This window comes from Clarias gariepinus, chromosome 3 (genome assembly GCF_024256425.1).
Source record: "Clarias gariepinus isolate MV-2021 ecotype Netherlands chromosome 3, CGAR_prim_01v2, whole genome shotgun sequence".
Classification (NCBI taxonomy): Eukaryota; Metazoa; Chordata; class Actinopteri; order Siluriformes; family Clariidae; genus Clarias; species Clarias gariepinus.
Window position 1 is genome coordinate 27,368,948 of NC_071102.1, and position 144,179 is coordinate 27,513,126.

Genomic DNA, 144,179 nt, shown 5'->3' on the forward strand with positions numbered 1-144,179 from the left:
CAAGGACTATAAACATTATTTGGTGAGTTCGGTGTGGAAGAACTTGACTGGCCCGTACAGAGCCCTGACCTTAAGCCTGTCAAAGCACCTTTGTGATGAACTGGAACGATAATTGCAAGCCAGGCCTTCTCGTCCAACATTAGTGCCTGAGCTCATAAACGCTCTACAGAATAAATGGACATGAATTCCAACAGAAACACTCCAAAATCTTGTGGAAACTGTTATAACTGCAAAACGAGGACCAACTCCACATTGAAGTATGTGTACTTGGTTACAATGTCATTGCAGGTTTGGCCAAATATTTTGTCCATATAATGTATGTTATTTTAAGGTGTTTTAAATAATCAAAGGCACTGTGTGAATATTCATATTTGGATGTAAAATAATAGCACTGGGAGCTTTGGAACATGAGCAAACATTACAAAAAGGGGGACTGATCTTCTCTTGGACAAGAACCAAGAAACTTTAGGCATTTTGCCATTGCCTCATCTTCAGTCATCAAATCGATGTATGCAGAATAGGAAATTCAATTAGCAGAGCATTTTGCAAGTACGAAGATAAACAACAGTTGGACCATGTAAGCTTTAAATTTGCAAAGACAGGGCCACAATGCTACCACAGCCAGATGGATTGAATGAAGTAGATTGCAGCAAAGAAACAGAAAATTATTTGCTGAATAGGACAAGCAAGTATTGTTTAATATCTGGAGGGTATCCTAGGTCTGGCGAGAAGCCGCACCAGCCTATCCAGTGAGCTGAAAAAGGCAGAAAAGCAATTTTATGTCTTCATGTCAATGTGTGAAAACAGATCAAACACTACACAACAATGTTGTGCGCCAGAATTCCCATAAGGCCAGACCCTGATGCAGTCTTGTGATCACAGCTGAACTGTATGAGGTACTAAATAAAGTTTTAGCGCATAGATCGTATAGACCAGTGTTTCTCTGTGGAAATACCTGGATCAGGAGAACTGAACACTATATGCCCCGGAGGACTTTTGGATAATTTCTTAAGCAAACAGAAGTGCAAGCGTGAGATTTTTGGCAGGCAATGAGGGGACGGTAGTCACTGGGATTCTAGTAACACTTCATTGGAAAGAGATGGACTTTTATTCACTCTATGAGAAAGAACAACCATTAGATAGGCTATTGCTTTGTACAGCTCCATGTTCAATGGTCTATGAGATTGTCCATTTAAGGAAAATCCACCAAATATATATTGCTTTGCTATAATACTCTGAAGTAACCAATATCTATTTACCATTCATGTTTGCTCCAAATTGAACATGCCGGCAGTTCTCAGGGGCCAAAAAGCCACAAACCTCTGACTAGTGATTGAATTTTTCTGCCAGGTGTTTTATTAACCGCATTTTCTCCTGACATCAGATTTTCTAAAAATAAAAATAAAAAGGACTAGTATATGTCAATAGAACTTTTTTTTTTTTTTAAGAAATTGAGCATCCAATCATATGAAGGTTTTTATTCTGTAGTATGTGAAAGATAGTACCAAACCACAGCCCATGTTTTTCTTAGCGTTAATTATTACTCATTGGCATTTGGCATTTTAGCTTCACATTATGCAGTGTGGTTTAAAATGTGGATTTAAGGAAGGGAGTAAAGCATTGTGATTATTTTAAAAATATTGTGACTAAGGCATTGAGAGCAAGCGAGAGAGAAAGAAAGTGGGTTTAGCTAAAAAATAAAAAACTTTATTTCTACGCACTGCGTCGTGATATTTGCTTTAACACTCAGATTATTTATAAATTTGTTTTCCAATTTATACCAGAATAATTACAGCCATATGACATAAAACAAACTGATAATTCAAGTAATAAACTCATCCATCTGGACTCCTCAATTGCATATACACTCCTGCTTTGATTATAAGCTGTTATAACCCTGTCTTATTCTGTCTCATTACAGTGTTTTCCATGGAGTCTGGTTCTCTCAGGGTTTCTTTGTTCTGCTGTCTGAAAGAGCTTCCCATCGGTACCTCATTGGCGACATCTACATTATTGTAAAGCTGCTTTGTTACAAAGTCTGTTGTTAAAACTGTTATACAAATAAACTTAGATTCAAGTGAATTGAATTAGTAGCTAATTAGTACAGTACATTGCCAATAACTTAATATGTAGGGGGTCTTTTGTTGGGATATGAAAAAGATCATAAATAACATGATTCGTAGACTGTTCTGGGCTGTAAGGCATTGTCTGAAGTTGAAAGCAGAATGTAATTTATAGTGATTAAAGATCCACATTATTAGCCTTAGAGAGGGGCAATACACAGGCAGACAAATACAAGGACTCATCTATAACTGATAACCAGACAAAAAGACAAGGGTCAAGACCAGGAAAGGCTATTAATACTAAAAACAGACAAAAACATAGGGCATGTACACCAATAAGCCATAACTTTAAAACCATTACCATTAAGATCACTCAGGTTTGCTTTTCTCCTCGTGCCACCAGGGGCCCCTTGGGGTGTGGCTCCATGGGACCTCTGTGGGTGTGGCACTAGGATGTTAGTGATGAATACATTGGGTGCGTTGCTTCTGGGGTTGGGCTGTGATGGACCAGACTTGTTTGTTTGGTGGATTATATGAATGCTTGGTTAGGATTGGGATCTGAGGAGTTTAAGGGCTCAACCATCTTGAACTCTTCGCCCGCACACCCACAAGCCCAGCAGGCTGAGCAGGCTGCTCTGGGTGTTCAGATATTTTTTCATCAATTAGTGCTGAATTGGCTTTTCTGTGAGATCGGGCTGTGCAGGCTGGCCTTTGGCCCCTGCAGGTGTAGACGGGCCGAAGGTGCCTAAGATGCTTTTGCCGCTTTGCTGGTATATAACTGATAATCAATGCTATTCAATTCGCCTTGCAGTGCTGTCAATGCTATGGCTGATCAGGAAATACAGAAACCAGTCAGAGGGCAAGGTCAGGAATGATACAGCTGACACCCATAAATCTTAAATTGGAAGAAAGCAACTTAAACATCATATGTCATTCGGGAACCAAAATACCATGTGACTTTTACATTATTTGAATTATCTTATGTAAGAAAATACAGTTTACAGTTTGCCTTTAAGGCCAACCTGCTTGGTGCGTCATTAGAAAATTCTCTGCAAAGATATAAACAATGCCAAAACAAATTAGGCAAGAATAGTTCCTCAGCACGTATTGGGCCTGGGACGAAACCTACATTTTGACCTACATATTTTGATACAGAACTGCCTCTTCAACATTTCGTGATTAGGGAAGCTCCTGGCAGCAGTCAAGATAAATGCATTTGTCTGTAAAATTTTGACAGCCTTTGTGGGAGGTTTAAAAACTTATAAAACAGAGAACAGAACAGAAAAGTGTTATTTATTGTAGCACCCTATATTTGGGAGATCAGGAGTTTAAATCCTGAGAACATAGCATCCACCAATGGTTTAAAGTCAAGAGAGCAAAATCAAGAGACCACGCTGTATAAATCTCATAGATAGAGAGACAGTCTCTCAAATATCAATCAGAGTTTTGCAGTCATTATTCTGTATATAAAGAGTAGGCTTTATACTGTAATAGTGGAAAAAGCTTCTTGTACTTTTAATGTTAGCATGTCACTCCTTAAGACAATCATATTAGGAGCATATTCTGTAGTACACAAGCTTTTCACTTCTGTAACCACTTTAATTATAGGTTATATTTTTGTTTCACATTTACATTAATTTGAGTTGCCATTTACTTGGTCCTATGTCATTAAACATACACAGTTCAATGCTTTCAAATGCTCACAATCTCAATAATAGCAGCAGCAGTTCCTTCCCTTCTGTGCAGGAATTACACCAGATTTAATATGATTAAAGGACTGACAAGGACAAACTTTTTAGGTATTACTCAGTGCTTGGCCCTGGAGGAAAAACAGTGTTCATATGGCATTTACCCAATCTCTAATGACAACACTCTTTCCTGTCTAAGTCCTCTAAAGAGGATCGTACTGTAACTTGATTGCTTTACAGCATCAAGAAACATGGAGTGATTTCAAATAAATGTATGGGTCATTAAAAAAAAGACGTCTGATTTAAAAAAAAAAAAAAAAGATTGATATCTTTTAGTAAGCTGTAGTTATCAGTTTTCAATGATTGGTGAAAAACACAGTTAAATCTCAAGGTGAGTAATTAAAGAAACACTCAGAGGAAGTCTAATGAAGGTCAACCATTTTCCCAAGACTAAAGAACATTCACAGATTAATCAGAAGCTAATTAACTTTTTCTTGCTTTGAAAATAGCAATCTAAGGGAAGACTAGACTACATAAATGTCCGTTCTGCAACATACTAATGATTACCAAACACTTTTTTAAATGTATACATTTGAAGCCAAGTAACATATTATAATTCTTTATGTTCTCAGAATGTTATATTTCTACTATGAACTTCTTCCTTTAAATGTCTTCAACTGTATATGTATAAAATGTCTGAGAAACCCTCTAATATATGAGTTTACTGGTCAGCATGCGAGGCCACGCACTGTCATGGTCCAATTACCCTGTAGCATTTTGGCTACTGAAAAAAAAGAAATTTGGGTGACTAGCTAGCTCTTGCACCTTCCCCAGGCTTTCCCTTAGACCAAAGCTCCTCTTATCCTTTGCTGCAAAACCAATCACTATGTGGATGCTGGTTTTACTTTAATTGCAAACAGATGCTCATGTCCAGCAGCTTTTGAAATAATCTCTCATCACATTTGTTGGCTTATCAAGGGGGCAAGTGCAAAATCTAAATATAACTGGAGTGTTGGTGTCTAATGTTCATTTTTAGGGCAGGCAATTATTGTACAAACATGATTCACTGAAAAACAATGAACAAATGTGTATTAAAGTCTGATTTATACTGTACAAAGTATATTTGAAAGAGGGTCCTAGCTTTACGACGAAATCTTACAAGCTTTTCATACGTACAATCTGACTTGTTGAATTCCTCCAGAATTTCCAGTATGTCAGTGTATATATGTGGTCCTACAACTCTCACTTTTATCATCTCAAAGTTTCTTTATTATGGAATGTATTTAAGCACTGGATCTTTTGTGAAGATTTCCATACAGATAGATTTCCCCTAAACCAGCAAGTGAGATTTATGAAAACCGCTAATTGTACCTTGTTATATAAAGCGACGGTAGAATATTAAAGAATGTAAATGAAGGCTCAGGGCAGAGATCCTCTGGGTTAAAGCAGTACAAGCAGAGCATTAGACTCCTGACTCAAGACTATGGGAACAAGTCAGCGAAAGGTCAGAAATTAACACCCCACTCCAAGATCTACACAATGAACAATTAGCTTACTCGAGTAGACGAGACTAGGCACGGGTATCCAGTGGATCAGTGTTGCAATACTGAACTAAACATTAGGTCTTTTTTTTTGGAGTGATGGATATTACAGTATGTTTACACTACTATATAAAAAGTTATAAAACGTTTTAATGTTTTTAAAAGGATTAACCAGGTGTAACTGTTAAGTCTTAGGCCAGTGTTCAGGCACACTGCTTAAGTACAAGAAATATTCAAACATTCCTAACAATATGTATGCCATCTCGCTGAACGGTCCATGCTGTTGTTCTTTATTTACAAGCCGAAAGAGGCTGTGTTTGACTTCCTGACCTTTTAAAGGTCAGATACACAGCTACAGATATGTATTGTACCTGTACCAAATAGCCACTTATGACAAGCGTGTAGTCACAGGCAAGAACAAGTGTTGTGTGATTAAGAGGAGGTCTATGATTGGGGTTTTACTGCTAGTCATAAACACAGTTATAGCTCAATAAACAGGTGTCAGTAAGACAAAATATGACACAGTGCTTACAGTACATTGACTAATTACACTGACCAGGCTTGGGTGCTGCATGGAATTAACTAAAAGAGATTAGAAAAACACCATTTTGTCAGTAACTGTACAGGAATTGTTTAATAAGTCTTAATGGGTTTGTGTTATGCATTTTTACCATGGTTGCTTATGAATTTGCCCCTCGGAAATACATGATGTCATGACTTGAGAAGCAATGGGATACAAGTTCAGGTTGTTTCATAAAGTATGTTGAGCAAACAAAGCTAGAGATTAAGACAGTACTTGTACTGTATGACGAAGCAAAAGGTCAGGCGAACAGCAAAGAGATGTGAACAGGGCAAAACCAAAGAGATCAAATAATAGGAAAACCAGTGAGAGAAAATCATACCAACAACAGTTAGGCAATTTCACTCATAAGAAAATTTCACAAACTTCTTTGGAAAAGTCCAGTGTATGTAAAACGTGTAAACATTAGATAAGTCAAGTGATTATGAAAAGGCATGGATGGGTGACTCTTCTAACTGATCATGGATCTGGATGTTGTGTTCTTCAGGTCACTTTGTGGCTCTGTCTGTTTATTTTTTTTAATGCCAGCTTAATTTTCGGTCAATAATTGTGCTTAGTTTGATATTATTATATTATTATATTATATTATTTAATATTTTAAATAAATATACAGTATGCACATGCATTCTTTCACCCAATTGCCCAATTTTGTGTTATACTGAAAAATATATCATGTAAAAAATCACAGTATGGAATAATCGTGACAGGTGTAGCATGCAAGTTGCATGTATTTTTACTGTGGTGATAAAGAAATCTGTATCCTGCACTTTTTGCTTTCTCTTCCTGTGCTGAAACAGCTTCCTCCCTCATTTATAGTATCACTTAATCTCTACGGGCGCTTTGATCCGATGCAAATCGGAGCTTCTCAAAGCAAAATAAAGCTTTTTACAACTACAATAATCGATTTTAGAGGATATCGCTATGGAATGTAAGTACATCCTGTAGTAAAAGAAGGAAAAAGCTTTTACCATAAGGCCTGGTATAGTCAAAGTAGAACAGGATATCTTTTTCAGTCTAAAGTTAGCACGCAATCTGCCACCAATCAACATATTTCAACATAAGCTATTCATTCAGTAATTACCGCTCATGGTCAGGGTGAATCTCAGAGTCTATTGAGTATTTAGCAGAAACATGGCCTGAATGTGACACTATGTACACTATTCACACATATGTTAATCAATCCACCTACTGGCGTGCTTTTGGGAGTCGGAAGGAAACATTAGAAACTAGAAGAAACCCACACGGACATACTGTAGGAAGAACATGGACAGAAACTCAACACAGACCCCAACTCAGGACTTACCCAGGGACCCTTGAGCTTTGAGGCAGCAGTGTAATGTATAACTTGTGTACATTCTCTAGGGTGTACAACCCTCAGAATAGGCAGATGTAATGACACCCATGAACAGCTGAACAAATTCAGCAAGCCTACTGTACAGCTCTACTGAGAGAGGATAAACAGAAAAAAATGGTCTAGGACTGATTACTTACATTTTCCCTGTTAAATCCTGGCAAACCAATGCTACACTGTTATTGCCTGCTTTTCTATGGCTGTGCATGTGTGAATTTCACCTAGCAATAACAAACATGACCTTGCATTGATCTATTGATGATCCATTGTACAGTATAATTTACAGGGAGTACAAATTTATGGAATAATTTATTGCAAATTTTACTGTATGACTAAGTAGACTACTCAGGGAAGAGCATTCCTAAACAGGAATGCAAGTGATTGGTGTCATTTGTGTACTTCTCTGCTCTATATGCACATGGTAGAAAGTAAAGCTGAATTAATGATTAATATGATGTTGGGCTCCACTGCATTAAAAACTGCTTAATGTCGTTCCTGAACCACTAAGAGTGACCCACAAAAAACCATCAACCCTGGCTTTTTTCCAATGTAACTTAATGTAGCTGCCTGAGGAAGGAAAAAGTCATCACCCTTTGACAAATTTAAGTGTAGTCATTTGTTTTGTGAGATACTTGGCGGCAAAGACTATACAAACATATAAGGCCGAATAATTTAATTAAATAGTTGAAACAGTGGTCTGGCTTATGCTGCACAACAGCCACTATGTAAAATTTAAATGCATTTACACAAGAAATAGACACATGCCTCTATTAAATTAAACCACCTGCCTGATGGGTTGAGATATGGACTCCACAAGACCTTCGAAGGTGTCTAGTTTTATGCACATTTGTCCAGCACATCTCATAGATGCCCGATTAAATTGAGATCTCCAGAATTTGGAGGCCACATCAACACCTTGAGCTTTTTGTCATGGTCCTATAACCATTGCTGAACAATTTCTTTGCAGTGCAGCAGGGTAAATAATCTTACTCAAAGAGGCCACTGCCATTCGAGAAAAAATGTTGCCATGAAGAGGTGAACTTGGTCTGCAACAATGTTTAGGGAGATGTAAGATGTCAGTAACATCCAGATAAAGGCCAGAATGCCCAGAACATTGCTCGTCCCATCATACTGCCATTTTCCCATAGTACATCTTAATGCCATATCTTCTTCAGCCATCCACATGATGCAACAAAAAAATGTGATTCATCAGACCAGGCCCCTGTCCTCCATTGTTCCATGATCCAGTTCTGATGCCCACATGCTTATTGTAGGCACATTCAGTGGTGGACAAGGGTCAGCATGGGCACTTTGACTGGTTTCTATGTATTCAGCATGTTTCTATTATAGACAGCATTAACTTTCAAATTCTAATTTCATTTATCACATACACAACCATACACAGCATGATATGTAGTGAAATGCTTATTTGGAATATTCAAACAGTCATTTGGACTACAGTAGCTCTGCTCTGGTATCAGACCAGATAGGCTAACCTTTGTTCCCCGTCACCAGTTCACTAGTTTTCTTCCTTGAACCACTTTTGACCAATGCTCGGATTTTTATGCATGCCGATGTTTTCCTGCTTCCAACACATCAACTTCAAGAACATTCTGTTTTCTGTTTTTTTATTTAATTCACCCCAACCCCCGACACCCCCACCCCCAAAAGGTACCATTATAACAATGGAATCAATGTTATTCATGTGACCTGTCAGCTCATGCCGTGGTTAATTGGTGTATATCCGTGGCATAAATATGAAGCTAGTACATCCCTTATGAGTGTGTGACAGCCCATTTTAATGAGAGATCATTTACACATTCTTTAATGCCTAGGTTTTTTGTACATAGACTTACATTAACAATTAGCCCATGTACTCCCTGACACACAGTGTTCCTGGGGATGATGAATTCCAATTAACATATGCAAAAATAAACAGCTTGTATTTGAAATTCAATTGCTATTTGAAGTTCAAAGGTTGCAGGTTATTAGAAAGTTCTTTTTTTATGTATCATGTAAACTGATGCTGTGTCAATATGTTGAGTGATGTGATTCTACCTAACATAAGCAGAAGCACCCAGTTTAGAGAATGATTAAAGGATTTTATATAGCAGTACAGCTGATTATTTTTTACCATCCTTTTACCATCCTTTTAGCTAGATTTCAGCTAGTTGTGATATTTAAGCTATGTTTATTTCTTGCATGTTAAGAGCATCTGATAAATCTTTTTGTAGATTACCTAGCATATAGTCAGTATTGATTATTATACACAAAAGTGATAGCTAATATTACCTTCATCACCCAATGAACTCTACAGATCTCATGGTGGTGGTCCCTGGTTCAATCCAATGCTTAGATAAGTGTCTGTGTGGTATTGATTTAAGTGTTCTCCTTGCATCAGTGTGGGTTTCCTCCTGGTTCTCGGCTTCTTTCCTCCTTCAATAAACATACCAGTGGGCAGTTTGACTACATTAAATTGCCCCTAGATGTAAATTTGATGGGAAAGTGTGCACATGTTGTCCGGTGATGGACTTGGTCACTGGACCGCACCAATGACCAAGCATGTCCTGACAATGATTGTATAATATTTTGTATTGCACAGAATGTCAAACAATTTTTTTTGTTAATCTCTGACATCATCAACATTAAGTTAGGAATTCCCCAGTCATGTGAGAGAAGGAAAACTTTATAGAAGCCATTCATTCTCCTCTACCTGAAGCACATACCGTAGGTCTGGAGACGATATCCAAATATATATTATTAGAATATAAAAATGTTAAAGATAGCAAAATATATGGTACAACTGCAATGATCTTAATCATAATCTAAACAGTTGACATCCTCTTATGAAATATCAGCTATATGATTTTTGAAAATGATTATTATTATTGATGCCATCACTTTGTGTCTACATTTAAAAACAGACATTGTCATTTACATTCCGTATCCTTGAAGGTGGATAGGTCGAGCGCAGAAAATAAAAAAAGAACACAACAAATGACTGCCATCTTCAGGTGTAAGGGAAACTAACCGGCTGGAAGCCAGGCTCTTCTCTCCTGTTTAATAAACACCAATTAAGACAGAGGAGTGATTGCAGCTATTTTATGAAAATTGCACATTTCCAGTTAAATCTATACCTGGGGATGCATTTCAGTTGAGCAAAGCGAAAGTGGGTGAAAACATAGAGTATGGCCAAACTAATTGTTGCATGGTAAACAAATATTTGAATTGCGTGAACCACAAGTGCCATAAAAATAGCTGCGATGGATCAATTGAATGCACGTTTATAGTGTCACGAGCCGAATGCACGTGCTACAACCGCCTGGTAGGTTTAGTGTGAAATGTTATAGGTGAATTGTGTGTGTGTGTGTGTGTGTGTGTGTGTGTGTCACAGTGAGGTTTATGATGTATGATTTTACATGCAGGAGCTCCACTTGGGTGTTGGGATGGCACCTTTAGAGTGCCTGGAAAAACAAGCCAAGCAGGAAAAAATAAATAAAAATAAAATAAATAAATAAATAAATAATAATAAATCAATAGTGTTACCTCGGTGTCGTAGATCTTAGTGATGAGTGAGAAGGAGTACTGCTGCGACTCGCGGATGTGCCGGATGGCGAGCTGCACGGCGGGCTCGATGCCCTGACTGATGCTGCTCATCAGCGCCGACTCGTTCATCGGCATCAGCACCATGATCGGTACGTCCTTGGAGGACCAGGCGGCGTCCGCGCCGTGCCGCGTGTAGTCGTTGCACACCTTGGCTGCAGCCGCGGATAGGAGCAGACATCCGGACAGAAAGACCGAAATCTCCCGCCCGCCGCGGCCCCTGCGGCACGGAGCCATGCTGCACCGCGCACGAACAAGACCCGACCCGCAAACCCACTGCTCACTGGCCGGGCATCGCAGTCTCGGGGACGCGCTCAGGGCTGATCAGATTGCCCAAGACGGGAAAAAAAAAAACATTCAAAAACCAAAAGATCAGTGAAGGTTTAAGGTTCCGTAGCAGAGCTGCTTCGTCTGAGGAGGCAGCGTGTGCGTTTGTGTGTGTGTGTGTGTGTGTGAGAGAGAGAGAGAGAGAGAGAGAGAGAGATGTAATTCCTGCAGACCTTGAGATCTCAGTTGAGATGCGTAAATGAGTCGCAGGATAAAAAGAGAAAATGCACAGGTTCCCCTCTGTTCCGTTCAGCTCCTCAGCTCAATCCATCTGTCCTCCTTTACAGTGAGACGAATAAGTCCATAAACATCCTCCTCCTAATGCAGGAGAGAGAAAAACCACACACACTCACACACACACACACACACACACACAGGGCGAGTCGTGTAAAGCGCTAGAATTTACTCTCGCGCACGGTTGTTATGGATACAAATTCAACATCTGAGTATATTCCAGTCCGGTGGCGGAGGAGTGGCATCGCTCTGTGTCTGTGCGCAGGTGTGTGTGTGTGTGTGTGTGTGTGAGAGAGAGAGAGAGAGAGAGAGAGAGAGATCCCCAGATAGGAGAGTGCACTTATGCAGTTAAAGTCAGGAGTGGTGGCGCAAAGGGATCCGGGTGAGAGTGTCCGCGATTCAGCTGCTCCGAGGGATGCTGCTGCTGCTGCTGCTGCGTAAAGCGCCTCTGACACACACACACACACACTAACACACACATGCACGCACGCACACACGCGCGGTGCAGCTGTGAAACAGAAATTCTCAAAGGTGTGACCCAGTATGCAGCTCCAAATAAACACGTTTGCACACTTCACAGCTGACGTACTGTAGGCTTCAGATTTGATGTTGCCAGCTACACAACATCAAGATCTGACGAGACCATTTACAATGTGTACCAGAGCATTATTGTAATAAATATGTATATGAATATATTTGCATTTGCCCTCAGTGACAACCTTCACTGTTTCAAAGCGTTGCTGTCCATGGTGCTGATGCTGTGGGTTCTAATGATGATGTATTAGAACCCACAACTGAAAAAAGTACATTCAGTCAGTTGTCAATTTCTGTTAAAGAGGCACATGAATTGAACTGTCCCAGGAATTGTCCAAGAATATCCAGACTCTCTCTCTCTCTCTCTCTCTCTCTCTCTCTCTCTCTCTCTATATATATATATATATATATATATATATATATATATATATATATATATATATATATATATATATATATATATATATATATATATATATAATATCTGAAGGACTGGTTTATCAACAATCAGACTTGTCAACATTAACATAATTAATGAGATCTTCCCTGTATTGTGTGACCTTACTGTCTCCCTGTCTCTGTAAAAGTGTGGTGGCCAATTCATGTGTGAAAATAATTCCTCATGCTCCCAGTGCCACTCATTCACTTTTTGAGACCTGGCATACAGTATGCCTGTGCTATCAGGGAAGAAAAACTCCTAGTCATTCAGTTAATTCTGGTCATCAGCTGACTTTTTTATTGCCACATAAGTTGCTAAGCTTAGACCTGACCAAATGAAACAACCCCAGAACATAACACTGCCACCAGAGGCTTGTACAGTACTGTGGCCACTATACATGATGGGTGCCTTACTTCATGTGCTTACATTTTTATCTTAACGCACCCATTGCTCTGGAATAACGTCAGTCAGATCTCATCAGACCACATGACCTTTTTCCATTGTTTTAAAGTCAAATCATTATGCTCCCTAGCAAAGTGGCTTACTGTACTTATGGTCACACAGCTGTTTAATCCAATCATGTCCATTCTCACTACATTGTGTGCTTATGAAAATTCGACTTTCTTGATGGTTCAGCACTGTCTTTCCAGGATTTGACAGTGTTTATTCATAATTGATAAGTTAGTGTTTTATATAAAATCTTGTTTATAAGATGGCTACTAACATGTGTAAAATGCAAAAAATAGCATATTGTGTCATATTATAGCACCCTACCTTTGCTCCATACCTCAGGCTTATGGTCTATATGTATACCAATGAACTGCAACATAAAAAAAAAATAACATTAAAACCACATAGATTTTGGGTTCCCTTAGGGCATAGATCAGCAGGGACTCTGGGGTGTGCGGTGGTGTTTGGTACAGTGATGTTAGCAGAAGATCCTTTGGGAGTTTTGTGGGGCCAGAGGTGGGGCCTTAATTGATCAGACCTTTTTGTCCAGTTTGCATCCCATGGGCGTTTGTTCGGAATGGGATATTTGGAGACTTTGGAGGCCAGGTTGGTGGTCTTGGGCTCTTTGCCTGCAGGGCCAGAGTTTTCTGATACCTTTCTATTGTGGCCAATATTGACTGGAAGGACTGGCCTTTGGTCCCTACAGGCATCGAATCAGACAAGTTCCCATGATCCTTCCACCAGTATAGTATAAATGTGAAAGAATAATGGAGAAATCCATGCAAAAAGTTTGCAAGGTAAATCATCTTTTACCACACAAACACACACACACACACACACACACACACACACACACACACACACACACAAACACATACACACACACACACACACACACACACATCTGACTTGTCACTGATTAAAAAGGATTATGAGGACAGTCTGAGGACATCCTCCAGCACGCCTCTCACTGTATTTCTTCTGAATTGTCAGATATTCAAGGCATCATGAATAAAAGATGATACATTAAACATGGCCATTTATTTTGTCCTATGCGATATCTTAAGACCATTTTAGACTATGCAATTAGAGCCGTCTTATAAGATTATTACTTCTTACGCTGTGAGAGATCATCCCAATAAAATATGGGCCAAATGATTCAGCAGAGTACAATGTGTTCACCATGTCATATGACGTCATGAAGATTCTTTAAGGACGGACCTGTGATATAAGAAATGTCATGAAAATCCCATCAGTCAGTGCAGAAGCATTTTTTAAAGTGAGCTGAGGTAGGGCTGTCAGGATTGTCAGTACAGACCAGGACAACAGCAAGACAAGTCATAATTGAGAAAAATTAAAAGGGTATGCCCCCATCATGGCTAGTGCCTACCGTATAAACCTGTGGGGCAGTGTTATGATCTGGGGTTGCTGCTGTTGGTCAGGTCTAGGTTCAGCAACATTACATGCTTAGAAATCAGGTCAGCTGACTACATGGATGTACAGAATTTCTTTCTTCTCTGATGGCAATGCTATATTGTCAAATACCATGCCAAAATTAATCGTGCTAGAATTGTGACAAAGTGGTTCACAGACTGAAATAAATGTTGTAACACTGCATAAGCTTATAAATATAAATATATGCCAGGGTAAATGCATGTTGTAATCAAAACAAAAGGTGGTCCCACGAAATATTAAAAGCGAGTGACTGTGAGTGTGTGTGTGTGTGTGTGTGTATGCAAATATTTATATAAGGATTGTCTTTAGTGCACCAAGTATTTCACTCAGCTACCATCTGGATAGACAAGTAAATAGGAGCTCCAGGAAATAAGCCTTCTATTAAAGGAAACATTAATGCAATAGTAACCTGTGAATGAAATCCAGTCCAGCCAGAAGACTACAAGAGTCGTACTATTGTGATAAAATATCAACACATGCAAACCAGTTTTTTTTTTTTTTTTTTTACCAAAACCTGATGATAAGATTACATTACTCTACCCTATTATAGCCAAGTTTAAGTTTATATTTTTACAGTACTGTAAAATCTAAATCTTTAAATCTAATATATTTAGCTTGTGACTGGCCTAGGAAGAAATTTGTTGGGGTGTTTATTTGAATAATTGCTTTCTAAATCAGAATTCACAGTCTCTAGACCCCATGCACCATACCATCCATTTATTATTGAACAGATAAAGCCCTTGCAGGTAAAATGTATTTTTCATTAGCAGATATAACACGTGTTCCCCATGCATATGGCTTGGATACGATTCCTGGTCAAGGATTTTTTTTCTATGAAGTTCCTAGCCACTCTCTTCACTCTCTTTTCTACTCACTTAAATGAAATATTTTTTGTTCCTAGGCTGCATATGGCCTGCATTCTTTAATTCTTATTATAGGTTTCCAACACTTTGGATTATCTGTTCATCTATGAAGAAATCCTAACTTCCTGGCAGAACCAGTTTAGTATATCCCTTATTTTTATGTAGGTCAGCAATTATCTGTCTAGGGTTGAAATCTCTGTTTCTTTTTCCCATTAATGGGGGAGCAGAGTGACACTCAGTTCTGTGCTTCTTTCAATTTGGTTACAAGCAATTAATAAATGAATATAAATAACTACATAGACTGAGAAGATATTTACTTTAATAGCTTGAACTAGCTGAAAATGTGAATAGTTATTTGTAAAATATATTCAATTTAACCAGTTTTACATAGCCCATTAAATGGGATAATGATTCTTTATAAATATTAGCACTTATTTTCTTTCCACTAGACTTTGCATGGAGATCGTTTTAATTGGATTGGAGAACTGAATGTGGCACAATGACCATAATTAAGAGAATTATCTGCCTTTAAAATCATCCTGTTAAAAAATTATTACTTGGAAATTAACCCATATGTTGAACTAAGCTAAAAATGAAATAGTTGTAAGGAAAATAAAGACACATTTTGATGGACTAAGTTTTACAGGGTATGGAATTATGGCAAGGGACAACAATGGCAACCTGTTCTTAAATCCTTAACATTTCCTAGATTACACAAAGATTAACAATTAATTTGTTGGATGAAAAAAGGAAGCTTAGGAAGGCTTTATTTTACTGCAGGAATGCCGTTATTTGCTACTTTTCTATGTTGGTATATAATCCCACAAGATTTGTTACATGACATCACAGATTATGATCAGATTTTATCACAATGTCTCAAAGAGAAGATAAAATTAAGCATGAGCCATACCGATAATAACTGCCTAAAGGGAACTCTAGGTAACCTGGGAGCATTTCTGTACTTAGTGATTAAGAATAGTTTAAAGGTAGTTGAATCTGACTGGTCATGCTGTTTAGATAGTAAATGTGCATTGAGGTTTTTTTCCCCTAGCTTTTAAAACAAAACAAAACATACAGGACAATCACATACATACATACATACATACATGTTCAAGTGATAATGTTAGTGATATTTGATCACTTGAAATAATAATAAGATAATTAAATTAAATGAATCAAGTTTAAAAATAATTTAAATATAATGTAAAATAATATGGAAATAATGCAATGAAAAAAATATGCAGTAAATAAATCATGCAACAAGGATAGAAAATAATATTTTAACAGGGGTATACTTATATATATAAATTGAGTATTTAGTCGGCCACCAATCGTGTAAGTTCTCCCACTTAAAAAGATGAGAAAGACATGTAATTTTTATCACAAGTATACCTCAACTATGAGAGACAAAATAATTTCCTACAATCACATTGTAGGATTTTTAATGAATTAATTGGTAGATTCCTCAGTAAAATAAGTATTTGGTCACCTACAAACAAGCGAGATTTCTGGCTCTCACAAACTTGTAACTTCTTCTTTAAGAGGAGAAAGGGACCAGGATGACTGATCCGTGTAAAGGAAAGAATAAATAGAGGCCGTGTTTTGAGTGAAAACATTCTTCCATCAGCAACTGAGATTTTGAGTGAAAACCTTCTTCCATCAGCAACTGAAGATGAAACGTGGCTGGGTCTTTCAGCATGACAATGATCCCAAACACACTGCCTGGGCAACAAAGGAGTGGTTTTGTAAAAAAAAAAAAAAAAAGCACAATCTTACCTTCCCTTTCCATCCTCCCTCCTTTAACCTTTTTCTCCCCATTTTTTTCCTAAATAAAATTACCATTTTTCCCGTAAGACCTCGCCTCGTGTCCGTGCTTTATTGTGCCGCCCGTGCACATAGAGTCGAACCCGTTACACTGGTGGAGAATGCGGGCACACAGCTGGCAAAAGGTGGCGGTGGGCAGAGTGGCAGAACGAAGCACACGGAGGCAGTACCGAGGCAGCGGAACCCTCAGCTGTTCTTCTTCCGCTGTCGATGGCCGGCCTGGCCGCTCTCAGCTCTCTGGGTGCAGCCTCAGACGGAAGTCCTCGCTGACGTCCGCTGGCTGGGCGGTTTTCCCGGCTGGGATCGGCGGCCTTAACGCATTTCTCCTTGCGGCCTTTTCCCATTTAGCAGTTAAAAAATATTATATAAAATAAAATATTAATTTTATATATTAGAGATAATTGGGTGGGTTGTCATGTACTATGAAGAATTTGACTGTGTGATAACATTTTTGGATTTAATCTTATTATTTTCCTCAGGCACAATTTTCAAACATTCATTTTTGCATATCTGCATATTGTAAGGGTCCTCCACTAGAGGCCACTGTTTTTATTTTGTAGTTTTTGTTGGCCGACTCAGTTTCCCAGCAGGCACCTCGGTCAGGTGATGCGGGTGCACACCTGAACCGAGGTAGCCATCAATCAATCTATAAATAGCTGTTTAGACTGGGAAACTGGGTCGAGCATTGTTGGTACCACCACTGTCATTTATGTGGGCATTTTGGTTTGTTCTGTTTTGTTATCTGTTTCGTTTGTACTTTGATTTTAGTTGTGTTGACTTGGGCTCTCTTATTGGCAATGTTTCTGTGTGTCTGTGTTAGTGGAGCTGATTCAGTCCTGTCCTCCTGTGTTCTTGTGTTTAGCTAGAGCAGGTAAGTAGGTAGGTGTGTGTTTGGCTAGGAGTGTGTTTAGCTAAGATCTATGTTGTTACAGTAACTAGCATGCTTCTAGCCATAGCCCCTCTGTGTCTCTAGCTGTCCTGTGTTTCCTACCTCCCTAGTTGCCCAGTGTGCCTAGCCACTGAGTGTCCCCTAGCCTAGCCACTGAGTGTCCCCTAGCCTAGCCACTGAGTGTCCCCTAGCCTAGCCACTGAGTGTCCCCTAGCCTAGCCACTGAGTGTCCCCTAGCCTAGCCACTGAGTGTCCCCTAGCCTAGCCACTGAGTGTCCCCTAGCCTAGCCACTGAGTGTCCCCTAGCCTAGCCACTGAGTGTCCCCTAGCCTAGCCACTGAGTGTCCCCTAGCCTAGCCACTGAGTGTCCCCTAGCCTAGCCACTGAGTGTCCCCTAGCCTAGCCACTGAGTGTCCCCTAGCCTAGCCACTGAGTGTCCCCTAGCCTAGCCACTGAGTGTCCCCTAGCCTAGCCACTGAGTGTCCCCTAGCCTAGCCACTGAGTGTCCCCTAGCCTAGCCACTGAGTGTCCCCTAGCCTAGCCACTGAGTGTCCCCTAGCCTAGCCACTGAGTGTCCCCTAGCCTAGCCACTGAGTGTCCCCTAGCCTAGCCACTGAGTGTCCCCTAGCCTAGCCACTGAGTGTCCCCTAGCCTAGCCACTGAGTGTCCCCTAGCCTAGCCACTGAGTGTCCCCTTGTCTGTGTTTCTGTGCCCCTATTCCCTAGTGTGTTTAAGCTATTGGGTAAGTGTAGCTTAGTGCATGTTGGGGCTAAAGACATGCTTGGCTAGGTGTATGTGTAGCTAACTGCCATGGTTAAGCACTGCTTAGCCATGTTTAGCTAAAAGCCATGCCTAGCTGATTGCCATGTCTTTAGCCCTCGTCCCGTGTCTAGTCTCTAGTGTCTCCCGTTTCAGCTCCACGCCTCGTTTGTGTCCTGTTTTGTGTCTCCCTTTGCCTGTCTCGCCACAGGACGTGTTTTGTGTCTCCCCCTGCCTGTGTCTCGCCACAGGGCGTGTTGTGTCTCCCCCTGCCTGTGTCTCGCCACAGGGCGGGTGTTCTGTTCCCCTGTCTGTGTCTTGCCAGAGAGCCCCTGTTAGCACAAAGTTAAGTATGGTTTGAGTTTGTTTGTTCCTTTGTTTGCATCTTTGTTTATACTTTGTGTTTAACAATCATAAAAGACTTTTTGGTTACACCACCCCTCTGCCTCTATGCCTGCTCCTTCCGCCCACGGCGTTCAACACCCCGTTCATGACATATATACTTCTTTAAAAGCTTTGAACCCTCATCTTTTTGTCTACAATAAGCAGCTGAACTACAAATAATCAGAAAGCTGAACTACAAATAATCAGAAAAATAACACCACCAGCTTGTCAAAATTGTAACTTTAATAAATTAACGTGTTGAGGCAAGTAAAATGATGTGCACCATTTATTACTTCCATTGCAGGTCTGGGTTTGATTCTCCTTAGGTCTGTGTGCATTTAGTTTGCATGTTCTCCCCATGCATGGTGGGCTTCCTCCGAGTTCATCCCACAGTCCAAAGGCATGTAGATTAGGCTAATTGGCATTCCCAAATTGCCTGTAGGGTGTGACTGAGCGTGTGGGTGTGTGTCCTTAGATGGATTGGCATCCTGTTCAGGATGTACCCCGCCTTGTGCCTTAAGTCACCTGGGATAGGCTCCAGGCCCCCCTGCAACTTGTATACAGGATAAAGCGGTATAGACAATGAGTGAGCGAGTGAATAGCATTGCACAGGTCTAGATCATTGTCATAACAATGAAATACGCACTCCTACCTAACCCTTCTCCCCTCTGACTGTTAACTGTAGACTGTTAATGTCTCAATAAAATCATGAGCAATATGGTTTAGTGCCTGACTACCGTCCCAGAAGAGTTCTTCCATCTGTCACACCCATCACCCGCTCAGCTGAACAGCAGCAGCAAAAAATCTTGCAGAATCTTCCCTGGGGTTCTGCAGTCTCTCTAGCACTAACGAAACAAAATTAGGTCTAAAGTTTCCCAGCAATCTCCTGAAACAAAGCTCCTGCTATGCGTCATAGTGCAGTATTAGTGTCCAGGGCTTTCCCTTTGTAGGTGTGTGCGTGACTAGTACTGTAGCTCATGTTCATTAGTGAGCACGCTGCAGGCTCGGTCTGCCTGACATTATCTCAGATAGAGTACCACAACAGCTGGACTGTTTTATCTTCATGTCCTATCGCTTACAAGTTCCACTAAAAGACACTGTCCTCCTCATGAGTTGGGATAAAGGCGTAAAGAACTTGCATTTTATTTTTTGTACTTACAAGCTTATGCTTGTGTTTAACAAATACTTTTTGTCCAGCTCCTTAAAACATCAATACTGTATGGTTTATGTTCACAGTGACAGTCAACGCATGGCTCTGTGCTAGACTTATCATCAGTAAACGGATACATATACAGTAAGAATGTGAATGACTAAGCAGTCTAGAAGCTATTAAATCCTGGCCCCTAGTGTACTCGTAAAGTGGTTTGTCTTAGAATCACAGACAGTGTAATGACTGTGGAGAAAAGGTCAGGTATCACCAAACTTCGCCATTTAAAACTGAAAAGAAAACAGATCCAGACATTTCATAAAAATGTAATTAGATTGAAATGATTACAAAAGTGCTGTATTATGTGCTATTTTGGGATCGTTATTTTACAAGCTCTCTAGAGCACACACTGCTTCTTATGCATTACATGACATATTACGGCGATTTTATTTTTTCTCATTTACACACAAATTTAGAGTGGCTGATTGGGCGGTTCACCCTACATCCACCCATGCCCAAAAAATGGAAATCCTACAGATTGGCATATCCAGTGTATTTTCCAATGCCTGAGGCATTTAAAGTGTCCAAAAGTACAGTATACACTACACACACACACACACACACACACACACACACACACACACAGAGAACATGAATTATATGAAAATATTTATAGGAATTTTTACAATAATTTTCATGGCATTATCCTGATAATTTGTTTTTTATAACGTTACTTTAGGCGCCAAAGGAGATTGTTTGGTTCACCTTGGCATCCTGTTGGGTATTCATTAATTCCCTCTTAACCGTATTATAATAATGGACTCAAAATATTGAATCCATTATGCAATAACCATTAATCATTATTACTGATGCCTTAATTTCCTATGAAAGCTCACTGTTTCTCTCTCTTTCTCTGCTATGTTGTATTACACATAGTTATGCTTTAATTTCTTAAGCAATTTAGACTTCAAATAAGCTATTTGCACAACATTTTAAACGTACATTAACAGCTTTATATTAAAATAAAACATTTGTATATTCACTATTGATATTGACTAATATATTGATATTAATATTGATATTGACTAATATAGCATCTCTTTCTGATTCATATGTAATAACCTATATGTAGAACATAGTCCAGTATTACTGTGTTTTTTCCAAGCAGTGTGACATTTAAGAAGCCAATATGTGGAATTAGTAAAATAGAAGTACAGTACCATTGAGGCAGCAGAGGGTAAAGAACATACAGCGGCTTGTAAGAACAGCTGAGAGAATCATCAAGGTCTCACCACCCACCAATGAAACCTCTTATCATAAATACTGCATCTGCAAGGCCGCCAGCATTGACCTGTCTCACCCTCTCATGGGCTCTTCACCCACCGGCCATCTGGTAGACATTACCGGAGCATCCATGCCACCACCACCATATTCCACAACAGCTTCTACCCTGAGGCAGGCAGATTACTCAACACAATGCTATACAGCATCAAACACCTGGATACTTTTTACAGTGAATATACTGTCATATGTACAAAGAGGCCTGGTTAATCTCCCTTTGTTACTTTTAAAGCCATTTTTATCTAAAATATTGTAACCGTCTCATTATCTGTACCGCTTTATCCTGAATAAAGGATCGTGGGGGGCTCAGGAGACTTACAGTAGGGCACGAGGCAGGGCACACCCTGGATAGGGTGCCAATCCTTCCCAGGGCGCACACACATACTCACACACTACGGGTAATTTGAAAATGCCAATTAGCCTAATCTGCATGTCTTTGGAATGTGAGAGGAAACCCACCAAGCACAGGGAGAACATGCAAACTCCATGCACACAGACCCCAAGGCGAGAATCAAACCCGGACCATTGAGGTGCAGACGACAGTGACAGACCACCTAGACAGACCACTACGCCACCATGCCGCCCTAAAATAATTCAGGAAAAAAAATGTTATCTTTTGTTTCTAGATGTCCTTATTTCATGTGTTATATACAGTACTGTATCAATATACTGTTATACTGAACTTCCAGTCTCTTAACAAACACTATAACTGCAGATGAATCCTTGCTATCTGATATCACCCTAATGAGGATGGGTTCCCTGTTGAGTCAGGTTTCTTCCTATTGCCATCTCATGAAGCTTTTCCTTGCCACTGTCGCCCCCCAGATTGCTCATCACAGACAAACTAATATTTATTATTATTATAATTTATACACTTTCCTAAAGGATTATTAGGAACACCATACTAATACGGTGTTTGACCCCCTTTCGCCTTCAGACATGCCTTAATTCTATGTGGCATTGATTCAACAAGGTGCTGAAAGCATTCTTTAGAAATATTGGCCCATATTGATAGGATAGCATCTTGCAGTTGATGGAGATTTGTGGGATGCACATTCAAGGCAGGAAGCTCCCGTTCCACCACATCCCAAAGATGCTCTATTGGGTTGAGATCTGGTGACTGTGGGGGCCATTTTAGTACAGTGACCTCATTGTCATGTTCAAGAAACCAATTTGAAATGATTCGAGCTTTGTGACATGGTGCATTATCCTGCTGGAAGTAGCCATCAGAGGATAAGGGATGGGATCCCTACATAAAGGGATGGACATGGTCAGAAACAATGCTCAGGTAGCCCGTGGCATTTAAACGATGCCCAATTGGCACTAAGGGGCCTAAAGTGTGCCAAGAAAACATCCACCACACCATTACACCACCACCACCAGCCTGCACAGTGGTAACAAGGCATGATGGATCCATGTTCTCATTCTGATTACCCCAAATTCTGACTCTACCATTTGAATGTCTCAACAGAAATCGAGACTCATCAGACCAGGCAACATTTTTCCAGTCTTCAACTGTCCAATTTTGGTGAGCTTGTGCAAATTGTAGCCTCTTTTTCTTATTTGTAGTGGAGATGAGTGGTACCCGGTGGGGTCTTCTGCTGTTGTAGCCCATCTGCATCAAGGTTGTGCCTGTTGTGGCTTCACAAATGCTTTGCTGTATACCTCGGTTGTAACGAGTGGTTATTTCAGTCAAAGTTGTTTTTCTATCAGCTTGAACCAATCGGCCCATTCTCCTCTGACCTCATTTTCGGCCACAGGACTGCCGCATGCTGGATGTTTTTCCCTTTTCACACCATTCTTTGTAAACCCTAGAAATGGTTGTGCGTGAAAATCCAAGTAACTGAGCAGATTGTGAAACACTCAGACCGGCCCGTCTGGCACCAACAACCATGCCACGCGCAAAATTGCTTAAATCACCTTTCTTTTCCATTTTGACATTCAGTTTGGAGTTCAGGAGATTGTCTTGACCAGGACCACATCCATAAATGCATTGAAACAACTGCCATGTGATTGGTTGATTAGAAAATTGCATTAATGAGAAATTGAACAGGTGTTCCTAATAATCCTTTAGGTGAGTGTAAATTTTTCCTCACACTTTTTGAACTTATTTCCATAATTATTATTTTTTAATTCTGTAAAGCTTTGCAACAATAACCATTGTTAAACGTGTGTCTAATAAAATGAATTGAATTGAATGTGCAATATGCCATGATTTTACTCAGCATTTATGTCAGAATTGTAATGTTATTTTAATTTATTAATCAATTTATTTTTTGCACCATAGAATGAGCATTCTCAATCCATATGTCAGCTACAAATCCAGTAGAAATGTGGATATACACTATACTCCATGAGAAATAGTCCTGTAGGATATTGGGGTAGCAGCATTAATTATAGAATGAGCTGCATCTAAAGAGACGAAAGAGCATTTGCTGCTGAAAGGTTAAAAGCCAGTCCATGATTTATAAATGGGGTATGACTGGGCAGGAGGGCTGTGTGCAAGATTGGCAATTTAAAAGATGTCCTTACAGCTTATGGAGTGGATTGAAATAGCTTAGGGATGCCATGAGATTGCTACTGAGAATCTTATCTGTCTCTGGCCGCACTTAAACATAAAGTAAGACGCATTATTCATCGAGTGCCACACCCCCTCCTACTTTCATTTTATATTAAATTTGCAGGAATTTTTTAATTAAAGAAACATGATGTTCGATTTAGCTCAGGTTGGAATCAGATTGTACACATATTTCATCATGTTCCAACTTTATGATAAAGAGAAGTCAAAATACCTGGTGCCAAGTGAGAGCAATCAGGAAAACAAGTGAACGACTCCAGTATTATAGTTTAAATGGAGAACTAATGGAGTTTTAGCTTCTCTCCTGATAACCATGTAATATTAACTCATATTCAAAAATAGATTTCACAGTATTGTGGAGTGCGTATCGTCACCCAACTGAGAAATTGTTTATCTAGAAAAACTCATAATGGCTAATGGGTAGTAATAAATATATAATCTAAAGTTCTTCAGGAGAAAACAAATGAGATTTTTAAAAAAAGAAAAGAAAAAATATCTCCTGGTCAGAGCACTGACATTTTACAACTTCACCATATTAATAATAAATAACACACACACATTTACACACAATTATATTGCTTTTTATTGTTGGCTGGTTAATTTTTTAATTCTGGCCAAGGATCTGCACATTTAAAAATGCACATATAAAATGTTTATATTTTAAACACAATTTAAAATGCTGGATAATACAGTACCTAGCTCAACCTAAAACCTTAATAAATACTTCGATATGGACCATAAATAAGTAAGCCTGATTAATGAGCACAATCATATAATTTTCTTTCACACATATTGCGGCATTTAAAATTAAGATAATAGTCTACTTAACTCCTAGCACACAAAAAAAACTTATACAAGAGGGTATCAGAAAGTTGCGGGATTAGTTTTGTAACATGCCAAAGAGCGCCGAGCTTCATAAGTCAGTGTGCCAAAAGACATCATCCTGTGTACATGCGGGAGCTGTGAAACTGGTGCTATTCTGACCACGTGCATTACCATGTCTTGGTCAGAATGTTAAATGACTGGGCAAATCTGCCACAGAGATGTTTAACATGATTCTGCAATGAGAGTCATTCAAGGTGTTTTGAGTGGCACACGCGCTTAAAAGACAACATTCAATCCCAGAGAGCTCACCCCTGAAAATGTCAAAACCATTCAGCACCTTGTGTATGATGATCGTCGGAGAACAATTCACAACATTGCTGCCATTGTCGGTGTGTCATATGGAAGTGTGATTTGAACATGTGCCAAATTGCTGCCAAGTTCGTCCCCAGGCTGCTGACCCAGGAGCAGAAAAAAAACACAGCGGCAAAGTCTGCCAAGAACTCCGCCGGTGTGATGTGGATGACCCGTCCTTCATGTCGAGAATAATTACTGGTGACGAAACTTCAATGTTTGGGGAAGCAACAGGCTCGCCCGAAAAAGGCGAGGCAGGTCTGCAGCCCGACCAAGTGCATGCTCATCATTTTTTTAAACATTTGCAGCATGGTGCATCAAGAATTTATCCCTGGGGTCAGACCGTCAATAGCAAATTGTACTGCCAGCTAGAGGGAGGACGTACGGCGAAAAAACAGAGCTTTTAAACAGAGATAAATATTAAAACATTTTGATACCCGCTCATACATGTTAGTAAATATAAATGAAAAAAACCTCTTTATATAAAATTAGTATGCATGTGGCAAAGTTGGTTTAAATAAACTTTGACACTTTGACAGGACACTGGGACTAATGTGACATAATAATCTTTTTGTTGAGATCTCTAGTGAAGCTCTAGTGGAGACGTGGGACATTTGTGTTGGATTTTGTGCAGAAATAGACCTGAACGGCTGAATATCTTGTTTTTTTCCCCCATTTGATCCTACTGATGCTTACGGTGGAAATACAGAAATAATATGGAAATTACTTTTTAGGGATCTAGCCGGAGGCCTAGAGGGAGCTGATTGGCCAAGCTCTCACACAGGGGAGGGATGAGAGGTACTTCATACTCCCACATTAATGACGGCTCTACAGCCAATCAAGGGTGTCTGTGAGCTCACGCAAGCGGAAGGAGCGGATAGCGCTGTCCTCCGAGTGTGTTACACCACCCCTAACGGTGTGTGAGCGAGCCGTTCGAAAAGATGCAGTCGAAAAGATGCCCAACTGAGTGGTAGTAGAAGCTTAATGTGGGAGCCCCCTAGTGACGGGGAGGAATTGGACACGACTAAAAATCAGAAAGAAATCCAAAAAAAAAAAAAAAAGACCTGTAACATGGGTCATTAAATGTTAACTGTGGTCAGGATATAGAATGGCATATAATTGTTGATATGAACCAAAGAGTTAATAAAATACCATAGCAGACATGAGGAATTTTTTTAAATAGTCACCATAGTTGAGCAAATTGAACCAGCTGAGTTTCTGAAGAAGACCATTAGTTGTAACCAATCACATGCAGTTACTACAGTGTATGGACCAAAGAGTAGCTAGGGTTAAAAAGTTGAGACTGTTAGATGTGTTTTTCCTCTCTGGTTGAATAACAAACCGAAACCATGGGTAATGTTAAAATAAAGTGGATGATGAAACATTGTCTAAAGAGCGTACAAAGATTTATGGTATGCATTTATTCTCGCAGCATTAAAGTTAAATCAGATGTCTCATCTTTTTAGAGTCCATATGCTGCGAGCCAACAGTGGGAACATCATGTGGCGTTAAGAAATAAAACATAATCACTTCAAATGGGCTTTTTATAGACATAAAGTAGTCTCTAGCCATAACCCAATTGTCATTTTAGTCGAATTTTATATTACTAGACCATCACAATTTTTGGTTGCTCTGCAAGAATGGTGTGGTTACACTGTAGTGTCATTTGTGTCTCTTCGAACAAAAATGGATTAAAATTAGTTTTTTTCAATAGTGATTAAAAATCTCAAAGACACTAGGGGGAAAAGTGCCATGTCAGCATGCACGCGCACAGACACACATGCACAGATACATGCACAGACACATGCACATCTCTGTGTGTTGTCCCATCACACCCTCAAGAGTTTAAGGCACACGATAGGTAATTAGGTGCACTGATGATGCAAAAATTTCTCATTAGAAAAGATCCCCTTCCATTTGCCATCCTACCCCACTTGTCTCACACACACACACTAGAGGCTCCAGAATATGTCACTAATCGAATCTTTACGAACGCTACTGGTAAAATTGAAATTTAAGGTCCACTTTATCCTGAACATCTGTACAAGTGTAAATTCATGTAAAATCATGTGGCAGCTGCGCAATGCCAAAACCACGCAGGTATAAATTGAGAGCTTCAGTCAATATTCACACCAAACAACAGAAAGTGTAAAAGTGTGATCTCCGTGACTTAAACTGTGGCATGGCTGTTGATGCCAGGTGGGCTCGTTCGAACCTGTTGATCTCCTGGATTTTTTTTACACAAAATTTTCCTCTGATCCTTTGAAACAAAATTGGTGCTTACAATATGAGGCATTATGGAAGTCAACTGAATGAAAAATATAGTATTTGTGAGTTCCTCTAGGTGTGGTTAACAAGAACTTACTAATGCTGACTTAAAATTGCTTGCTGTAATATACTGTAAGTATCATAACTGGTTCCATTAAGCCACAAAACATGTTTTTTTTATGTTCTGACATAAGGACACCTGAGGAGAGTGCTAAAGTACCTGGAATTGGATTAAGAACTGCCCCCATTGACACATGAAAGGACAGCGTTGATCTGAAAAAGAACACTTGGTAAAGCTGGATTATAAACAATCAACAGTAACACCAATCACAGCTACTGTATGTTTAATAGTGAATGTAAGAGCATTGGCGGTTAGCACTATCGCCTTGCACCTCCAGGGTCTGGGTTCGATTCCTGTCTCTGTGTGCATTATGTTTGCATGTTCTCCCTGTGCTTGGTGGGCTTAAGGCTAATTTGCGTTCCCGAATTGCCTGTAGCATGTAAATGAGCATGTGAGTGCGTGTATGTGTGCGTGGCCAGCAATGAATTGAGATCCCATCCAGGGTGTACCCGACTCCTAGGATAGGCTCCAGGTCCCCTGTGACATGGTATACAGGATAAAGCAGTACAGTATACGTAGACGATGAGTGAGTGAGTGAGTGAGTGAGTGTAAGATCATTGATAATACAAACAACTCACAGTCATGTGTTCATAAGAAAATTACTTGTTACTGGGGCTATTGAGAAAATGGCTCCTGTTTGCTAGGGAGCACGACAATTGGACTTTGGAGATTCCAGATTTACCTTAATCCTGGACATTTGGTAAGAAGGGAGGAACAGGACGTGATGCACACATCATGCGTAGTGCCCACTGTACAAGTGTTTGGAAAAAGTGTTATGATCTGGGGTTGTTTCTGTTGGTTAGGTCTGGACTCAGCGTTGGTATGTGGCAATAAAATAAAACTATCAGCTGATGATTAGAATGTACTGAATGACCAGGTTATCACATCTATATTTTTTCCTGCCTCAAATTGTAAAAGAGTGGCTCTCAGAACCTGATGAAGCATTTTCATAATTGAAATGAACACCAGAAATTACTGAAGAACATGAACACGGAAATACAGGTGACAGATGACAGGTCTGGTGATATTGATTTTATTATTATACAAATATGCAAATTAAATTGAATTCAGAGCTGATCGTTTTTTCTGTGATGATTGTGATTATGATGATTTGAAAGTGCACTCAGCCCTTCTGCTTTCTCCGTTTTGGAGTTGAAATGCAATGTTTTAACTTCACAACTTTAACTGAAAACTTTTCATTGTAATAGTGTACATTATCTTTTCCTAAAGTAAATACTGGTCTGTGTGTCGAGTGAGGTCCACGTCTAAAATAAAATGCAACAATGACGTAAAACTTGCATCACTAGTTGAAACACCATTTTTAGCTAACCAAGTCTAGAGTGTGACCATGAGTGTGTGCAGGTCCAGTCACATGCTGGAGCCCTTGAGACACCAAAAGAGACAAATAAATGTAGGGTTTCTTAGCAGTTCTTCCTCGCTGGTGTTGTCGTTGTGTATATTGAAATCACCAGTAATGAGAGTCGTGTAAACACAGCGCTTGGCAGGAGCAGTGTGAACGGATGCAAGGTATTAGTGTGGTATGTTCAATCCTGCGTGGAGAAGAGCACACACTCACAGGCTTCTGGTAGGAAACCCAGCAGCTCCCCAGGGCTGTTGTGGACACACAGCGGGCTCCACAGGGACACACAGTCACACCACCTGAACCCAAACAGTGGGAGTGCCAGCAACCTCAGGCAATTAGCACACCACTGCTGCTTGCTGAACTTCCTTCTCCACCCTGACAGCCGTAAATGTTCCGGAGCCCCTGGTGTTGGGCCTCATCGATTGCCTCATTGAAAAGGTCAATATCTTGGCATGACAGTGGCGCCCCTGCCCACAATCTCTTCACGGTCCAGACACCCACTGAACGAAAAGACTTATCTAGTGCAGAAAAGCAGACTTCGTACTTACAGTGGGTGTTGTGCTTAAACTGTTTAGTAATGCTTAGTTTATTAATGAAGTCTATTGCAAGAACTAATTACTCAAAACTATATGTACAGCTAAGTAGAACATTTCTAGTTCTTTTCAAACTTATGCGTTATAATGGCAAGAGTACACATCCTGTAAATCTTACTAGAAATGCAAGACTAGTTTTACATAAGAAAATTAAACTTCATTCTTCAACTTCACTGTCTTGTTACCATAATGATAATTGTGTATTATAGACTTAAAGAAGGGCGACATGGTGGTGTAGTGGTTAGCACTGTCGCCTTGCACCTCAAGGGTCTGCGTTCAATTCCCGGCCAGGCTCGATTCCCGTCTCTGTGTGCATGGGGTTCTCCCTATGCTTGGTGAGTTTCCTCTGGGCACCCCGGTTTCCTTCCAAAAACCTGAAGATTAGGCTAATTAGTGTTCCCAAATTGTCTGTAGTGAGTGTGTGAGTGCCCTGCAAAGGATTGGCACCCTGTCCAGTGTGTACCCTGCCTCATGCCCCAAGTCTCCTGGAATAGGCTCCAGGCCCCCTAAATACAGGACAAAGTGGTATAGACGATGAATGAGTGAGAGTGACTGAGTGGGACTGAAAGAAATACTGCAGCGTTTTCCAACTTAATAATTTCTATCCACTCCATCTGTAGGGTTTAGCCAGGAAAACCACAAACAGTGGGTCAAAATGTCTGAAACCACATGGAATTTTTTTCAGTCTTTCTTTGTAAAATGGAAAGGAAACTGAACTAAATGTAAATCGAAAGGGATTTGTGTTTAGGATTCTGTGCTTTTTGTGGGTTACCATTCACAATTGAATCCTGTTTAGGATATAACCTGTGACAGGTTTTCTGTTTTTATCTTTACATTTGAAACATTTCCAACTTGTGTTTTCTCGTGTACAAAAGATTTTCCACCACAGGGCATAATATTGCTCAATTATATAATTCAGGTAGGAGGATGGGGAAGCAGCTGACTACAAGCAGTCATGCTTCATCTTCAGATAAAGTACAAAAAATTCATTCTGCAATGTTTATCCTGACTACCTCCAGAATACCAATTTAGAAGCAATGTGTCACAGGAAGTTTACCTTTAAAGCTGTATCTCTGCGCATATCAGCTGTAATAAGGCAAAGCTTCCACAAAACAAGGAATAACTGGGAACAAAACCAGTTGATACTGGTGAGTTACACATCTGTGAGAGGGGTTACTAGCTTTTTTTTTCCTTGTTCGTCATCTTCTTTTTCTTTTTCCAAGTCTTGCCAAGCCAGCCACCGGATCTTGGTTAAACCACTGCTCATGCTGCAACACAAGGCAACCGCTATCTGCTACAGATGTGGGAAAAATCTATTCATTTAAGTATCACAATTCTCTTGTGTGGCAATTCGTGTATGACTCCAAAATAGATTTTTTTTATTATTATTTTTTATGTTTGAATTTAAAGTGTTAATACTATATACTCCTGAAGGTAATGTTTTCTTAACTATTCACACATTGACAGGCAACACCTACTGTAGGTATCATGATAATATCCTACCAGCTGGTCCCTGGTGATTCCCATTCCAGCTATCTACCCTCTTCCACATGAATAAGTTCACAGATTGGGACCCAGCATTGGCACTATTCACTCTGACTGACGGAGGAATATTCTGTATAATACCATCCCTTCCTTAAATAGTTACAGCTGTGGTTACCTGGTTAATGATCGAAAGGTCGGGGTAGGTTTCTCACCTGCTATGCAGAAGGCTCGGGTCAATTTCCAGCCAATGCCCAAACCTCAGCCACTGTATGCAGTGCTAGTCCCCAGCCTGGATGAAAACAATAATAATAATAATAATGAGAGGGTTGCATCAGGAAGGGCATCTGGTGGGCATCACTCATGCATACATAATGCCAACCTCCATCCATTAAAATCTTTTTTTGTTTTTGTTTTGTTTTACCATCATACAATGTGAAGATTCAAAATATAAAAAAAAATACAGAACATTTTTACAGCTTGGTTTTGACCGTTAATATTCTGGCACCCATAAGGATTTTATTCCAAGGATGGCATTTTGGAGGTACAGATCAGGTCACCATAAATGTTTTTAAGGGAAAACACTATATTTAAATAATAATAATGGCTTGATACGCAAGTTGATTGGTAAAGAAGATGAGCAGATCCTCAAGCTGTATAAAATGTTTATTATATACCAGCGTTCTCACCCAGGATGGCAATAATTCTGTTACTCTACGCTTGAATAAATATCCAAAATAAAACCTGTCTTTTATGCACATGCATTTGGATTGAAGTGAACAGAGAATGATTCTCCGTCAACCACGAAACAGGCTGTTCCAAACGTGTCGTCTGAATTTTTCCCCACGAATACGAAACATGCTTGTTTTGACAGGAAGTGCCAAGAACATTTGCTTTGGCTTGGAAAGATGAGCAGACTCCATATTTTGCCCTACAAGTGTGATATGCATTCTGACTGCGCTCATCCTCTTGTCACCATGGAAATGATTTCCTTGCTTTATTGAGATTTCAAACAGTGACACTATAAATGTCATGTACATATAATCATTAATAATCTGCAGTCTTTCATTTGCGTCCTGAACATGGTGAATTATTAGGTTAATAATAGTAAAAACATAAACATTCCTATATATAATTGCTTGTACAGTAGGCCTGGTGTCTGTACAATGATTCATTCCCGTGTTTATAGGATGCAACGCTAAAATAGAAAGGAATGTTTTAATGAGTGTGGTTGAGTTTATTTCCTGAAATATAAAATAAAACTCTAGATAGAGCATAATAAAAATAAATTGTCTGAAGCTGTTTCATATCAGCTTGCATGTCATCTCTGCAGCGAAAAAATACATTGCTGTACAATTTATTGTGAAGCTGTTTTATGTCACTTTATTAGATCTATTCTGGCAATGCTGTAATCTGCATTGTCTGCAACCACATGCAGATCATATCCATCTTCTTATCTCTGAAGCTTTAAGGTTTATGACCCTCCACTGCCAAAGCAGCAGATCGGATCTGGAGCTGAGGATTGCTTCTCTGTCCCCTCTTCGCATATTTGCGTTCCTGCATGCTCTTCAGTTCTACAGCTAAAGCACTCCATCCTGCCTTGCCGTACTGTATGTGTGCCAGGAAACAGTCCGAATAATCATGGTAATGCGAGCACCCCGAGCACTTATATCTCCTCCGACCATACACAAGCTCAGATTGTGTTATGCTGCGGATAAACAGGGTCTCGGCATAACTCGGTGCCCCCTGTAGGGAAGCTGAATCATGACATGGTTCTACTGGATTTTATACATCAGACAGAGATGGTGTGAAAATATTCTTTTTCGATGGCTGAGTGTCCTTCCTTTGAGTATCCAAGATTATGGGAGGCATTGAAAAGCTGAGAGAGGTTGCTTTCTGGTCTTGCTAGAGAGCTTTTTAAGGCTTTGGAGCGAAGTCTGTTGGTTTCCCACAACCTGGACAGATACACTATCAGAGTCATTTAAATAACTACTCTCTAATTAGTCTCTGTAGCAAGACAATCCATTTAACAAGAAGAAAAAATACAGTTTTTATAGTAGGTAGTACCCTTGGATTGTTTCAGACGAGGGAAAAGGCATTGTTTTTGTTGATTGACAGGGAAAAAATTGGCTCTTATTCACTTTGACCTTTAACAAGTCTATAAGCCTCTAATGGTTAATCCATCCAGGATATAGGCTCTTTTGCCCAAGATTGATGGCTGTTTCATTTTCTTCATTACTTTCCACAGATTTTCAGATTCGTCTTAACACTTTGACATTATACAGAAGGATACATGCTGCGCTGTAAACAGTATTGGACACGACACAAAGCAGTAGTGAGGTGAAGGTTGTTTAAACAAGCTACATAATTCTTAAACCTTTTTTTCTTTTAACTAATCAGGTTATTTATTTTATGCCAGCTTAAGGCACAGTTCTCAGGTATACAGTAGCCTGCTAATAGGGCTGTTTTCTCAAGTCAGATCTTTTTTTTTTGGTATTTCCTGGATTGTGTAAATTTAATGTAAATAAAGGTGTATCAACATTATTCAGAATGAAGGTAGTTTAATCCTCATCATCGACTACCATATACACACACACATACAACATGGTCACTATCTCTGAACTTGTGAGGAAGTCTGCATGTTTTAACCTAATTGTATCTTTCTTCTATGTATAAGTTGAATTTTGTTGAACTTTAAGATATACTAATGATTTTTTTATGACATAAGTTTTCCATTTAAATTTCAAAGTACCATATCTTCCCTTCCCCTGCGCAGATTGCAATTAAACAAAGCCTATATGTTACCTCAAGCTCGATCAAATACACCTGTGAAAACCCCATTGAAACTCATTCAGTAGTTTTTATGTGATGTGTGCACAAACAGACAAAAATTCCAAAAAACATCTTGATGTGTTCTATCATTTATCTTATGTCCCCCAAATATTTTTTTTCGCAAATACACTGTATTGCTGAAAATATTTACTCACCCACCCAAATCATTAAATTCAGGTGCTCCAATTACTTCCATGGTTGCAAGTGTCCAAAATCAAAGAATTAGGCATGCAGACAGCTTCTATAAATATTTGTGAAAGAATGGGTCTAGCAGTTCAGAATCAGTCTGGGTTTGGCGGTTGCCAGTTCCAACATGACTGTGCACCAGTGCACAAAGCAAGGTCTATAAAGACATGGATGAACAAGTTTGGTGAAGAAGAACTTGACTGGCTAGTAATGACCTCAACCTGATAAAACACTTCTGGGATGATTAAGAGCGGAGACTGCAAACCAGGCCTTCTCACCTAACATCAGTGTCTGACCTCACAAATGCTCTTCTGGAAGAATGGACAAAAATTCCCTTAAACACACTTCTAAACCTTGTGAAAAGCCTTTCCAGAAAAGTGGAAGCTGCAAAGGGTGAGCCAACATCATATTAAAGCCGATGTAGTCAGTATTCTGCCATTCTACCTTGTTATAAACAATATCTTGTTTTAAGCAATACCTTTTTTTTTTTTTTTTAAAGGATTTCTGCTCCTATTGTCCATATCTTTTCTTTGTACTGTCTCTCTGGAAGACCTTTCAAGATGTCAAGCTCTAATAAGGCAAAGACAGACATAATCAATAATGGCTAAGACAGTTAGGGACAGACCACTGACCATCAAGAATAAATGAAGTTCGGTGAATGATCGCATTATTGTTCTGAGCCAGTCTGCCAGATACATCCTAATTCTGCACAAAATTACTCTGTTAATGGAGATTTCTTTTCACTGAAAAGTCTTTATACTGTACCACTGCATAGAGTCTGTTTGTGAAACCACTCTGCTGCATTCACATTATAAAGAATGCAAATTTATGTTTCAGTCTTTCAAGACGTTTGAAAACCATTTAAACATGTAATAAAATGGCAACCTGTAAATTGAAAAAGAGTAGCATTGTTAATAAGTAGATTTAAATGGCACACCCCTAGCCTAAGAAAGTAGAAAGAAGCGGAATGAAAAAATATGTCAAATGAAAGAATCAGGCTCCAGGATAATGCATTACATACAGATTTATAGCAATACATTTAGTATTAAAATATTTCTATAAGTTTTACTTTTCCTGAAGTGTGTTTAAATTTTTTTGGTTGACAATGTATATACAGTAGATATACAGTATATGCATTTCAATAATTTAGAAAATCATCGAGAAATTTATTTTAGCAATCTATTCAAAAATTGATGTGTCTATATATACTGTATTATACAAACACTCATATCATCAACAGTGTCTCATATAGTCAACATCCATGTGTGCGTGTACTGTTTACTATAACATTGTGACCACGTGTGTCCAAGTGTAGTGACTGTTCTATAGTTACTGTACTGCAACAACTGTACTGATTTGAAAAGACTGTAGTTGTGCAGGAGATGAATCTGTTTAGAGGAGAGTATGCGTGCATAAAGCATTTTTCGTGTCTAAGTGTAGTGACAGTTCTTGTAACTAAACTGCAACAATGGCCTCTGTGAAGAAAAAAAAAGGTGTGGAACAAATCATTATAATTAAGTTTTCATTATTTCCCAAGGGAAAAATTTACTTTAATATACAATACAAGTGTTTTGATATACTGTAAAAGGCCGCTTCCAGAACAAATTAAGCCCACAATCAAAGGTTTGACTGTATATGATTGTGGAGTACAGCTAATGAAAACCCAAAATCCAGTAAATATCTCAGAAAATTTGAATATTGTAAAAAAGTTTAATATTGGAGACTCATAGTGTCGCACACTAAACAGCTAATTAAATCAAAACTGAGCCTTTAAATGGTCTCTCAGTCTATATACATATATACAGTACACACACACACACACATTATATATATAGGCATATATATTATATATATATATATATATATATATATATATAAATAAATTTAGTTTATAATTTAGTCATTTATTTATATGAGTTTTTCTTTTCCTGAAGTGTGTATACATTTTTGGCTAACACTGTATTTCCATACAATATATATACATTTTGATAAATTATATCATCATCAAAAAGTTGATTTATTTCAGCAATTCAATTCAAAAATAGAATCTCTTCTATAGATTGATTACACACAGATTCAAGTGTTTTTTTTATTTATTTTATTTTAATGATTACTGCTTACAACTACTGAAAACTACTATACTGCAAAATGCTGCATTACGGGGAAATTGGAATATTAGTTAAGACCAATTAAAACCAAAAAAGTTAGTTTTTTTTTTTTACAGAAATTTTGAACTACTGAAAAGGATGAACATGTACATATTGGAATAGTTGGTCGGGGCTACCTTTGCATGAATTACTGCAGCAACACGGCGTGGAAGAAGGCGATCAGTCTGTGGCACTGCTGAGGTGTTGTGGAATCCTGCGTTGTTACTGTAGGTCAGGTGTCTCACATCTTCGTTTGTCAAGTCAGCAGCCTTCCCCATGATTGTGCAACCTACTGAACCAGACTGAGAGACTATTTATAGGCTCAGGAGGCGTTTGCAGGTGTTTAAGTTAATTAGCTGATTAGAGTGTGACACAATGAGTCTCTAATATTGAACTTTTTCACAATAATAAAATTTTCTGGGATACTGATTTTTTAGGTTTTTATTAATCATTAAAATGAAAAGAAATAAACATTTGAAATATATTAGTCTGTGTGTAATTAATCTATATAATATACATGTGTGTGTATATACAGTATATATCTTTTTTGTGTATATATATATATATATATATATATATATATATATATATATATATATATATATATATATATATATACAGTATATTAAATAATTACATTCCACAAAATTAAAGGTTACAATACATAGATTAGAATAAATGCTTTACATGTATAATATATCATTTTTTTAAATAATTTATTTTGTAATTAGTTGACAAACTGTTGTGGTGGGATAATCTCACTTTGGGACAATGATGAAAATTCCTCAACTTTGAGACAGGTCATACAGTATAATACTATCCCATTATTGATTATTTTCCTATCATGCATTATTTCTTACTTAAATACTTGATTTATAAATGTAAATTTCTTTGTACAGTACATACAAACACACCTACTTACACTACTGTTCATCATCCTAGCTTACAGCACACAGGTACTTGATCAGAGAGGCTTTCCTGCCCGTGATCACGCCAACTAGAACTGACAATAAAAGAAGAAAGAATAAATATTAATTTTTAAGTTTCACACAAAGAAGATCAACACTATTTTCATTAATGATCAGACCACATACTTACTTGCATCAAAATATTTATTTTAAAATGTCCATTTTACTGATAAGTTTCAACCACAAACAATACTTGGGTGAAACAGTGCAGAAAACAGGCCTACTGTAGTTGAATGTAATATTCTGCTTCCTGTTGCGCTTTAATTGTTTGGCCTCATTGCTGCTATGGCAACTAGATTTTTTTTTTTGTGTAGAAGTCCAAATGCTTACAGCATTTAATGACTGTTTCAAATGTCTAGTTTACAGCAAACAAGTGTGACATTTACACTCTAATGTAGCATCTGTTGCTTGATATAAGAAATGTAATTAATGAAGAAAAAAGATGAGGCAAAAATATCCCTGATTCACAGGTTTTGATACTCATACTGAAGGTGAAGAATCTGTTGTACCAAGGAACTATACTAAATAGCAGACCAAACAACATTTCTATTTTTATACTGTTTCTCGGCATATACTGTACATCCACTGAAGTCCAACAAGATCTATATATATATATATCTTCGCAGATAGCATGGGGTTGGCCAAAAAAAAAAAAGGAAAAAATTTACTAAAAGAATCACTGAAACAATTTAGATGTGTCCCTCATTCGACTCATTTGAAAGAGGAGAGAGATTCAGGGTGTGCACAGAGCCTGTTACACAACACATGGCACGTAGGCGAGCAAGCTGCCTCAATATCAAAGCTCCCAAATGGATCATTCTGAGGTGTGAGCTGTGTTTAGAACAAAAATCATTTCCATTCCTGACTGGTTTTCTTAAGCTACACACCAATGCATCATGGATATAATCTCATTTACTGTAGCATGCCCATGTTATTTGAAAAGACTGAAGCCCATCATCACCCCTACAAATTCAGTGCAACACTCCGAGACTCAGAGTTACTGAGATTTGTTTTAAGGAAAGAGGAAAAAGAGGCTCCTGGACCCCTCCGTTGAAAGCCCTGCAGTGTGTTCCATAACAGCTCAGCAGTGGGGGGCTACTTATCCCAACACCACCACCCAAGTGTGAGGCGGATGGCATCGAACAAAGGAGACCCACGCAGAGTGCGAGATACCAGCAGACGCGCGTCATGAATGAGTCATGAGGAAGGACTGCAGGGCACAAGCTGCACATGTTTCAACCTCGAAGACTCGGTGCAAATGAGGACTCAAACCACACAACCAGACTAAAGACTATGTAAAAACAGTTAAAAAAAAAAGCGGGGAAATTTCTAAAAGAAAAAAAGATTTGCCTTTGTTCCGTCAACGTATATATGGTAAACTATGCACTCGTACTAGAGAAAATATTAGAATGGTCTACTGATGTTAGCATAATGTCTAGTCATAATCAATTTTCAAAAACAAAACAAAAAAAAAATTTTTTTTTTACATGTTGTTTAAGATTAGTTTCACTTTTATGTTAAACTTAAAATACAAAATCAATACAAAACACTTTTACCCTCATACAGACTAATGCATCTTTATTAAGTTACTTGCTTTATTTTAGATATGTTAAATTCACTTAACAGCATCATTCACATGAATTTTCATTTCATCATTTAGATTTCACACAAAACAAAAGATTTATCAATTTCAATCTTATGGCACTATAAAGTACCAATTGTAAAAATTGTAAGAAAATTCATGAAGTGTTGAAATTAATTTATTTATTGGCTTCTCTTGTGATCTTGATTTAAGTAAAAATGCACAAACAAAACCTAATTCAAAAGCTCTTAACAAAATCTGGTAGCTAAATCAACAGCTACCTGAGTATCAGACATTATGGGCATGTTTTATACATTACAATTTCACGAAACTTACAACAATGTAATATTTCGAAATATTAAAGTTTTACTTTTACCAGATCATAAGATGCTTCTTCAAAAGACCAGAAATTCAGGCCCAGAGGTTAAATTTCTTCTCACCATCTGATTAATCCTGTGAAGTGTTTTAAGACTTGAGTGACAGCAAAAGGTCTCTCAGTGCTCTAGCGTAAATCCATAGATAAACAATCTGACAAGTACCTGTTTATCCCTGGAAGTTTCATGAACACCTGTGTAGTATCTCAAAGGTCACTGTTCGGTCTAAATAAATACTTTCTGATATGTCTAATTCTGTAAACTCCTAATGTGTGATATGATCAACTGAATCCACACTAGACACATGTTTATACTTTACCAAAATATTTTTTTAGCAAATCTCTATGTCAGATCACTGAAACTCTTTATAAAGCACCTGAAACATTTTACATTTTTGAAACATTTGCACAACAGAAAGAGATGTGGATAAACAAATGTTAATACAAAACATAGCATGTAATGACCAGTGATCAGTGTCTTATTGTTTATTCACATCTAAACATTTACAGGATTAAATCCATACTCTCCACACCAGTTATCACTGAGCACATGTCTGATTAGAAAATAGGGTAAATTCTGTATTTACTATTTTAAATCTGTATAAAATGCCTCAGAGAAAGATGGTCTTTTAAAACAGTATTAGTTCAACCACAATTATTTTCATCAGCAGATTCATACTAAATGTTTATCTACTGTTAAAGGCATCAATCTGAACTAGATTTTTAAACCATCTTCAAATTATCAATGTCTGAGAAAGCATGGAGGACACAGACGACAAACACAGACGAAAAATGGAGGAGTTGCCACCATCAAGTGGTCTGTAACAAGTATTGCAGTAGTGCAGCATCCTGCACAACTGCAGACATTCAATCCGAGAACCAGCCTTTCAATCCGATAGCTGCCAAAAACAAGTGACTGGTAGACAAGCTGACCCTTAGAAATAATTTGCACCAACAATGTAAACAAAAGTTACTGTTGTTGGTTATCATCAAAAGGGGCATATCACAATGCCAGTACTGTGTGTGTGTGTGTGTATATGTGTATATGTGTATATATATATATATATATATATATATATATATATATATATATATAGAAAGAGAGAGAGAGATATCTTTACTAATTCAAATATTTATCGGTATTTGAATTTAAACCCAAATTGAGTGTGGTCTAAACCAGAAGGTTTGTTTTTAAACCAAATATGAACCTAAACCAATATTCTCCTGGAACTCTTAAAACAGAGGTAGAAATACTAACTTTGACAGCATGTCATAAACATAAAAAATGAATTAAATAATTAGATTTTTGTTTGTCTGCCATTGTTTGGTCCCATGACATACTTTTGTTCCCCAGGATCCCAGTCTCAAAACCTTTACCCTCAATCAAATTACCTATGAAAAAAAAAAATGGCTCTTTTTGTGCCAATTCAGCCTTTTAGCCAATTCAGCAACAGGGTTTTGGGAGGAGTGAGAAAAAGAAAACACAGAATAAACCCAAATGCGCACTGGAACGAAATAAGACACTCAGCACAGTTAGTAATGAGTAGGACTAAACCAGGAGCCCCGGCACTGTGAGTCAGAAATCCCACCTGCTGCCCCACCAATGTAGCAAAGAGTGCACAGTTATTATAATCACAACTGATTACTGCCAAAACTAGGCTTTCCCCCACAGTAAAAAAAAAAAATATATATATATATATATGTTCAAGCAGTGAGCATGTACTATGATGAAGAGTAAAACCTATTGCACTGAGATAAAAAAAAAAAAGTTGATTCTTAAAAAGATCTTAATTCAAGAACTTCAAGTGATAGAAAAAAACAAGGGAGTGATCAGTATACTGGTGTAAGTGATTGCACCAAATCCATTAAAGCAAATGTTTTTTTTTTCTTCGTCATTAAATCATAAATAAAGTGAATTTTCACTTAATAACATCAAAATAAAGAGGAAGGAACAGCAGATCACCATTGTAGATCACCAAGAATCTGTTTCAGTCACATGACATTTCAAGCTCTGGAGCTGTACAGAAAGTTCTGTAAAGCTAGCACATTAAATCTGTGTCCTCTCCTGAAAGAACCACTGCTGGTGAGCTGAACTGCTGCACGGACGAAGAGCAGGACCAGGACTGCCATTGTCTACCTTTTGCAAGGCCTCCACACACTTTTGAGTCTGGACATGGTACAAAGTTCCATCCTGTTAAAACAGAGGAAATTAAAATAAATTTTAATGGGAAAAAAAGTATATATTTTTTTAATAATCAGCAAAGACAGTAAACAGAGATGCAAAGAACATTAAAGGAAAACTTTACTTCATGTCTGATTACCACAGACAATAATTTATATACACACTATGAATTAATAGCTTTAAAGTATAAAGTAATCATTTGTTTTCTGATTTTATTGGTCCCTTACTTCGTTGTGGAGAAATTTTGGCCCATTCTTTTTTTTTTACAACATTGCTTTGGGCATTCGCTCATGCACAGCTCTCTCAACAATCTGCCACAGCATGTAAATTGGGTTGAGGTTTGGACATTGACTAGGCCATTCCAAAACCATGATGCTCTTATGATATCTTTTATAGATTTACTGGTTTAGCTGTCAGACAGATGGCCTTACATTTACCACTAGAATATTCTGGTCTATAGAAGGTAATGGTCAACTAAATGACTACAAGTTGTCCAATTCCTGTGGCTCCAGAATAAGTCCAAATCACCACACTGTGGTATTTGGTGTTTCTGCTGAAAAGGTGTTTGGTTCTCGCCAAATAACCACTGCTTCGTTCAAACATGGCACATGTAATTAAGGCCAAACATCTCCATTTTTGACTCATCTGTCCAAACAACCTGTAGAACATTGCTCTAGAAGCCTTGTGGTTTGTTTAAATAGAGTTTTGCGAACCTCAGCCGTGCTTCAGTGTTCTTTTTAGACAAAAATGGCTTTTTCCTGACAGAACAATGCACAAGGTCAAGAGCTTTAGGTAACGTCCACTTTAAACATCAGAATGTTTAAATCTGAATTAATCTCTGTGACTGTAACCTTGAAATGGTTGTTGGTGCCATGTGGTTAGAAACTGTTGATCCCTTGGGATTTTCACATGCAAGTCTTTAGAGTTTACACAGAATGGTGCAGACAACAATAACAACGAAAAATCTACCTAGTGAGCTGTGGATGTATGTGTAGACTGAAAAGTCAAATAATCACTCTTGACAACCGTGGCGAGTAGAAAAGTAGATCAGAATGCACAATATGTGAAGTGAATGGGATACAACAGTGGAAGACTATAATTATATAATAATAATAATTATGACCATGATCATATTTATACCTACATTTGTTTAAAATCACCTACAAGCATTTTTAACATTATGGTTGTTGCAGACTTTGCACTAAATTCTGGGACGTTCATTGCAGACTTTACACAATCACCTGCACAATAACAATTTTTTGCATAATCACTTGCACAATTTGCACAACCATTGCAGCCTTGCACACACTGCGGGCTTTCTCTCTCTTTTTTTTTTTTTTTTACATACTGTATACAGTATAACACTTGCATAATTTGCACACTACGACTGTTTTTACAATGTTTATATTTTGATATTCATTTCATATTTTTGCACATTTCTCATATTCTGGCTTAATTATATATATATATATATATATATATATATATATATATATATATATGTTTTTTTTTTACATACAGTATATACCTATTCTTTTGTATAACCATATTTATTTATTTATTATTCTATTTTTATGCTTATTTTCTACTTTTTTAGCGGCATTCATCAGGGGGACAGCAGAGGAAGAATTTCATTGTACAGGGGGAACATGTTTCTTTACTGTGCATATGACAATAAAACTTGAAATTTAAAACGTCACTCAACTACTTACCATTTGCATGAGTTTTGTTAATGTTTTCTATTAATTGGAGCTAACTGTTTAGGTTTATATTTTAAAAGCAATTTATTTTTCACACTAGCATAAATGATAGCTCTTTGTTGCCTTTTAAACGAGAAGCCCTGCAGGCTTAGCCGACGGCACCTCGTTCCATCAGTTAGGGAATAACAAGCTGAATGTCAGCGCTTTTGCTCTTCCTCTCTGAGAGCACTCCAAGGCCTCAGGCCAGCTCAAACACAGGCACCAGCACAATCCAGAGTTTCACAGTTCCCCTTATAAAGCCAGTGCTGGTTTTCCTTCAGCATTGTAACCGCCCCCATATCTGAGCTCTTACAGGAAATTTCCTCACAATTTCCTCACAATTATATGAAAGGCGTTTAGACGTATTTTTGATTTTATAAACTACGTCAGGTTAAGTGTGTTCCCGCAGCATCCTGTCATATCATGTCAGCTGTAAACCTATTAATCAGCATATGGCCAGCAAAACTGATCTAAGCATTCTCACAGCAGTGTGTTTTTTAACTATATTCCCAAGTGTTACAGTTTCAGAGACGCCAAGCTGCTCATTAGAGTGACGATATATATAAATAATCATATGCCTGCTAAAGCTAATTGAAGTCCTATATGCCTCCTGCTAGTTTTCAACTTTCCATGTTTTTTTTTTCTTTTTGCGCCACAGCACTGATACAAGAGTGACTCATGTCTCACCTCTCTAAACACAAACTTTTGGTTCTCAGGAACAGGTTGTTGGGGTTTTCGGCACTGATTAATGCTGAGGAACGTAGAGATGGGATCTGCCACGGCACAGCCTGCCGGCTCCCTTGTGTTGTAACGGATTTCGTTGTCTGAAGAGTACTCAAAAAACTAGCACATAAAAAAAAGATATACAAAAGAAAGAAAACATTACAATTTACAGTGTTTTACTGAGAGCAAGAAATCTACCACAAGTTCTTTAAGTGTGTAAATGCACCTCAAAGATAAAGTGTGCTCTTCTCTGGTTTGACACGCACAATTTGTTAAAATGTATTAGAGACAATAAAGAGAGACAAGAAAATAATATACATGTAGAAAGGGAGACCATACTGTTCAAATTGTGGATATTTTTCAAAAGCATCCTACCTGGTTTTGGCCCATGCCATGGCATGGATACAGAATGATCCTGTTGCCTTCCACGTTATGGTCACTGGGTGGATTGTAGTCAAAGCAGTAGTTATTCATTCCTCGATTCTTTAGCTGGAAATAAAATTAGAAACAACAAAAAAGGGTAAGAGAGAAGTAAAAATACCAATACTTATAAACCATCCTTGGTCAACTTTACCATTCCAAACATGCCAGGTCGATCCTGTGGCACATGGATGTCTGGATAGACGTTCTCCAGAAACCACTTAAAGTCCTTACAACCAAGACGCATCCTTAGCTTCTTTCTGTCCGTTACATCGCCATAGGCCTCCTAGTACATGAAAAAGATGAATTTCATAACAACGCTTGATCATTTCAGAAGCTTACATACATAGAGTATATGATAAAAAGTACAGACATGTTATAATAAAACCTTGATTAAAATTAACAATTAGTGTGTCCAGAAATTACTAATTTTCCAAAATCCTTTAATAATAATTGAGATTCAGTATTGTGCCAGAGATGAAAGATCAGAATTATACGTAAATCTGCAACCATACATAAGCATACAATACAAAACAGCTTAGATAGATTAAGGTATTTAAAAAGAAAATCTATAGTGGCAGACAGGAGCTTTAACCAATCAAGTGAGAGAAAGTGTGTTAAGACTAAGTCAGATCTGCACTGTGGCATTTTTACTGTAACCCTGTAAATAAAGAACTAGCCAGGAAGTGACTAATAAAATGTCTTTGTGTACTTCTGTATTTTGTATTTCAGTCTCACTTAAAATGTCTGCTTGTCCTTGGCATGTACCATTTATTACCATTTGATTTGGCTAGCATACTTGAGGTAGCTTACAGTCTACCTCGAGCTTAGTGTGTTGGACAGGCTACAAACAAAATACACAGAGTACATAATAAAAGACAAAAATTTTAAGCAATCAGACACAAGAGTTTTGCTTAGCCAGCTAGAGATAGTGAGCTCGTTTAAGACTACTAGCGTCAGAACTCTGGTATAAATTTAGCCACAGCTGGACAATGTGAGCCAGTAATGAGATCATTGCAGGGAAACTGAAAGGTTTTAATTGTTAATCTGTAAAGATGAGGAAATGCAGCGAATAATTATCTCCCCAGAGTCCTCAGAGAGAATGTTTTACTGAAGAGTTTCTCAGTCGTCTACCGGTTTCATTACTGTTTTGGTTATTATAAATTCTCTCCATATCTGTGCAAAGAAAACAAAATTTACAGAATAAATGTATCCAAGCGAATAACCATTTGGCCAAAGTTATAAAAATCTACAATAAAACTGGATCCTACTCAAAAAAAAAAAAAGAAAAAAAAGCCTGGCCCTTACAGTCACCAAGTCTGTCATCATCTGAGCTCCTATAGGATGAATCCATTGGTACAAACTGGTCCACAAATCACCAAAGAAAAAAAGTAAAATAAACTTCTGTTACAATGCAACTTCTGTTACAATTACAAAGCATTCTGACAAACAGATAAATAAAATCTTTAAGCAAGATTTAGAAGTGCAAATTTTTTTTGCTGGGTGAATGGCTGTAATGCAATCTTAATTGGCCTCCCCAATAAGACCATTAGACATTCGCAAAATATACAGACTACTGTGTCTAAAATATTGCTAAGTACTAAGAAAGACATTACTCTAAATTGAATACAGAATTGAATTTAAGGCTTTACCAATTCTGTATAAGTCTCTCAATTGTCTTGGCCCAATTTAAATTAGGGAAATGTTTGCTGAATATACTGTAAGCCTGGCAGGTGCAGTGACAGTGACCAGAGTTCAATTTCAGCATGGGGAAACGGCTTTCAGCCTTTATCCTGCACAGTGCTTGCCTTGGAACATACAGTATTCTATCCGGAACAAAGCCGTGCCAATTAAACTGCTTTTTATTAGCATGCTTTTTTAATTATTACCTATATGCACTGATATCACACTTGCTTGTATTTGTATTCTAGTTTCTTAACCTATTCTTTTATTTATAGTGCATTATGTACCATATTTTCTACTCCTGTTGTTAATGAAAATGTACTACACAAATAAATTTGACTATCTTTATAGCTGCAAACCTTTTTTTTCCTTTAAAATTCTGCTATCTAAACATTCCCAAAAAAAAAACACTATATTGTTCCCCAAAAGTTGTACAGTCAAGGTTTTATAAAGCATACCCTAATTACATTAAAAAAAGCAATGCAATGTATGACCAATTTTCTCTGGTGAATGTAGAGCAAAGGCAAATGTGTTTCATGTCACAACACTGAAGAAATGTTTAATTACCACAAAACACAAATTCACCAGCAAAAAATAAAAACAATTCACACACAGAGGGATTACATTCCATAAAACTGTAACAACTAAACGCGCTGTAGAGGCATGCTGTGTAGGTTCTCGGTACAGCTGGGCAGCTCGGCCATTTTCAGACACTGAAATGTTTCAAATAAAGAAAATACATTTTATAAAGCAGCTACCATTGTGTGTTCCATAAAGAAAAGCAGTTTTACCGCTATGAGTCTCCACAGGGGTACTCATGCAGAATGTCCAATATATTCATGTGAAAATATATTATTTTCCACCAAAAACACCTGCCTTTTCAGATCCATTAAAACAAGTGTTGATAGGAACCAAAATGTTTAAAAAATGTCCAATGAGTATTGAAATAGCACACTGTACTTAACTGTAAAAAAAAAAAAAAAAAAAAAAAAAACCTATGGAGTTGACAAAAGGAAATATTCACTGTCAGAATCTTAAGGAAAACAAAAAACAGAAAATTATCCAATGCTCAACACTAATCGGCATCTTTTTTACAGTATACTATATAATATGCCAGGGAACACTGCGGGGAAAGACTGCAGAACATGGGGTGTGTGATGAACAGTGTTATTAAACGCGTGAATTTCATTCTCAGCAAGGGGCTATGTCTCCGACACTTTTGTGTTTTTGTGCAAAAGTAAAATAGAGTGCCTGCAGAGGCCTAAGACAAAGATTAATAGAAAATATAAGCAAGGTTATGTAGGGCCTTATCACCTCAAGAAATCTGTTTGTATTGCATGCAGTTTAGTAGATGAACAAGAAAAACATCATGTTGGCATACTGGTAAACATTCAAGCAGGCTCAAGAGTAAATATGAAGCAATAACTTTTAAAAGGGCATGAGTGGTGCAAAAAAGCCTCACTTTTATAGGAAAAGAACGAAAAACTGGCCTGATAGACAGGTAGATTTGAAATTTGTACTGTATGTCACATAGCCTGTGATCATTCAGCACATCAACAATGGATGGAAAAAAGTCAACGCGTAGGGAGCAACACTAAAGCAAACAGTGGTGTGATACCATTTTCATAGCAGACGGAAATGTTTGAGAGTATTCACAGTAACTCATTTTCCTATCACTGTCAGCGGTTGAAAATATAAATGCCCCTAAAAATATCTTTCTTGCATACCACCCTCCTGAATTTTACAGACTGACCTTCATGACAATGATCACAACAGTGTCAGAAAGGTTAAAGGCTTGTCTATGTGTTTAGCATCTACTGTATATATATATATATATATATATATATATACTGCTCCACAGAGACACATATGACAGGAAATTGGTAAACAGCTTGAAGGTCAACATGAAAATCTGTCAGACAGTGATGTTCTGGCTTTAACAACGTGACATCTGGTTTATATGCAGTACAATATCCAGGCAATTATATAAAAGATTATGTTAACTTTTCTGTTGCGTCTTCAAAGTCACATGTCAAGCATAAACCAGTACCAAAAAACCAGTACGGTACATTAACGCTGTGGCTCAATTTCAATCACACAGAGAGATGGTTAAATAAACAATTAAATAATACTTATCACCCTTACTGTCAAATCGGTCAGATCGGATTTTCAGGTTAAGAAGGCTCACATTCGTTCACATTACAAGCCATGTTGTTCAATTCTGATTTTTTTTTTAGGTCAGCTGGGATTACCATGTTGTGATGGATCACATATATAATTACAAGTGTCTTTTATCCGACAAATCTGTTCTCTGAAACATCTTTTCTACGCCATCTGAGTTAAAACCAGAGGTGGAAAGAGTAATAAAATTTTGTACTCAAGCAAAAGTACTGTCACTTTAGTAAAAGTAAAAAGTATCTCATTAAAAATGTACTTTAAGATGCGATGGGGGATTCTAGGCTAATTAAAAAAAGAATCTCCATCGTTCTTTAGTTTAGGGCGTTTGTTCTCTACAGTACGTCCATCAATCTGTTAGTGGAGTGGTTTCTGGGGTGCAATTCTTTTTCTTCCTTGTTGCATTATTTTTATTATTTTTCATTTTCGTAAATTAATTTTTTTACTCAATAATGAATATGATTTAAAATGTAGCAAAATACAATACTTAAGTAAAAGTTAAATTACAGATTTTATGTGAAAAAGTAGAAGTACACAAAAAACTACTTAATTACAGTAACACAAGTAAATGTAATTCATTACTTTCCATCTCTGCTTAAAACACGTTATACTTGTGAGCACTCGTTCATGTCAAACAATGGATGCTATTTTAGTAAAAGAAATATGCTTGGGATTTTGCTCTTGAGGATGGCAAGCAGTTAGATAATCACAGCTATGTTTACTAGAAAAAGTAAGAGCATGTATACACACACAATGCATTGAGAACTCACAGGATTGGGATTGCTTTCAAAACTATAGAGTGCATAGCTTAGCAATATGAAAAAACAGAAATTAAGTTTCATTATCTCAAAATCCTTATAAATATAGTTTGGGAATAGAGAAGCAGAATCCATAATGCTGAATGCTGATCCGTAGCAAGTAGCCTGGAAACAAAACAAGTCGAGAAGATCCATTATATTGATCGCTACCCTCCCAAATGCAAACAAAATCATCAGCCAGGACGATATATATTCTAACAGAAAGCCACAGGCGCACAAACACCCACACAGTGCCACCTCATCACCTCTTAGACATGAGAACTCATTACATCGTGGCCTCGCCCTTGTCCTGTAAATCATTGCACAAGAAATTCAAACAAAGACACGTAAGCTTGCGTCTGTAAATGTGTATACTCAGCACACGTTCCTGCCACCTCGGATGCTACAGAATGCTGAGCTACAGGCCACATAGGAGCACTGCGCACACTGTCTGCAGACAACAGCTGTTGGAAGAAGAACCCAGTTGGAGCTATTTAGCAGCCCTGAGTAGTGATGGATGATTTCCCCTACTGATGAGGAGATGATTCATCAGAGTGCAATGGCCAAACCACCAGCTGGGTGCCCGGGCAGCATAAAGGCAGATGTGTTATAATTTATAAATGTGACTGGGCCTTGGTGTTTTGTTTTGTTTTGCTTTTTCACTAAGAACATACAATTTTTATGCTGAATAAAATGGGTGATGAACAACACATCATTGTTGTTTTTACCCACAATTGCACAATGAATAAATATTACAGCCAAAAACTCAATAGTGAAGGCTTAAATCCCAGATAAATGAGACAAGTGAAACTTGCCAAAAAACAGATTAAGTAGTATAGAAGATAAATAAATGAATGAATGAATCAGTCTACAGTGGCTTAGCGCTTTCGCCTCAGACCTTGGAATCTTGACTCCAATCTGTGTAAATGGAGTTTGTTCTTCCTGTGATTGGTGACAGGTTACTCTGGTTTTCTCTGGAAAATGTGATGTGGGCTAAATGGAGTTTCCAAATTGCCCATAGTGTATGACTGGGTAGGAGAGTGTTTGTAGTCGTGCCATGCAATGGGTTGGCACCACCATCTCCAACCAACCTTTACGACTCAAGTGGTTAAGATAATGGATGGATGGAAGGATATCCTGTACCAATCCAATCCTTAGAAACTAGTACCTTAGTACTAGAGCTGATCCTTGCCTGATGCCCCGGATTGATTTTGATTCAGATCTGCTGACTGTTCACATACACTAAATTGAATGACCGGACACATTTCTTGCATGCAAGCATGAGACCTTTTAATTAATTTTATTCTTCCTCAGTCACTGCTTCATCCTCCTTGTGCATGGATCCTATCTCAGGAAAACTATCCCAGGAAAACTCGGGACAAAGCAGGATAATTCATCCTGGATGGGACCCCAGACCATTATACGAAATCATATACACACACATGTACAATCATTCATACCTTGGCAATTTAGCATACAGCATTTAACCAGCTATCTGATCATTTTTGGACTGTGGGAGGAGACCAGTGAACCCAGAGGAAACCCACACAAACATAAAGAAATCATGCAATATTCTACTCAAACTTCAGCATTGTTCAAAACATAATCAGAGATCCTGGAACTGTGGAAGACAAGACGTAGCACATTGCCATCACATCCTTAAATTCTAAATTAGGTGAAATCAGGACCTAACTAAACATTTTGAAGGTTGGCAAATTGCTGTGCCGATGTTATGCAAAAATAACCCGGTTTTGTGTGCATGCCTTGCTGCATAAGCCACACCCCCAACCCTTTATAAATTTTTCCTGGCATGACATCCCATGAGAAAGAGTCATGCGCTCGGCTTTCTTTAAGCGCAGACAGGCTCTGACTGTTCACAAGGACAACTGAAAGACCTGCACACTGCCAGAGAGATGCCACTTCTCACCTCTGTAATCGTACACTGAGCTCAGAGAATGTCACCTCAGAACTGCAGCGCACTCAGTGCTGTCTGTCACTCAATATGTTCACAGCTCTTTGTGTATATGCGTGTGGCGAAGCCGAGCATCTGTATCTTATTTCTTTGAGACCTTGTAATCAATCAGGGTCTTTTTACGCTTCTGTTGAGCTGTCATTTAAAGGACTCTGATGTGATAAATGGGCTCTGAGGGGGAAAAAAAGGAACATCAAAGAACAATATGTACATGTTGACAGCAAGGGCTGAGAGCGTACCAGGCGAGCATGGGGGTTACGATGGTAGTAGAGCTCCTTGTAGTTGTCCATCCAGACTTCTGCTGCGCGCACACTGTTAGCCAGGGCCTTGCTACGTGAATAGGGAGCCTTTTTAGGGAAGACGTGTCCCACATGGGAACAGGGATGGATCTCTAAACTGCCCCCACACTGCCAGATCTGCAAAAAGCAATGCCACAAAGAAAATATTAGTCTCTCAATCAGTGCAGCTGAGGCTTAGTCTTTTCCACCTATGAATAATAAAATTTTATCTCATTATACAATGAATACACCTGATCGAACTTCCAAATTATGTTATGCACGTTATACAGTACAGTACATTAAAAGAGTGCCTAAAGTTTTTGCAAAGAACACTGTCTATTCAATACACATTAAAAAAAGAACTGAAAAAGACTTACTCTGAAAGAGAACTCCAGGTTCTCTCCTCCCCACACCTCCATCCCTGTGTCATATGTACCCAAGTACTGAAAGTACTTCTTGCCGATTGCAAACAGGCCCCCAGCCATAGTTGGAGATCTTAAAAATAAATAAATAAAATAAAAATAAACTACTCAGCTTTTTTATTACTGTTACAGGCTGTTCATCTTCATGGATTCTTGTAAAAATGTATTTCCATACGCGAGTATTGTTTAAATGAAAAGCAAAATAAAAATGAAAAAAAGAAATCAATGTCTGTTGTACAAACATCCATTCTGTCTATTTGCACAAATGAAAAGAGAGCTACAGTTTTATTTGCACTATGTTTAAAAAGTAAGACAGCACTGTTTACACTAGGAGCATAAAGTAACCCGAATGTGTGTATATAGTGCTCCAACTATCTGTTATCCAATATGTATAACTTGTGCTACAAATATCCTTATCTTTATTCAGATTTAAACTAAAGTAGCACGGCTTAAACCAGAATTATCCCTCTCGCACACACTGGCATACTCTCACTTTCCCATAAATTAGGTATAATTCCTATTATTATGGGCCTGGAAACCCTGTTAATCCAGTTAAACAGGACAAACATATAGTCAACGTTCACAAAATATATTTCATTATTCACTATAATTATTTCATAATTAACTATGTTAATCAAAATAATAACCAGCAAAACTCCACCTTCTTAAAATGTTTTGAGGTCATTTTCTATCTAGACAATCTTATCTATGATTAATAGTCAGAGGATTTCCAGTGTACTGTATATAGCAACTGCCAACACAGGCAAATAACATACATGAAAATTACACACTGGTAAGCACTACCAGTAAAAACCTTTCCACTTATTAATCCCAGGTGGGAAACAAGCTAAGGCATAACATGATGCCTTAAGATAAACCAAGGAGAGCTTCTTTACAACGTGTTAATTCTTTGTTGCTTTATTTACCAAAGTTTTATTAATCTGCTGTGCTATCAATAATCTACAGAGCTACACACCTGATGACATCAGTAGGGGAGTGTCTGCGTTTCTGCTCGTATTCAGGAACAGTGTGCCATGTGAAAACCAGACGCCAGTCAAAGCCACCGATCTGAGGCTCTCCTGCGTTGCCCAAGTACTGGAATGTGTTCCAGTCAATGACGTCTATTACAGGACAAACGACAGCACTGGGTTCCTCCTTAATTCTGCATATCAGGGAGACGAAAACATGGCGGTTAGCACAGACAGTCATTCTATTGGTTGAGTATATGGAATGGAATGATAAATGGATAAAACAAGAGCTCAATAAATGGATAGTAAGTTGTTTGGTTTAATGTATGAGTGTATAGATAGGGAGATAGATTGTTGGCCAAATACAAAGATACAAAGGTTTCTTGAATTAATTGATGGACGGGTGGATGAATAGAGCTCTTACCTATGTAGAAGGGGTTCCAGCCAACCTTCGTGACACTCACAGTGACAGTCTAGGAAAGTTAGCACATCACCTGTGGCTATGGAGGCACCCAGAAGCCGAGCTCTGACCAGCCCCTCTCTCTTTCTTGCTCGGATCAGTCGTACTTTCCTCAGGCCGGCTATGTAGCTCTCCAGTGGCTCTTTCAAATGCTCTAAAGGAGCACATTGCAGGATTAGCAGAAAAAAAATTGCAGTATTCTTGAGAATGGAAGTATGGTCCTTTTGGGGATAAGAGTAAGTAGGATCTACTAAGCATGTACTTTAAAAAAGGAATAATCAGAATAAAGCTGGTCAGGAAACTCGGGTTCCAGAAATAAACACCAGTGATATAATTTACATACTTTAGAATAAGCCTCCATCATACCTCTGTCACTGTAGTCGTCCACAATGATGATCTCGTTCAAAAGAATATCAGGTGAGGTCTCCAGCACACTGTGCACCGTGCGAAGTAACGTAGACCAGGCCTCGTTGTAGAAAGCAATAACGACTGATGTGGAAGGCAAACTCCGGTAGTCATACTTCAGGTTTTTGCATCTGAGAATAAAAATTAGGCAAACATGGACATGTATCTCTTGTTTTAGCCTGTGTACTCTCCGTGGTCAGTTTATTACCCCGCATGTACATTATGCGGTCCATAAAGCCCATGAAGACTCGCACAGTCTCCTCTGAACAGTGGATGTTGAAATATGGACTGTACATCACTTACATCCAAGAAGCATTTTTGTGGGCTCTGATCTAAGGTTGCTATAAATTGGCGGTTTCTGAGGCTGGTAATTCTAATAAACTTATCCTCTGCAGCAGAGATAGTGCTTGTCTACCTCTTTTGGGACAGTCCTGATGAGAGCTAGTTTTATCACAGAGTTTGATTGTTTTGTCAACTGCACTTGGTGAGTGTGCTTTTCCATATTATGGATTTGTACAGTAGTTGTTGTGGCATTAATAGGGCCTTTTGACCCTTTTTCTGCGCAAAACAACTGATCGTCTAAAGCAAAACTCTTGAAAAGGCACACCTGTAAATTGAAAAACATTCCAAGTTACTACCTCGTAAATTAGCACACTCTTTATGGTATGCTAATTCATTACAGGACACACACACACACGTACAACAGGCAATCTGATGAGATACCATGAGTCTGCCAAGGGGTTATTAATCTAATGTCAAGATTGTCAAGAATTTAAAATATAAAACATGCTGGGTTGTTTAACACTTTTTTGTTTACTACACAATTTTTCATGTGTTCGGTATTAATGTACAATGTTGAAAATAAAATGAGTTTTTGAATGGTAGTGTATGGGGGGATGGGACGAGCATCAAGTGTGAAGAAGGTTTTGTTACAAAGGGAACTGGTGAACTTAAAAAAAAAAAAAAAAAAGAGGAAGGCAGATTATTATTTAGAAATACTAAAGTTGTCAAAGACATCAGTCAAAAGGTTAAAATTTGGTCACAACTGGGTCTTCCAGTGGATCAGTGATCCTAAGCATAGCTCCAAATTTGAAACAATGTAGCTTAGAAATGGTAAAGTAAAGGTAGAGTAGCCAGCACAAAGCCCTGTAGCCAGCACAAAGCCCTGTATTGCATCCTATTGAAAACTTCTGAACTGAATCGACAACCCTTTTCTAAGCATAGGGGCCAACAAACCTGACTGAATTACACTAGACATCAGAGTGAATAGGCAAAAATTTCACAGTATTGTAAGAAACTTGTAAAAGGCTGTCTAACAGTTGAATAAATCATTCTGTTCACTCTCCGATAATAAAATAAAGGTTAAAAAATGTTTACTGTTTATTATTTTGAAATGACCTTTTGGGAGAGTGAAAAAACTATGGGGGTGAAAAAATTTTGCCACACTAAACAGATTATACTGTACAGGTCAAAAATATAAATACCTAAAAAACACTACTCATTCAAAAGATTTCTTATTTTAGAATTTACTGTATTGTACAACAATACTGAGGGCATAAACACTACATACATAACATATGGAATTATGGAGGAAACAAAATAAGTGCAAAAAAAAAAAAGCAAAAATGTCTGATATTTAAGAGTCACCTTTGCTCTAATGACAGCTTTACATTCTTGGCATTTTATTAACCTGCATCAGAATGTCACCTGGAATGAGCTGTCTACAATTTTGAAGGAATTTCCATCTATTTATTTGCGCTGGCACAAGAGTGCAAAGCTGGCATCATGATAAACAGTGTCTATTTTAGATATATATATATATATTTATAAATTTAATTAATTCATCTCTGATACCACTTTATTCATCTCATGAGTATCGAGAGGCATGAGTATCGAGTACATTCTGTATGGTGTGCTAATTCATCACCGGGCAAACACACATACACACACACACACGTGTATATATATATATATATATATATATATATATATATACACACACACACACACACAACAGGTAAACTGGGGCAGCAAATTTGCCTAATCTGCATGTCTTTGGACTGTGAGAGGAAACCCACCAAGAACGAAAAAACATGCAAACTCCACGCACACAAACCCGAGGTGGGAATCGAACCATCGACCCTGGAGGTGCCAGGCCATAATGCTAACCACTACTAAGCCCCCGTATAAACCTATTTGTTTTTTTGTGTTTACTACATAATCTCCTATGTGTTATTTCCCTTTGTGAATTAAAGTAATGTATTCAGCCTTGTTTTAGTAGAAAATAAAAAACAGGTTGGTGCGTCGAAACTTGTATAACAGGTATATTTTAACCATCCCTGACAGTTTTACTTTGACCTGAACACTGAAGTAAGATATTATACATAGCAATATACAGTATTTTCCTCATAGAGATTCATATAAAGAGTTAAACTGAGGTTGTCCCAAATGACCTGACTTCACCTAATGCCTTATTATTTGATAAATGAATACAAAACACATTTTATATACTGTACTTTAAATGCTGGTGTTTTGCCAAACTATGATGCCTGGTCAAAAATGTACTACACCAGAAGTGTTACTTGATTAAAAATTTTTTACAGCCTTCAGATCTCACTGACTGCAATCACCTCTTACTTACAGGGGATTCCATCTTTCAGGTAATCTGCGGTGGAGAGAGATCCTATCACTAAGGTAAGTGTTGATCTGATGTTTCTCCACACTTTCTTCTTCTTTTCTCTTCTCCTCTCCAGTCAGCTCCAGTTTGACGGCTACCCCCAGTTCTCCCAGTGCACTCGGGTCTAATGGAGGTTTCTCATAGACAGGTCTGCGCAGGAGCTCGGTGTCATGCTCGGGACTCAGGTCAAGGGAAACCCCTCTCCGATTCGCCCGGCTCATATCGGAACCTCTGTGGAAGAAGAAATATCCGAGCAGTGAAGCGCAGACGAGGAACAGCAGTAACTTGGGGCGACCCCTGCGTCCGCACAATGCCATCTTAGCGCTGAGTGGGTGTTTTCTCTTGTTTCGCTTAAATTCCATGGAAAAGTTTAGGACAGTTCAGTTTGTCCGCTGAAAGTTCATGGATTTGATTCGAGGCTATATCAAGTGACATTTCCTCCCCGCGAAAAAGCTAATTAAACAGTTGGACCGAGATTACGGGAAAAAAATACCAACAATAATCCAGCTCACATCAGCCCTCTTAAGTGCTAGACCTGCTCCATTTAACGCTTCCTTCCACTGTGCGTGTGTGTTTTATCTCCCTATAATCATAAAACTCCTACCTGCTTTTGAAAGTGCTCACTTTTTTATTTCCAGGAAGTTTAGTGTAAACCCTACAGAGGAGGGAGAGGAAGGACGAGGGGGAGGAGGAAGGGGGCGCCCGCGAGCCGCCTTCAAATCATTGTCCTGCACAAATGTAGTCAGTTAAATAGTCAAATAGTTTTTCCTTAATTAACCGCGAGCAGCAGCAACTTCCATTCGAAGCTTTAGCCTATATACAGTTTATACACGTAATTTAAAAAAAGGCATACGTAAAACTTTTTTTTATATAAATAAATAAAGTGTCGAATCTCTAGAGAAAGATTTTATCACAACAACCGTTGCTTCCGGGCGTGAGCTGGGAACGACATGACGCAGCACCACGTGACCAAACTTAACAACCGCACGAGTCTCAGTCCCAAAAGTGTACTACATCAGAGCAATAATAATACACTGAAAATGCCACAGAAAAAACGGGGTTAGATGTTGCTAATTAGATGTAGCAGGAGGGAGAAAACATTTTGCTTTAATGATCAGATGCACAACAGTTTAAAAAGCAAAATATGTCTATAAAACCACCATTAGATTAAATTGGATGCAGTGAAAAACATTTCTTCCCCTGCCACCCTGTATCAGGATAAATGATATAGATGATGAATGAATGATTGAATGAATAAAATAATAGATTACGTTATATGTAACAGTGGCATAGGGGTCAGCACGGTGGCCTTACACCTCTAGGATCGAGGGTTTGATTACCACCTCAGGTCTGGTTGGTGGGTTTCCTCACACAATCCAGTGACATGCAGTTGAGGGTTAAGGTCCTTGCTCAAGGGCCCACCAGTGGCAACTTGGTGGTTGGGGGGTTTGAACTTGGGATCTTCCGAACCGTAGTCCAATGCCTTAACCACTGAGCTACCCCTGTCCCCAGTAACCCCACTGGTTAGAAGTGTTGTCTCACAGCTCCAAGGTTGAGGGTTCGATTCGTGCCTCGGGTCTGTTTGCATGATATCCCTGTGCACTGTGGTACATAATACATGTACAAAGCCAATAAGATGCAGTTCATTGTGTTTAAGTAATCCTTTTTTTTAACCATACTTCTTCCACAAAGTTGAAGGTTCAGCTCAGCCCTTCTGGTTTTATTAATGTGTTGGACAGTTCTTAACCCAATTCCAGTCACTTCACCACTTTGAAGATCACCCCATCAATTGTTTTGATGCAGGCCAATAACTTGACATTTGTGAAGTGATGACCTTTTTGTTGGCCAGGCAGGTTACTTAAGAGAAGAATCATCCAAGAATTTGGTACACCAATTTAAAATTATTTTGAGTTTGCTGTCATCAACCCAAGGTTAAAGTTATACATACATGACAAAATATTCAAACAGCACTCCTAATATTAGGACATATTTTTTCCTAAATATGCTTTTGGCAGCCATCAACAAGCTTCTGGCAGAATTTGGTTTAGATACTTGACCACGCTTCCTGGCAGAACTGTTCAATTAAACTAATTTGCTTTCTAGCACCGACCAGACCTTTAAGCACCGTCCCAAAAAAAAAAGGCTGGGGCTCAAAAAGACAACAGCCAGCTTTAGTGTTTTTTGTGACATTGTCCTGCTTTTGTCGAGAAATCTAGCTGCCGATTTGGGGTTCTGCTGAAAAATAGTGACGTAGTCTTTATTATTCCATTCACTTTTTGAATGCAGAATTGCCCCAAAACATGAAGCTACCACCACCATGCTTAATAATTAGTAAAGTATTCTTGGGGTTGAAAACTTTACCGTTACTCCTTCAAACAGACCTCTAATTAGAACTTTCTTTTTAGAAAACCTTTTCTTAGTTCATGTGCTTAGCTGCAAACATTAGTTAAGCTTGATAGTATAGATTTTGGAGTAAATCCTCTTTCTGAGATCTGCACTGAGCTCCTTGGACTTTCCCGTTCTAATGTATCTTAGTCAGTCTGTACTGTTTTTTTTTATTATTAAGCCACAAGGATCATCTGTCAGGATGACTAATAGGACATTGGGAGGCCTTGAGCTTGGCAAAATAAAAGACATTTCAAGACATTCAACAGCACTAAATTAATGATATTCTATACAAACAAGTAATCGAAAACCCAACATTACAGTACCATGACTTTTCTATTCAGAAGAAGTGTATGTATCTGACTGTAAATCACCAAAACAAGTGAGACCGCTGGGTCAGGTTGACCTGAGAGATAGTCCAAACTTCCTTATCAATATTTAATGCACAGAGCTCCTGTGTGTGTACTGTAAGTTCTTCCTGGTAATCTACCAAGGCTTTTACTTATCCTCATCTTAAAGGATCCTCAGCTTTCTGCATATGGCTGGTAAAGTAGATTCATTAGACTTAGGTAATTGGATGAGTTTGTTTCGATTGATTTGCATCAATCTACTCTAAATTATAGACATTAAGGCAATTTAATAACAGTAAACTAGGTTTTCTTATGTCACATTGCCCATGATATATAGGCATTCAGTTTGCTGTTCATTTCCTAATCATAATAAGACAAACATCTATGTCACCACATATATGTCTGGATTTGATTCTTTTCTTATGAACCATAAAGTTATTTTTTGTGTTTTATATCATAGCATTTTGCTGATTACATTGTTTTATTCATAATAAATGACCCACCATACATTTATTAGGGATGCATCAATTGGTATCTGGTATTGCTGTAATCCCATGCTAGTTTTTTGTACCCATAAAAATGCTCCAATTCCATCTGGATGTTTTATTGAGGGCAATTACCAGACTGCCAGCTGTTTGGGGAAAATGTCAATAAGAGGAAATTCTGAATCAACCCACAATATGAAGAACTTGATTAAAAATACTTACTCACTTACTTATCATCTATACACTACCACTTTATCCTGTATACAGGGTCGTGGGAAGCCTGGAGCCTATCGTCAACATTAGTTACCTTGTCAGATAACTAATAAAGAGCAAAGTATAAATAAATATTTACATTTACATTTACATTTAGGCATTTGGCAGACGCTCTTATCCAGAGTGACTTACAAAAAGTGCTTTAATGTTTACATAAATACAAAATATCTTATGCGATGTAACTTTTTAATGGTACCAAACTTCACAGGAAACACAAACACAATAACATACATGAGGACTTTAGTCTCCTCAAACTTCTCCATCTCCAGTAGAGCATTAGAGGCTAAAAAAAAATTTTAACAGTCATGAATGCAGCTACAGTACCTAGCTAATTAAGTGCATGTACAAAGTCATACATTAGTCTCCAGAATAAAATGCATTCATCAACCCTAATAGCCTTTATCCAGCTGCTAATCAATATTAGACGACCAGGAATTGACCGGCATGCTGGTAACAGGAATAAATTTTTACGGTCACCCTGAGCATGTAAATGTGCCTCTGTGGGACTGTTTTATTTTTTTTCATTATGTTGGTGTTATTCTTCTTCAGACAGAAAGGTTTAAGCTTTCATGTCATTGTGATCCATGTGATCAGTAAACTTCTATCATTTAAAGCATAATGGATCCCACTGTGTTGCGTTTTTCTGGTATTGGTGTAAGAAAAAAAACAGCTCTCAAAATGTAACCTGAATATGTATTTTCCTCTGTGTGCTTGGAATTTGCGTGTTTGTCCCATGCTTGGTGGGTTTCTTCCAAGTACTCCGGTTTCCTTCCACAGTCCAAAGACATGCAGATTAGGCTAATTGATGTTCCCAAATTGCCTGTAGTGTGTGTGTGTGTGTGTGTGTGTGTGTGTGTGTGAGGGATTGTGCGAAGGATTGTGACTCTGTATGCAGGATAAATCAGTATAGATGATGAGTAAGTGATTGCGTGAGAGTGTAAGGATGACATGACTTGTGGAACAAAATGTATGTTTATTGAAATTAAAATGAATACTTGATTAGATGAAGCCATAACAGATGAAATAAGCCACATGCCTATTGTAAAAATGCAAAGTCTGGTGTAAAAAAAAACTATCCTACGCTGCACACCTAATGTGGAGTGTTTTACAACCAGACATCATTTATCCAGTCATGTACAAATCATGTGACATGAATCATATGGCAATAATTTAATGGTTACCACAAGATGGCACTGCAACAGAGGACAGACAGAATGAAGGGTAAGAAAGAGAACAGGAGTTCACAAGTAACAAATTTGATCCATTAAAATCATTGTTCATTGCGGTCAAATGACTGATTCAGTACAACAAACAAAATGTGATCATTGTACTTATGGTGTAGAAGGCAATCACTACAGTTTGTGCTTAATCAGTAGTTTTAAATATTCATTCCCACCATAAAATAAAGGTCCCTTTATACCATGTTTAAAAATCAACATCTATTAAAAAAAAATAATAATAATAAAAAAAAAAGATTTCTGGAAATGACTGGTTGATTAATAGAGCAAATGCAAAAAGCCCAAACAAGCCCATGCTGTACAGTTCTTAAGGTCACAATGTACTGTAACGTCCATGGAATTTCAGATCACAGGAATGACTGGTTCTGTGGGTGAGTTCTAGCCATTCCTCAGTGAAACAATTTTACTTCAAACATAATTATACAGTGGTTTGTTTTGCATTTTTTTTTTTTACATCTGGAAATAAAATGACTAACAGCCACTGAAATGTTCTCCTTTGGCTAACATTTAGCAAAACCTTTTTTTTTTGTTACCATTTAATAACGTTACACCCAAAGCAAGAAAATAGACACTGGAATACAGAAGGTGTCCAGGATGGCATGACCCAGGCAACATTCATAAACATGCTCTCACATTTGTGTAAACATTTCAGTACACTTCCAGATCATTCTTCATATTAACTTCATTCATAGAAAGAGAAATTTCATTCAGATTGTTTTCCCCTATAACACTGTGTAAAGAATAAAATAGAAAGCACCTGTCAAAAAAATTATAAAAAATATTTGCTTCCCAATTGATTTAGGCAAAGCAAAACTGATTTGATTTCGCAGATTTTTCCCCCTCTAAATCTGTTAACAAGTTAAAGTTTGGCCTCCGTGATTAGCTTTTAAACTGAAAAAGTCAGCTTGAGTGAGTTCGCTGTTGAGATGACAACAATAAGGCACAGTGGGCTGGTGCAGAACGGGTTTGTGGAGCTTACGAGAAAATAAACCCACAACACAATGGAAAGACGTCAAGCGCCTTTGTTCAGAAACTGTACAAACATCACAATGTTGATTTTTTTTTTTAAAGCCATGGCTAAAATGTCATGACTGAAAAAGAAAAAATGTGTATAGCAAGATAAACAGGTTGTCGCCACTCCCTGAAATACTTGTCACCTAAAAATAAGCATTTTATAAATACAAACTGTGAGTTTTGACTAACTTGTCTCGACTCGGTTCAATTACATAGTGCAATCATGTAAACGCAAACAGTGTTCCAACACAACTAGATTTCCTTCCCCATATTGCTACTAAAGTGAAATACAATAAAAATAGAGACTTGATCACCTTTGGTTTTCAAAGGCACTGAACAGAGCCTAGTCTATTCATCAACAAGCCACAGGCCTTCCACATTTCACAAAAATTAAAACCGTTGCCCAAAAACCACTGAAGTGGTCGCTTTCTCACCCAAAACTTAGTTTTAGTACCTCAACTCCACTGCAATCCAGTCCGATTGACCATCAAGTTTATAACCTCACAGTGCAAAACAGTATGAAAATTACTGACAGTTTAAACCAGCTACTGAATTGATGCTTGGACTTCATAGAAAATGTACTTCTTGAATTCAATGCAATGTAGAAATCACATTCATTCAAACTTCCATCGCTGGTTCAGGTCTTCACTAGAGCATCTTTGCATGTGCACGTCGGTTCGCCCCTCTGCTGTACGGTATGATGTTATGCACTTGTCTGACAGAGGGTGATAGATAAGTCCATTCTAGAAAGACATGATAATAGTTTATCTAAAGTATAGGGGGAAAAAATGGTATAAGGGAATGTGGTTCAGTAGGCAACACTCACATCTCTGAACTCCCAGACGATGTTCTGAGAAACTGGCTCTCCATCACGAGGACAGTGTTTCATTCCTATGTGGTTCTGGCCATCGTTGTACTCCGCACACAGCTCAGTTACAGAGTTGAAGCGGATTTCCTTATACGAGGTGTACTCGAAAAACTTGCAAAAAAAAAAAGAGACACAGAAGAGTTATTATTGTTTAATAGATAAATACTTCCTTCAAATTCTTTCTTAAAATAATGGTAATAACTTCAGGAGAAATATTTGCTCCCCACTAAAGGTTCAGTGAAAGTTTGGTCGAATTCCCATGAATAGAGGAGGAGTACTGAAAAGAGGAACGAGGACATGAGACGATGGACAGTGACCCTGATGCATATGCTTTACAGACGAGTGACACATTATTCATTAATGAATATGTTATGCTTTGCAGCCAGGCAACACAATTAAGTTACAAAAGTGTTGCCCAGAAACGTAATATTGCTGACTAAACTACTACGTACTGAATAACACGTATGTAATGTTTCATTACACCAACAAGTTGGGTTCTTCCCAAAGCTTTAACTGATCATGCTGTAGGTTATGCCCTGGAAATTGCCCAAAATTAAGGATATAATCCTTTGAAGATTACAGTTGTGAACAATGAAATCAAGGAACAAAGAAAGAGGATACACAGGTCCTCATACAACCTATTGTATAATTTTCCACATCTCCAACAAAGCTCCCAAAAAACTACAATGAATAATACAGAAATATAAATAACAAAAAAAAAAAATTAAATGTCAATTATAACACCTTGCTCTAAATAAAAAGTAGAATCTTGTTTATGGTGAAATATAAAAGGTTGTTTGTGTCCAAATGAAATAAAATGTTTAATCAATAAGTGAATTTACCAAAGTTACCCCAAAGTAATTTTTCTTTGTCTTATATCCTTTCTTTGTCCTTTCAAAAGGGAGGGGAAAATAAAGGTAAAGTTAATAATTAGCCAGCAAACCGGCTCTTTCTTCTAAAGATAAAGTTCAAGGGCAAGGTGTGGCTCTAGACTAGACTTACACATGCAGTATCCTATTTGCCATGGCTACAGCAAAACCATATCCACTGTGCACTAGAGGCCAGTCCAGTCAATCCACGTAGGTACCTGGCTAAATTAAAGCCAAAACTCACCTCAGCTCTAAAAATTCTGATTTAAACCCACTACTCTCTCTCTCTCTGTATTATTATTATTTATTTTATTTTTTTTACGTTTTTTTTTAAATGGTCCAATTACGGAACCAGATGTCAGCATGTCACACTAGGGCAGAAAAGGTAATCAACTGCCAAGAGCTCAGGATTCATTTCACCCATTGAGCTCTGAGACAGCATCCCCTGTCAAACACAAACTTATTTACCCAAACAATATGAGGCATTCTGCACAGGGAACCTCATTCATCTTTTATGCACAGGCCAGTCACTGAGATGGGGGAACATTATTTTTCATTCACACATGGTGCTTATTTTCCAGAGAAACCTGATGCGCCGCATTAATGAGTAATCAGTGATATCAGTCCAGAGACATTATTCCTTAAATACGCATTCAGGTAAATTTATCCGACCATAGGATGACATGCTTAGATTTGATGATACATGAGTCCTGCTTTTGGTTTTTACAACATATTGCTGTGCAGGAAACCCTTCTAAGGTCTGTTCTCAGGTTGTGTGATCACTCTGACGCAAACCTTTCATGGTAATTTAAAGGGCGTTATGTATTAAAATATAGGGGTGTGGGATTTATTTTGTTGCTTCCAATGATTATACACATGTATGATGTGCAAAAGTCTTGAGCTTTTTCGGTTTTAGTCCTTGTACTTGATCTAACGTTGGGCATAAACCAGCGGGAAACAGTAACAACAGATGAAGAACGAAATAAGGTTGCTGCTGAGATTTTTACATAAACAACCCATTTTTAAATTATATCTTAAGTTGCTAATTCTGTACATGGTCAACAAGGGGCCTGGAACCTATCATAGGAGACTTTGGGCACGAAGTGGGGTACTCTCTGGACAGGGTGCCAACCCATCGCAGAGTGCACATAGACACACAAAACGGCCAATCTGTAAACACCAATTAATGTAATCTGAAAGTTTTTGGTCTGTGGGAGGAAACTGGAGCACCTGGAGGAACCCACCAAGCACAGGGAGAACATGCAAACTCCACCCGTGGCGGGAATCAAACCCTCGACCCTGGAGGTGAGAGGCCACAATGCTAACCGCTACATCACCGTGCCAACTGCATAATTTTATTTATTATGAAGATTAAATAATTTTATTAATTAATTAATAAGATTAATTTATGTTAATTTTCCATTTAGCGTCTTTGTTTACTCATGCTCACATTATGTCTCTGTCCTTGATTCAGTTTTCCCCTTCAATTATTTTTCTCTTATTTTAGCCTTGGGTATTATTTATATGGTGCAGAGCATGTCAGTGTGTCTTTTAAATGTACATATCAGCTTAAGACCAGTAGAACAGCTGGATTATGTTTAGACTACAAAATATCCAAACTGTTTTTGTATATGCAGGAAAAGAACAACATCCGTTTTATTATATCTATACCCTTGCTCTTAGTATCCTGAAGTTGTAGTATTATATGGTCATCCTGAAAGATTTACAGTAAAACAAATAATAATGACCTGATTCCCTCCTTGTCCATGGCAGCCGAACAGAGACAGGTGAGCCCCTGTGGGATTGTGATCTGGAGCATTGTAGTCCAGACACTCGGAGGGAATCCCACTGCTACGCACCTGTACCGGTAGGACAAACAAAGGAAAAGAGGAGTGACGAAAAGAGAAAAGGTAAGGAATGTAAAGTGGTTAAAGAAACACAGACATAATCAAGGAAACTGATCTCTATCTCTATCTAGACAACTCTCTGTAAGGAAAGAACTACTCAAAAGACAAAACAAATGAGCACAATCAGATAACAACCCAACAAGACAGGACAGGGTTAAAGACAGAATAAAAACTAAATTCAAAATATATCAAATCAGGGGGAAAACACACTTTTTAGCCAGTCAGAGAATCTTCTGTACAGTTGAAACATTTGCTTTAACATTTATACTTATATTGTTTTGTTGCATGATTTAACAGCTGCACAGCAGACCATTACATCCTTCTGTCATACTTACAACGGTTAAAACAGGAGGAAGGCTACTCTGTCATGGCTCTGTTAACATGTCTAGATGACATAAACGCATGGTTAGCCCAAAATATTAAAAATTTTAATGATAAAAAGACTGAGGTTTTGGTATTTGGTCCTGGTGCCAGGGGTAGAGCTTCACCTCTGGATTTAGGAGCCTTGGAGCAGTATGTTAAACCCACAGCGTCAAATTAAGGTGTTATTTTTGACTATGACGCTAAATTTCGTCCAGTTTCTTTCAATTAAGGCAACTGAAAAAACTTAAGCCTTTTTCGTCACGCCTTTATCACCACTCGCATCGATTACTGTAATGCTTTGTATTTTGGGGTTTCTCAGGCAGCATTACACCACCTACAGCTGATCCAAAATTCCGCTGCTCGACTCTTAACATCTATGCGTAAAAGTTAACATATCTCTTCAGTTCTGCCTTTCCTTCATTGGCTCCCGGTACAGTAACGAAGTAATTTTAAAATTCGTTTGGTCAAGCTTAAATATTTACATGGCCTTGCCCCGCCCTACCTCTCGAATCTGCTTCAGCCCTATGCTCCACCCCGGTCTCTCAGATCATCAGATAAACTTTTGCTGACCGTACCGAATACCAAATGCAAGCTTAGGGATGATCAGGCATTCTCTGTAGCGGCACCTAAATTGTGGAATGACCTACCCTTGACTATTCGTGAGGCCACATCACTGGGTGTTTAAGTCCCATCTCAAAACTTACATGTTTTCTCTGGCAATTAAACCAACATGAGATGTTTATTATTATATATTGTGTTTGATTAGATATGTGTGTGATGTGATTTTAATTATTTCTTTTTATATTATTTTATTATTTATGTGAAGTACTTTGTGGCATTCCTGTTATTAAAGTGCTATACCAAATAAAGTTGAGTCGAGTTGTCTCTGTGTACATTACCTTAACAGCAAGTAGCAAATGCTAGCCTCATTTTACAGTAACCAAGTCCCTTTTCTCACCCAACAGACCGATTGATCGATATTTTTAAAACTGATTTAAGGAAAATCGAACACCTAAATTCCACTTACAGCTCCATGCCAGTCAGGTCTGTCCTCAGGCACATGCAGATCCGGGTAAATATTTTTCAGATACCAGTCAAAGCTCATGCACTTTAGCCGTTCTCGTAGGAGAATCCTGTCTGAAATGTCCCCGTACGTTTCCTATGAGAATTTAAGCCTTAGTATGAGTTTTTATTCACATGTAGCACAGAAAAATTTAGGTGAAAAAATTCTTCACCATGTTTCATTGCAATGCATTAACAATCTAAAAACTAAAATCAAACTGTTTCTACTTTTCTTCGGCATCTTATTTGCTACTGGCATAATTCCTGTGTGCTGATGTGGTCCTAACACTTCAGGATATTCAAAATATGTGAACTTTACTGACCCAAGTTACACAATGCAAACCGGTAAAATATAAACAACCTGAGATAACACCCAAACCAGTTACTAAAGTAAAGCTAGGATGTTTGCATATCGCCAGGATTTCACATAATTAACATTTCACATGTTAAATCAAGAACAGCTACAATTACCAGTTATGACGTACAAGTCTGTGAGTCTTACCCAATGTAATACTGTATAATGTATTGTTTGACAAATGTGGCCTACTTTATCACTATTCAAATATACTTTCTGACTACCACCAACAGTAGAGAGGAAACAAATGCAGAACTCTGGTCTTTACCTTACGAGCAGGAGGATTGCGGTTATAGAAAAGCTCCTTGTAAGAGTCCATCCAGACCTCAGCAGCTCGCACTGTGTTCTGGAGAAACTTTGGCCTGGCGTATGGGGCCTTCTTAGGAAAAACATGACCGACATGGGAACAGGGGTGAATCTCCAGTGAGCCTCCACACTGCCAAACCTGCAAAGAACATTACACGTAACAGAAAGAATCAGCATCTTACCAAGGCTGACTGGTTATAACATGTTAGTCCACCCATTCATCTTCCAAAAATGAGGAGATCTCAATACAGGTAGTGTCCGACTTACAAACATTCGAATTAAGACTTCCTGTAAATCCGAACGGACTATGGTTCTACGAACGTTCGTATATGTGAACAAATCACGGAAGTAGCTCGTGTTTTGTTTAAAAAAATAAACATTGCAGTGTCCCAGATACCAACATTTACGGTGTGTACATGAATTCATAAAATGTCCAAAGTCCAGTATATATGATGTGATTGAGCGTGAGGTGGGGGAGGAGACAGAGATTAAATCAAGTGGATTTGTACGCTTTACACTGTCAAAGACGTACAGTGTAAGACTCACTTTGTCAGACATAAGAAAAAATCCGACCTACTGTACGAATGTGCTACCTGAACAGAGATCATTCATAAGTCAGGGACTACCGGTATAAGATTAGTAATGAATGTAGTAAAAATGTCTTAATGTTTTTGGTACTCGAAGTTAGTTAATTCTTAATCAAATATATTCTACTTCCTTATTTTTCTCTTGGTTATTAAACTGAGGTCAAAGCACGGTGCCCCCGGAGCAAACAGGGCTAAGGGTCCAGCTCAAAGGCCAAACAAAACAAGCGACAACTGGGGCTTGATCCACCAACCTTTCAATCAGTAACTCAGAGCCCTAACACTTTAAGCTACCACTGGCCAGTGATTGTATAGAAGTGATACTGGGGCTGATTTCTTTCCAGCCCAGACTGCAGACTTGTGGAATCCATTAGTAACAATTGTGTCAGGGGATTACAAAGAGTAAAACACCCTATATTTATCATCAGTGACCGAGTACCTGAAAATGCTTGTAAAATATAGTTGCTGTCTAATTAAGTTACAAATTATGACAGTTCTGTAGTGTTCTGTAGCGTTCAGCTTATTAGCTTGGGCCCCGCTTATTAGCCAACTACCACTGAAAATCACATGACACATAATTTCAAAACTATATACTAAATTATATGTAAAACATATATATAATTAGCTGATCATTTACTGTCTTATTATTAAAACTATTTAAACCTTTCGTTCACTAATAGTGTTTGTGAATCTGTTTACAGCTGGAATTATACAGGGCTGCTTCACATCCCTTGAAGACACTGCAGTGTATTGTGTTTCTGGAGCCATGAAACATTAATCACACGAATGCGGCATCAGACTTGATTTTTACCTACATGCCAGAAGGAATCCAATATGTAGAGTGCAATTAATTGTGCATGGTTCAGACCACAAGACTGTCATACTGACAGCGTGTAATTGGAAACTAGAGAACACCTAATAAGATCTTACCCTGAAGGAAAGTTCCAGATTCTCTCCTCCCCATACCTCCATGCCGGTGTCATAAGTGCCCAGATATTCGAAGTAGGCCTTGCTTACAGCAAAAAGGCCCCCGGCCATGGTGGGAGATCTGTGGGAGAAGTGCAAGACATTGGCAGGGATATCCATAAACACATCCATACAATTAACTAGTAAGTTAATTAAAGTAAGAAGTAGACAATTCTGTGAAAGGTGAATCAGGGAAACACTAAAATGCACAGGACGAGCATAATTCAGGTACATTTCCAATCATCCAAAAAGGGGATTTGGCAACATACTGAAGTTTTCGCTTGCTCAGTGGTCGATTTATTTATGATTTGCCCACCCGGAGTAAGTGCATGTTATAACAATATTAATAATAATAATATTCAATTATTTGTTACATGTACCTTACAGGACAGTGAAATGATTTTTCCACATATCCCAGTTGGAAAGCTGGGGTCAGAGCACAGGGTCAGCCAGGATATAGTGCACCTGGAGCAGATAGGGTTAAGGGCCTTGCTCAAGGGCTCAACAGTGGCAACTTGGTGGTGATGGGGCTTGAACCCCCAACCTTCTGATCAGTAATCCAGTAACCCACAGCCTTAACCGTTTAAGCCACCAAAACTGTTCCTATTTGCTATGTGTCTTAAAACAGTAGAAAGGTAAAGCTCTTTTCACAGAGGCTGACTGAACACCAACCTGATGGGGTCTATGCGGGATTTCCGTCTTTCGCGGTCTGCCTGAGGCACAGAGTGCCACTGGAATGTAAGCCGCCAGTCGAAGCCACCCACCATGGGCTCATCAGTCTGCATGTAAAACTCAAATGTGTCCCAGTCAATAGTGTCAATCACTGGACATATTACAGTGTCCTGCTTCTCAGCAATCCTGAAAAAAAATAAAAATAAAACCATGCTATAAGATAAAGATAAAGAAAGATCCTTAGATGCTTCCTCCACGTAACATGTTGGCTAATTGTAAAGAGATCCTTTGGTTCTTGTCTAAATATAGAATTTATTTACGAATATTTTTATTAATATTTTTGGTTGAAAAGTCATGCAAACTGAAGTCATAATAACCGACTAAATATCACCAGTGACAGCTTTCTTCATTCTGCTCTTGTTTATCGTGAGTGATCATAAGATCATAAGAACCAGATTTCTTCAAGTTTCACAGAAAAACATTTTGTTTTTTTTAGACATATTGGTAAGTATCTATGCAACAATCCAGACAGTTGCAAAATAATTAAACACTATCAAGGACTCAAACCGCTTCAGAATTTCTGAATAAATCAGCAAATCCCAATGACTTCATTCTGATTGAGTATACCTTTCTAGAAGAGGCTCGATCCACCCAGGTACACACTCGCAGTGGCAGTCCAGAAAAGTGAGTACATCCCCCGTTGCATAGGTGGCACCGATAAGCCGAGCTCGGACCAGTCCCTCTCTCTTATTAGTGCGGATGAGACGGACACGCTCCAGGTTGCTTATGTACTCCTCCAGCTGGGATTTCAGATAGCCTGCAATTTCCACCATGAGAGCATCTGAATGATGTGTAATGTGTATCTGCGGTGATCAAAAAATTATTTACCTCTGAATGATGTGTAATGTGTATCTGTGATTGATTTTCATCACTGTGTTTTATCAGTTAACAGTGTTAAACTACACCAGGGAACACTTAATCCAACAGCAACACAGGTTTTGTATTTAACCAGTTTAACACATAATCCTTTAGGAACTACAAGTACTTATTACTTATACATTGCAACATTTTTTCCTGTACAAAAAAAACAGAAGATAATCTGCTGACTTAAAACACACTTATAATCAAAGGCTAAGGGTACCAGTCAATTAACTCTTAAAATTACAGTACTGTGCAAAAGTCTTAGACACCATACTATATACTGTACCAATTTTGTTCTATATGTCTATAATTATGCACAAAATCATTCAGTATTTTCATATATAACTTAAAAATGAATAAATAAATAACATTACAGTAGAATATATGCATATATACAGTAGTACAAGACAAACCAGTTTTCAGATGGAAACAAAAAACCTACGCTCCTGGGATTTGCATTAAAATTAAAAAGAGCGAGTGTGACAAAGTTACCAGAAGAACTCGAATTCTCCAGCAAGCTCAGTAAAACCTAACAACTGCTTTACTATAGTAAAATATAGTCATGTGCAAAATTTTGTGCACATACAAAAATATGGCATAAGCAAAAGATCCTTTTGAAAAAAACATTTCTGCATAAAATAAACGTAGAGCAATAAAGAGTAATAAAATAAACAGTCAATATTTGCAGTGAAAACTCATTGCTTAAATTTTTAGACACAGATTTGTGCAGTTTTATAAGAAAACAATTGTTAGGTTTTACTGAGCTTGCTGGAGAATGTGAGTTCTTCTGGTAACTTTGTCACACTCAATCCTTTCTATTTTTATGCAAATCCCAGGAGCGTACATTGGGTTTTTTGTTTCCATCTGAAAACTGCTCTGTCTTGTTTGTTTTCTTTATACTCATGCATATATTCTCCTGTAATGTTATTTATTTATAAATTTTTACATTATATATGGAAATACTGAATGATTTTCCATGTGTGGATACACATCCGCCAATTTTTTGTGGCAGTAATTTACAGTGTCGAGTTGTCAGCTCGACACCCAATAGACATATGAGAATATGTAACTTTAGGTCATTGTACTGTTGGTTGTACAAGCCAGTCTTTTTACGGATTCAGTTTCTTGACTGTGTGTTATATTCTAAAATTGTAAATGTACAGGAATCCATTCTTCCATCAATGACTACAAATGCTGATGTATTTTTTTCCAAATGATTGTGTGAAAATATTTCCATTACTTTATTACAGTAGTTTACAAAAACTCAATCTCTGGCTTATCTACAGTAGATGTTGGTTTGCATACATCTGACATTCATTTCTTAAACTAAGTTGCAAATAAGGTTTCTTTCTGATGACTTTTCTATGCAGTGCTCCACCCCTTCGGTCAGCTAAACCTTCCTCAGCGCCATATAAGGGTTTTGCCTTTCTAACCTGCATAACTGCATTTCTGCATATCTAAAAGTTTTCTTGGTCCTCTTGACCTCGCCTTGGCTCTCACAGTTCCCCATAACTTCCATTTCTCAATGACATTTCATACAGTGGAAATTGTGAAATGGAAGCACTCAGATATCATTTTTTATCTCTTTTGATAACCTTCCACTGCTTTGTAGGCTGTTTACACAAGTCTAAGGATGTTGAATGTTTGCACAAGGTTTCATGTGTGACAGAATTGTACTCTGGAACCGGTATTTCAAAAGACAGTTCCTGGCCTATTTAACATAATGATCCAATTAAGGCTAAGTAGTTTATTAAGTTTTAAGATGTTTGCACATGCCACAATTAACATTTTACTTCATTCTATGTTTTAGAAAATATAAAATAATTGTGCATTAACCTTTTGCAGAAAAAAATTACAAAATAACAAACAATACAAAAACAAAAACTGCTGCAGTGAAATGTCTACCCTTTGTTTAATCCCCCCAAAAATATGTTATACGATTATGTTAACCTTGTGCATTAACTTTTTGCAGAAAAAAAAATTACAAAATAACAAACAATGCTAAAAAAAATCTACTTCTGTTTAATCCCCCAAAAATATGTTATACGAAATGTTCAGATGCAATTAGCATGCAATAGCATTTTAGCATGCATAACATATTAGCTCCTGTCCTCGGTCAGACTGCGAGTGTTACTCTAAAGTTACAAGACAAAATTCTTGTAACTTTGTCTTGAGTAGCAATTTAGTCTGTCTGAACATACAAATCTGACGTTTTTCTAATCGGACCTGAGTCACTTTTGTTCGTAGTTCTAGATCAGCTACATATCTGAGGCGCGGTCATGCGACTTCCAATACAAATGGGCAGATTGGAATTCATTTGACTTTTTGCCTCTGCAAATGCGTGGGGCGCTCTCTGATACTGTATGAGCCAGCATTGGAAGCTCTTGGATTTCATAGCATGGCTAGCGACAGCTGCTTAAACAAGTCAGACGGGGCATCTGGCTTTTTTCTTTCTCCAAACCACAACAAATGCAGGCAACTAACTGCTTATCATCCTCCAGGGCAAAATATTTTCTGCTGGAATTGCATCCATTGTTTAAAATGGATGAGTGGTTGCATGGACTTGTGACATAGTTTTAACCCAGAGTTGTGCACATACGTGCCATTTCAGAGGACTGACGTGTCCACATAAGAGTCAGATAAAAGTCACTTGTAATTATGAATGTGAACTGCCATGACATGCAAATCCGGTCTGGCGAAAAATATTGGAATTGTGTAATGTGGCTTGGAATGTGAACATAGCAAAAGTAGGCCTCGTAGTTCATTTTCCTAAATGGAGCCTCAGTTATTTAAAAAAACGTTACACTTTCCATACCGCTGCTTTTGTTTTCATATTTGCATGTGACCGCCAAGTAAAATTCGGCTCTCCCACTTTATTCAGGCTTGGGGCCAGCACTGCAGACTAGGTTAGTATAGGGTGTGGCAATGCACCAACAGCAGGACTCAAACCTGGATCCTCAGATCCCCAAGCCAACAACCTACAGCCTTGGCCGCCTGAGCTACCACTCCCCCAACCATCATAACACAATGTATATTTAAAATCATAGTTTATGAAATAGGAGAGCTTATTATAATAGGAGAGCAATTCCTGGTTAGGGATCAAACTCCAGTCACTGAGAGCTTGCTTAACGTAAATTGTGTAGGGTCATTTCAGGAAGAACATGGAGCTCTTCTCGCTGGTGCGACCCCTAATGGAAGCAGCCGATTGGGGGGATAAACAGAGTGAGTGTGACGTCCTTGCAGAGCCCAAGAGGCTACAGAAGAGGAAATGGCTTCTCATTCAATCAGCTAAAAGTCAGAGGAAGCAGTGTACTGTCTGAAATGGCAGGATAAATTTGCCCAAATTGAAATGAATTACGTAACATTTATATAATCACTGGGGTGTGTATGAGTAGAGTCTCATTCATGCACACACACAAACTTTCCATCTTACCTCGGTCACTCAAGTCATCAACGAGAATAACTTCTTTTAGCAGGACAGCAGGTGTGGTCTCCAGGACACTATGGATGGTTCTTAGTAGGGTGGACCAGGCTTCATTATAGAAGGCAATAATCACAGACGTGGTTGGAAGGCGACGGATGTCATAAGTCTTGCTTCTACATCTGTTAACATATAATCATCAATGATTACACATGTTGTAAAATGCTAGAGAAAAGTGCCAGAGAAACAAATGTCAAAAAAGTGAAAAATAACTGTAGTTCACATGTTTACTGCAATGCTCTGTGAACGTAACTTTCGTAAAAATGTGTTTCTTATTGTTTTGTGTGTGACACCTTCACATATTTGTAATTATTAACAAATGCCAGAGATCATTGTGACTAATTACTGTTCAAGTAAATGGGTTCGAAAGCCGAAAACTGCATGGGCAAAAAAGTCTCCACATCAAAAGGTTTAAATTATTTGCCTGGATCAAGCACAAAAACAATTAATGAGATTTGAAATCACTGGAATTGAGTTAAGATCTGCCCAACACATTATTAAAACCTGTAAGGACTTGTGGAAGAAATGTTAACTTAGTTGATTAGGACTAAACATCTGTGTGGCCATAAGAAAACCACTTGTTAGTGAGACAAATAAAGGGAGAAAAAACGCATTGGGATAAAAAAAAAAAACTTGTTAGGGATCATAATGATTGGACTTGATGAGTTCAAACTGACCCTATTTCAGAGCGATTGGCGCATCAGGGTAAGAAGGGAAGTGCATGAAGCGATGCAACCATCATGTACTGTATAGTGGCCACTGTACAAGCCTCTGGAGATAGTGTTATGATCTGGGGTTGTACAGTATGTGGCAATAAAATAAAGTCAGCTGATGACCTAAATGTACTGAATGACCAGGATATCATATTAATGGAGTTTTTTATTTCCTGACGGAAAAGGCATATTTCAGGATTCAATAACGTTGATGAATTCTTGGAGTGTGACACTTTTTTTGTCCAGGCAGCATCTCTTGCTGTATGAATGCTACAAACACTACAGAGAAAAGAAAACGCTAAACACTGGAGAATGCATTCAAAATTAAGTCTAACCAAGACTGCTACTGTTTATACTTTAATTTTACTAGAATGCAAGCTGTGTCTGTGTGACGTCAAAATGTGGATGCTTTTCTCTTGTGATATACAGGATAGAAAATAGCGCAACCAATTCTGTGCAAAGATAGAATAGTGATGCATAAAATGAATAGGTTGTTAGCACATTAGGTAGACATGCCAGAGCTGTTTTCACAAGAGTCTGGGGAACAGAAGCCAGTGTGTGAGAACTGGAGTGAGAGAACTGGCCAGGAGAACAAGACAGCAGTATCCTTGATGGAATAGAAGGTGACAGCCTGTGTTTTCGTAGACTGCTATTGGACTGAGTCCAAAGCACTACTACAAAAGCTTCAATAAAAGGTCCAGAATCTCAAGGAGTAATTTTTCTTCAAGGATCACTCAACAAATTATATTGAAAAAAAAAGGAAAAAAAGCCACCAATGGGGTAATAACTGGGGGCAATGAGGGCAATAACTGTCATGGAAACAAGCAAGGCATGTGAAAAGCATAACTTTACAGTAACAAACAAGCATCCCAGGAGGTAGATAAAACAGCCCCAAATCAGTTCAGTTTAAAGCACAGTCTAGATAGAGGAAAAAGGAAAAAGAAATACAAAGTATAACTAAAATGTATGACAAAGTCAGACTAATTATTAAAAAGTCATGCATAAACCCAGAGTCAACCAACATGGCAGATTTGTGCTAATGGGCAAGGAATGCATGAGTGCGTGGGCTGGATGGGAACCTTAACTTCCATCTCTCTAATGAGGTCTGTGTTTCATTAGGGAGACGGAACACGACGTACTGTAATATTAAACTTTACAGTGACTAAACTAGTCTCGCCAGAGATTCTGGCAAAAGGAAGGGCATGTGTGGAAAATTCCTGGATCGCGATCAGAGAAAACTCGTTAGACAGTAACCAGTTCACAGTCAACGATTTTTGAAAAACATTACATAATGTTTCATTTTAGATTCACGTTAAGACTGTGCGCTGTAAGCTCTCTGAAAATGAACTCAACCATGATCGCAGTGAAGCAGGTCTCAATTCTAGCTGAAAGCGGAACTAAAAACAGTAAAGCAAATGTGTAATATTAAGACATGATTTTTGCATAAATAAACACACCAGTATTGTTTCATCTAACTTCATGGGTTTAGCCATTACCCTGCATTCACAAGGAATTTTGGGTATTTATGTCGATAAAACAAAAATTCTCCACTATCATTATTTTTAGCAAGAATAGTGCTTTGAACATGGCAATATAGATAAATAAAAAATCTACTGTCATCAGCTCCAGAGTTGTCCATAAAGCCATAGTTGTCTAGGTAAGGTTTTAATTAACTTGGTTATTATAAAATGTGAACATTCAAATTAAACATAGAGGGACGATCCTCATAAAAAAAAAGCTTTTAAATAAGTGTCTACTAAGAAAATTACTTGCTATCATAAAAATTTGCTGTTTCTGTTGATGTTCGACAATAATTACCCAAAACAGATAAATTTTTCATAGTGTGATAATTTTTTTAAATGTTAAAAAGTCTCCTAACTGCTATTATATAAAAGAAAATGAACATGTCATGCTTGACATATATATATAATAAACTTTAGAATGCTCTTGTATTGAGCCACATCACACTATAGTGTCACTATTTTTTTATAACACCATATTTGTGTCATGGTTCATATTACAGTATGTACTCAATCTACTGTTTTTCAGAGTGCAAGAAGGTGAACTCACTCATGCATCCTGTTATCCTCAATATGGCGATGGAGGGATATCTTGTCGCTGACGTAGATGTTAATGGCGTAGCGCTCAATGCTGTCTTGTTCATGTTTCTTCTCCTCAGAGTTAAGGTTCAGTCGAGTGGCTTTGCCCCACTCTCCAGATGCCTTCGGGTCGGGAGGAGGCTTTACATAAATAGGCTGCTTCAGTGTCTCTGCATCCTCCTGCGCCTCCGTAAAGACATCCCGGGGCTGTATGTTATGTTTGCTGCCATCTTTGGTCGGAGCTGTGCTGGAGGATCGGAACACGAAGAGGTAGAAGAGCCACAGAACGGAAATAAAGAAGCCGGCCTTCGTCAGAAAAAGAACCTTCCTTGACCAGCGTGTCCTCATCCTCCTGGCTGCGGGTTTGCAATCAGAGCTGCCAATTAAAGAACGCTCCTCACTAAGACACAGCGTCACGGAGACATGAGTAATAAACATTATTATTGTATTATACAAAACTGCAAAAATAGCAGATGGGTTAGAACAAAGGCATTGTTCACACAGTAAATCTTATAATAAACTAATCAAATCTGTCTTGCCACTGTTTAAAAAAAAAACAAGAATCTGCTTTATAAGGTTTAATTTATTTTGGGTTTAATAATAGGTTCTAAAAAGTCCCAAAATATCTATTCATTTGCCTAGCCCAAGGCCTATCATCTTCCTGTTCTGATCATGACTGAGTGAAGCTGTAGCCGACATAAAAGGGGTTTGTTTTACAGCACTCAGTGGAAAATCCAAGTCAGTGCACATCTGAAAAAGAGAATGCTAGATTTACACAAGTCACGAACGTCTGTTGAAACCATTTCTAAATAACTGCAAATTCCAATAGATTAGATTAGATTAGATTAGATTCAGCTTTATTGTCATTAGCATCTAACCAGAAATGTAGGTTAGCAGTGGGATATTTACATATATACAGAGCTATTAAACTATATATATATATATATATATATATATATACTGTATATACATACATACATACTATACATAAATAAATAAAAATAAAAGCTATGTATGAATTGGATTTACAGAAGAATATACTGTATGTATATATTTAAATTAATATACAGTGTAAAGTGAGCAGAGATGGATGAGATAATTGACTGAATAAGTGTAAACATACAGATATGTCTAAATATAAGTATATGGGATAAAGATATACAGAAACAATATATGGTTGAATTTACATCATGTGCAATAATATGGATATATATACGAATAAATATGAATAACTTAATAACAGCTGGATGGAAATGCAGAGAGTATATCTATACACACATATATACATATATACATATACATATATTAGTATACTGTCTATGTGCAGATTATACAAGTGAATGTACAGGGAATATTTACAGAGATATTATACAGGGATGTTGGGTTGTCAGTGATACTGTACATGTAAAGGGGTTAGGTGGTTGGCAAAGTTTTCAATAAGGTAACCACTGTGGGGTAAAAACTGTTTACCCCAATAGTTCCATCAGTTCGATCAATTTATTGGGAGGGATAACCAATAAATAATAATGCCAACTGGTCAAACTCAGCTGAGGAGAAACTGCTTCAGGTAGTCAGGGACACCCAAGATCCCAGAAAGTTTTAAACAGAGCTATGTTTGGAGGAATAAAGGTGAGTCATTTAAGCCCCAAAAAATGATCTGTTATGCATGGTGGTGGTGGTAGCATCATGCTTTGGAGCTGTTTTCCTGTGTCTTCACAGATTTCCCCTCCTGTGTCTTAGTGCGCTTACTGGTATAATCAACATCCATGCATGATGGATTATTTTTACTTTACAGCAGTGATTCCGTTAGTGTTCCACTGTATATATCTGGCAGATGTAAAGCATACATGTCTATGTTTTTTGTGTTAGTCCATTTCTATTTTATTTTATTATTATTATTATTATTATTATTATTATTATTATTATAACAGATCAAAGAGCATCATGTTTGTGCACTTCCTAAATATTTTAGTTCTGTTTTTTAATAAAGGGTTGGAAATAAATGCTTTTCTTGTGTTTTTTTATCCGATTAATCAATTAATTGAAAACAATTACTGTCAGATTAATCGATTATTAAAATAATCGTTAGTTGCAGCCCTAGTTTACATGTTCTCCCTGTGCTTGATTTTGGCGTTACAAATTGGCTGTACTTTGTGTGTGCTGTGATGGATTGGCACCCTGTCCAGGGTGTAACCCATCTCGTGCCTTAAGTCTCCTGCGACAGGCTCCTGATACTGGTTCACTAGATTACTAAGAGTATTATCAGTTGGTGAGGATGTTTTCTTTAGACATTATTTGAGGGCTGCTAGTGACTCAGCTGTTCAGATATCCAGACAAAATTCATTCCACCATGTACAAGTAGTTTATAGAACATAAAATAGTCTTGACACATACCTTCTTTGAGAGATGGTCGGACCAGTCAAACAGTGCTAGAGGATCATGCTGCACTGCAGGGTGTTATAAGGGAAATAAGGAAGAACAAGGACCGCCTCAGAATATTTGAGCATAATCTCAACTCTTTACCTAGGAGGAGGAGACAAACAAAATATTTCATGTTTTGTCTGATCTGTGCCAGAAAACCCAACACCCATTTAATTGCACTCTACCAATTCTGCCAAGAAGAGTGGTCAGATATCCAATTAGAATTTTACCAGAAGCTTGTTGTTTGTTTGGCAAAAGGACAACCCAGCTAAGGGGCATTAAATCAAATGTTAGGTGTTCTGTATGTATGTATGTATGTATGTGTATGTATGTATGCCTTTGAACCAGTGTTGATTTCTTTAAAAACCCACAATAAATTTAATCTTATGCACCCCATTCTTAGGGGGGGGGTTTCTATTAAAAATAGCCTGCATACTGTATTGTGCAATCACTCTGTCCTGGAAAAAGACCACTTCAAAAAATTAAATGCAATCCTTGCAGGCCTTGATGTGCATGTCCAACCATAACTATAGTGAGCTACATGTACTGTACCAACATAAACATTTCACTATTTCTGTGTTTTGCCTGACATTTCTAGGATCAAGCAGTTGTGTTCAAACTGTCGCTGAGTTCATTGGGTTTATTTAATCCATTAGACTCAAATTTAATTTGAATCCACATACATTTGTGTTTTAAAGTAACATTTGTTTAAATTCGTACTTTCCTGCTGACACGAAAAAAAAAAAAAACTAATTTGCGCAGCCTGTCTGAGCAAACCTTTACTGATGCTTTGATGGTTAGGCCACACGTGTTTTAGACATTAAAAAGCTCCAAATAATCTTTACCATAATGAGATACAGAGGGAAATCAGTCTTCCACACAACTCTGCAATACACCACACATTTAACTATTCAGACAGATGATAAGCAGACCTTGTGATCACTAAAAGTGACTGTGACACCCCGCGGAATATGGTAATGGCTGTGTCTCGACAGAATCTATCATCAGCACCAGAGGCAGTCAGTCAGTGTAATCACTTAATTGTCAGGCATTAATTTTTTAACAGGGAGGGACTTGAGATTGAACGAACAGCAGAACTAGCAGACCTTTGGTGCAATATCATCCCTAAATCTCTACTGTGAGACTCTTAAAACCCATCATGCAAAGTTACAAGCTCATGTAATGCACTGAGTGTTTCAGCAGTTCTTGCAATGCTGAAAAACACCCTGAAATAAGGCATAAGACATAAATAAAAAAAAAAGGATAAAAAAAAGAAAATTAGGTTATATGCTTGCATCGCTTCAGTGACTATGCCTAAAAAGCTAAATTAAAAGCTGTGTCATCATAAAACCAAAAAGTAAATATCAAAGTAAGTATCAAAGTAAGTACCGAAGGAAATATCTATCACATCGCTTAGCATCATCATGACAATGTGAGCTTTAATGGGACAGTAATTATGTAGTTGTTTGACTTCTTAAAGCCGATTACATTGGCCAACCCATGTTATTATACTGTTGTATGAGTAAAAAATACAAAAATAGCTTCAGATTATAACTTTATTCAAACCGGGGCATGACTGTACCTGGAGACAAGGGAACAGGTAGGAGACATTCCATTGAGGCTATTTTAAACCAGTGAGACCACAAACATCTCAGGCAACATATAATTATTATGTCAACATATTAAAATACATCACAGTAAGCCTCGTGTAAATCCAGTGGTCCTAGGTGTAATTAATTGTTTGTTTAATAGTGTATTGCTGTGTGGTGTGTAAACTATGATGGGTGTCACTAAAATCCTGCCTTTACTTTAGTGTCTGTTTACTTTAGAAAGAGAAGTAACTTTTTACTTCTCTTTCTCTCGTGTGATTATAGACAGACCCAGCTTATGTGGTACTGTATGTATAACCATAGTGTTAATTACACTGTACTTTCATATGTATTTTACAGTATGCCCACATGGCACTGGGGAAAACCCAGAGCCTAAGAGTAAATGCAGAATTCTGACTACCATTTAATTCCAGTAGGGAACAAGCAAATTGTCAGGAAAGTGTATAGCTTAGTAACTTCAAAAGGGGCGGGTAAGGCCATAATTGCTGTAACATTGCTGTAAAATTGCTGATAACTGAAACTAACTTATCCTATGTGTATTTCACAACATTCACAAGAGCACAGTGATACAGTGTGTAAAAAAAGTTGTGTGTAATTGTTGACAAATCCCTGTGGTATGAGAGCAACAGACGTCAGGTCATGCTGTTAAAGAAAAATCATTTATCATTAACATTTTTTTTCTCTTATAACAGCACACCCAAATGCTAATGTACTGAATAACAGAAAGGTTCACACCCCTTGCTGTCTTTGGCACTTCATACTCCTGAAAGTTTTCCCTAGACACATGGTAAAAGTTGTATTAAAAAATCATGAGAAACTTAAATTATGGGAGTAGTCCATGGACTGTAGCTTTAGGTCAAGACATAGGTCAATGATGACCTATATAAAAAATATATGTGCTCATATGGAAGCCTTGCCAGTGTGTGTTAATGGGGACTTCAGACTTTAAACTGTATATTTGGGTTTTCGGATATGTCAGGTCGAACAAAAGTTATCATTACTTTTATAAAGGGTAAATTTTACCACTACTGGAAACAACCATAAAAACAAGTCATTATGTGTATCGTGCTGTTTCTTTGCCTATGTGAGCCTCTTTTTTTTTTTCGCTTAGTCATGTTTGGGTAGTTAATAATTCGGTTCATGATATTGCCTACTTTGTGCTGATAAAAGGAATATGTCAGTCTATACAGCACAATCCCAAGCCATGTGTATGTTTATTTAAATAATTAAAAATAATAATAATAAATAAATAAATAAATAAACAACAGTTTAACAAGTCATGGCTAAAATCTTCTGAGCTTTGTATCCCTGGCTGCAAAAAGTTTTAAAACCTCTGCATTAATCTGACTGCTTTAACTCCAAGACATAAGATGCACAGTTGGAAAATAATGCAATAATGAAATAATAAAATAATGCTAGAGGAAAGGAAGGAAGTAAATTTGTCAGGGGGAAGGAGGAGGGACTGAAAGGTTTTTTCTTTTCTTCTTTTTTTTTTCTGCAGTCTGCGAATAAGGAGATGTGAGCTACAGTATGCTAGCTAACTTTTCTTTCTCCTGTCCGAAGTTAGTTTCGCACACCTGAGTCACAGACATGCACTGACACGAAGCGTTTACACAACACACCAACAGCATGACAAAAAAAACAACAACAACCGTGTCTATTTATAGCATTAAAGCGTGCTGGTTTTTTTTTGTTGTAAATAATAAACAGACCTACCGGTTCTCGACATTGCCTGTTTAGTTTAGTTTAGTTTAGTTTTTTTTCTTCCGGGAGCAGCACCGCGCCGAAACAACTTCACTTAAACTGCTGAAGTTTTAGCAAAGTTCCCAGTTTCAGAGTTTACACCATCATCCCTCTGTCAGCACATCTTCATCTTCCCAGCTCCATTCTCAGCAGGACACACACACACACACACAGTCAGGTTCGTGACTCTAATCAGAGCTCTCCTGCATTACTCAGGTCATGGCACGAGACTCCCGCTGCCACGTCTGACACGCTCGCGTTTCTTACCTGGAACGAGAGTTAAAAAGAAAACAACAACAACTGTGATAAATAAAGGCTAAGGCGAAACTGCCCCGCGCTCGCGCTGCGCTTCTCCGACACACGGCTTTGACACGCCGTGACGCGCTGCCACGTCACGTGACCAGAGCAGCAGCGTTGATTAACATTCTGCACGCCTTCCTTTTCCTTTGGCCTCATAACAGAAGAGCACAAGTGAGAGAAAAGAGAGAGAGAGAGAGATAAGACTACAATAATGTTGCATAATGATGATGATTAAGGGGCAGGACTGCAATGTGGAGTGAATACACAGCAAGGCAGGCACAGGGGCTGCATTAAACTCTAGAAGTATGAAAGATTTGCAAACCGTTCCGATAAGCTCTTGAAAGTCAGCCACGTGGGCCTGCACGACAGGATATAACTGCCTCGAAAGCATCTGTTTCTAGACAGACTGATAAATCTTGATAGATAGATGACTGATGTTTTGAAAGACAACGTTTTACCTCTACTGCAGAGAAGTTCATTTAGATAGATAGATAGATAGATAGATAGATAGATAGATAGATAGACTGGCAGATGTATAGATGGAGCAATGGATGGTTGAAAGACAGGCTGGTGGATGGTTGATGGTGAAAGGATTGGATAGATAGATAGATAGATAGATAGATAGATAGATAGATAGATAGATAGATAGATAGATAGATAGATAGACAAACATATAGTTATAAAAAGGGGCGCTCAGCTTGGATCCAAATCAGAATCTTCTTTTGTACCCACTTTATCCTGGTCAGGGTGGCGGTAGATTTACTGTAATATTTTGGCGAAGCTAGGGCAAGGCAGAAATACACCCTGAGTCCCCAGTTCATCACTGGACACCACAGATACACCTAAAGGTTATTAAGGGCCCTGTCCATCTGCCACAATGTGCTAAAAAGATCCAGGACTGCACAGCCATAATACACTTTTTGAGTGGTACATTAGTAGTTCTGGGTTGGTGTTATATTAATTTACCATAAGGTCTATTAATTAATAACTAGACTGCATTAAAATGTAAAAAAAATGTTGGAAATTTAAAAATCTTGTAGACCTCATGATGTGTGTACATGAGCAATGGAATTTAAGGCCTTTTTGAATATAAGCAAAAAAAAAAAAAACACTAAGCCATGAAACTAAGAGATAACATTCATGTGTTGACAAAACCACTAATCACTCTTTGTGTTTTCTTTGCTTGTGACAAGCTTGAATAATCAGCTTACCAGTAATTCTGTAGATTTCTGTTGTATAAAACAATACAACACATTGCTGCCATAATTCAAGGGTGTAGATAACAACTGTTGCAGTTGAAGTGTGTATACACTATTTTGGGCCCCTCTGTATATAGTGTACTCCGGAAGTGAGATGTTTATGCTTTTGTTTATTCATGTATTAAAAGCAGTTGTATCAATTGAACCATTTTATAACTATATGTATAGTAGTAATAAAATCATTAAAAAAAAAATTGCTCCTCTGCATATAAGCAGAGATCTACAATTTTATAAAGTTGATTTTCCGTCATCACAATATCCGAAAACTGCCTGGGTTGTTGGTTTGAGCTGAGACTGGTTTGAGCCGAAGGAAGGCTCCATTATCTTAAATAAACACTGTTTACATCCTAGTTGAGCAGGAAAGCATCTCAGAACGCAGGAACGTTAGATCCTGAGGCAGATGGGCTACAACAGAAGACCTTCAGGTTCCCTTCCTGTTAGACAAGGATAGGAAAAGGACAAGACAAGTACAGTAAGTTCAGGATGGGAACAGGTTCACTAACTGGACACACACGCACACATTTTTTTTGGTGTTATACAAGTCTCTAGAAATGTCTTGCATTGATTAACACAGTTCCCCTTGAAAATCAATATTAATATTCAATATTTCACAGTTGTTCAATTTCAATTAATCTCTCTAACACCTCACTCCAAAATCATCCAGGGCATTTTAATTAGGTTGGGATTTAGTGAGTGTGAAGGTCATACCGTATGATTTACAGCATTTTATCCAGCAGCAACAAATACACTCAAACCAAGTCGGCACATAACACACATAACGCATTCTTTTTGTTAAACCTTTAATTTATCACCGTCTATATGACAGTTTTTTACAATCACCTCTCTAACAGAAAGGCTTTCTTTGCATAATAGATCTAACAATTCTCCCTGCATTTTGTTTACCATTGGAGGAACCAATGTTTCCCTACATGTCCTGCTAATGCCGGATACTATCTGGTGTCTATGGAGCATGACAATATTCAAACACAGAGTTTGCCAAACACCTGTGACACTTGGCATATCCCCAAGTTTAGTGATCTTTGCCTCTCTTTCTTCTCCTTGCTTAGACCAACTGACGTCTCTTTTTCTTTTCCAGGATTCTTGTTGCAAGTGCTCGAGTTCTATTTCCATGATAAGATCTCAAGCAACCTTTAAAACGCAGGTGTTTGTGTCGCTTGTCTTACATTACTGCCTTTCTTCAGAGCACAAAACCCAATCAGCCTCTGAAGTTTTTGTTTTAGTTCTTGAAAAGGCTTTCTAGGACTTTTAAAATAGTTAATAGTTAATAAATTACAGCCAGTTTTTAAGGGACATATGGGTCTTTAAAGGAATAATGGATATACCTGTACTGTATGCAGACTTGAATTTATGATTTTAAATTTATATAAAACATTTAAATCAGTTTTTCTTGAGAAGACAATCATCCATCATTATTATATGCTATATAAGGATTTATCATTTGTTATTAAATGTAGAATCGAAATCTCTGTGTTTAAACTGCTGTAGACTAACCTTACAGACCAGGGCAGATCAGATTAAGTCGAAGGTATAAGAGTGTGCTGTCACCTAGTGGTAATAATCCAGTAAACAAATAGTTTATTTAAAGCAAATGCTGCATGAAAATCATATAATCAAATAGAATATGTTCTTTGTACATAGAACCACAATTAGCTTTTTTTTCCCTTTGCACCATACACATATTTATCTTGATTTATTTATTTCATTTATTTCTTGTTTTATTTGATTTCTCAGGAGGTCACATTGCCTTAATTGAAATTGATCCTGCCTCACTACATTGAATAACATAAAGACTACCCCTGGTGTGGGTAGCTATTTTTTTATGTTCAAACTTCTCACCCCATGTTACCCTCTTTTTAGGCGTCCTCACATTTGCAGCTTTGCAGTATATTACATATACAGTATAATGCAAGTATAACTATGTATGTGCTGAGTTAAGCCCAATATTGCCCAATATTGTGTTTGAAGGCACATAGCCATCCTATCTCCACTGCCCCACCCCCAAACCACACACATACATCCCCATCAAACCATGACACTGATGAATAGGCTTATCCATTCATTCATTTAACCTTTTGCTGAACTAAAACACAGGACATCACAACACATATTCTAACAATTTGACCAACAAATATTAGAAAAAATAAGTCAATATTTGTTTCAAGGTTTATACATTTTTTCTTATACAACAGCATTTCTGATTTCTTCAACAAGATTGATCAGAGAATGGGGTTTAACATTCCATAAGAGCAGCTCAGTCAGTTTAAAAGTTACAATTCAGCCTTTAAGCATCACAGATACATTACTATACTAGCTTTGTTAGTGGGCTGGGGTGAGAGCACATAATTAGCCATTACATGGCAGGGCCTTTTTATTAAGGACCTTTCTCAGGGGCCCAAAGGCAGCAACCTGACGGAGCTGGAGGTCAAACCAGGCCTTCTAATCAGTAACAGAGCCTTAAAACACTGAGGCACCACTGATTTTATGGGCTGAGTTTATACTCTAACACAATGGTAGATGCTCCATGTCATCTGTGGATAATAATAAACACAATGTTGTCTGTTAGCTTAATAATTGACAAGGTGTACGTTTTTGTAAGATGTTTATGGGACATTTATGAAAGTACTGTAGAACCCAGTATCAGACTTCTTGGGAACATGACAAGCTGTTGCTAAAATAAAAATGAACACAGGAATAAAGTTTTTACATGCCTGTTTCTCAACATGAGGGGAGGCAGTATAGGTAAGCAATGTTCCTGCATTTTTACCCTTCAGCATTTGGCAGACACCCTTATCCAGAGCAACTTATGTTTATAGTGTATCATTATGAATCTGAGTAGTTGAGGGTTAGCCTTGAGGGGCCTTGAACCCAGGACCTTCCAGATTTTAGTCAAATGCCTTAACCACTGAGCTACCCCTACCACAAACCAGAAAGATCGATGATGGACATTTTAATGCTTATAATGATCGTTCATAATCAGAAAGAGCTTTATTGCCAAGTACATTTATTTAAACAAGCATACACATTGGCAAATACATATTCTTCTGCAGGAAAAAGGGGTAGAAGGGCTTAAATCACAGGCATAGAAAAGTCAAGTCAAATCATACTAAGTATTAAGCGAGGTTTCCATCTGCATTGATGCAAATAATCCTCTAATTGTCAGATCAGAAGAAGTTTGGAATATGCCAGGCAATATTCACACTCAATAAGTCTTTCATTCTTCCTTTGGCTTTCTCCCCACCACTTATCCACATGACCCTTAAACAGTGTCTCTCACATCTGCGTTTGATGCCCCGGCAACACTCTGAGTCATTTGTTTGTACTTTGAAGCAACGGAAAAGAAGCAATAGTAAGAAGAAAAAGAATGAAGGACACTGTTGGTTAAAATGACCGATAGGCATGAGGAAACTAAATGCCACCCAATTATATTGAAAAAAAAAAAAACTCTGTTCTGGGTACTAGGCTGAGAATGGCGACTTCGTTTAGCTCAATGACAGCAATTTGGGCCGCATGTTGCCCTTGTGAAACTCAAAAAGATAAATAAATATGACCTGGTAATTTTTTGTACTTTTAATTTTTATTTCTATACAAATCAAAAGACAAATTTTCTACACTAGATTCATCCTACAGTATGTGAGTTTATATCTCTAATTTATAATTTAAATTATAATATTATAATCTAAGGTAAATTATATTAAATATTATTATATATAATTTATATAATTATATATAATTATAAGCTAGGATAAATTATTCTCCTAGACTAGCTAAGGTTAGCTAGTGTTCTGATTAGTATATTAACCTTTTGTTCTTTTTTTTAGCACAGTTACAGCACCAGAGTAATATTAAGATGTTTATTTGGTAAAAAAATTTTAGGGCATTTTAAATGCAATTTAATTATGTACATGCATAATAAAAATTATAATAATTTTAATCATAATAAAGTCTAATAATGGTTTAAAAATCGTGGTAAAAGAAAGTCCATTACACTGACCATTACTTGAAAGGACCTTTGTGAATAAATAGCTGTTTTGTTTCTTATGGCAAAACAAAATGTGGGTAAAAAAAGTCATAAACCAAAAGTTATTAACATTGTCGTTGTTATACAGAAATATGTTATGACACTGTTATATAAGTCAACCATGTTGGACGAAAGTATTAAAACAACATATACACCATGTATTAATTATCCCTCTGCCCAAAACAGATAATTTCACTACTGTAATTAGTTTTAGCCTATTTTGCTTAAGAGTTGTGTATCCTATTACAAGGATATTCAGCTTCTGGAACCATGGCCTGGGTCATCTCCAGACTTAAACCAAATAGAAAACTGTTGGACAATGGTTAAGAATGCAGTACTGAATACTGAAGGTGTCTTTTTGACTCTATGCCCAGCTGGATCCAGCAGGTTTTGAAGAATAAAGAACTTCATACCAAATATTGATTGTTGTATAGCTATTTCCTTAATGATCATGACTTCTAGGGAGTGGTGGCTAAGGCAGCTAAGGCTCTAGTTGTTGTTTGGGGGATCTGAGGATCCAGATTCAAACTCTGCCGTCGGTTAGCTGCCACCCTCCATGATACTCAGGATCTGGTTGCAGTACCAGTTCCAAGCCTGAATAAAAGGAACAGCTGTATCAGGAAAGGTATCCCATGTAAAACTCATGCAGATTAGATGGTCCGCTGTGGCGACCCCTTGACTGCAGCAGCCGAAAGAAATACTGTATATACATTCTTATTATCACGGCTGCCATTATTTTACATTTAGATGTGATTAAATCACTAAATTTCACTTTTGTCTCAATACTTTTGGTCACCACTTTATATATTTTGGTTAATCCTAGCCAGCATGTCAGCTCAAAACTATTATCAGTTGTACATCATTTAGCTTAAAAAAGCCCTTAATAGTAAAAGTATAATATCCAGACATAAAGCAAGTGATATGTGGAATTTAACGTTCATATGGTCCTTATAATGATATTCTGAGCACAGGAAAATTGTGAATCAATTACTGATTTAAGGGCAGCCATAAAAAGGAATCATTATAAAAAAATATGCTCACTGTTTTTTTTCCGATTTTTTCAGCATCATGTATCTGCATTTCCTTTCAGTTTAGTATAATAACCGTGTACAGAGGTGAGTCACTGGAACAATGTGAATTATGCAATATTAAAATTGTAACCCAGAAAATGTCACTAGCAAAAAAAATGTTTCAGCTTCTACTGAATCTATTATGTCTCTTGATATTCTTATGTAGTAACCACTAACACTGAATATTAACTGAATTACTATACTGTATGCAAAGAAAATGTGCACAAAACAAGCATTCAGATGTCCTGACTCTCCTGCAGTCATTGTACTCATGTGTTCGTATTGTACCACACGAGTAAGAAAGTAAGAGATCACTTCTTTGTAGTTGGTCCTCTTGCAGTCTCTGGCTCCTGATTGCGCTGGAGGAATTGTTCTTTGTCTGACTGGCACATTTATAAATAGTTGCCACATCCATATCCTTCAATGTGGCTTCTTATTGAGGTGTTTTTATAAAAGCACATCTTTACAAATCTCACACATCAACTCCTGAGTATGCTGGGAAGGAAATCGTATATTTAATATTATCACGAATCCATTCTTTCTTTATCATCTTTAGAATAAGCGGAAGAGACCTGCCCAGTTCATCTCAGAGAATTCTTGAGTTAATGGATTTCTATTAAAGAATGAGAGTGCAATTTCTTACTCATCACTAACAAGGTGTAAGAGTATATATATATATATTTTTTTTTTGGACACAATATGTTGAGAAAAAGGAGTTTTTGCACGGAAAATTATGTCTTGACAGTGAAAGGGATTTTTGCTTTTTGCCTAAAAAATCTCCAAGAGCTTAATTTTTTATTTTCATAAAGAGGGCAAAAGGCGGCACACTTAGTGGATAGCCTTGTCGCCTTAAACCGCATGTACTCCCCGTGCTCGGCGGGTTTCCACCGAGTACTCCGGTTTCCTCCCACAGTCCAGACCTTGTGCACTCAATTTCCTGGGATTTGCTCTAGGCCCTCGTGACCCTGCATACGGGATGAAGCAGTATCGTCTATGAGTGAGTGAGTGATCAGATATGATACTAGCAGAACAATCAAATATTTCTATCCAATATAATGATTTGATATAGATCATAGTACTGGTGACACCCTTTTTCCGCACTAATCCCTCAGTCCAAATTTGAGTTTCATACTATTTGCCCACGTTTATTTCTCCTTTTTTTTTTTTTTTTCTTTTTTTTTTTTTTAAAAAGGAGGTTTAAAGAAAATATCAATTTTTATTATAACTAACTTACACTGGTATGTCAAAATAGTCCAGTGGTGCAGTTATCCAACACAAGTCCACATTTTTTGCAGTATGATGTAATGTCTCTGAATTTAAATTTCCAGATGTTGTAGATCTTTTTTTTCTCTTCTCCCTGTGATTCCACTATATTCCGCTATATTGCACTGCTCACCCTGTCAGTTAGCATTTGGTGACCATAATGTGTCACATTCATTAAAGGGGAAATGCACATGTTCTCCTTCAATCTTTCTGCATTTTCTCCCCCCTTTATTGTAGCCCACAGAGAAGAGCAGATGGTGATGTGCACCTTATCAAACTCTGGCTGCCACTCCAGCTTGGCCTGCTGGGGAACGGATGAAACTACATCTGTCTGCGTCCTTCCCTGCTATGCCTTGGCGCCTTTACTGGACCTCAGCCACAATGTCATCAAACCATCCTCAAAGTCACGCTGACCCCAAACGTCTCTTTCTTTCACAGCTACGTGACTTTATTTAATTACTGCACCAGGTACAGTAGGTAGAAGTGCAGCTCTTAAATTGCCTTAACATCATGGATCATTTACATTCACATTTGCACATTTGGCAGATTATTTTATTATAATTTTTTTTTTTATCCAAAATGACTTGAACAGAGGAAGGTTAATGGTCTCACTTATAGACCAAAATGTGGCAACTGAGTCGTGCTGCTGGGATGTAAACTATTAACCTTCCTGTCTTAATAAAATCTCTTTTAGCACTCTTTATTTTTTTTTAACTCTTCTGAGAGTTTTTAGAGGAGGAATGTTTAATGAGTCCTTAAGTGAAGACTTAGTTTGGAGAGGTCTTTTCACAAAAAATAGAAAAAGAAAAACACTTATTAAAGCATTGAGTGGGGCAAAAACTGCAGTAAAAAGTAGTATTGCTGATAAAAAGCAATGAATAGATGTGTTAAGAGGGAACTCCTTCTCCACATTTAGCCCATAAGCTTGGTGTAAGCTTTTGATGCCACTTATGGGCCCCTGGTTATATTTCTTTCTGATGGACTGAGAATAACAACAACAGTCATTGGACGTACTACATTTAGGCATTTGGCAGACACCCTTATCCAGAGCGACTCAGTACATCTGAGCTGTTTAGGGTTAGGGGCCTTGCTTAAGGGCCCAACAGGGACAACTTGGTGGTCGTAGGATTTGAATTTGGGACCTTCCGAATCATAGTCCAATGACTCATTACCTTTATAAACCTCAAGTGTACTGACTAATGCCTGGTGTAGCAATGATCCAAAGTAAATCCTTGCATTTTATACCATGTCACACTGTTTACAGTAACTGTTGACTGCATGGGTAAATAAATCTGTGCTTTATTATTTTTGCTCTTTATTAGTACTCTTAATTAACTACATAACAGTGCACTATAACAACCAGCAGTGCTTATTATAGTCTATAGCTGTGTCTTTGTATGATATGGAACAACTGAGAAATTGTTCTTGGTAGCAAGTACAGTATGTGTTTTTTAGAGCAAGCACGTGTTTTTTTTAGATAACATTCATTCATTAGTTTCTAAAGTAAAGAGAGCAAATCTATCCATCTGTTCCATGATGGTTCCAAAACTGCAGTCAACCCTGAGAAAGAGTTTAGAGATGATTGAAACATTATTTTTTTTTTTTTACTCTTGGGTGTAAATCCCAGTCATGTGTAAGTTTTAACAGAAAATTATTTAGATTTTTTACTCTTGAGTTTATATTATGACTTTGACTGTGAATCCACTTCCTCAGCCTGGGAACTATGAATAGAAAGAACAGCGGAATATGCGGAACAATGCAATCTTGTGTTTCTCCATCTGTGTTATTCAACCCTAACCTTAAAGCACATTATGCACCATTAGCACACACGCACAAACAAATGCAATTGCACAGGTGCAATATTGTTGACCTCGTCATGTTGCTTTGCAGTAAAATTTCTATTTGCTTATACGAGCAAAAATTCTTGTTTCAACTAGAATGGATTTACTGTCACCCAGCGAAATGTTTATGAGTTTTTATTAGGAAAAGCGCACATTTCTGTACATGCTAAACAAACAAACAAACAATAAAGACCACGGCAGCTCGGCTTGGACGAGGATGTCCTTCCGATGTGCACAGCGCAGCAGTTCCACTGGCTGCAACACAAGACACGAGCGGGAGACAGAGGCAGCTCCCATGTCCTGTGTTGCAGCCCCTGGCCCAGCCACAGGTCACCTTCAGCTTCCATGTTCCCTGAGAGACAGAGAGAGAGAGAAAGAAAAACAGACATGGTATGGACTCGACATTCATCACATGCACTCAAAATAGCCCTCGTGTTTCATTTTACATCTGAGACAGGCAGCCCCTCTCCCTCAGCCACTCCAGAAGAAGAAGAGAAAAAAAAGAAACCACCGCCATGGCCCAAATTGTCTGAAAGTGAGGTTAATGACATTTTAAGTCACCTTCTAGCAAAAAGACGAAAAAAAAAAAAAATCTCTTGAGAGCTTTATGTCTGAGAAATCGGTCACTGTTGGTGCAGAATATTTTCCATTTTTATCTCGGGTATTTAAATCCCGGAAGATTGTGGCAGATGCATGGCTATCTCTTAATAAAAAAGAAATCAATTCTAATGACTTCAGAGATGTCCTTGTTTAAGGTGCTTTCTGATACTTTATCAGTTTTAAATCTGCTAAAATATGTAAAGTGTAGAGTATAATGCATGGTCTGTAGAAAGACATAATAGGTGAGACCTCGAAGCTCCTTGAGTGTTAATGGGTTCTAACTACTTCCGAGAATGCAGGGCCAAGCACCATGTGACACCAAGGACATCGAGGTGAATAGAAAGAGGAGTCGATGTGGGAGGGTAAAATCTTGCACGTTGACAAAACGACGAAATCCGGCCTGAGCTCAATCAGATAGCATGGAAATCAGAGAGCGTGGATATGGATGTGGTGTTCTGTACAGCTTTGACATTGTCGGGCAGGAAGGAGAGGAGGCGTGATTTCCTATCGAAGTGACAACACTTTGCAGAAGTGAACAGTCGGACTAATCCGATATGTTTTTTTTTTGTTTGTTTGTTTGTTTTAGCCAATAAAAGACCTAGTGTAGGAGAATGTATTGAAATGCAAAAAAAATGGACATCATATAATGGAAGTCGTGTTTCAGCTCCTTCTCCCCACTTTAAGTTTAAAGGAAAATTACGCAACCGATTAATCCTATTCTTTATTTTAAAAGCCTTTTCTTATCGGTTTGACAGCAAAATAGATAAATGAGCTCACATGGAGCTTTGCTGCAGTGGCTGCAGGCGATTAATGAGACTTGTAATTACAGTATTGATGCGAGGTAATAAGTAGCTGTTAGACGACGGTGGATATGTGACTAAGACTCTCCTTACTGCTTTCGGTATAACCGCTCCCCTTGGCTGTCTGAGGGTAACAATGGGCTCCTGTACACACTGCAAAGACACAAGGCCGACGAGGCCGACGAGAGTAGCCACAATGAACACTTCCGAAAGCATTTCCCACCTAAAAGCCGAGGCAGAACGCGTGGGCTGTGATGTCAAGGTTGGTATGAGGCTGCTTTGTACTGTGTCCCCTTTGTACTCCAGACCCACCACAAATAGAGCCATAGCTCTGCCTGCCACCAGAACAATACCGCACACTGTTCCATTAGCCTACTGATACCCCACTATCCACAATCCTCAGCCCAGACAACATCCTTCCTCAGTCCCAGCAGCGGCCAATCCGCATATTCCGTGCCAGGAGTGGATTCAGACTGTAAGCGTAGGAGCCCTGTGCACTTTATGCACTTTATCCAGAAGGAAAATCTGAGTGCTCAGCATCCGCCATATTTGGGTAACTTTTTTTTTTTTTTTCCAATTCCAGTTTGATCAGCATTAATCGAGCGTAATTTCATAAGAGAAGCTCACTAAGCTGATGAGAGTGGATGCACTGTAAAATGTAATGTGTCAAGATTGTAAATGAAATGCAGCGAGCTATCCGGCGAGCTCATTAGAGCTTAAATGAACGATTGTTTTCATTTTGTCAGAACTCTTTATGACTTCTGGGATAGAGGCATGCTGGGAGATTTCTACAAAACTAACATTGTCAGCATATTTAACTTATGAAGTATTCAAATAAAAGTGAAAAAGTTATATTGGTCATTATTTCTTGCTTCTTCCCTCCCTGGACACCTTAGTGAAAAGGTTAAGAGGTGTATGTTCACTGACTTAAGCTGCATTTCTAGAAACTAATTTGCCATTTTACTGTGTGGGAAATGCTTGGTGCTCTATCCTCAGGCAAAATCTGACAAGATCCCTAAAATATGCTTTGATTAAATGTGTGTGTGTGTGTGTTTTTTTTTAAATAAGTACCTAAAAAATTTTTTTTTTTACTTTTTTACTTAAGGCTATTTACTTACTATTTTATTTCCAACACAATCTTTCCTTTCATTTTATAATCTCATATATTATTCTTAAAATCATTTCTGAGAATCCTCACTTTATGGCAACCTACCAAAGACACTTGAATGTCATTCCAGTTCTCATACTGTTGATCTGACCGGACAAGGAGACAAGTTCGGGGGCATTATTCGCACTCAATAAAAAAGGACAAGGCAGCCAAAGGAAGTATACTAGGAAGTATTTTAAGGGCTCTTTGCATAGTTGTGAACTTAAACAGTGAACAGTAAAGGCTTAAAAATTCTACTTATGACATGAAATCCCAACTCCATTCCTGGGGACCCAGATGGTTTTCCATACAGCCCACTGATCAGCTAATAATTTATGTAAACTGGGTTAGGTGTGTGAAATGTAGGGGACTTTGCAGTATTGCAGTTAAGAACCTCTGACCTATTTCGTCATCACACTGAGGAAAATCGAGTGGACCGGATAAAATCTGCGCATTCCACATTCTGCCTGCTACACTCAATGAATTCTACATCAGTCAGTGTAATATGTCAGGAGCAAGTGGCACATTTTTCACAGATTGGATTCGAATGTTTTGCCATATGGTTCATCAAGCCCTGATGGAGAACTACCATTTTTGGCTAACACAAGGCATGGAATCTAAAGGGCTGCCAAAACACTCACACTTAAAAAAACAGGTCTACGTAGAATTTGAGGAAAAAGGCACAAGTATTCTTTGGATCGTTAATCATTGTAGATGTCTACAGAGGTTCTAACTGGAACACTGATATGTAAATACCAGATTGAGTTCTATATAGATTCTTTTTCAAAGAAACGGGCTACTATTATATGTATAGTAGCTTTTATATATATACTGTATATGATTATATTTTCAACTAAATTTCAACTGTAGGACGATGAAGCTAAAGATGTTGTTTTACCTTTTAAAGAGAGAAAAAAAATTTACGGAAATAGCCTAGATAATTTTAATTTAACTTGCAACACTTTTCTATTCACAGCACGTTAAAAGGCAAAGAAAGTAGACTAACATCAGGTTGTTAAAAAAACAACTAATTAATCTGCATATCCACTCTTAAAACATGGTACTAAACTGTTCTCTTCTTGTAGCTTAAGAAATAAATCTTATAGGGTATAGTAGGTATCTTTTACTTGAACATATGCGTGCACTGTGTTACACTAGTGAAGTATTACACTTAAAATAAATCAGTGCTCTCAATGTGGGGTTGGCACTCGAGCATGTATGAATATATATATTTTTATAAGTAGTAGTAGTAGTAATAGTTTGTACTTTGATGAACACTGACGGAAATCACAACTTACTATGATCAAAGGTATTCCATGTAACAAAGGTTTTATAGTGAAGCTTTATTAATGGCCTCCTATATTCAGTGAGTTTTAGCCAAATTTCAATAACTCAAAAGCAACACCTTTTTAAATAATGTCAGCATGGAACTAAAATGCTATGTAGTGGAAAGTTCAGAGATAGGGAAACATTTTTAACTATATGGAATACATGAAATATTATTATACTCATTTTGATAATATTAATGAAACAAAATTGCACCAATGTCAATTAGGTTTAAAAGCTTCTGGCAGCAAAAAGTTTGAGAACCACAGAGGTAAATCATTTTCAAGGTTAAAGTTTCCAGGGGAATGATAAACACTGAAGGTACAAAAGATGTTCCCTTTGAAGGAATAATAATAATAATCATCATCATCATCATGTTATTGCTACAAAAATTACAAAACAGGACTATCAGAATTATTAGAGATGATGCAGATGTTGGCTTTAGGTCATTTACCTGAAGTTGGAGTTGGTCCTTTTGAAGTGCGCATGGTGCTTTCATGTCTGCAGGAATAGCTGGATGGATTACTTTCTGATCTGAGATGCTCTCTCGGCTTCATCTTGACCAGTTCTGATGCTCACCACGTACCACACACCGACTCAGCTTCATGATCTGCTCAATCACGTGCACAGAGGCAGGCTTTCCTCCGCCTGCGCCCTGACGCGTTCTGTCTCTCGCTGTGTGCATGCCTGCGTGTGTGTGTGTGTGTGTGTGTGTGAAACTGGATATTTAAAGGCAGACACGCACACACACACACACACACTGCACCACCTACAGAGAAGTCAGTGCATTCGGTCTTGCTTGCATCTGTGGTGCACAGAGAGAACAAGGCTGTGTTCTGTGATCATGTTAACCGAAAAGGAGGTTATTTTCAGCCTCACAACCTCTGTAATTGCGGGCAAAACACAATCCTCTAAGCAATCAATCTTTATCGTCCCTGGGCGCTTAAAACTTTAACATTCACTCCACTTCACTGCGCGGATTGAAACCCCCAACTCACCTCTCCAGTCCTCGTGCTGCATCTGCTACCTGCAATTTCTCATCCAGAAAATATAGCTCGAGTCCTCTTGACCTTGGCATGCCCTGAAATCAGCAGTGTAGTGGGATACAGCCTGCTGCAGCATTACATCACAAGGTTCAACTTCTAACTAGGTCTAAGAGGTTTGATCAAATGGATGGATTTATGGCAGGGTATATCTCTGTAGAAACACTGCACACGGGCATCTTTAAAAGAAAGATTATTAATTACCTAATAAGAGCATGGAGATTTGAGCATGTGAGGATAGTGTGAACACAGTCAGTCCACCTACAGGCATGCTTTTGGGAAGTAGGAAGAAAACAGAAAAAACACTCAAGGACAGAAGGACAATGAGGACAATTAGCCCAAACTCAGGGACGAAGCTGTGGGCATTTTCTCAACCAGCTTCGTGAGGTCATCACGTGAAATGCTTTTCCAACATTCTTAAGGGTGGTTCCAGATATGTTGGGCACATAGTACTGCAAATAGTGTGCAAAGCTGCGGCTGAGGTAAACTTTATTTTTAATATATATACTGTATGTATATACACTATATTGGCAAAAGTATTCATTCATCCATTCAAATTACTGAATTCAGGTGTTCCAATCACTCCCATGGTTACTTTTGTATAAAAGCAAGCATATAGGCATGCAGAAAAATGCTTCTAGAAACATTTGTGAAAGAATGGACCGCTCTCAGAAGCTCAGTAAATTCCAGTGTGGTACCGTGATAGGATCCCACTTGTGCAATAAGTCCAGTTGTGGAATTTCCTCACTAATAAATATTCCACAGTCAACTACTAGTGGTATTTTAACAAAGCCATATTGGGAACAACAGCAATTCAGCTACTAAATGGTAGGCCAAGTAAAACCCCCAAAGGATACTGAGACACATAGTGGGCAGAGGTCACCAACTTTCTGCAGAGTCAATAGCCACAGATCTCTGAACTTCGTGTGGCCTTCAGATGAGCTCAAGAACAGTAAATAGGGAGCTTCATGAAATGGGTTTTCATGGCCAACCAGCTGCACCCATTCTTAAATCACCAAGTTTAATCCAAGTCATCGGATGCAGTGGTGTAAAGCACGCCGCCACTGGACACAGTGGAGATGTATTCTCCAGAATATCGAATTACGCTTCTCTGTTTGGCAATCCAATGTATAAAGTATAAATGTATGTAATACTGTATAAAGTTTGGTATAGTGGGGGATTACGATATGGGGCTGTTTTACAGAAGTTGGGCTTGGCCTCTTAGTTCCAGTGAAAGGACCTCTTAATGCTTCAGCTTATCAAGACATTTTGGATGCTCCCAATCCCAATCTTATGCTACCCACTTTGTGGGAACAGTTTGGGGATAGCCCCTCCTGTTCCAACATGACTGCGTACCAGTGCACAAAGCAAGATCCAGAAAGACGTGGATGTTTTGGTTAGGAAGTTTGGTGTGTAAGAACTTGACCTCAACCCAATAGGGATGAATTAGAGCCAGGCCTTCCCATCCAACATCAATGTCTGACCTCACAAATGCGCTTTTGGAAGATTGGACAAAAATTCCAATAAACACACTCCTGAACATTGTGGAAAGATTTCCTAGAAGGCTTGAAGCTGTTATAGCTGCAAATGGTGGGCAAACATCATATTAAAGCCTATGGATTAGAAATTGACTTTTACTCAAATTCATATGCATGTGAAGGCAGACAAGCGAATACTTTTGACAATATAGTGTATATATAAAGCATGAAATCTACCAATATGTTCCATAATTCCCTGAAAATAAACAGGCAAACAAACAAACCCAAGGCATAAATAACAGCAATGTCAGCATGGTCATTGAATTCTGGCTGTAACATTTCCTCGACCTCAGCTACAGTGCTGTAAAAAATGTATTTGGGCCAATTTTTATCTTTTTTTTTGTTTTTGCATATTTGTCATGATTTAGTTTTTCAATTAAAAAAAAGAACTATATATATAAAAAAAACCTGGAGGAAAAAATGCTGTCCAAACCCACCTGGCCCAATGTAAAAAAGTAATTTTGCCCCTAAACCTAATAACTGGTTGTGCCCCCCTTGGTAGCAACAACTACAATCAAGCATGAGTTGTTTACATTGCTGCAAAGGGATTTTGGTCAACTAGTCCTTGTCTTAATTCAGTTACATTGGACGGTTTTCTAGCATGAATGGCCCGTTTAAGATCATGCCACAACATAATCAGATTAAAGTCTGGACTTTGCCTAGGCCACATAATTAAAACACCTTAACTGTGTGTTTTTTGAGCCATTCAGAGGTGAACTTGCTGGTGAGTTTCAGCTCCTGCTGCATAACCCAAGTGTGCTTAAGCTTGAGATCTTTTTTTTCCCTTAATAAGTGGAATCATCATTTAAAAACTGCATTTTGTATTTAAAAAAAGCAGGAAGGGGCAAATACTTTTTCACACCACTGTACATCTTTAGAGTTATTTTGAGTTTATTCGTTATTGGAATAAACCTCTGATTTTTTTCTGTTGTTTCTACGTTTGCACTTACTGTACTGTTTTTGTTTTTACATCATCACAATATTTTCTCACAAGCTTAGTTGCTTTATTTCCCAAAATGAAAAAAACAAATTAGTATCCAAATTCAATCCACTGCAGCCCAGACCAAGATGTTATTAAGGATGAAGGAGAGAACGCTGCAGAGTGATGAAGGAGAGAATGCTGCATGCAACATTGGCTTTTCTCTAGTGAGCTTCATATAGATTCCTCATTTTTCTGAACCGCAGTTAAACAGTCATCAGCGGCACCGGATTTGCCGACCCATACAGCTCACTTAATGTATGGACGAGTTAATACAAAATGCAGTTTTTAAAAGATGACTTTATTAAGGGAAAAAAGCTACCTGGCTTTATGTGTAAAAGTATTTGCCCCCTAAGTCTTTCAAATCACTGTGAAGGAATTTTAACCCACTCTTCTTTTCAAAATTGTTTTAATTCAGCCAAATCGGAGGGTCTTCAAGCATAAACTGCCTGCTTAAGGTTCATTTGATATCAGTCCAGGGCTTAATTATTATTATTATTTATTAAACCATTCAGAGCTGGACTTGCTGCTGTATTTCGGATCATTGTTCTATTGCATTACCCAAGTGCGCTTGAGTTCACAAACTGATGGCTGGACATTCTCCTTCAGAATTTTCTGGTAGAGCACAGAATTCATGGTTCCATCAATTGCGAAGCAGACCCAGACCATTATACTACCACCACCATGTTTGACGGCTGGTATGATGGTTTTTTGTGAAACGCTGTTAGTTTTATGCCAGATGTAAAAGGACGCATACCTTCAAAAAAAGTTAACCTTTTACCTCATGAGCAAACAGAATATTTGCCAAAAAGTCTTGCATATGTTTTTTTTTTTTTTTGGTCAAAAATTTTTTTCATCTTGAAACTCTCCCATGGGTGCCATTTTCACCTTGGCTCTTTCTTATTGCTGAAACATAAACACTTTAACTGAGGCAAGTGAGGTGAGCTCTTTACCTGTTGTTCTGGGTAAACCCCAACAATGCATTCTGGTGAGGAGGGACACGACTAATAATGTGCTCTCTATTTATATATGTTGTTTATTCATTCATGTCCAGTTCCAATTATTTACTGTATTTATATTTTGTTTATTATTCTATCTCAAATCAGATTTTTTTGTGTTACATAAAGAAAATTGTGTTTTGTTTGGTACACAGTTTGGTATACAGCATTGTAAAAGTGACCCCCCCCCCCCCTTTAAATATAAGCCAATAATCTATCACGTCCATGTGTTTTATATTATTAACCTACTGTAGCTCGTGTATTTATGTGCGTTTATTTTAGGGACTTTTATTTTGAAAATTACTTGAGAAAATATGAATGAACAGGAAGTGATATTTGCAGTCCCTCTTGTAGCTTAATGCTGGGAAGCAAATATAAAAGCTCCTGGAATCATAGTTGTGTTTCTTTAAATATATATGTTCATTGTATTGTCTGTATAATTATACACTGAGGCTTGTCGACACAACGATGGAAAAAGTTGACGGTATAACCCGGGAGTTTTTAACGAACGCCGCGCTGGTTTATAGGGATGTGTGTCCAGAGCAGGCGCGTTTCCTTATGTGAGTCTAATTTGATTCTTAAGTGTTTTTAATAATTTTCAGTATTTAATGCGTGTCAGTGTTGTAATAGGATTAGATTGCGTTAGATGGCAGAGACAGCCTTCACTTGTGTCCACGTGTTTACACAGTCATTGTCATTAGGTGCATCTGCCAGTAGGGGCCGACTGGGGACAAACTCCAGCTTTAAAGTTCCCACCAGATATTTCCTAAAATAACAAATGAAAGAGCATCAGCTGTAAGATGATGATGATGATGATGATGACATATACTAGGTCCAATACAACACCATAAATATGAGACAAACAATCATGTCTTTCGTGTAACTTACATTATTAAATTTTTCTAGACAGCACTGCTTATCTTATAGATGTTCTTGACCCTGCAATATACTGTATTTGTCTATCAAACAAATGCTGTTTGTGAGTGTATGAGTGAAATGCAGACGTATAAAAGTGAGAATGTGTGCATGATGATGGCACAGTGGTGTAGGGGTTAGAGCTGTAACGTCGTACCTCCAGGGTCTGGGTTCGATTCCCACGTCAGGTCTGTGTGCATGGAGTTTGATAGGTTTAATTGGATTAGTGTGAATGAGCGTGTGTGTCATGCAATTGTTTGTCAAACTCGTCCAAGTGTCCAGTTGTGTATTACAGTGTAACTAAATTGAAACACAACTTGTTGAAAATCTCTAGCGCTACTGTATAATGCTACTGTAAAGTGGTGTGTAGGGCTGCCAGGTCTCATCAAAAGGTGAACCACGTCTACAATTCCAAACCAACACAACCCAGACCTTTCCCAAATGAATGACTCTATCTCATAGAATATAGAAATATGAAGAAAAAAAAGGCACAATTTTATTTTCTTCTTGAATTGATGGATCAGTTTGCCATCCAGGGTTGATTCACACTGTAGATGATTTAGACATCTTTTACAAATATACCACAGCTTTTGCATAAAATACAAACTGTTTGCATGTTCCATGTTCCACAAATCCTCATGTTGGTGCAATGCCTCCACCTATTGTACTAGAGTGTGGAGCAGAGGCTCATCTGGAAAAAAAGATGATCTCTTTGTAAGTGATATGAGTTTACAGTAAACAATCAAAAAAATTCACAGCTCTAATAAAGACTTTTATTATGTGTCTGTTGTTTGATATACAGATGCGTTGAATTTGAAGGTTATGTTAAAAGGTATAATTACATCCTAAATAAATATATAAATAATAAGAGTCCTGATTTGGTACTGTGCTGTATTACACCATATGCTTCTGTCCGTGTCATATATCTGTAATGCAGATTGTTCTCATCTCTTTCGACAGCTTAGTGGTGCAGTTTGCTCTCATGTGTTCCATATTAGACTTGGATTAAATGAGAGTTTTTCCTATAAACAATGCTGTATTAAAGGCTTATGGCACAGTCATCACTCTTTAGGGAAAATGGATCTTGGATCTTAAATCTTATTTATAGGTTTTGTAATTCATGATCGTGCATGGCATGTCTATTTCTTTAGATTGTCATGGATGGTTCAGTGGCGTGCACTGCTCATTAAAAAATTCAAAGCATTTCATTTAATAAAAATCCACTTAGCTGGTGGAAGTTTTCTGTTGATCAGCTTTTGTTTAGCTTTGTTCATCCGCTTCCTGTCTCATGTGAAATGTCACAGTGTGTCCCATGACGATGCCTGGCATGCTTCGAGTTTTTGCCTCGCTGTGTGTATTACATGCGCTATGCGTTTATTTATTTTCCTGCTCATGGACCGAGTGGCTCTGGCTCGACTCGCGCCACTTCATATGCGTCTCAGCTAAAGCATCTCAGGGCCATGTGGGAAGGCCGCTTTGATGTAGGGCGACATTTAAGACCATTCCTATTCTAATTTTAATTATTTAAACAGTTTGGGTCTGTTTGTCCAGGATGAGGTAGCAACAGTGTCAGTATGATGTGTGCTTGAAGTTATCGGCCGTTTTTTACGGTTATCTGTGAAGCCTGAGCGATCAGGACATACTTTTTCCTTTTAAGATTTTATCAGGCATCTGCTGAGAGAGAGAGAGAGCACTTGTTGTCCCAAGTGCTTTGTTGATAGCATCTCATACAAGCTTAAGTTTGCACTTATAAGGAGAAGTAGGAGAGGCATTTTAATTAGATGTGGCTTTTATGACGCCGTCCTGTGCCTGAAATACTTGTCGAAATAGAGAAGCAGTGAACAGAGTAAATAGAAGCAGCTTGACGGTTTTAAAACTCTTGCTTTGAAAAGAAGTTTCACAGCTGTGGTTCAATGTAGCCAACATAACTATACACAGTCATCTTCAAAAGTTAGTACCTCTTTTTTAGTTCTGTGTTCGTATGTAAAACATAATGAAAAAAAATCATCTGATCATAGCCCTTTATTAATTATTGATCACCAGGTGCGCATTGAATTTAAAGGTTATGTTAAAAGGTTATGTTACAATAAGGTATAATTACATCCTTAACAAATATATAAATAATAAGATATGCAAAACTCCTGATTTGGTACTGTTATAAGGGTTGACCATCTTCCCCATAGAGGACGTCCCAGCACATTCACCCTGAGGTCAGACCGTGCAGTGCTCAGAAAATACAAAACACTCAATGAGGCCTGAAAGCACAATTAGAAGAAGACTGAACAAGTACGGTTTGCTTGGAAGGGTTGCCAGAAGGAAGCTTTTCTGTCTAAAAAGAACAAAGAAGCACATTATATTAAGCATTGTGGTGGTTGATTATAAGAGAGTTTTAAAAGTTCAGTTGAAGTGTGATGTTCCTACATCCCCACATTTCATAAATACACACCTATACTGTACACACGCACACAGACGTACAGAAATGAACGAGCTGACTGTTATGATGGGAAGGTCATTTATCAAAAGTAGGTCCTTATAATGTTGAAGTTATTTATTATATCTAGGGTCATGCTATTTAAAATGTCATTTCGTGTTATTCACCTAAATGTAATAAGCGACGGCTGTGGTGCCTTGAAATAACCATAACTTTTCCTGTCTTTGCTCTGTTCCAGGAGGAAGCAGCAGATTAAGGGTGAGTCTTGAAAGCAGTTCTGATGTATTGCTTAATGTTAGGACTGGATCCTTATTCAGAGCTGATTAAACATGTTTCAATAGTGGCTGCATAGTGTCTGTAAAACTGTTTAAGGGGTCAAAAAAAAAAAAGTCAACCCTAGCTAAAATTAAATCTGACAACACACCAAATCACGCTCCATACACACATCATGTTTACAATATTAATTCAATCAATATAAATATTAATAAATATAGTTGCAGTCAATAGCAATGGAGTAATTGGATTTAAAAAAAAAGAATATGTACCTAATGTCAAGCTTTTATTGTATTTTTGTGTAGTTTTCTGTATTTTTGTGTATTTTTTGTGTAGTCTGTGGAACTATAAGATTATGGCATGATTACATGATATATATTGACTGTTTCATTTTTTTGTTTTTTTTCCCCCAGGACTTCCCCTGTCAGCCACAGATCTGTGCCCGTTTTGTTTTCAGTGGCGCCAGCCTGGAGAGTACCACGTGCGATTAAAGCCCAAGTGCAGACCCACGCTGCGGATCAGGAAGCTGCTCAGGAGAGAGCAGGCCCGCAAGAGGCTCAGCTCAAGGGAAATCAAGCTTCTCCAGAGGTTCAGAAGGGCTTCTAATGTTCTGGTAAGGATCCACATAGCTTAAATAATCATCTTAATTTTAATTACCCAAATAATCACAATGATCCGATTTTTTTAAAAACTAGTTTCTAGAAACATTTGAGAAGTCACGCTGCATTTCCTGTTTTTTGGCTCGTTCACATCCACATCAAAGCAGGGAAAGAGCAATCTACTAGACATAACTTTGTCTACATTAATGCATGTTTTAGACTGTTTATTTTTATTTTTAGATAAAGAGCACACTTTGTAATATTTGGCTCATTCCCTCTGTCATTCTGGAATATAAAATACCTGCTCAGTATAAAATCTCTGGTTTCTGTGGTGGCCCAAGGTTAGTAAGACAAGACGGCATCTTTCTTGCCTGTCAATCACGTTGCCAGTCATTTCAAAAACTCCTCCTTATGTGCCAACTTTCAGGAGTTTTATTATAGGTCATTGTGGACGTGTCTCAGTGCATCTCTTTGTGCTAGTTTACCCATAATCCTCCTGTTGTTTTGCTGCAAAGACAAATTGACTGACTTACTTAACGAATGAGTGACCTACTGACATCCTTTTTTTTAATGTAAATCAATTTCTCACTGAATTCTTTAATCCTGACTTTATGACTTTATTTACTGACCGATGTGCATACAGACTTCCTGACTTGTGTGCATACGAATCCTAACAGTATGTATTTCATTCCGTAAATAACAAGTAGTTTATTTTGTTAAATAACATTATAGGAATTTTTATGGACTTATTTCTTGGATTACATCTTATAACTATAATCATTTTAATGTGGATATAAATATTGCAGTGATTAACAAATGATATATTCTATTCAAAGACGAAGTGACTAATAATAACTCGTAGTGATGTGGTACAAGAGGTGCTGCATAGCTGTGTGATTAAACTGAGACACGAGGGGAAAGTTTAGCTGGAGTGTTTAGATGCTGCTCATTGTTGTGTGTGTATGTGTGTGTGTAAGTCTAAAAGGAATAACTCATATATAAGTAAACTGATCTACAGTATGTGCAGGACTGGATTGCAAAACCTATATACACTAAATAGTTTGGTTTAGATTTTCACCCTTAGCTTTGATTACAACACAATGTGGGGATCAGTTCATGTGTGCAAATCAGTGTTGCCAACTTAGCGACTTTGTCGCTATATTTAGCGACTTTTCAAATCCCTCTAGCGACAATTTTTTAAAAAAGCGACTAGCGACAAATCTGGCGACTTTTTCTTGTGTTACTGGAGACTTTTGGAGACTGATGTGTCTGTACTGACTCTTCTGAACTTGCCACAGCAGCTGCCGCCGCCGGCCCCTCCCCCGTCCCAAAGCACTCACAGACCGACCGCCCCCCCCCCCCCAGCTGCAGTTACAGCAGGAGATGCTCACTCCTACGAGTCTTGACTGCAAATGAATTGCCCATGCGCAAATCCCCCGTTAAGTGATCCCGCCTTGACGACTTTTTTTTTTTTTTTTTTTTTTAAAGCGCCTAGTGACAAATCTAGCAACTTTTGGACAAACCTTAGCAAGTTTCCAAATGTCGCCAGTACTGTCCTGTAAGCACGAGGTCTTGCTTTCCCGGTACAGTTACTCATCTCCCTGTGTCTGCTCTGATCAGTGAGCGCGAGCTCCGGCTGAAAGGAGCAGCATATTCCTGTGACTGCACAGCAGCTAACATGGATGTGAATGAGCTGCACATGTGAAAACGGTGTTGCAACGGACCTATCACTTACCTGCTTCTCCTTTGCTTGAAATAAAACTATTTAATTTGACCATTTTCTTTTTTTTTCTTATTTATTTATTTTTTCTTCCGATGCACTTATATTATTCACTGTTACAAAGCTTAAGTTCATAATTATATTGGACACATGAGGAAGGATTAGGGAAAACACGCAAAATGCAAATACGACGTAATTACGTCATCAATATGCAAATATACGCATGACGTCATCTAGCGACATTTGGCGACTTTTCGAGCAGACTTTAGCTACTTTCCGTTGAAAATAGTTGGCAACACTGGTGCAAATGATTCAGAACAAATGTTGGTCTGTGAACATAGTCGGCAATTACATAGTGCTTAAGTCTTAGTGCTCTAAGTCTCATAAGCTTTCCAACGAGAGAGCGCTAGAGGTTCAAACAGTGAGAGGCAACTAGATTGCTTTGGTTAGGCATTTATTACTAAATGTTGTTAAGCAACCTCTTTAGGTATTGACTTGACACACTCTAGTTTTGATATACTGTATAGTATCTAAGTTCAAAACGTACTGGTGGCCTATGAAAACAGTAACAAGCAGCTTGTTAGACGTATTTGATTTTATTTTTTATTAACTGAATGTCTCATTTTGTTTCTTTCCTCCATTCTTATAATTATCTGTATTAAAATTAATGGAAGCTCAACTGAAAGTTTCCACTTGATCAGCAACATGATGTACACTATATATATTCATTGTGTTGTAGAAATGTCTTTTTTTCACTTTTGCCTCGTATCATAATGATTAATTTCCCCCAACAGCATCTCTGACAATGAGGTAAAAAGCAGGACAATCCAAAGGTTTATAATAATGCACTCATTTCGATATAGTCTCTTTTTTATAATAATAATAATAATAATAATAATAAAATGAAAAAAGTTTTACAGTCACAGATATGGTTGCAACTTTAAAGTTTTTCATCACTTTTCTCAATCTCAAAGAGAGAGAAGAGAAAGAGAAGACATATACGGCTCCACTAACATCACTTATAGCAACGAGTAAACTTGTTATATAAATGCTGTGCACATTTTATATATTGTTTAATATACAGTATAAAGAAATGCCCTATGATCCTATTTATCTCACTGTGAATAAATCCCAAGTAAACACATGAGTTTAAAATCTAAAACTCTTCAGAGTAATCCCAAGATCACACAGGTAATGGTTAAACCTCACTGATAGCATGTTTTATTTTTTATTTGATAGTTTTTTTTACAATTATTTTCAGTGAAAAGTGGTCATGTTTGCACAAGCCTGATCGATCACCATAGAGAGCAGTCAGGTTTCAGTAATGGTCTGGGCCTGAACACATGTTTGCCTCTTTCCAGCTGAAACCACAGCACCAAGGTCACATCACCCAGATTGTGGCGAATGAGGGCGGGTATTTTAGGACTTGGGTATATTAATAGATTGATCCACTGGATTGATTTTTTTTTTTTGTGTGTGTGTGTGTGTGCTTGTTTGTGTGTAGTAAAGTGCGTGCTACTGGCTTGAGCTGGCGAGGAACTTTATTATTGCCTCTCATTATTAATTACAGTGAAAAGCTCCTTGATGAAACTGTCCGTATTCAATCCCATTCGGAGCTTTCCTCGCGATTTGCGGAGCTGCTGAGAGCTGTCATCATATTAGAAGTGGTCCGAGAGCAATCCGTGAAAGCGGCGCTCGTGTTTCAGGCCTGGACTTTGTAATCTGCCCAACGCTAAGCTAAATACAGCTGGTCTCGCTTCACTCTACTCTCTCGGCTCAAGCAGCTGCTGCTGATTGATTGCATGAGTCTCATTAGAGCTGTCAGCTTCTCACTGGTCTTTACATGCAATGCTTGGGAGTGTTTCCGAATTCCTCCTGACGTATATATGAACAGCAGTAGCATAAATTCCAGGCTTGTGCATGCTTAAAATAACTGGATAACAAACTGATTACTACTGAGTCGTTTGTATTCTGAGCGAAATCTTCAGCAGGTTTGTCCTTGAGACTTGTTCCCCTCACTTCCCCACTGCAGAGGTTCCTGTTACAATTCCGTGTCAGGTCCGCCAACCCGAGATGACTCGACCCGGCCGCTCTTCTGTCACCTGACCTTTTTTTTTTTTTTTTTTGACATTTACTCATTCAGCAGAAGCTTTTATCCTAAGAGATGGGCTGTTAAGCTGAAAAGATGAAGGTCTTGTTCAAGGACCTACCCGTGGCAGCTTGGCAGCTCTGGAAGTTTGAGTAGGAATTAAGAATTTATAGACACAGGTTTATAAGATAAGATGCACCATTACATTATCAAAGATGCTTTCACTTCCAAAGGCAGCAATTTATTCTTAAATTATCACACATCAGCTTTAAGTTCTGAACACAGCTACCACAAGTTTTATTGTATTGATGTGTTGTTTTAAATACTTTATCGTTTCTATAGCAACAGCTAATTCGTAATTACCTGTATGACTATGTTGACTCTACCATTGACTTGGTAGCACGTCAAAAAATACACAGCGCTGTTCAAATGCCTTGAGTCAACTCTCGCAACTTTCTTCATATTTTGCAAAAACCAATCTTTCCTTTGCAACTTGTAATGAATGTTTTTGTTTGTTAAGCCACACAGTGACCTAAGGGTCATTCAAGAAAAAAAAAATCTAAATTAAGGCATGACCAACAGATGATGAACAGATGATCAGGCCGGTGAATAGTCTACTGGTGTTGTTGAATGCTGAGTGGTCGGGACAGACGAGAGGGGAAATGAGGTCGCTGCGGGGGTTGTTGCATAGGCAACCAATTTTTCAATTGTTTCTTTAGGCACTTTGCAGCCTGTCGCAGTGGAAAATTTCTCATTTGTTTCATATAATCTACATCATTTAACTGGAGGAAATGTGGGACGGCTTAAGACTTTTGCGCAGTACTTTAGGTTGAGGATTTGTTTTTTCTTGTAGTGGTTTACAATTTAAGATTATTATTTAAGAGCTCTCTCTGTCTGTCTGTCTCTCTCTCTCTCTGTGCTTTTGAGATGAGTCATATCTTTTGAAATGATTCACAATTGCAGTTAAAAAAAAAAAAACAGGCAAGCCGCCTTCTTCCTCCCAACCACAGTGTCTGTTAAAGCCATGCATCCCTTTTGACCTTTCTTTAAAGGAAAATGAGGGAGATTGCTGTAGTTGGTATTTCTGGGCTAAAAAATCTACCAGTGAAAGATGAAAAAGTCCATTCAATTGCATGGTAATACTGCAAACCATTATTATGTTATATAATAATAATAATAATAATAGTATTGAAAAAAATAGAAAGTATCTTTCATATTGCATCTATAATCATACTTATGTTATATAAGTTGTAATATCTCCAGAGGCTCTTTAACCTGAAAGCATATTTTTTAAATAGGGTGATGGTAATTGCTTGTAGACACGTAGTTGTATCTACTTGACCTTTTTCTGTGTCGTCCTGCTTTTATGAGCGAGTACACGCCGTGTCTGTGGCGGGTTTATAGCTTGATTGTTAATGTGATGGCTAAAGTACTTTCTGTCTCTAAAGCTGACATTTGAGGAGCAGTTTGTTACTACATTTGGATGCAGACTCACCTTTTTATAACTAGTTTCCGCCCATACATGAGCCGTTATTAGCTAATCAGTGCTGACGCCATTCTTTCCTAGCAACAACTTTTCTTCTTGCTTAAATACTGTGTGTGGTGATCATTCTCCAGTAATGACATCTTTAATTCCTGTATCTTTGGGTCCTAGACACAACCGATGGAGATTTAATACGTCTCTGTTACAGGATGGCACATTAGTGGCTGAACTACGCAATTCTTTGAAAGAATTTTTTGCAGATCAATGGAGATTCAGCCTCCAAGTGTTGAATCTCTCTGGGGGAAGTGTATACGTTTCTCATCCCTTAATAAAAAGCGTACAGAGGGTTGTAAAATTGAATTAGAAAAACAAATAAATCCACTGGAAAAAAAAATTAAAAGGTAAATTTTCAAAAGCTAAAGAGTTAAATGTTTTAAATCAGAATTTAAATCTATATATTTCCATAGAGCTGAATTCATTATACATCGACTAGACAGTCCTATTATTTTCAGGGAGAATGTTCTTCTAAGCTGTTGGCTTTGAGGTTGAAAGATGCTGAGTCCAAAGCTAATATCTCAGCTATTAGTCATGAAGGTTAAATCGATACCCAACCTAAAGATATAAATAGAGCATTTGAATTCTCCTTTTAACACCTGTATACTTCAGAATCCAACACTGACTCAACAAATGTTGATTCATTTCTTAACAATTTTAATCTTCCCAAGTTCAATGAGATAATGGACAGACCATTGGGCATCAAGGAATTAAAATCTGCTCTGGACTCCATTAGTAGTAACAAAACTCCCGGCCTGGATGGGGATTCCTTCAGAGCTATTGAAGACTTTACGGGATATTGTATAATTCCACCTTTAGTCCTTACGCGACAGTAAAAAAATGTCTGTGAAACAATAAATGGCCCAGAATTAGTCTCAAATCTATGTATCGTTTAAAATCTAATGGTAGCTTATCTCTACCAGATTTTTGGTCCTACTATACGGCTTATCAAATGGGATCGCTTAGGATTAGGATGGATGTCAACTCCCCTGTACCATGGCGAGCTTTAGAGATGATTGTTGTTTATCCAATACGTTTGCATCGCAAGATCTACTCTTTACAGGAATATCCAAGAAAGTTTTGGAAAAGATAGGTCCAATCATAAGTCACTCTAATAAAATTTCCATCTGGCACAATAACAATAATTGTACTGTTCACTTCCAAATCCTGGGCTGCATGTGGCATATACACGTTAAAAGATCTATACAATAATTATGGACTTAAAAACTTAAAAAACTTTAAAAGATGAATTTTTTCTTTTGCCAGGATTCTCTTTTTTTCTGTACCTGAGATTAAGAAAAGTGAAAAGAAAGTCTGACCCCCTTTGCCATTTATGTAGTAGTGCAAGCTACTCAGGAATGTCAGGAATGGGAATGTCCTAAAATCGAAATGTTCTGGTCCTTGGTTCGGCATATATTGATATACTGATCTTAAGAGGACTTAAATTAAAAAGGACCCACTGCTGATCAGCTTTGCTCCAAGCCATTTGTACATGTTTAAGCCATCAAAGAAGTTCCTGCAGGCAGTCAGATCATGGCTCTGGTGTAATGAGAGAATTTAAACTCTACCTTGATGATGTCCAAGCACTAGTGAAACACTGGGATAAGTGCATTAGTGTAGCAGGAGATTATACAGAGACATAATGGTATTGCACATCACTCATATATTTATTGTTTATTCATCACATTCTTAAACTAGGCCACATGTCATAAATGCCTTTTTTGAAGTTACATTTGCTTGTTTTATGTTGTTTACAAACATCTCGTTAAAGGTGTTTATTTAATGCAGGCTATATACAGTAAATTACTAAAACAAAGTCGTATTAAATCCACGTTCATATGACCGAGCGGGTGAAGAGTCGACCGGATTTGAATGCCAAAGTTTGTACATCATTGTGGCAAAGTAGAGGCAAAGATTTATTCTATATCAGTTAAATGTTAAGAGATTTTGGTTTAACAAGCGTTTATTTCACCATCAAATGGCAAAATGGAAACACAGTGGATGTTATAATAATGATAATTTAATATTTTTAATTTTCAATATCATCAGGTTAAAGGTTTACATGTACAATTTTGGAAGCAATAGTACTTATAAAATATTCTATAATAGGCTCACAATTTTTAAAATTTTTACCAATTTGTTTTTTAGATCACTCTCGGAGCTTTCGGATTATTATTTGTATAATTATTTATATTTGTAGCTAAATTAGTTAGTTAAAAATATATATATATTTATTTTTAAGATTTTTTAAAAAATTGATCAAATGTATCATTTTGCATTTAAAACCTTATGAATGTTTACACTGAACTGTCCATAAGCACATTTTGATTATTTTTTATGTATTGATCACAGACTTCCTTTTCTGCTTTAAAAGTGTTTTATGTTTATGTAAAGGATTAGATTTATAAGTAAACAAGTCGTCATTTTAACCATTGTCGGTCAAACTGTCTCCGCCTTTGTCAGGCTGATTGGCTGGAGGTGTGCGTGTGTGTGTGTGTGTGTGTGCTCCACTGTGCTGTATAATAATGGTGTGTGCAGCATGTGATAAACTCCCAGACAGCCTGTACCACCTGTTCCTATCAGCAGCCATGGCTAACTTTGTGTCGGTGAGTTGAAACTTCTGTTAGTGATGGAAACCGCTGATGGATTTGTAAATGGATGTTTGTACGTGGTGCGCGAAGTAGGTTTTATTTCTCTGTACAAGTGAGTGGGTGAGTAAGTGGCAGTCTGTTATGTCCAGGCTCATGAGTCTTCATTTTATTCAAAGTAGGATGACAGTAGAAGAAAAATTGTGATACTTGTATTAAATAAGTGAGCACTTTGGGTATTTGTTGTGTTTCTGAACCGTTCTGGCAGATCTGTCTTTTATTTGTGGCTATTTGAATAGAGAGAGAAAAAAAGACACAAAAACTCATTGTGACACATTTGTTTATTTGAATGCATTTTAAGGTACGCAGTCACTGTACGTATGTACGCTGTACAATGTATAGCGATTTATTACAGCACTTATATTCCCCTTAATTTACAAGCAATAAGTGTAATATTTAATTGAATAATTGTTTTTATAATAATAATAATAATAATAATAAAAATTAATAAATCAAATAATAAATAAAAATTATTAATTTTAAAAATTATTTAATTTTTATTTATTATTTCTTTTTTCAATTGGTAGTTTCGTTGTGGACAAAGTTTTTTTTTTAATAAGTTATACCAAAATTAAAAATTCACTAGTTTCACATCCTGCAGCCTGAAACATCTAAAAGTCCATCTTCTATTGATATTCTGCATAATGCAATTCACTTTTTATAACGAAAATATAGTTTGATAGTATATATATATACACTTTCTGAAATTTTGTGGGTACCACGCTGTCTTATTTTAAATTTCAGCCTTCAGAAAGAGCTGAGGCCATGTGAAACCTGTTACTAAATTATTATTATTATTTTTTTGTAAACGTTACAATGATTTTTTTATGATGCATCTGCCCTTTTTTTTTTTTTTTTTAAACCTTTCAGCAAAATTTCCTAAGCATCCCATTTGACAGCACAAGTATTGTGCTTTTATTTCCCTGCATTTCATCTCAAACACGTTTTACGGTTGTTTACGCAGGAGGCTTTTTGTGACGCACGTGTTGTACCCGACCGTAATGACTCGCACAGCAATAGCAGCACATAAATCACTCCACGCGTATGATTCATTAGTGCTGATCCTCACAGCCAGCACGGTGTACACCCCCCTCCCACCCTTGGCATCCTGGCTCTTTCCCCACTCCAGCCATACAACCACTCAAATGTCATTTTTGACTTGTAGCTTAAGCAAAGAGTTAATCAGTGCTGATATCATGAAAGTTAATGCTTTTAGGGAATTTATAGCATTTAATGTATGTGTTTAATGTTAATGAATTGTAAAGGATTGTTGCTAATTTCTGATTTATTGAGTTATAACTGAGCTGTTTTTTTTTTGTTTGTTTTGTTTCCTAGTTGGTTACCTGCAACACTTGTAATAAGACGTCCAGGCAAACTGGGATGAACCGGAATTTTCTGGGGACCTTACCAAAGAACACCCCGGTGAGCGTGTCAAAATGTAGGACTCCTCAGTCTGCTAACAAAATGACACCGAAGCCCAACCTCCGTGACAAAACACCAAGCAGAACACCAGTGTAAGTTACGTCACATGTGGTATAAAAGGTTTGAATTTAACAATGTCATAGCAATCCATAGCCAGGAGCCAAGGGAGCGAATGCTGTTTGGTTGGGAGGGGCATACACTCTCTCCCCTGTCAATCACAGAGAGACTAGCCATTCATGGGCATCTTTGAGGTCATGTATGTGGACAATGGTAGATACTGGCTTTCCTCCGAGTGTGCCACGTTGCCCTGTGACGCAGTGAGCGAGAGGTGAAAAGGGAAGATTGACCGAATTCGTATGTTTTAAAGAAAGAAAGTCTCCCCATTGGGTATCTCCTGGCTGGTGGGTGGGAAAGGGCAGTTGACCAAAAAAAACATTAAAATCAGCGCAAAAAATGGTTCTCATTAAAAGAAAGTTTCATTTCAGGTCTTTTTTAACCTATGATCCATATTTCTCCTTCAGAATTTCCTACAGGATCAATCAAGTGTCTGTCTGTCAGTCTGTAGATAATAAACTATTTCTATAGAATCACATAAGTTTGTATTCGCTACGTATTCTAGGTGGATAAAATGTATAGTTAAGTATGCCCTTTTTTAAGTGGATTTACAAAAAATTAAAAATAAAAATCTAGACTAAACACCAGGTGTCAACATATAAACTGAAAAGGATTTAAAAAAAAAATGCAGAGGATATAAACGTTATTAGAGAATATTCTTAAAACATTCAGAAAATTGGATGCAAACATTGTATGTGATATTGTTCCGGGTTTTTACTAATATTAATGATTGTGAAAAGGAGTTTTCATTCTAAGGGTGCACAAACTTATGCACTCAACTGTTTGTGCCTTCTCCATAATGCCAACTTCACTCCAATATCCTGAAATGCAAATAAATCTCAGTGCAACAGAATAAGTCGAACCATGTACAGTAGCGTAACCCTTATTGTTTTAAAACCTCTTCCTTAGATCGAGATCATCTGAACGCACCGTCGCCTCGACGTCAGGCGGCAAGAAAGAATCCGCCTTCTCGCGTCTTAAGAAGATTCTGATGATTGAAGGCGTCCAGAAGAGTAAGAAAGGGGGCCTGAAAGACTTCCTCACTTCTCTTTAAGAATCATGCGGACCGCCGAGCCCAGAAACCCGACAGCGACGGGGTCGGGATGAGATGGTTTAGAGCGTCAGGCTTGGGGCGGAGCAGAGCAGAAGACTCACTCTAGTGTGCACCGCTGTGACACCTGGTGGATGACTTCAAGTCTAACACCTGGTTTACAAATGTGAGGCCTGCTTACTTCAAAGGTCTTCGACTCCGGTCCAAGACTAGAGAAGATGATGAGAGAATTTTCCTTGTTTTTCTTACAGAGAATCCCACATTTTACTCTCTTGTGGTTTAACGTTCATGTCAGCCTAGTTCATCAAGGACCTTTAGATCGCCTTCTAAAGGTGTCGAAGGTTTGAATAGTTTAACACAATGATGGAAAAAGAGCTGCTTATGTCATGTTTTTGAAGTGAGATAAATTCTATATATATATATATATATATATATATATATATATAGTTATATAGATATATAAAGTTGTGTTGTGTGTATCTAGATTGACACACACATTAGAAGTAGATCACTGCCACTTTATGAAGTGTATCTTATATTTTCTTTTGTAACAGGACTTTTAATGTCCACGAAGTGATTAGTATTGTTGTGATCACTATTTAAGGGCTGTTAGTGACTTGCCTAATGTTTACACTTTGATGGACTGTTTTGCCATAAAACTGTATTGCAAAAGACCAAATATGTTACTGTAGTCAGATTAAGAAAGAATTTACAAATATGCAAACTTCATTTACTTCCAATAAATCAGTTGTGAAACAAAGGCCCTGTGTTTTGTGACTTTACACCTCAGCATTGAACGGTACGTTCACAATATTAAGTCTTTCTTCTATACTTTTCTATAACGGCTTTTCCATCTCGAGCGCTTGCTGTAATTTAAATGAATGCTTTACATTAATGCACTCTTTATAATATGTCATTGTTGCTACAGTAACTGCTCATTCACAAGGATATATACAGCAGACTTGCTTCATAAATGAAGCCTTATAATAAAAAAAGACTTAAAGCTCAAGCTAGTATGGTGAAGCTTTCTGAAAAGAGATTTTATTTCATTTTAATTGAAGGAGTCTCCACTGTCAGTACATTGTAATTAAGTTGGGTTTTTTTTTCCCTATCCTGTCAGACACGTGTTTTCGCTTTTCAGTTACTCTAACATGATGAGCTGCATTTCTGTTTATTTTAATAACCTCAGAGAGGATGAAAAGAGCAGCTGGTTATACAGATCATCAGAGCAGTGTGTGTCATTAGTGAGTCTATTTGCCTAACAAGAAGTCACTGATCGTGAGTGTTCCCAACAACCATTCATCATTCAAAAACCTGATCGCTGTTTTTTTATCCTACCTACAATGCATACATCTTTGCTATTGATACTCTCGTCTTTGGCTTATTTACAAGAGATAAAGGCGAGTGACTTCACCAGTAAGCGTTACTTCATGCATGTTTCCCAGTTAGTCACTACCACTGCCTCATTTTATCTGTGCTCTTAATAGAAATGATAGTACAGTATATTGTAAATGTGTAAATGGTGATTTTGGGTGCTCTATGCTAGGGAAAATATTATTGTCTATTTCCATAAAACCTATCTTTTCCGCGGCAGCATGGTGGCATACTGGTTTCGCTGTGGCCTCACACATCAAGGGTTCTGTTCCTGCCACGGGTTTGTGTGCATGAAGTTTGTACAGGATAATAGAATAGAAGATGAATGAAAGAATGAATATTCTTTCTTATAATATCTTATGCTATTTTAGGAAAGTGTATTCTAATCTCCTCTAATAAAAGTCTTATTCTACACTGATAGAAGTTGTTTTTGTTCTGTAGTAGTTGAGGAGGATTTCCATAAAATGATTGTTGTCAGTTCGGTCCTCATAAAAATAAATCTATTTTTTCTAGTTTTATAACTAGAATATGTTTTATAACTAGAATATATATATATATATATTTAGCACTGTGGAATCGCACCTCCTGGGTCAAGGGTTTGATCCCATCTCAGGTCTGTGTGTGTAATTTGCATGTTCTCCCATGCTTGGGATGTTTCCTATGTGTACTCCGGCTTGCTACCTCATCCGAAAGACATGCAGAATGGGATTTGACAATTTGCCAGATTGATGTATTGGAACCCTATCCATGGTGTACCCCGCCTCATGCCCATTAATTTCCCTATGATCCTGAACAGGATAAGAACTATAGAGAATGAATATTATGACCAAATTATAACTTTGTTTTTTTTTTTCTTATAAAAATATTTGACAGGCTGTTTTATACTGTACTGGACATTACCTGTGGTATTGCCCACGTGCCCACGTTATTACCTCACAGTATGGTATACAAACACAGACCAAACAAACACCAGCGGCAGCTCAAACAGAATTTCTGTTTTATGTATATAGATTGGAGAAATTATGTGTTATAAAGTCTAGTCTGTTCTCATAAAAAAAAAATAATAATAATAATTCTGTTATAACCTGAATATATTTTAACCTATACTACTTACTCATCATCTATAGCACTTTATCCTGTATACAGGGTCGCAGGGGGCCTGGAGCCTATCACAGGAGGCTTAGGGAATGAGGCGGGGTACACCCTAGATAGGGTGCCAATTGCAGGGCACACAGACTACAGGAAATTTGGGAACAGCAGTTAGCCTAATCTGCTTGTCTTTGAACTGTGGTAGGAAATCTGAGTAACCGGAGGAAACCCACCAAGCACGGGGAGAACATTCAACTCCATATGGACAAAGGCAGGAATCTATCTTGTCCCTTGGAGGTGCAAGACGACAGTGCTAACCACTAACGCCCCCTAACCTATACTAATAGTGAAAAAATATTAGTGGTTAGCACTGTGGTCTCACACCTCCAGTGTCGGGGGTTCGAATCCCGCGTTGGGTCTGTGTGCATGGAGTTTGTGTGCATGTTCTCTTCGTGTGCATGGAGTTTGTGTGCATGTTCTCTTCGTGTGCATGCTTGATGGCTTTCCCCCCTAGGTACTCTGGTTTGCTTCCAAAGTCCAAAGGCGAGATTCGAACCGAAGACTCTGGAGGATTCAAAAGTATTGGCACCCTGTCCATGGTGTGCGCCGCCTTGTGACCGAAATGTCCTTGGATATGCTCCAGGCTTCCTGCGACCCTGTACAGGATAAAGCAGTATAGAAACCAACTGAATTAATAAATAAACGAAAGACCACACTGACCCTATGCGGCTAAAACCGTTTTATGTATTTTTTTTCCCCTCTAAAAGAAGCGGCGCACTCCGGAGGGACTTTTAATTTGACATGCGGTTCTCCCGGAAGTTGATAGTAAGCCGTTCCTTTAAAAAACATGTACTATTATTACATGGCGTGTATTTGTGCACTAAATTAACCACAACCAAATTAACCAAATTGAGGGCCATGTCAGACAGAAAGCGACGGAGAGAAGAGAGAGACGAAAGACGAGACAAAAAGAGACCGAAGGACACAAGAGAGGAGGAGAAGTACCACAAACACACTGTGAAGCTCAGTCAGGAGGTGCAGAAACTCAAACATGTGGAGACTTTGTAAGTACTGGGACATTTACACAAAGACTTTAAACTCTATCAGGCTTTTATTTTTTTATTTTTGAGATGTGATCACAAGTAATGTAAATGTTTCTCTTTCTTCCTTTCCAGCTATGAGCAACCTCCTCCTGGACTGATAAAGGTTTGTTAAAATCAGAATTCTATCTGTCTCTCGGTCAATATACAGTACATTGACTCGCACCTCCAGGGTACGGGTTCGATTCCCGCCTTGGGGCCTGTGTGCATGGAGTTTGCATGTTCCTGTCTGTGATTGGTGGGTTTCTCTCCGGGTACTCGTGTTTCCTCCCCCAGTCCAAAGACACGCAGGGTGGGATAATTACCGTTCCCATATTGCCTGTAGTGTGTGAATGATGCAGTGCCGGTTCCAATCCCGGATAAAAACGGGAAGGTTGTGTCAGGAAGAGCTTCCAGCATAAAACCTGTGCCGATCAGATGGTGCGAGATGGCAACGGGAGCAGCTGAAAGACTTAACAACAACAATCAGGCGTCGAGCTACTGTAGCAACCCAACCCCTTAAGCAACTACCAAAGAGATGACAGGTATGCACTATATGGACAAGTACAGTATTTGGCCAGACCTGCAAATTATTGAATTCGGGTGTTTCTATCAGGGCTCTTGTTCCCAGTGAAGGACAGTCTTAATGGTTCAGCATACCAAGACATTTTGGACAATGCTTCCAACAGTTTGGCAAGGCCCTTTTCTATACCCACATGACTGTGCCCCAGTGCACAAAGCTAGGACTATAAAGACGTAGTGTTCGGTGTGGTAGAACTTGACTGGCCCACACAGAGCCATGACTTCAACCCCATCGAGCACTTTCGCGATGAACTGGAATTATTATTGAGCATCAGTGCCTTGAGCTCATAAATGCTCTACATGAATCCCAACAGAAACACTTAAAAATCTTGTGGACAGCCTTCCAAGAAGAGTGGAAACTCTGTTGTAGCTGCTGCAAAAGGGGGACTAACTCCATATTAAAGTGTATATATTTGGATATTTCTCCAGGGTTGAGAGTATCCATTGCCTGATGTGCCGAATAGCACATGGACGGACCAAAATACCCCCCATCAAAAAAGAAAAAAATAATTCCTAATGCTCTTTCAGAATTTGAGTCCTGGAACATGCCTGTGTCATCAGAGAAGAAAAACTCCATATATGCGATATCCTGGTCACTTAGGACATTCAAGTCGTCATCTGACTTCATTTTATTACCTTACTTCATTTTATAAGTATAATGTTGCTAAGCCTAGACCTGACCAACTGAAGCAACTCTAGATCATAACACATTGGTAGCTTAGTAATTAAGGTGTTGGACTATGGTTCAGAAGGTCCCAGGTTCAAACCTGAGAAATGTTGGGCCCTTAACCCATAACTGCTCAGGGGTATAATGAGATAAAAATGTACAGTAAGTCGCTAACGAAGTCTGCCAACACTGCCTCCAGAGGCTTGTACACTGGCCACTATGAGTGCATCACTTCATGCGCTTCCCTTCTTACCCTGATGTACCCATCACTCTGGAACAGGGTCAGTCAGACCACTTGGCCTTTTTCCAATGCTCCCCAGTCCAATCTTTATGCTGCCTAGCAAATCGAAGCCTTATTTTTCTGATTAGTTTCACTAAGAAGTGGTTCTCTTATGGACTCACAGCTCTTTAGTTCCAATCCTGTTAGTTCTCATCACATTGTGTGTGTGGAAATGTTCATACTTTCACTATTAAACATAGCTGTGGTTTTTACTGTGGATTTTTTTTTTTTATCATGCAGTTATTCGAGATTTTTTTCTGAGGACCTTTCTTCCACAAAGGTGACGGTTCAGCACTATCCTTCCGGGTTTTGATATTGTGCTGGAACATTTCTTAACTCAATTCCAGTAATTAGATTTTTCTGAAATGATTTATTTATTTAGTTTTGCCAGTAATCTACTGTATCTGGCTATCTACCGATTAGGGACGGGACCATCTGATAAAAGATATTATAACCACAGGTTAGGTTTTTATTGCAATTCTGTAATTATTACAGCTTCAGAAATATCCTGGTTCCATATTAGTTTTTAAAAGTTTTTGTTGCAATACTAAAATATACAGCAAATAATTTGCTCCTTCCACACAGGATGCTGTGCTGCATGCCAGGGTGTGAATAGTTTAAAGTGCGCCATCTGTAGGGTTTTAGAGGAATGGCAACATTTTTAAAATATGATTTTGTAAACAAGTTTCCCTTTTATTTGAACCTGAATATTTTAAGTTGAAAGTTCTGTATCTTTTGCTCAGGAAGATGAAGAGAAACCAGAGGACTGTATTCCTGATGCCCCTGGAAACGAGCACGCCAGGGACTTCCTGGCTCACGCCCCCACCAGGGGCCTGTGGATGCCTCTGGGCAAGGAGGTGAAAGTCATGCAGTGTGAGTGATCTCTCTTCCTGTGAACAGTCCCGCGTGCTAATCCCTGCTCCCTATGAACAGAGAAGTGCACAGGGTTATTGTGTACCCTCAGGGTTGAATCATTTGAATACTGCCCAGCTGCAGAACATTATGAGGGTGTTGTTCATTAACACCCTGTGAGGAGAGAGAGTTTAGGGAGTGTGTAAAAAACAAAATATACCAGAACTAAATGTTTTAGTTTAAGTACATTATATCTCTGGTGAGGTTTGTGTTGTTTTTGTTAGAGAAGAGGAATGCGAAGGGGAACGCACGAGGGAAGAAAAAGTTAGCTGTTTATTTGCCAAAGAAAAAGCACAAATTCTTATTAAAATATAAAGTCTAAAAATTAAAATGTGTATATTTATATAGACAAGTGGAGAAAATATACACCGATCAGCCACAACATTAACGCCACATAATATTAGCATATTAACATTGACTAACTGGTGTTAGGATCATGGACATCCACAGCCTGCAGGGAGCGAAGCCCAGCCTGTTCCGTCTGATCCCACAAAAAAAGCCAATACAGCGAAAATCGCTGAAAAAAGTAAATGCTGTGCAAGATAAAAAGACACCAGACCCATGAAGGCCCCACTCCGCAGCCCAAAGGACCTAAAGGATCTGCGAGTAACACTCCGGGGGGTTTGTGGAGTCATGCCCAGAACTGCCCAAGGAGGACTTGCACAATAATGGGCTTAATGGCTTAAAGGTTTGTGTTTTATTGTTATGGCTGATCGGGGTATAATCTGCAATCATCATACCAGCTGCTTGTAGTTAACGTGTAATTATTATATACTAAAATTAGCAAAAGGATATAACAAAAATTATGACATTTTTTTATCGCTGCTTGTCAACAGATCTAATCGTTAGGTCATAGTAATTCCCACTTTAATTCATTTCCACTCCCTCATGGTTTATTTTGTTACATTTTTATATTTTTTTGTTTTTGCTTTTTTTTTTTTTTTTTTGTCTTTACTGACTCCTTTGCACCAGCTGGTGTCACTTTTGTCCTGCATCCAGGGGCAGTCTGTTTATTCTTGAACTCCCCTCTTAATTACAACATTTTCATTGCAAACTTTAATCGTCGTAAATGAGAACCAGCATTGCAACACATAAGTAAGTGTTATGAGAATGCAATATGTATAAGACAGGATCTTTTATAAGTGGTTGATTTAAAATCCACTGAAGATGCCCTGTGTGTATATCAGGCTGGAGATGCAAGCGTTACGGCCACAGGACCGGAGACCGAGAATGTCCCTTCTTCATCAAAGGCAATCAGAAACTGGAGCATTTCAGAGTGGTGAGTTCATTAAAAGTCATGTCTGATCCCCCAGATGGTCTTACAATAACATGACATACTAATCATCAGCCAATGGACAATAATGTGTTATGTAACAGGGGTCTGGGTTATGTTAATGTTTCTGTTGTAAGAAAAAACAGATCTCCGATAGATCTAAACCCGGTTTGGTTTGTAGGTATATAATTAAAAAAAGAGAATGTCAGCAGATTATTTTCATCATCAACTTGGCACTTGTATTACTTGCCGTTTCCTGAACTGTGCGCATATTAATCAGTAATTCGCTTGCAGGCACATGAAGACCCGATGTATGACATCATTAGGGAAAACAAGCGCAACGAGAAGGAGACGAGGTACTTTTTTTTTTTGCCTAAAGTGTCCACAAAGCTGAGTACTTGCTCCAACGGCGCAGTGTTGTCTAATAACCACAGCAGTAACGTGACCTTTCAGATTTATCATTTAACAGACATTTTATTATCCCGGTGGAAATTCATCCTGTTTTAAAGTTCAAGGGCAGGAAGCACAATTAGACGGCAGTTAACCTTAAATAATCTATCGATTAAACAGATCATCGCCGAGCAATTATTTCTAAATTTGCATCCCTGAATTTCTTAAAGAAACTGACCATGTTGGTCATCAGAGAATGTGAAAGACGAGTAGAGTGTCTGATTAATGGCTTGAGACGTATTATTATTTCGCTATAACTTTTTGTGATCTCAAGCTTTTCTTTGAATTGTGTTTAAATCAAGTGCGCATCACAGTGTGACACAGGATAAATGAAGAGAGGGTTAATCTGATTGAGGTCAGGGCTTTGGGCCATTCTAACATATTTAGCTTCTTGGAGTTGAACCCCTCCACTGTAAGTTTGGCAGCATGCCTAGGGCTGTCGAAGGTCAATTTCTACGCCAGTCTCACATCCTTTGCAGACTGGAACAGATTTTGTTCAAGGATTGCTCTATATTTAACTCCACCAATCTTGCCTTCAGACCTGGCCAGTTTCCCGGTCCCCGCTGCAGCTTGATGCTACCAGCATCATGCTTCACTGTGGGAACGACGTTCTCATGAAATAAGCCGCCAAACGTAGAGCTTTATGCCAAGGTCAAGTAGTTCATTTGTTTATTTATTTTTGACTTCAATCAGAGAATCATTTTCCACATTTTTGCTCAGCATCCAGACATCAATTCACGTGACTTTTTTTTTTTTCCTCCCTCCTCAAATAATACCTTTTTCTTCCTAACAACTCTTTGTGGAGTGTCTGGGCTGTTCCTGTTCTGTGAAGTTCTTCTTTAACAAACTCTGGAGTCCTCTGGGGATAGGTTTATTTATAATGCGATCACATGGTTCTTTAATTCCAGTGGCGAACTAGGTTGTCACTGATGGAGTGGGGGGAAAAAAATCACAGCTGATTAAAGCAGCACTAAGTGAACAGTGGCATTAGAGACTTACATGTCCTTATTTCTTTAGCACATAAATCTGTGACAAAAAGCACACAGACTGCTTGTTAGTATTTTGTATTTTGTCAGACTGAGATGATCAGTGGCATCATTGACATTTAACTTCGGAAGGTCACGCAGCGAAATTGCGGTCCTGATGTGATTTTTAGTGCCGCATTGAGATAGTAAATCATGCCATGTGAAGTCTAGCTTAAGAGACGTAGAACTCATTTGAATATAAAAGGATCTAGTGAATAAAGTAGACTACAGCAGCCCCGGTTAAGAAATGTGTCTTGGATTCTGTATATAGCGGCGAGACAACAGTGAGAGAAAATAATTATAATTTTATTTCCTGTGCTCTGTTAATTGAAATGGGAGTTTTATCATCCTTCATGGTTCCTACCTCAGTGTTCTAATGTGCAGAGATCTTTCATTTTACTGATCTTTCATTTTAATTTATGAAAAATAGATATCACAAGATACCAAGGGGAAAAAAACACGAGAGAGATTTGTTGGAGTTTTAACCAACTTTTACACACGTGCACAAAAGAGCTCTATTGGATCGGACTACATACATTTACATTTAGGCATTTGGCAGACGCTCTTATCCAGAGCAACTTACGTTTTTCTTTTCTTTTTTTTATCTCATTACACATCTGAGCAGTTGAGGGTTAAGGGCCTTGTTTAAAGGGCCCAACAGTGGCAACTTGGTGGTTGTGGGGTTTGAACCTGGGATCTTCTGAGCCGTTGTCCAATGCCTTATCCACTGAGCTACCCCTGGACTACATGCGCTACCAGTCTTCGCTCCCTATGTGTATCAGTAAGCCTTGGCCACCCATGACCCTGATGCTGAAGCACTGGGTTTCCTTCTTTGGACCACTTTTGGTAGGTCCTGCTACCTGCAGAGCAGGAACATCCCACAAGAGCTGCAGTTTTGGAGTTGCTCTAACACAGACCTCAGTTTGGCCCTTGTCAGTCATTCAAACCCTTACGCTACCCATTTTTTCTGCTCCCAACTTATCAAATTCAAGGACAAGATTTTCACTTGGTTCCTAATATATTCCACCCACTTCCAGGTGCCAATATAATGAGATATTAAGACTGTAGTAACTGTGAAAGGAGCCAAATTGTGATGGCTAGAGGATCGGGTCAGAGTAACTCCAAATTGCAGCTCTTAAGGAAATTTCCCGGGGCTGCAGCGGGCAGGACGAAGTGCCATCCAATGGAAGAGCTAATGTAGCTCACATTGATGCTAGTTAATACTGCAAGGTTAATGCTGGTTCCAATAAATAGATGTCAGAACACAAATGAAAATGTGCATCCTTGTTTTGGTGGCATAAACAGACTTACTCAATATTATATTAAAGAGATTATTAATAAAATATTCCAGTTATCTTTTAGCTCAAGCGCAGTATGATGTTTTAGTCCTGCACTGTTTAGATCCTAGTAATTATCATGATAAACAATTTGTAAAAACTTTACATTACTTTACATTATGACATCACTACAAGCCCTGTTTTTTTTCCCAGCAACTCTGTAATGTATTTCCCAGTGTAAACAGCCCAATTACATGACAAAGCACTTTAAAAAAAATCTTATTCTTCTATTCTTATCACTTATGTAATTGTACAGCTCACTGTAATTATCATTATGTATGCAATAGTTCCTGCAACTAAGGGAGTAATTAAACGCTTCTTAAAAGAATACTGATAAATTGTGAATAGAAATACCGTGACTGGTTGGAAAGGTTCTTGTGATGCTTTGGTGTAGGATTGCAATGTAGGATTGGCATTGTATGCTTATCAAATCAATCAATAGGCATAAGATAAAAAAAATAATAATACAAAAGATTGAGGCCTGGGTTGATATGACAGCATGTGTGTATGCGGGTTTTTTATTTTTTTTTTAATAATCCTATTCACAGTGATTATGTAACTCAATGGTTCACTGTAATTATCATGTTGTGTGCGATGACATTGTTTCTGTTACAAAGCCAGTCATTAAACTCTGCTGGGGGAGGAATTAAACGTACACCAAGGAGTCAGTTTAGCATCCAAATACTGGTAGTGGTAGAAACTTTCTGAAAAGTAAAGAAGAATTACTGCGCTGTCTTTCAGGAACGCCAGTTGGTTTTAGTAACTTATTTTGACGGTTGTGGTCAGAGCAATGCGAAACATTATTCTCTCTTCCGTCTCGAAAGGTTTCAGTTCAGCATTAAAGTGTTGATTTTTTAAAATTTATTTTTTATTTTTTATTGATGGTTTGCAGCCGCGTGTCAGAAAACAAAGCATGGATTATTAAAAGCCAGAGTCAAGAAACAGATTCGGCGTTGGGACTGATGCAACCTTCTGAGCAGCAGGAGAAAAAATCAATAGAGAAAAGAGACAGGGGGTCGCTGTTGTGCGGTTCCTAGGGATACAGGCGTCTAGGAGACGTTGAAGATTCTCAGAAAAAAAGGCCTGCTATGTTGTGAATTGACATTCGGGAGTGGCTGAATAAGTTATTTTGCACTGCAGTGTAGGCCGGCCACTATATAAGAATCGGATCAATGCAGTTTTAGTCAATTTAAAGAAATGTTACGCTTGAGCCTGGTTAAAGCGCATTAAATTTTGATTTTTAAACTTCTTTTGTTTTGTTTTAAAGATAAACCACGCGTAAGTGTTCTTGCTATAAATATGAATCCTAATGGCATCTTCACTTAGAATTCACAAACTGATTATATTGATCCTGTGCCATTTGCTCACCACAGGATCGAGCAGTTGAGGCAGCTCCTACAGGATACAACATCCGACTCAGACTCCAGCCCCTCATCCTCTTCTCACCACGCCCACCAGAAGAAGAAGAAAAAGAAAAAGGATAAGAAGAAGAAGAAAAAGAAGAAGAAACAAAAGAATAAGAAGCACAAGTCCTCAAAGAGTAGTGAAAGCTCAGACTGAGAGGAGGGGGTGTTGTTATTGTTGGTCCGTTGGGAGATGACAGGGGCTGCTTTCTGCCCCCCCCACCCCCTTCTGCTCTTCCTCCTACCCTGCTGGCTCTGCTTAATAATACATGCAGGCATTTAATTCCCCTTGTCATCAGAAACCATTTGCTTATGTGATGTCTCTCTAAGCTCTGTCTCATATCAGAAAGCTGTCATGTTTGTGTCGCAGGCTTCAGTCCGGGACTGAAGATGATGTAATGTCAGCTCTGAATGGGTGTGGTGAAAGAGGAATATTGCTCGCTGCTGTACTATATTTATGTATGTAAGTTTTGTTAGGAAATGATTCTGAAAATGTTTAAGCTTTGCAATAATACTGAATAATTCCCCAAAATGTTATGAGGTAATGCAACTGTATTTCTGTAAATACATGGATGAAGTGAAAATTGTCATTAAACACCTTTTTGTTTCATGTGTATTCATATACTTGTTATATACTATTATACAACAATACTGACACTAAGCTCAATTACACATGATCATGGTGGAATGCGTTTATGAGAAAATAATTTATAATGGTTTTCATTGTGACCTATACAAGTAGACTGACCAGTCAATGGAATTCTTTGCCTAATTCCAGCTTCTCAGTACCATTTTAGAAAGGTAAAATTATTGAGCTGCATCAAGCAAAGAAAACAATGAAGGCACTGAGTTAAAAACACTTTATTAATTTACTAATACATTATTAAAACCTGAAAGGATAGTGCTAAATCGTCAACTTTGTGGAAGAAATGTGGTTGGAATAAATATAAATGCAGATTTATACACTTAATGTTTGATGTTCAAATGTTCACAAAGCTGTGTGGCCATGAGAATAAAGATTAGACTTTGGAGTATTGAAAGAAGTCATGTTGAGTCCAGATTTAACCTATTTCAGAGCAATGTGTACGTCAAGGGAAGTCAGTCAGTTCTAGGCTCGGCAATGTTACGTGGCACTAAAATGAAGTCAGCTGATGACTTGAATGTACTTAATGAGCAGGTTATCACATCCATGCATTTTTTTCCCCCCTGATGGCACAGGCATGTTTCAGGACTCAAATAGTGAAAGATAGGTTCTGGGAGCATGAGGAATCATGTGTGCTGTAATTAAGGGAAATATTTGAGATCCAGGCAGTGTATCCTTACCATTGTTTAAACATTAAACCATTACAAATTGTTTTATTATATTTATTGTAATTCTTTAAGGTAAAGTTCCATTAGATAAGAAAAATACATCCTTCTGGATCTGGTTATTTAACTTAAATTAATAACTTGTACGCTCTTACCAAATCGGCTCTTGTGTCACATTTCGAGATATCCAAGCACTTTCGAGCCGAGGGCTAAGGCAGTTTAAGCTACATTGTCTATCCTGTTAAAACGGAGCCCTCTAAATGAGCCTCTAGTCTCTGAAATGATTAATTATACTGATGTGTTGTCTGCAGTGATATCACATACGCTGTCAATGCAGTGCATGGATTTTTGGTTGATACTGTGGTTGATAAGTGGTTCTGCAGTTAGAAGGAGAAAAATAGTGAAAGAAAACATTCCCTCCTTAATCCTATGAATAATAAAAGATTTATATTTTTGGATTGTGTGGTGTTATGCACTATATTTTGCACAAAACTTTACATAAAAACAGCATAATTAAGAACCATTTTAATATGCATGAGCTGGACAGCTGGAACAGAAAGCCAGAAGTCAGTAAATCTGATGAAACGGCTATTAACTGTAGCCATGGGACAGATTTTATGTGCATTTGGAATAATTTGTTGGTTTGGTAAAATCGCTGACCTTAGGCAATTGTGTGTATACGCCATGGGCCTCCCTTGCCACCCCTCTTTTCCATGGTAACTCTATCTGGGTATGTGGCCTAAGGTATTAAATGGAAAATAGTATTAAGACTGTGTGTGTGTGTGTGTGTATATCGCTTTTATCTCAGTGGAGACATCGGTATCACAGAATAGCTTTAATAATGTTCCTCAGGCTCAGCGAAACCACATTCTCTACACTAAAGCACAGTAAAGCTGAATATACTGTATAAAGGAATTTGTTAGCCAAACCATGTGTGTCAACAACCGTTAAAGCAAAAAAAGTGTCCGGGCATGCAGTACATCAGCGGCGATTATGCTCTGCTGTTTAGAAAGTAACCTCACAAAGCTCAATTCAGGGCAAAATGTGTTTTAAAGTGATACATTAAAATTGGATTAAAAAAACGTTTAGGTAAGGATTACATTTTTCCCCAAGGGTATTTCAAATGGATATTACTAATGCACTGAATGACTATACAGATCAATATTTAAATATCAATTCTTAACTAGGTTTATAAAGCGACTTTTACAGGTTGTCCCAAAAGTTTCCATACAGTACATATCGGAATTGAACATTTTTTGCAAAATCCATATACCAAGAAGAATGTATTGAAGTGATTCTCATGGCAGGATGGTTTTACCTGTGATCAGTCATTCTAGATTCACAGACATAAGTCTAATTGAATTAGAAATTGATTTTGCTAAATGTCAAATATGTTAAACTAACAAAACCAGGTCTGTAATGAAATTTGCACCACTGTGATAGAGATGTTCAGACTAGACTATTTGTCTTACAGGTAATTTTTGCATTTTATCGATTTTGCTAAAAGTTTATCAGTTTTGCTAATTAGAATTTTTTTCCAATGTTTTTTTTAAAGCTAAATTATATTTTTAAGCCATACAAATGAAGCATATAATATGATTCTATTTATTATTATTATTATTATTATTATTATTATTATTTTAAAAAGCATAAAGTATGAAGTGACACACTGGCACAGTAAGCAACTTTGCCAATATTTTCAGTTGAACTCTGATCTCATGTTAGTGTGCATGTAGGGTTTTCCCCAAAATTGTCAGTAGGTGAATTGTCTGCACCAAGTATGTACAGTATATGCATAGTGTCCACTGCTGGACTGGTGCCTCATCCCTGGTATATTATTGCCTCATGCCCAGTGTTCCCAATAGATACTCCAGAATGATGATGACTGCAAACAGGTTTAAGCAGCTACAAAAGAAGAATGAATGAATAAATCTATTTAAATCATCTTCAGAATTTAAATACACATGCAAAATGTAATAAAATCCAAAAGTACAACACATTTTCCAGATATTATTATTGTTAAACTATGACTATAAAAATTTTAATTCAGACTTCAGTTGCATAGTAATATACAATCTTCCAATAAATCATAAAAATTCAGCTTTACACAATGTAATCATTTACATGCAAAAAAGTTGAAATTGTTTTTTGCTTGGTGGATGTTAAACTTTTCCTGCAAAATGTTTTTTAAAGACTGGAATTACACTAATCAGTCATGACATAAAAACACCCACCCAATATTGCATAACTGCCACTAGAAAAGCTTTGTTTGTTTGACTCTGAAGATATGATGTATCTGGCATCAAGACTTAGCAGGAGTTCCAGTAAGTCCTGTAAGTTGAGAGACCTAGCCTGCATACTGTAGATCATACTTGTTTGTCCATCACATCCCACAGATGCTCGATCAGATTGACATTTGAGAAATTTTGAGGCCAAGTCAACACCTTGTCATGTTTATCTGTAGTTTGGCAGTGTGACAGGGTGCATTATCCTGTTGAAAGTGACCACTGGCATTGGGGGCTACTATCGCCATGAGTTGGTCTGCAAACCAACTCTTGGTCTGCAAAAATGTTTAAGCATGTATGTGTGTAATGTGTCAAAGTGACATCCAAACAAATGACCAAAGTTTCCTAGCAGAGCACTGCACACTGCCTCTGTTACTTTGTCTTCTTCCCATAATGCATGGTGCTGTGTCTTCCTCTGGTAAGCATATGGACACACACTTGCCTATCCAAATGATGTAAAAGAAAATGATTAATCAAACCAGGCCAGTTCTGATGCTCATGGAGCCATTTTTCTGGAGATGCTTCCACCCAGGTGTCTAGCCATGACAATCTTTTACTCGTTTTCATCCCCTTAGATTCTTGCACTTTTCTATTTTTCCTGCTTCCAATACTTACTCATTGTTTATACAGTACCGATTTTTCTTGTATACAGAAAAGTAGGGGGCATGTAGCCGTTCCCATGAGGCTTGGGGTACGAGGGCGGAGTACACCCTGGACGGGGTGTCAATCATTGCAGGGCACACACACACATACACATACATATATACATAACACACTCATTTAGAGACTACATGTTTTTGTACTGTGGGAGGAAACCAGAGTATCAGGAGGGAACAGGGAAACATGCTAACTCCATGCACACTGACCCGAGGTGGGAATCGACCCTGGAACCTGGAGGTGATAGGCCACAGTGCTAACCACTAACAACAGATCAATTTCCATATCGGACTGTTCTCTTAATGCTAAATAAATATTCCCCCTTCACAGGTAACAATGTAATCAACACTATTCATGTGATCTGTTAATGATTTTAATGCCATGGCTAATCTGTGAATCATATCACAGATCACTGAATCCATTGTCTGTTGTCTAATATGAAGTATAAAGTCATAGTGTAAATGTCCATGTTTAATGCAATTGTCTTGTGTTTAATAAACAGCTGAAAAGATACTTCAAAACAAGCTACGTAATACTGTCACGTTTAGATTTCACGATGAATGAAATCGCTGGGTTAAGTCCAAAGCCGCATACTTGCGTACTAAGCAGTGTGCTCGGCTGTAGACGGTGCACTGCCGTAGCGTACTCGTCTCTGCAGGACTGTAGTAGGCACTACGCAGTGGGAGCGGCTTCTTCGCCCCGCCCCCTTTTCAGTGCCCGGGATTTGCAGTGATCTGATTGGTCGCTGCGGCCCGCGGCACTGAACCAACCAGCACGCGGAGGAGGAAGGAGGAAGTGAAAGCATCAAGCGCTGTCTGTGTGGAGGAGAGAAAGACGAGCGGAGCGCAGAGACCTTACAGCGGCTACAAAATAAACTCCCCGCAGCAGTTTTCGGGCGGAGCAGCGCTCCATTTGCCGCTTCAGGTGAGTCAGATTTGTGGACGCGGGTTTGCGGGGGTTGCGGGGTTTTAAAGAGAAACGCTCGTGCCTTTTTTTTTTTTTTTTACTTCAGCGCTCAGCTCAGAGTGAAGCGCGCGCTCGGAGTGAATCTCCTTCTCGTGACCCGCGGCTCGCGGTGTCGCTCGCGCTGATGTGTCGCTGTATCAGGCTCTGAATCAGGTAGGGCTAAACCTAAGCTTCACTTTATATACTTACAGCTTATTAAAAAAACATTTTTTTTGGTTTATTGAATAAACATCCCCCGAGTCTCAAAGGTTAGAATTTGATATTTATAGCAGCAGAGTGTTTGGGTTGCAGTGTTTGTTTTGGATGTTTTGCTCCACCAGTAAAAAAGAAGTACATTAATGTACACAGAGTTAGGATTTGTTTATTTTATTTTGTTTATTGTTTATTTTAATTCTACTAAAGTTGATAAAGAATATAAGTTAGATTTTTTTAAATAAAAAGTTCTCCAGCGCATGCTTTAAAGTTGATCACATGATTTGATGTAAATATTATTAGCATTTTCTTGTGATTTGTTTTTCATCATTATTATTATTATCATCATCATCATCATCATCATCATTTATATCACTTTGTCCTGTACACATTGTTGTGGGGGGGTCGGCCTGTAGCCTATCACAGGAGACTTTGGGCATGAGGCGGGGTACACCCTGAACGGGGTGCCAATTCATCACAGGGCACACACACACACACACACACACACACACACACACACACACTCATCTTGTGATCTGTTAAAGTTTTATTTTAAGTCAAGGCTTGTTTAAGACATAACTTTAAACCTGGATTGACAAATCAGTGATTAAAGTCTTAATCTGGCTTTAGTCCTGATTGCCTGTCATGCTTAATTTTCCTTGTGCAAATTAAAAACAAATAGCAACTTATAGCATAAAAGCAAATAGCAACAATATAACGAGATTTTTTTTGTGTTTTATTTTTGTATTTTTCTAACCAAAATATTATTAAAAAAAACCCAAACTTTCCATTGAGGAACTTTTGAATCTTTTCATTGGTGCAAGGTTCCTGTTCCTGAACTATAGCACACTCCTTCACACAATGATCTGCATATTATAAACAGATTAAACCTGTGCAGTTATTTAGCAGAGAGAGAAAAAAAGCTGTCATCTGTGCAGTGTGGTGTAGCTTTCTGGGAAGAGCTGTTTGTTTAAGGTTTGTGTAAAGAATCTGTCTTGTCAGCACTTTGTAACAGTCAGCAAGTTTTTTTTGGTCACAAAGTCTTCTGGACAGAGATCTTCCAGTTTCTGGAAAAGGATTGCCAGTTTATATTCTCCAGCTTAAGTGTTCAACATTATACATTACTGTAAATGTATAAGAAGTATGGCTTGTTCTTCGTTAGTTAGTATGGAATGTAATTGTTGGTAAACTTGCTGTGCTGTGAGAAGAATACGCCGCTTCTTTACATCCACCTGCATCACAGCACCTCGTTATTGTCCTAAAACAACAGTGTTTTATTTCATACTTATATGTGTGTTGGCACTTTCTGTCTGCATCACGTCTTTTTCTTTGTCTGTGAAAATTGATAATTTCTCATTTATCAGCTGCCAAAAAAATGCCACATTGTTGGCACGGTTGTTTTTGAGGGTTTTGTCAGAAGACTCTTTTCACAGTGACAGTGGATTCCAGTCATCTCAAATTAGTTGAGTCACTCGTGTGGCTGACAGTCGTGCAGGCGCCACCGCCTTTGCCGCGTGTACTAGCTTTTCTGATTTTATGTTGACTATCACGGAGAGAGAGAGAGAGAGAGAGAGATCATGCTCTTGTGTATGTGTGTATACAGCAACCCAAAAACACATACCATACACTTTTTGGTGGCAGTTAAACCAACTGCAATGTTGTACTGTACATAGTCATCAGGTTAATAACAGTGGATGCCAACGTTCACGTGTGGTTAGTTTGAAGAACCTTTTTGCTTATCCGTTGCCTGTATATGTTATTATAGAAACAGTTGATTATAGCACAGTGAGCTGAGATGGACATCAGGTACAATGTTGACTGTATGTCCAGTTGATGTTGTGAATACATACCAGGATAGTGTCTGGCATCGCATTGTGGCTTGAATAGAAGCAGTTACTGAAGATGAATGAATAACGACCATATTAAAGTGCAGCGTATCGTATAGCTGATTTTCCAGCACATGGTTATTATATGCATTATGAACACCCGGCTCACATTCTGACCTTGCTCTCCACGATTTTATTTTTCATTAGATTTGAGCTTTTTAAGATCAGAGCTGTACAATTGAATTTATTGCTCATGCCACATGGATATAAATTCCCTTGCACACTTCCTTCCTCAGTCTCTCACTCACTTTGCGCTGTCAATTTACAGCAGTGTCTGGGATTTTAGTTTTCACTTCTCTCTTTCTAGCACCCTATCACCCCCCTCCTCGCTTCTCTTCTATAACATCCCCGACTCCCTTCAGCAGAGTTGTTACTTCGAAAATTGTTCCCCTGCTGATAGATTCTTCACTGACTTTGTCTGTAACAGATTTATTTTATTTATTTATTTATTTTGCGCAGAAGTTGAAGCAGCGCTTTGCCCACCAGGCTTTCAGGAACCAGCAGGTACTCTCAGACAGCAGGTACATCAACACCCCTCCTCCTCCTCGTCCTCCTTCTCTGTCTATAGTTTGTAGGCTTAGATTAATTTGCTTTTTCAGTTGAGATGAAAGTTGCCATGCATGTAATTACTGCCTCTAGATTAATTACAGAAAAAGACAGGTGCAAATGGAGGTGTCAGTGTCACAGACTTGCAAACGAAGCAGAATCAGTAGGAGCTTTGTCTGGAACTTGGGTACACTTACTTTTAGCTTTCACTTATCAGTTGATGACAAATATTTTAATGAACTGCTCAGTCACAGCAGAGAAACAATAAAAAGTAGTCGCTAGGTGTAATTCACCAGAATTTTCCCATAACTAGGGAAATGGACAACGTTGCTTACTTCCCCTTGCGTGTCTGTTCCTCTCATATATAATTTATAAAGTTGGAATTGAGCAAAGAAGCGTCGTCATGTGCCGCTCAGCACCCGCTCCGAGTGCCGAAAGTGAGCGAAGATTATTATCTGAGCAACGAGTTAGAATGGATGTGTCTGGGGGAATTTATAACTAAGAGCTTTTTAAAAGGATTAGAGGTTGGTGATGTGCCAAAAAGATTATATCACAGTACTTGAAAACATCTTCATAATGCAAAGTGTACACTATCCAGGCCAAAAAAAAATAAGGGTCAAATTGTTGGCCAGCATCAAGCTCAATAAAACAAACGAACAAACAAACGTACAATTTAAAAATGCTGCAACTTGGTGAAGTACTGGTGAAGTAATCTACAGTCAAAACCATAGCTGTGTTCAATAGTAAAAGTACACATGGTGAGAAGAAAACTCACTGTTTAGGATTGGGACTAAACCACTATGTGTCCATAGAAACACCACCTAATCCGAAAAAAAGCTTTAATTTGCTAGATTAGATTTTGGAGCAATGAAAAAAAAAAGGTTGTGTGGTCTGATGAGTCTAGATTGAACATTGCATTATTTGTCACATGTACAGGGGGTTGGACAATGAGACTGAAACGGCTGCTTTTAAACCACAATAATTCATTAGTATGGTGTAGGTCCTCTTTTTGCGGCCAATACAGCATCAGCATCAATTCTTCTTGGGAACGACAGATACGAGTCATGTGCAAAAGTGGCCAGAGGGATGTTATGTTTTTTGGATACATGCGGATTAGCACCCAGACATCCCTTTCAGACAGCTTCCTCTTGCATCCACAGTTACTTATGTTCGATGTGGTTTGTTCTTCTTGGTGGTATGCTGACATTACCCAGGATACCCTGGAAGACTTGCTGTTTTGGTCACAGATGCCCCAGCGAGACGGACACCAACAAAACTGAACGTACTAAAATAAATGACCAGGGTATCACATAAATGCAGTTTTTCTTCCCTGATGGTGTGGGAATATACTATGATATAAGGGTATAATTTTGCCAACCTTTTACATTTTATGGCGTTTGGCGTATACTCTTATCTAGAGTGACTTTTATCTCATTATACATTAGAGCAATTGAAGTTTGATGGCCTTGATCAAGAGTAGCTTGGTTATGCTGGGGTTTGAACCTGTGACCTTTCAAACAGAAGTCCAATGTCTTAAGCTCTACCCCTAAGCTAAAGTTGGTAAAAAGCGTGACCCATTTTTTTCCAGCAGGCATATCGTTAGTAAGTATGATTTTTTGCTAAACTTGCCAACAAGGCGACCTCGTGATAACGAAGGACAAACTGTCCGTTTTAACAAACAGATTATTTTGTTGCCATTTAAAAAAGTAAGAAATAAGGCCTTATTGTTTTGTGTGTGTTTGTGTCTGAATGGAATGAAAATGTTTGAACATTCCTAATTGTTCCAGCATGTGTCATTCGTGTGTTTAGTTTTTTCGTTTGAGCGCAGTGTACAGTGTTTGTGTGCGTCTCAGACGACAGGGTTGCGTATCACATAAGTCTTAAAAGATGTCTGGGAGACTTTTGGACCTGTCAGCTGGTACTTATATGGAGTTAATAAGTTTTATTAAAAAGTTTGTGTATGTCAAACACTCTTCGTCAGTAAAATTCCTCGGAACAATAAGCTCATCAGGTCTGGCAGGTTGCTTTATGGTGCGCTGCATAGCTTCAATTCTCAAGACGATCTGGCCTTGCTCTTACTGGCACTCGCTTCTTAGACAGAGAGGAGAGGAAACGTTGTGCAGATGTTCACTTGCTACAGCTGCATGCTCTGACTCCATCCAGCTGTGTTCGCCCGGATTGGCTGTGAGGGTTTCTGTAAAAGTTTCGTTCTCTGATACCCAGCGTATGTGCTGGCTCGTGGCCTGGTGCGTGTGCTAGAAATAATCCGGCCGTGCCCCTGCGGTGATCCGCTCTCTTGTGCCTCCTCCTCCTCCACTGTGCCACCCTCTCCAGCGCTGGCACTGTCATTACCCAAGCACGCGAGTGTTTGTTATGACACTAATGAACTGCTCTAACACCGATCCACATGAATCCCGCTGCGATCCCGAAAGCACTCCTTGGATCATGCGGATTTAAAGCGCTCACACTTTCTTGCACTTGTTTTTCCAGAGACTTTTCTCTAAAGTCGAGATTTACTGGGTTTGTGCCAGGATCCATGGCAGGTGCTTTTGGATTAATCGTGCAATGTGCCACTAATTCACAAGCTTTCCATCTAAGGAGGAGGAGGAGTGTGACGAACAGCGTGGGACCTTGTCTTGAGTGAGTCGGTGCTGATACAGGGTGAGAGAGTAAGAGTGTGTCCCAGAGAGACACACTTTTTTTTTTCTTTCTTTCTTTCCCTCTTGTAATGCAGGTCATGTCAAAGCAAAACTTATCAAGGTGAAGAGAAGATCCGGCTGAGTGCAGCAGTAAAGTGGAAGGTAAAGGTTTCAGCCAGGTTAGGAAAGAAACGCAGCACCTTGGAAAAGTTTTAGCTTGGCCCGTCTGCCCGCTTTGACTTCGTAGGAGGTTCTAGCAGTATCTCTACCTCAGCTTTAGGCGTATCACACACACACTTACTGCTGACCTCAGCTTGTTTGTTTTTTTGTTTTTGTTTTTTGTCGAGAAACCCAGCGCTATCAGACGCCGTTGTTTTGTTAAATGTTTTTTTTTTTTTTTTTTTTGGGCGTGCCTGCTTTTGCATCGTTCTTCATGGACAGACTGTCATAAAAAAATTGCTCTCGCTTTTGTTTTCACACAAGACCCCACCAAGATTTCGTGTGCGCTTCGGTGAGGTATCTCTTACAGTACGAAGAGTGCCGACGCTGCTACACTGTATCCGAGCTCTTGCTTTACACCCTGACCTTGACTTTCTCTGCAGAACGAATATAAATCCGAAAGTCATATGCTGAAATGCTCGATCCTGACACGGACACTCAATTGACTCGTAGGTTAAAAATGACCCATTTATGACGAGAAGTAAAAGCAGACTCTTGTTACTGAAGCGGATCTCGGTGCAAACAGCAATTTAAAAAAAAATTTTAATCCTCTTGATACACAAGCATATTTCTCAGCGAAAGCATTAAAGTAGACAAGCTGTCGATGTGGTTGTGTAATTTTAGATTTTTATTATTTTTTTTGCGTGTCCCAATTCTTTAAAGACAGTCTATTTTTAACCCCATTTCTGACCTGATTGAGTCTTTTTGCTCCTAATTTGATGTTAATTGATATGAGCATCCCGGCCAAACAGAAATAAAATGTTATGTGCCCTATAATAAATTTCATAGTGGTAGTCCACAAATCTTTTGCACTCAAAAAAAAAAAAAAAATTACTTTTCCTAGTTTTAGAGCCCTTGAAGTTAAAACATTTAAAAGTTTTTTGCACATAAACAGAATGTTAACAGTAATGCATAGTTTAAAGGATTGAATAAAAAAAAAATTCTAATACAAATTTCCAATTTTTATTTCTCACATACACAACCATAAACAGTATGATAAACAGAGAAATGCTTACATGACTGTGATCTAAAAAAAAAATGAGTGTCAAAATGGCAACAGAAAATCTACAATATATACTAATTTGTTACAATAAAATAAAGTAATAAAAATAAACGAATGCATGCAATGATAAAGTACATACGGGGGCTATTGATTAAGAACAGAAGACACATCGAGGGACACAGAGGAACAAAAGGAGCCAATCAGAAAACAGGTCGCCAAAATGTAAACCCCTCCCCCCACTTCTGATTGACTGGTATTGTCTCTCAGACTGTCCCTGATTGGGTGGAATTGAGCGAGCGAGCGTTGTGACGGTCAGCGCGAGCTAATATTGGAACACTGCAAATGAGGAAGTGGGATGAGAATAGTGATGGAGTCATTGAGTCATTCGCTTGATTGGTAAATTAATAGTGTTTTGTTTACACTGTGTGATTGTTGTGAAGTAACCAAGTGAGCATGTGAACGTAGCGTGATCAGGATGCAGAACTGTTATATCTGTCAGAAGTCTTTGCCTTGACTCTCCTACGACTGTCATAATTTTTAATCCCACTTTTTTTTTCTTTTGTCGTCCTGCCTCAGGGAGTTCTCTGTTGCTTCTGGTTTCCTGGAAGCAGGCCAAATGGTCTCCGTTTTTCGGTGTGTGATTGGTGTGTTCACACCTTCCCAAACGGCCAGGTTTCATCTCGCTCAAATGGGCTAAATAAAACACATGTCACACACGTCAAGCGGTTTTCACACCTGCTCCTTGTCCTCACCAGAGGATTTGTGTCATACTGTATCTTCTCCTTTTTGCTCTGAACTGCTTTCCCATCGTCAAATGGTTTCCACGTGCTGGTTGGTGTTCTTTGGTTGGTTCGAAATTTTGCAGAGACATTATGGGATGCTTGTCATAGACGCCAGTACCGTTTTAGATCGATAAATCGATTTCTCTAATGTTTCTACACGGACCTGCAAAGCTATTACCGTTTGGCTATTACCATATTTTTGGCTGATGATGATCGATGCTTTTAAAGGGTAATTTTAGACATTCAGATGGCTCTCTAGTGTACATATGCTAACAAACAAACATGAGAAAAACTGTTATTGTCTTATTTCTAATATATTGCCCACGGCTTAAATAAGTCAATTAAATTTTCCTCCTATTGCGACATCATATAAGAACCCCCCCCCTCAGCTTGGTGCTGTTTGCTTGATGTAGGAGAAACACATTACCTGAGGGTTAACACACAGCTCTGAGATCTGCATTAACGTGGGAAAGAAATAGGAAAATGATGTGACCGTTAAACATGTTTTTAAGTAGAAAACATTGATGAAATGTGGTTTAGGTTTTTCTGATTTGGAGCCGGAACGAAGTGTGAGGTGAGTGTAGAATAATATAATAATAGTGTACAATAAATACAAAGGACCATAAAGGTGATATTGAGGTGAAAAAAAATTTCAAATTGTTATGCCAATGTTTTATTTTGGGGATGTTTTGTTTTAGGAAAATAATTAACATTGTGTTTTTTCTCCTTTACTTGTGACCACTCTTGAGTTGTAGCGCTTTGTTGTTTCTGTGTGGTCACACGGATGCGGACGTGCAATCCTGTAATGGATACCACTTTCCGTCAGAAAGTACGAGATGAACATTAAGCGCCTGATTGCGGCCAGGAATGCAGGAATCGCAAAACCGGTTTCTTGGGGTTTGAGGAGTGGCGTACACGCTGTCCTCTACCAATCTAGACAAATGTGGGCATTTTAGCTCATGATTGAGGTTAGAGGTTAGAGGGTTGCACTTGACCCTGTGTTGCAGGAAACGCTGTTTAATCTTCATGTGCACTGTTGGAAATCTGAGTTTCTGCCAGTAAGAAACTGATTCATTTGGCCGAAAGATGGATTTATTTATTTATTTATTGCTGGATCAGTGTGTTAGATTATAGACAAATTTAAATGCTTATGCCTTTATCCTATTACTTTTTTATGCCCCACATAAAAAAAAAATTAAATCTCCATGGTGTTGTTTTGGTTTACACTGTGGCTCTGCCCACGTCCAGAGTGGAGGGTTCGATTCCCGCCTTAAGTCTGTGTGTGCGGAGTTTGCATGTTCTCCTTATGTCTTGTTTGTTTTCACTAGGTGTTTTGGTTACCTCTCACAGTCCGAAGACATGCACTCTTACTCACTCATCGTCTATACCGTTATCCTGTAATCAGGGTCATAGGGGCGGAGTCTGGAGCCTATCCCAGGATACTAAAGGTACGAGGCCAAACCATCGCAGGGCACACACTCGCACATTATTCACACACTACGGGCATTTTGGGAATGGCAATTAGCCTAATCTGCATGTCTTTGTGGGACTTTGGGAGGAAACCAGAGTACCTGAAGGAAAGCCACCAAGCACGAGGAAAACATGCAAACTCCATGCTCACAGAGAAATCGAGCCTGGCCGTGAATCGAACCCGAACCCTGGAGGTACAACGAGACGGTGCTAAACGCTTTTCCCAAATGGCTCTTAGTATGTAAGCTTGTTTGTGAGTTTGTCTCCTGGAACAGTCTCCAGTGAGCCCGTGACCCTGTCCATTCAGGATAAGCGATATACAGAATGAACGAACGAACGAACGAGTAGTCTGCACCACAACATGGAGAATATCCGCGCTGTTAGTTTTACTCTCGGCTTGACAGCTTTTGACTTTCCAGCTCGACTGATTAAAGCGTCGCTGACAGGGTTTGGGAATCCGCGTGGCGCAGCTGGTCTCGCATCATCACAGCATTTTGTTTTCCCCACTTGTTTTCTTCCCTTTCGTCTTTAAAGCGACAAGGTGGCTGTGCCTATGCTGTCGTGTTAAAAGAAAACTGCTGTGCCATGAATCTTTCTTCGTTTCGACAGAAACTCTCCCGAGCCTCCTAACGTTAGTGCCGATGCACCGCTGCTTTCTAACAAGCGCTGCGAGATCTGCACCGCGCCTCTGACAGCAACCAAACCCGTGAGCAGCGCGTGTATATCTGCGGGCGGTCTCTTTCCCCCTGTGAGGCCTGAAATAACCGAGACAGATTACTGCATGGTATAACAGACGGTGAATCTGTTTGTCTTTTGTACATATCTGAGCTGCTGGAATGCTCCCGTACCAGTCTTCTGTTTAAGACATGCTTGATGTGGCGTACTGTATACCGCGTTAGTGGAGATGAACGTCAAGTGGCTTTCTTCTCCATCCCTGTGCTTTAGTTGTGCTCTGTTTGATCTGATTATCTGTGTCCATCTCTCTCTCCCTCTCCCTCTCTCTGTCTTTCTCTGTCTCTCTCACGCTCTCTTTATCTCTCATTCTCTTGTAAGACGAGTCTTCTGTCTACAGTGCGCACCTTCACCCATTGTACCCTCTCTCACTGCACCGTGTGCAAAAACAAAACGTCTCGGCGTCACGCAGTGATTTAATCGAAATTAAATCTCAGCGCTGAGTGGAAAAAAAAGTTTGCGCGCTCTCAGAACAAACATCGGATTTTCTTACACCGATCAAAGAGTTAAGCTAGTTAGTAAGCTCTTGTGTACCGTGTTTGATTATTACAGTGACTCGTGATTAAACAAAGTGTTTAAGATACTAATAAAAGAAAAATAAGTTGAATATTTTAGCATTAAAAAATTCTATATTTGTGAATTTTTGGGTCCGGCTGGATAAAACGAGATGGCTACGAATGAGACGTATTAAAGAAGTTTGTTTTTTTCTGCAGAACATCACGTTGTGAACAGCCGCATGCATTCTGAACAGATGAGACATGTGTTTTGAAGTACACATGGGGAAATAAACACATACTTTGCTGTCCAGTCATTTTCAAACATTTGGCTTTTGTGACTTTTTTTTCGTAAGTAGTTATGTCATTTCTTCTAATCAGACCAGAAAGAGAAAAATAAATAAATAAATAATCAAAAAAAAAAAGGTTCGTTACTCTCCTTCCATTTCTTGATACTTTTTTTTATTAAATACAGTACTTGACACAAAATTCCTGATGGTCACAGGAAAAGCTCTTGTCTCGAGGTCACGGATTCACTGAGTCACTAAACCATGACCACGTTTTGTTTGTTTTGTTTTGTTTTCCCTGCAGACATTCACATTACTCGTTTTTGCTGTCGTGTTTGTTAGGCGCGTGTTGCAGAAATCTGCAGAAATACGTTGCTGGATCTGCATCAGGAGCACTGGTCTCCCATTGTTGAGCCCTTTGACCCCCAACCCACCCTGTAGGCTTGTTGAAATCAGATTAAGAGACTGAGAGGGCAGAAGGCTTGGGTGAACCATTTTTAGTCTTTTTTTAACTTTTTTTATTTTTCTCTTCATGTCCATATGGGTTTTTCTACAGCTACTTGGGTTCTCGCCCTCTCACCCCTCTCCCACCTAGATTGAGTAAGTGTGTGTACACAGCTCTAACTTTGTGGCCAATTTTGGGTTAACTTTAGGGCGCTCTACCATCATGGCCACAATCACCAACCAGGGAATCCAAAGACTAACACTTCTACCCAGACACGTGACGCCAGCCGACCGCATATTTTCGCTGCGCTGGTAACGGCGTAACACACTTGGAGAAAAGCGTGATCCTCTCCTTCCTCTCAACTGGCACGATTATCGGCGAGAAAGCCCCACCCCCAAACCCACCACCCGAGAGAGCATGGCCAATCTGTTATCTAGACCCCCGCCTACGGATGGGTGGAACATCTCCCGGGAAACTTAACTTGTGATCTCCTGACGATAGGGCGAACACATTTCTATCTAGCTGAACGTTTATTGTTTTTTTGGTTTTTGGTTAGATAAACTCCAACAACCCTGATCTAAAAAAAAAAAAGGCTTAATGAAGATGAATGAATGAATGAATGAATGAATGAAGGGTGTATTTCTTATTTAAAATATCATAATGTATGTACGGTACCAATCAAATGTTTGGACACACCTTCTATTTCCATTAGGTTTGCTCTAATCTGGGTTTTTGAGGTCGATCAATGATCACAGATCACAGAAATCAGAATTAAATTGACCGATAACTCATCACAGTTGTGTGTGTGTGTGTGTGGATTTTGTGGCTCTTCCATTTAAAGTGTTCTACTTATTGTGTAGTATTGTTTATTTTTTCACTATGTATAGCAGTAAAAATAACTATTCTAAACGTATTAAATATAATTTAGATCTGAGAAAGTATCAACCATTTTAAAACTTATTCATTTAATTACCATTTACAATGTTGCTGGATCACAACATGAAGACAGAAGCTGAAGACAACATGTGCAGCATTATTCTCTTATTATTTCATGTAGATTATTGTTTA

General features: G+C 38.2%; 6 protein-coding genes across 11 annotated transcripts in view; 3 read left to right on the plus strand and 3 right to left on the minus strand.

Moving 5' to 3' along the window:
* gabbr2 (gamma-aminobutyric acid (GABA) B receptor, 2) overlaps window positions 1-11,063 on the minus strand; it is a 204,344-nt gene extending 193,281 nt beyond the window's left edge. The window contains exon 1 of the mRNA XM_053492912.1: window positions 10,770-11,063. Within this exon, the coding sequence (XP_053348887.1) occupies window positions 10,770-11,063 (294 nt within the window). The remainder of the gene's footprint in view (window positions 1-10,769) is intronic.
* Window positions 11,064-40,242: 29,179 nt separating this feature from the next.
* galnt12 (UDP-N-acetyl-alpha-D-galactosamine:polypeptide N-acetylgalactosaminyltransferase 12) lies at window positions 40,243-56,965 on the minus strand. The gene is made up of 10 exons (XM_053493221.1): window positions 56,007-56,965; window positions 53,327-53,496; window positions 52,925-53,114; window positions 52,509-52,694; window positions 51,488-51,605; window positions 51,072-51,248; window positions 44,360-44,491; window positions 44,161-44,274; window positions 43,750-43,905; window positions 40,243-41,332 (listed from the first exon to the last, which is right to left on the minus strand). Exons 1-10 carry the CDS (start codon window positions 56,402-56,404, stop codon window positions 41,189-41,191), a joined length of 1,785 nt encoding a protein of 594 aa, XP_053349196.1. The 5' UTR covers window positions 56,405-56,965; the 3' UTR covers window positions 40,243-41,188.
* Window positions 56,966-60,488: 3,523 nt separating this feature from the next.
* On the minus strand, window positions 60,489-83,163 carry poc1bl (POC1 centriolar protein homolog B (Chlamydomonas), like). Of its 3 annotated transcripts, none has more exons than XM_053492581.1 (12): window positions 82,701-83,163; window positions 79,348-79,476; window positions 76,925-77,309; window positions 74,094-74,263; window positions 70,367-70,556; window positions 69,740-69,925; window positions 69,032-69,149; window positions 67,480-67,656; window positions 66,822-66,953; window positions 65,273-65,383; window positions 62,614-62,766; window positions 60,489-62,530 (listed from the first exon to the last, which is right to left on the minus strand). In XM_053492581.1, the coding sequence occupies exons 3-12, from the start codon at window positions 77,299-77,301 to the stop codon at window positions 62,402-62,404; spliced, it is 1,743 nt and encodes a 580-aa protein (XP_053348556.1). In that variant the 5' UTR covers window positions 77,302-77,309; window positions 79,348-79,476; window positions 82,701-83,163; the 3' UTR covers window positions 60,489-62,401. The 3 variants fall into 3 exon arrangements, with proteins under 3 accessions (XP_053348556.1, XP_053348554.1, XP_053348553.1); XM_053492579.1 differs by having other exon boundaries at window positions 76,925-77,329; XM_053492578.1 differs by having other exon boundaries at window positions 76,925-77,353; window positions 82,701-83,162.
* An 18,102-nt stretch (window positions 83,164-101,265) lies between these two features.
* c3h18orf21 (chromosome 3 C18orf21 homolog) lies at window positions 101,266-116,035 on the plus strand. The gene is made up of 5 exons (XM_053493261.1): window positions 101,266-101,490; window positions 104,515-104,534; window positions 104,963-105,162; window positions 114,478-114,656; window positions 115,588-116,035. Exons 1-5 carry the CDS (start codon window positions 101,399-101,401, stop codon window positions 115,730-115,732), a joined length of 636 nt encoding a protein of 211 aa, XP_053349236.1. The 5' UTR covers window positions 101,266-101,398; the 3' UTR covers window positions 115,733-116,035.
* Window positions 116,036-119,017: 2,982 nt separating this feature from the next.
* Window positions 119,018-127,810, plus strand: rp9 (RP9 pre-mRNA splicing factor). The gene is made up of 6 exons (XM_053493259.1): window positions 119,018-119,256; window positions 119,368-119,398; window positions 121,544-121,673; window positions 122,900-122,991; window positions 123,280-123,341; window positions 127,171-127,810. Exons 1-6 carry the CDS (start codon window positions 119,111-119,113, stop codon window positions 127,355-127,357), a joined length of 648 nt encoding a protein of 215 aa, XP_053349234.1. The 5' UTR covers window positions 119,018-119,110; the 3' UTR covers window positions 127,358-127,810.
* Window positions 127,811-132,233: 4,423 nt separating this feature from the next.
* Window positions 132,234-144,179, plus strand: part of elmo1 (engulfment and cell motility 1 (ced-12 homolog, C. elegans)) — a 106,308-nt gene continuing 94,362 nt past the window's right edge. For 2 of the 4 annotated variants that reach the window (XM_053491356.1, XM_053491359.1), the window contains exon 1: window positions 132,234-132,374. The gene's annotated coding sequence lies outside the window, so the exon portion shown is untranslated. Of the gene's footprint in view, window positions 132,375-132,547; window positions 132,570-144,179 lie in introns of those variants that run through there. The other 2 variants (XM_053491358.1, XM_053491357.1) reach the window with 2 other exon arrangements.

Coding starts and splice junctions, on each gene's coding strand:
- galnt12 (XM_053493221.1), bottom strand. CDS start 56,404: ATGGAATTTAAGCGAAACAAGAGAAAACACCCACTCAGCGCTAAGATG. Junction 51,249..51,487: donor ACCTGGAGTTCTCTTTCAGA/GTAAGTCTTTTT, acceptor TGCTTTTTGCAG/ATCTGGCAGTGTGGGGGCAG. Junction 41,333..43,749: donor AAAAGTTTGTGTTTAGAGAG/GTGAGACATGAG, acceptor CTGTTTTAACAG/GATGGAACTTTGTACCATGT.
- c3h18orf21 (XM_053493261.1), top strand. CDS start 101,399: ATGGAAAAAGTTGACGGTATAACCCGGGAGTTTTTAACGAACGCCGCG. Junction 104,535..104,962: donor GAGGAAGCAGCAGATTAAGG/GTGAGTCTTGAA, acceptor TTTTTCCCCCAG/GACTTCCCCTGTCAGCCACA. Junction 114,657..115,587: donor ACACCAAGCAGAACACCAGT/GTAAGTTACGTC, acceptor CCTCTTCCTTAG/ATCGAGATCATCTGAACGCA.
- rp9 (XM_053493259.1), top strand. CDS start 119,111: ATGTCAGACAGAAAGCGACGGAGAGAAGAGAGAGACGAAAGACGAGAC. Junction 119,257..119,367: donor CTCAAACATGTGGAGACTTT/GTAAGTACTGGG, acceptor CTTCCTTTCCAG/CTATGAGCAACCTCCTCCTG. Junction 122,992..123,279: donor AACTGGAGCATTTCAGAGTG/GTGAGTTCATTA, acceptor ATTCGCTTGCAG/GCACATGAAGACCCGATGTA.
- poc1bl (XM_053492581.1), bottom strand. CDS start 77,301: ATGAGGACACGCTGGTCAAGGAAGGTTCTTTTTCTGACGAAGGCCGGC. Junction 70,557..74,093: donor TGATGACTTGAGTGACCGAG/GTAAGATGGAAA, acceptor TGGAAATTGCAG/GCTATCTGAAATCCCAGCTG. Junction 67,657..69,031: donor ATCTGGAACTTTCCTTCAGG/GTAAGATCTTAT, acceptor TGTTCTTTGCAG/GTTTGGCAGTGTGGAGGCTC.